The sequence below is a fragment of the Globicephala melas genome, chromosome 12, assembly GCF_963455315.2.
Source record: "Globicephala melas chromosome 12, mGloMel1.2, whole genome shotgun sequence".
NCBI classification, from domain to species: domain Eukaryota; kingdom Metazoa; phylum Chordata; class Mammalia; order Artiodactyla; family Delphinidae; genus Globicephala; species Globicephala melas.
In genome coordinates, this window is record NC_083325.1 from 87675287 (window position 1) to 87794670 (window position 119384).

The following is a 119384-nucleotide window of genomic DNA, read 5'->3' on the forward strand; positions in this document are numbered from 1 at the left end:
CCTTGCTGTGCTCTGATCTGCTGAAAGAATCACACAATGACATCTTGTGTTTAAAAAAAAGGGGGGGGGATGAAAACACGCCCAAAATCAGTGATGCATGAAAAATTCTAAGTTTTCACTGGTCAGATTTTTTTTTAATAAAAATAAAAGGAATCGCATTTAGGTGCTGCAGTTTTCCAGCGAGCTCACCAGCATGTGTGCCCCAGGGAGGTGGGTGTCCCCTGATTCTTCTTCCATTGCAATCTGGAATTTGCCCATTATGCAGAGTTCCAGAAATACATCAGAATATGTCACTCGAGGATTAAGAAAAAAAATTAAGCTCGCCGATTTTCAAATTCTTAAAATTTTGAATATCCTATGTGTATTTTTTCAGGAAAGAATCCAGCTTCATTGGCATGTGACCTTGTTTTCCCACTGAGAAATACGAGATGCAAACTTTATTCAAACTAATGTCTGTTGGTGTCACCAATGAACAATGCCAACAACACACTACACCTAACTTTTTAAAAATTCTCTGGGTAGACCATTCTAAACCTCGAAGTTCACAGTTAAGTCTCGTATTCATTTATAAGCATTTTATTTTAGCATTGTTTTAATTTTTTTAATAGCATTATTTTTTTATTTTAGCATTTAAAGTGCAGAATTTGAGGGACAAACACAACATCCAATGAGTCCATGATGTACAGTTAAAGCTGGGCCTTCCCTGAGTTTTCTTTTCAATTGTTTAGTTGAGTTATAAGCAGCGACATACTAGATACACCTTATAAATAATAAGCAGGGATACTGCTTAAAAGAAATCCATCATCTTGGTGATAGGCAGCATTCTTCCAGCCAAGATGCCATTTCTGGATACAACTTTTGCCCACCTGTTCGAATTGATTGCCACATCACTAATACTTCATGAAATGACAAGGTGCCCCTTTGGACAGCCCCAGAAGGGCTGCAGGAAATGGCCAGGGAGCCAACTAAAGGGAGCTGCCTATTTCAGAATGAGGGAAGATGGGCCACTTCTCACCCTACCCAGACACATCCGAGATCCAGGAAGCAAGCAGAAGCTTGAAGCCAGGGTCACCTACACAACGTCTGTGCTTCAAACTCATGCATTTTCCACAGATAAGAGCCCCAGCATTCACCCACGGTCTCCAGTACTCTTGATCTGCACTGCACACAAAACATGTTTTGTTACCTTCTTTCTAATCCATAGTGGAGTAAACATTTCTCAAATTTTTCTAAATTTTGGTTATTGTCTGTTCCAAATCATTTGTAAGCTTTGATCAGATTATCCAACAAATAGAGCCAAATATACAACTGCAACTATATTTTATAGAATTGCAAGTTTGCAATTTTGGGGGGAAAAGCTTAAAACCAGCAGGGCATTGAAATGTATCCTAAAAAAAAGCAAAGGACGGGACTTCCCTGGCGGTCCAGTGGTTAAGACTCCACACTTCCAATGCAGGGGGCACAGGTTTGATAAGATCCCTGGTCAGGGAACTAAGATCCCACAGGCCATGCCACGCTGCACAGCCAAAAAAAAGAAAAAAAAAAAAACAAGAAAAAGCAAAGGAGGCATTCAACATATTGAATGATGAGAGTTCAAGTGGACGACTTGATTTGGAAATTCTATAATTTTGCCTGGAAGTATCTCAACTGGTAGGAAGTTTATGAAGAACCTATTTTTAATTGGATTAATTTGTATTTTTATCACAATAACATAAAATTAAGAGCCTCTGTGATTTTGCAGCATATAAATTTAACAAAATGTTAAAAGAATCATCAATAGAAACAACCCTTTGCTGAGTTGTTTTGTAAAAATGCTTGTCAACAAAAGACATCCTGAGTGGAAGCAACAGACAATAACTACAAAAATATTTGCCTGAAATATTTACAATTTTAATATTTTTAAAATAGCATTGAGAATTTTCACCTTAGCAAAACTTGCTATGAGATTACCAGGTCCCTCAGCACCTCTAGAGAGAGTATTTTCTGAATTAAAAATATAACAGTATATAGAGAAGATTAAATTGGAGGTGTCAGAAATTTCAAATTTATTAACCACAAAATACTACTTTGAAGAATATTAAAGGAAATTTTATAAGAAATTTACAATAATTACACCATATTAAAAGCAGATATTTTTTGAAAAATTCCAGGGACATGGTATTAAATAAGTATAATTTTAGGAATGCAATTAACACACATGAATATGTACCAATATGGGGATTTATTGAATCAAGGTGTTTAAGAGAATCTCCGTCCAAGTAGTAGCTGAACACTAAACTCAACAAACTCCAAGGTGGGTAAACTCAAAGAGTTATGCACCTAGACACATCATAATTGAACTATCAAAAGCCAAAGGCAAAGAGAGAACCTTAAAAGTGTAAGAAAAAAGCAACTCCTCATGTACAAAGTAAACTGTGCTACCTCAATGGAATCAGAAATCGTTTCTTTTGCCATATTTTTTTCCTGTAAAAGGGAAATATGTTTCCACTGTTCATTTTCCTTCTGGTTTCCACTACTCGGTTCAGAAGGCTCAGTAGACATTCTTTTTTTTTTTTTTTAACATCTTTATTGGAGTATAATTGCTTTACAATGGTGTGTTAGTTTCTGCTTTATAACAAAGTGAATCAGTTATACATACACATATGTTCCCATATCTCTTCCCTCTTGTGTCTCCCTCCCTCCCACGCTCCCATCCCAGCCCTTTAGGTGGTCACAAAGCACCGAGCTGATCTCCCTGTGCTATGCGGCTGCTTCCCACTAGCTATCTATTTTACGTTTGATAGTTTATATATGTCCATGCCACTCTCTCACTTTGTCACAGCTTACCCTTCCCCCTGCCCATATCCTCAAGTCCATTCTCTAGTAGGTCTGTGTCTTTATTCCCGTCTTACCCCTAGGTTCTTCATGACCTTTTTTTTTCCCTTAGATTCCATATATATGTGCTAGCATACGGTATTTGTTTTCCTCTTTCTGACTTACTTCACTCTGTATAAAGGACTCTAGGTCCATGCACCTCACTACAAATAACTCAGTTTCATTTATTTTTATGGCTGAGTAATATTCCGTCGTATATATGTGCCACACCTTCTTTATCCATTCATCCGATGATGGACACTTAGGTTGCTTCCATCTCCTGGCTATTGTAAATAGAGCTGCAATGAACATTTCGGTACATGACTCTTTCTGAATTATGGTTTTCTCAGGGTATTTCTTAAACTCTCCTCTTCTGCTTACTTTCTCACTTTTTCTTGTATACCCCAAGAGGTTCTGACACACTGTCATACAGACCAACCTCTAAAGCATTCTAAGCATAAATATAAGAAGTTGACACTGTCGAACCTGCTGCCAATGATTGTAACTATTTTATCAATATTTATTACAGAAAATATGTTTACATTCTTAACACGAACATGCCCAGTATCTTGGAGATGAAGATATTTAAGTCTCTAATTGTGAAAATTTAACCTTGTTGATAGCACATGATCTTTTTTACCAAAATGCAAAGGTAAACAGCCTACGACTTCTTTAAATATGACCAAAATGCAAACAAAATACATATAACAGCTATATGTGTACTCAGCAAAACAATCCCCAAACTCTGAACAGAGTGATTTGAAAGCATACATTATTTGCTAACATTAAGATCTTTGCTAAAGAAAACTGTTAAATCTTTGCACTTAGCCACGTGGGTATTTTCTCATAAAAATAAGCAAATAGAATTTAAAATCCATTTCCCAGGTGGCCTTGGTATTTTTTTTTCTTTTCGTTTGGATTTAATCATTCATTAGGTAACATATTTTCATACTTTGAACCTCACACACAAGAGGTTCTAGGTACCTCTTTGTGAGAACTTCCAAGTTGCATAAAAATAAAACCATACCTTCCAATACACATTCCAAGAAAAAAAAGTCATTAGGGCAAATGTGCACAGGTTATTCCAAACCCTTCTGGTTTTCTGAACAATCTTTGTGTGACTTAATTATAAAGAACCACATTTCACTCTTTCAAATGTTTACTAAAAAGAAATATCACCAAGAAAAGGAATCAGAACAATATGGAATCCACTGGAAAACCCTCATCTTTAGCTTTTGAGGAGACCCTAGTGCTTGGGACCTCGGCTTCACGCCAGACATGATTTTCTTGCTGTTAAACTGTCCATATGTGAGATGGAAGCACCAGGATGGAAGAAAGATTGACTTCAAGTGGATATAAGGGTGACTTTTTAAAGTTATTGATTTCCACTCCCAGGCCATCTGAAAAACATAAAAAAGCCGGTTGGAGGAAAAACTTCCTAAAAGCTGTGATCTGGCCACATCCTACTCCCAGTTCTCACAAGAGCTGGTATTTCTGTAAAGTCTGGATTCCGGGCGATTTTCTGGGCCACAATCTCTGTCATGTTGAGAGTCCAGGATCTACAGTATTAGATAAAAACTAATCACAACGCTTCCAGGCAGCAGTCTGCTGCCAGGAAGGCACTGATGCAGAAAACAACCTTGAAAATTTATTTTGAAATGATGTTGAAATTAGTTCAGGGTTAGTGATCACCTTATTTCAGTTGATCTGAAGAGGCCCCTTTCTGTCCCACCTGCCCCTTCTCCGCTCCCAACCCCCAGCTCCTGTCGTTAAATGTGCTGAGATGCTTTGGCATTGCTTGAATCTGAATTTTTTTGTTTGACTAATACTGAATTAACCCCTAAGGGAGTGATTCAGTATTACGTACTGATACGTAATCCATCCCCCAGAAACCAGATGACTCTAAAATTAGGCCCCAAATGTGGGTATCATCTAGATGCAATATTTTAAATGAAGCAGTATTTATGTATCCATTAAAATAAAAAGAATCTATCTTACACCAGAATATTACTACGACTTTTAGAGAGTTTAATTTCATTTGTCACACAATAATTCCATACTGAGGCAGGTTAAGTATTTTAGTGGATTTGGAACTAAAAAAGTAAATTTGAAAGGAAGAAAGAAAAGCATGAGTCCAAGTCCTGCCCTGTTATCTATAAGCCGCAGGTCACATGTGCCTTTGGGCCTACTAACTAACCCCTATGGTGACCTCATGGTACAATGTCTGCTGTAAACACCGTGATCTCTGGATTTGCTCCCACCTCCAATATTACACTTCTCATTTTACAGAAGACACCATATCCAGTAAATGCTCAAGACTGTTGGGTCAATAAAGGGTGACATCTGGACTAGACCGGAGGTTCTTACCCAGAATCCATCCTTTTCCCACAATAACACGCATCAGACACTGGAACAGAGGGCTCAGGCAGAAAGAATGAGAAATGCAGTTCTAAATGCCTTTTCACGCACCAAAACACGTTGTAAGAATGGAACCAGATCAAAATTGATGGGTTCTCCCCCAGAAATGTATTAATTAACTGAAAAAAATCTAAAGACAAGATGGAGACGGTTTCCATTGGATTACAGTGTCCTCCGTAAGGGGTAACAAATGCTACGGTCAAGTCTAACAATAAATTAAGAAACCATAAATATGGTGAAATAATAGCGTTCCTTCCTCCTTCCACATATGCCAACACTGTATTACTAATTAGCAGATGGTGAAGAACGGGTATGATTTTAACTAGACCTTGACAATCCTGAAATCTTTGTTGCCATCTTTGTTCTGGCAGTCAAGAAGCTTAACAGTTAACCCTCTAAGAGTCAAATCTGGCAATAATATTAGCAGAAGTTCTGAGTTCTGGGTAGAATAATCTGCTTGTCGTCCCTCATTTAATGGAAAAAAGGCCACCACCAAAATGAAATAACAGTATAGTCAACTTTTTTTTGTGCCTCACGTGTATCCAGCAATAAACATTACCACTTTCAACTATCCCAACAACCTATGAGTTACGCATTATTATTAGCTCCAGTTTATGGATGAGACACAGACCTAGTTCACACACTTGTGTAGTCTGACTTGAAAGTCCATTCTCTTCATCACCAAAAATGCACCATTCCCTGCGGTTCTACTGTCTATTTCTGACACGTATGTGTATGTATATGTATATATAAAGTAGATGTGTTTGTGTGTGGATTTATATATAATATGTATAATAATTATGTCTTAATTCACTTTTAAATAGGAATAATTAGTTACAGATAACTATGTAAATACGTATAATTTTCAGGATGGCTGAGTCACTCTGGAATGCCAGATACGGGTGATGTTCTAAGAAACAGGGAAGATCTGGGTCCCGTGACAATGTCCATGAAATCTCATCAACCACACCCCTCCACTTCCAGCTTTACACTCAGGGAACAGAAGAAGGAATTCCAGGTACATTTAGCCTCAATCATTGTTTTAAAACTTTATGTCTGGCCACCAAAATATGAAATTCATTCATCTTAATATTCTACTAGCATTACCTCTTCAGCATAACGAGAAAAAACGGCTTAATTTCATTTTCATTTGCCTTATGATCCTTTCTAGCTTCAGACTGTTGTTCTTCACAACCATGGCTGATATTGTGTTTTCATGGTACTTGTTGTTCTTTGTGTTCTCCCTGAGTCATCTGTTTTTGAGATGCTTGTCCCCAGGATGGCTGTGCAGGGGGTCCTTGTTTGTCAGGTATCTGTTCTTGGGATGCTTCTCCCAAGGATGGCTGTGCAGGGGGTCCTTGTTTGTCAGGTATCTGTTTTTGAGATGCTTCTCCCAAGGGCGGCTGTGCAGGGGGTCCTTGTTTATCAGGTATCTGTTCTTGGGATGCTTGTCCCAGGGATGGCTGTTCAAATGATTCTTGCTTCTCAGGTATCTGTCCATCAGATGACTGTCCCAAGTATGACCGTTTCAGCAATTCTTGTTTGTCAAGTTTTACTTCCGGTTGTCTTGGTGATGACTCTTCCTGTGATTGCTGTCCCACTGGTGGTTCTCTTTGGTCTTCTATTTTTACTGGGCTGTCCAGTACTACAGGTGTATTTTTTTCCTCTAGAATATCATATGGTTCTTTTTCTTGTTTTCAGAAAACAAAATAAACCAAAATCACCAATAAACATAGTAGCCATCTAAACCAGGTGAAATAAATCATAAAATGATAAGCATGCTACTGTATCATTGATTTCAAAATGACAGTAATAATATTAATAAAATAGCTTTCACATAGGATATTACACTTACGATGTGCTTTTACTTGTCTTATCACTTTTACTCTCATTTAGAAATACAGTCCATTCGTTGTTTACATATTTAAAAACCACTGGAAACTTTTTCTATGAGTCACTGAGGTAGGGAGGGCACTTTTATTAAAATAAGAAAGAATCAGTGCAGGAGAATCCAGAGCCACTGTTTTCCAGCAGAGGCACCAACAAGATGAAGAACAACCCACCAAGTGCAGGAAGATTCATGTACTTATGGACCTTCCACCAGCCAAACCATGTTCGCCAATGCCACCGCGATTCCTACAGAGATAAATGCCATCTGTTGTAGGAAATCAGAGGATACTCCTAAAAACTGAAAACACCGCTGTTTGAAACAACACATGGAAAGACATCCTCAGCTGCAGCTTCACAGAACCTGAGACAAGGTTCTTCCCTTCACTCCAAATCTGCTCTTCCTCTTGTTCTCAGGAGTAACACCAGACCCCAATCCAGAAACCCCAGCTCCAATTTCCTCCTCATCTCTCACGTCCCTTTTGCGGCTAAGTCTGGTCAATTGAGTCTACTTCCAGAAAGCTACTGCCATGGCCCCGATGCCACCATCTAATAGGTGGAATGGCGGGTGCATGTAACGCTCTTACCTCTCCCTTCCCCCTCCCGCTGTCAGAGTGATGATTTTAAAACATAAGTTTGATCACATCATCTCCCTGCTTTAACATTATCTACAGGATAAAGACCAAACCTTTAGAGTGACACACAAGGGCGTGGCAGTGATGACAAGCAGACCAGGACTGTGCCCCCTGCCCTAGTGTCGAGCTGCCAGACAGCTCCCAGCCAACTAGCACCCAGGCAGGGCCAAATGTCTCGCCCGACCACAGGGCTGTGGACGTGAAGTCCTCCTCTGGGCTGAGCTGCTAAGTGTCTGATGGAACCTCCTGTCTCTCCTCTCCTCTGGAAGACGGCAGCATCACAAAGGATCCAGATCCCTGAGTCACTGCTGGGAGGGGAGACACCCAGGACAGCCTCCACCCCGAAGCAGCCTTTGTGTGGTCGAGAAATAAACATTTATTGTGTCGAGTCAATGAGACTTGGGGTGGACACCTTTACGACAACTTGGCCTCACCTCCTGTCACTGATACCGCAGACCTTGGGCGCCAAGCCTCATCTGTGTCTCCATCTTCCCCTCGCACTGTTCCCTGACACTCGTTTTTTGTTCCAGCCTCACCCCCCAACGTGCCATCGCTCTTCCACACATTTGCACATGCAGACCCCTCGCCCCGCATCCCTTCTCAGCACTGCCTCCTTGGCAAGCTCCTCCCGAGTTGTGAAGGCACGAGTCATTTGAGCAACCCTCTCCTTTGTAACACCTTCTATCATCCCCTGCAGCCGCTCTCCTGGCCCCGGACACTCAGCCATTCTCTCTTCGGGACACTTCCAGGGTATCCAATACACACCTCCGTCCGTTTACACACCTGGGTCCCAGCCCCGAGAGAAACAAGCTTCTTGAGAACAGCAAAGCTGAGTCTAACTCCTATGTATTCTCTCCACAATCAAGGCCGAGCTCAGCGTCGGCAGCTCCACACCATTTTGTTTCATTTTTAAAGAACGGTAAAATGACACTTGAGCCCTGGCTCCCCTACCTACTTTCAGAATAATCCTGGACAAATCACCTTCCCTTCCTGGGTTTCAGTTATTTCTTTCTCAAAAAATACGGGTGAAAGTGTGGATCTTCAGAAATGCAGGATTATGGTGGACTGTAAACACTGATGCACAGTTGTCCCTCACTGTCTGCGGGTACCGGTTCCGGGAGCCCCACGGATAGCAAGTGCTTTATATAAAATGACGTAGTGTTTGCATACAGCCTAGGCACATTCTCCTGTAAACGTGAAATCACCTCTAGACTACTTATGATACCTAAGACAATGTAAATGCTACGTGAACAGTTGTAGATACGGTTAGATACTATGTGAATAGTCATCTGCACGTGGCAGATTAAAGTTTTTCTTTTCGGAAATTTCTGGAATGTCTTTTCAAATATTGTTGATCTGCCGTCGGTTGAATCCATCAATACAGAAGGCAAGCTGTGCACGTGGTATGACACTTATTATTATCACAAAAAGTTTCAAGAGCCCAAAAAGGGGATTATAGAAGAAAAACTGAGAACTGTCACAAGGTATTATATGATTATATGAAAATGAAAGGCCGAGATGGTGAGAGGCAAAAGAGGGGTTGAAACTGCCTTTGCAAACCCCCAGGAAGATCTGAAGCTGCTCACGGCTCACGTGCCGGCCTAGCGCCTCCTACAGGCTCCCTCCACACGCAGGCTGACCCTCTGCTTAGTCTGTCTCGCCTACTAGACCTCGAGCTGCTTGAGGGCAGGGGCTGTGCCTTACTCATCTTTGTTTCCCAAGCACCCAGCTCAGCCTGGCACGTGGAAGGTACTCAGAAAATGTCCGATAAATGAAACAAAGGGAATAAATAATAAATGGACCAGCAGTCCCTAGTCCCACACATGAAGCATCGCTAAAGACATACAAAATTAGACTGTGCAAAATTAAAAATGGTATTAAGATATTAAAGTGTGTTTATATGAATAACAGAGCACCCTACTATTTAATATAAAATTGCATTAAACATTAATATAAAATAATATATTGCTGCATTGGTATGTAATAAAGTGTATTTCAAACATCCCTGAGTTCACTTTGCCTTTTAAATGCAACGGCCGATGAGATGTCTCTGGCATTGTATACTTGTTCTGTATTGTTTCCTTTCAGAATTGAACCCATAATCCAATAAGCCCCTAAATATGGCTAAAAATGTGTCACTTCAAGGCACCTAAGAATTACCATATTTGTCTGAAGTCTCCTGTCTGAAACCTGCACCTTCTTACCCCAAGTTCAAGGGTTTTTTTTTTCTCTTCTCCCCTTTTTTCTTACAAAATGTTAATAAAGACAAATGCAGTAAAATCTTAAAATACTTGTATAGTTGAACAATGCAAATTCTGCCTGGACTGAACTGCTAGCTGACGGACAGTGTCACCTGTGCTGAGTAAAAATCTTCCTTTGTCAACCCACCTAAAAACAGTGCCACACAAGAGGGTTTGAAGAGGTCAGGGCACAGTTATGAAAGGTCAAAGCCAGACAGTCCGTGTAGCCATCTGCCCCCAAAATGGAAGTTCCGGTGGTGGCCCAGTGGAGGCGCTGCACACGTTTTCGGGGGTAACTGACAAGGACAGAGTGAGCACAGCAGGCGTGTGCCTGTCTCACACACACCCCATAAACGGTCATGACAATTGCTCTCTTACCAGGAAACGGAACCACTTTCTTATTCTTGCTGAGGTTCTTGAGAGATGCTAACAAAAAAGAAAGAAAAACCCAGATATTAATATTAATACACTGACCAAAGGGTTTACATACCATGAGATTGTGATGTGAGATCTACAGCTAAAAGAATTAGCAGAATGTCAGCACGTTGAGGAGTGCAGACAGCATTTAGGGCCATTTTGGTAAAAGTATGGTCCTGCATTTATTACACAGGAAGTCAGGCCAACATTATGCCAGTTAGTCTCTGAGATTATGGGGCAACAGAATTTTGATCTTCTTGTTTTTCCTCCTCTAAGAAAAAAAAGCATATTTTAGTTAAGCTTTTTTTTAAACTCCTCCCTCATTCAGTTTCCCAGTGCGAAGTCGGGGGAATATTGTGGCATTTCCTTTGCTGCATGACAAGGTTTAATAGGTAACGGGGGCTCTCCAGTTTGACCAGCAAACTGTAAAGTGCAGGTGTTGGGTGAACCCCACCAACAACCAGAAAATGTTGCTCAGTTTCCATGGCAGCTGCTCGTCAAAAACCTCAACACTGAAGAGCAGTGAAAATATAATATTCAGCCTACAATGAAAACTACTAAACCTAGAAATGTGTAATTTACATCAGTACTTGCAAGATACAAGACACTAGTACACACAAGCACAACATAAATAACGCAATAAAACTTCTGCAGATCCACCCATTTCACCTCTTATCTGACAATTCTGCTTTGATTTCAGGTCTTTTAAAGCTTGTGGGAGTCTCTGCCGATTCACCAACATGGCATGAAAATAGCTGTTCTATTGCAGATATATGCTCCTAAGCACATGCGTGTGTCGTTTCCACTGACATAATTAACACAGAAATACTTTTGTTAAAATGCACTTCAGTTAAAACGAACCCAGGAGCCAAATAACTAGACTGAAGCTGTTCTGAAGACCCGTTATGTTGGCAAGTGAGACGAAAAGGACAAGCAAGAGAAGCTGGGGGGCGGGGGGCTGCCAGTCACAGAAGAAGAAACGCGAGAAGCTGTTAGCAGAGTTGATTGGAGAGATTAGACTGCCAGCAGCAGCAGCTGGAGGAACTGAAAGCTGGATCGGAGAAAAAACCAACAAGAACTCACAGTTTCAGGAGAAGACTGGTTTAGATGACAATCGTGGGAGGTCAGAAGCCACCAAGAATCACAACAGCTGGATGACATCAGAAAAACCACTGCCTTTGCCCATTTTGAAGTATAATGTGATTTGAGCATATTGTTGAGTACTGTACTCAATACTTGCTTTGAAACCTCGTCCTCACTGTCACTTATTTTTGTGACTGTCAGAATCTACAGCAGCTGCTAGTTATGAATTAAGATGTCAGGCTCAAATTCGTGAAAACAAATCCAGCGTTTTGGTTTAAGGTGTAATTACTTTGTGAAAGTCAGAAACCCAAAGTTAGATAGCATTTAATTTTTGTATTTGGTAACAATTATGTAGGCATCTGATTTCTCTGTGAGCTAGGCATGTTTTTAGATAAATCAGCAAAGACCAAGTCCTTTCAGGGGATTACATATCAAATCAAAAAGTAGTTTGAATTCACAAAATCTTTGACAGTGGTTTGAAGATCCCAACCGGAGTCCTAGAATCACAGATTAACCTAATGAGTTCTCCTGCAACCAGTGTAGTTTTTTTATTCTTAAAATAATTCTAATTTTCTGTATTCAAATGTGCTGCTCATCATAGAAAATTTGGAAAATAGAGAATAGCACCTCCCCAAATGGAAATAAATTTAAGTCATAGACCCACCACTTGCTGTAAGTTGTAACCTAAATGAAGTCTGGAGTATAAAACCAGCATTTATCTCTGATATTATAGCCTCAAGATAAACTCCTAGATGTAGATTGCTGGTTCGGAGTTATGCGTACTTCAAAGTGCCCTACAGGAGAGGTTACCCAAGTCACACCCGCCTGAGGACACCATCTCCCCAGTAGCCCTCTTGAGCGAAGGCTGCTCACTCACTCTTCATGTGCTTGGAAGTGGGCATTTCCAGGCTTTATCCCTTCCTCAGCCCTAAAACCCCGCAGCCTCTCTACCGCCCACTCCCTGTCCTTGGAGTAGCCACGCCCTCCTCTTCTGGGCCACCCTAGCTCGTGGTTCCCGTGTCTCCCTCTGCCATAACCCCTGTCATCATCCTGGGGGAGCTCAGTGGCCACCTTCCAATCACGGCTTCTCATCCAAGGATACTGCACTCTACCCACTCCCACGATCACACCCTAGACCTTGTCCTTACCAAGAATGCTAACCCCTCTCAGCTTCACCCTCCAGTCCTTACAGCCCTCTCTCTCCCTTTACTGCCCCAACTCCGATTCCTCTACCTGGTCACCACCCGCCCCGCCCCACCTACCCTGCCGCCATCCCTCTGGCCCTCTCCCACCTTGTGCATGCTTCCTTCCTCATCCCACCCAGAGATTACGGTCCATCACCGGACTCATTCCTTTGATTCATGATCACTAACTTCCCAGGATCCCTTAGCTTTACAGCATAACCCTAATATGATCCCTGGGTCCATTCAGTAGCTCACTCTTCCAAGCAGCTGTCTCATGATCTTTCTCTTCAAAACTCCACTCCCTCCCTCTGCATTCACAGCTGATGACCTTGTGTCTATGTGTGAAGACGGAAGCGATCAGACAGACCTCCCACAGGCTCCCGCCCCTGCACTTCTCAAGCCACCAGCATCTGTATCCATACACTCTGTTACTTTGCACATCACTCTGGATAGACTGTCCTATTTCTAAACTGTACACTGATTTCACGTCTCTTACCTACCCAAGCACATCCTCCTGGCAATTATCCCTTCTCTCTCCTGCACCAGCAGTGTGTTCCCCTTTAGATCAGGACAAACGTGCTGGAACACCCACTACCTTTAAAAAAGGGATCCAACCTTGACCACGTGTCCACCTCTACCTACTGCCCCAGTCTGTGCTGCCCTTTCCAGCCTGAACACCCAGCAAGTGTTGCCTGTGCTGGACATCTCCATTTCCACTCCTCCCATTTTTTGGATTAACTCCTATCCGGCTTCGAGGTTATCTTTCTATAGGAATAATCTATTGTTAATGCTGCAAATGACTTCCATGTTATCAAACCCAAGGGTCAGTCGATCAGAAAAATTTAACTTGATTGAGTTCTATTACTGCTCAAATATTACTCCTTGGAAGGCTCGGAGCCATAGTTTTTTAAGCTGAAAGGCCCTTAAGAGGTTGGTCAATAAACTGTATTCCCACTGTGTGCCCTGGAGCCCTCCTCAGAGATGTCTCAGAGACCAGTGGGAGAACGTCAGCAAGAAGCAAAGGGAAGAGGCTGAATTTGTGGATTTCAACCCGCCCACATCCTCTTCCACCAAACAGTTCCTTTTTTCTCTTTCCACCTGGGGAAAAAGAAGTTCTGGTGTTTCTTTTACCTTTTTGTTTTAAAACAATTTTAGATTTACAGGAATGTTGCAAAGATAGTGCAGAGCGTTCCAATACACTGTTCACCCAGATTCCCCTGCTGTGAACATCTTACATAACAATGGTACATTTGTAAAAACTGAAACTAACATTCGGACAATACTATTTAACTGACTTATTTGGATTTCACTAGTTTTTCCACTAATGTCCTTTTTCTGCTCCAGGATCCAATTCAAGATAGCACCTTGCACTTAATTCATATTCTCTCCTAATCTCCTCCAAACTGTGACAGTTTCTCAGTCTTTATTTCTCATGACTTGACACTTCTGAAGAGTGCTGGTTGGGTATTTTGGAGAATGTCCCCCAATTCCGGTGTAGCTGATACTTTCTCATTTTGGACTGGAGTTATGGATTTGGGGGAGTAACACCAGAGCCCTCTCACTGCATCACACCAAGAGGTATATTATATCAACATCACTTTATCACTGGTGATAGGAACCTTGATCACTCGGGTAGGTGGTGCCTGTCAGCTTTCTCTACTATAAAGTTTTCTGATGTCTTCTTTCAAAGACTGAAAACCAATGACCTTGTGCTTACCTTTTATTTTGCACATGAAAAAATAAGATTCAGATAAGGCTTCAAATAAGTCATGTTCACAGTCACACTGTGTATTAATATTAGTGGGACTAGAATCCCAAAAGAAGAAAAATTGTAAAGGAGAGATTGGCTACTGGGTCTTTAAGGTCCTTCCCTAGTCTAAATTTCAATCATGTTGTAAGCTATTTACCCTTCTTTTATTCATATTGATAAAAACATATCAGAGACTCATTTGAAAGAAATGAGAACTCACTATGCTACAGGTACTATTCCTATAAAATTTGCCCAGAAATGCAACAAAAGTATATGGTAAAAGCAGATAAGATGTGTTCTTGGACCATTCAATGTTGGCAGATGTTTCAAGCTGAACACTTGTTTAGCGCAGAGTAACAGTAAAATGCCAACTAGAGGACGAGCCAAAATCAGGTAAGCAGGAATCCCCTGGTGGCACAATGGTTAAAAATCCGCCTGCCAACGCAGGGGATTGGGCTCAAGGCCTGGTCCGGGAAGATCCCACATGCCATGGAGCAACTAAGCCCGTGCGCTACAACTACTGAGCCTGTGCTCTAGAGCCCGTGAGCCACAACTACTGAAGCCCACGTGCCACAACTACTGAAGCCCACGCACCTAGAGCCCGTGCTCCACAACGAAGAGTAGCCCCGGCTCGCCACAACTAGAGAAAGCCTGTGCGTAGCAACAACGACCCAATGCAGCCAAAAATAAATAAATTAAATAAATATTTTTTTTTAAAAATCAGGCGAACAGAAATGGCTGGAAATTAAAGTGGGGCAGTGATGAAGGTGCAGCACACACAGAGAAGGGCCCTCCCCCAGCCAAGATTCCACTACACAACACAGTAAAACAGATGTGGAGGACCTGGGATGTTTCAAAAGAGCGAAGTGGAGAACAAAGAAGTACCTTGCGTTTGTATACAGTTCTAGAGTTTTCAACAGACTTTCAGACTACTTTTCTCATCTAGCATCACAACACGTGCTGTCGAATCTGAAGATGAGAGAAATAACGTTCAGAGAGGTGAAATGACTAGCTTTGGACACCACAGATAACGGGGTGAGGCTGGTACGTGTCCCTAGAGCCCTGGGTCTACTACACTGTCCACGGCACACATGGGTAAGTTAAACTGTTATGGGTGAGTTAAACTAATAGTTAAACTATTAGTTTAACTATTATAAATAGTTAAACTATTAAGGTTCATTTTAATGCTCAGTTCCTCCTTTTTGCTTCTTTTCGATTCTAAAATATTTTTAAAACAATTTTTAAATAATTATATATTAGCATCTTCCCAGCAATTTTAATTTATCCTATGACAGCTTCTCCAGGACCGTTTTGGAGGAGGGCTGTCTACAAACAGGAGAAAGCCCACACGCCCTCTGGCTACCAGGAAGGCAAAGGAAATGACCCCTCTTCATGCACCCTATGAATACAGCACGTCGTCTTCAACCTCTAAAGAGGAAAGCTGCGGTGTAAATCTAACTTGTTTTATAATCACTAAGAAACAATGTTTATAAAACTCAAAAGGTCATTTAATCAGGCTAAGATTGTTTAGCCTAGAAGACTGGAGAGGCGCTTCATATAGATCAAATGCTACACAGGAAATGAGTTAGCTCCACTAGCACAAGAAAGAGAGAGAGGTTTTAGATGATCATAAACGACTTGTGTTTCAGTAGTAAGGAAATAATCCAAGGAAAAAAAAGTACGTGAACACTTTTCTCTAGAATTATTTGGAACTCATTCTGTCTAAAGGCAAAGACTCTGGATTCAAAACTCAAACAACCTCCAGCAAATTAAAGTCAGTCCCACCATCAGCCCGAGTGACCACTGAGCTTTCGTCCCCATGGCTGCTATCCCCAAGGTGGACCTCCCAGACTCTCTGCCCAGCCTCAGCACGGGCGACAGCACAGAGGGATGGGCAGCTCTCCGCTCACACTAATCAGTCCAGAAAAGATAACGGGAAGAGCAGACCCCAAGTGGGTTTCACAGATTCAGCGCGACTCAGAACCTACAGGAGCATCTGACTCCACCACCTCCTCTTATCAATGAGCCTCTGGGCCCTGCACCCGGTCTGGGTTGACGCAGCAGGTCCAGGGCTATTAGTAGCCGTGGGATGCAGGCTCAGTTCTTACTCTGCTTTGTCCCATGTGGCAAACCCAAGCATTATTTTACATCTAAGTCGAGGATCACAGAATATCTCTAAAGGGACTTGCCAAAACACGAGCCTCTCAGATAACAGCACTCATAATTTACACAATCAAAAGAAACACCAACTAGCTAGTGACTGCCTACCGCATACCTGTGAGGGTGCACAGACGCATTCAGACGTGCTGATGGATGTGTGAGCACTCACAGCGCGAGACCAGGGCCCGGACCACCAAGCCAACAGTAACTGTTTGGTTTTCTTTCAGTTTTCCTCATCCTTGGGGGTAACAAGATGCATATTCAGTGGACTAATTTCCTGCATGGCTAACATCCTGACCTACAGAGCAGGGAGGCTCTCACAAGCCTACATGGTGTGACTGTCAGAGCATCTGGATTTAGAACTCAGTTACGGTCTCCCACACCTACTTACTAACAGTCAACTTCCTCAGAGAAAAGGTGGCTTCCATTTACAAGGGAAGCTGAGTCACTGGCTTCATCTCACTGCGGGATGTAAAGAACTGGTAACAACTCCCAAGAGCAGAGGCTTTACCCACTGGCCGCCTGACAGGAAGAGAAGCGAAGGGGGAAAGATTCCCTTGGCGGGGGAGATGGGGAGGGCTGAGGGCCCTGAGACCCAGAGTCACCACTCTGCTCAGGGCCACTCTGGTGAAAACCATACCAACAGCAGGGAGATGAGCAGAAGCCTGGCTCAGGCGAGTCAGTCTCCCGGCTTTACCCAAAGGTTTAAATAAAATGAGAATTAAAAAATAAACCCTCATGATTCATTTTGTTAGAACGAACTGTTATCACGGGTCAAAAGAAGCTGTCAGGGCTTCCCTGGTGGCACAGTGGTTGGGAGTCCGTCTGCTGATGCAGGGGACACAGGTTCGTGCCCCGGTCCGGGAAGATCCCACATGCCGCGGAGCGGCTGGGCCCGTGAGCCATGGCCGCTGAGCCTGCGCGTCCGGAGCCTGTGCTCCGCAACGGGAGAGGCCACAACAGTGAGAGGCCCGCGTACGGCCAAAAAAAAAAAAAAAGAAAGAAAAAGAGGCTGTCAAAACAGACAGCACTCAGGAAACTCACCGCAAAGCCATGATGTGCTTTGAACTAAAAACAGGTTGAGCAGAAAGGCCAGGCCACCACTGGGTCTGTGTTCCCCGCTCTCGAGAGGCTCCTGTCTTGCCTCCTGGACCCAAATCATCACCAGCTGTTAGCAGCTCTTTGAATGACAATAACAGGTCATCAGAGAGCCAAGCTAATTTATGACCATAAAAAAGTGTTAAAAATTCATTTTTAACAATTCCTAAGTTGTCAGATTGACTAAAATCATAGCCAAAAAAAAAAAGAGAGAGAGAGAGAGAGACCTCTAATGAGGTCTTTTAGAATGAGCATCTGGCCTGGTCAAGCTATAGTTCATGGTTCTTGGGCTCACAGCACCCAGGGGAATCAAACGGCCAGGAGACCTACTTGTGTCTACACTGCAAAAAGGGATTTATCAGCCAGGCAGGCTGGGCACTGGGCAGCATCAGGCTGTTCCTGGGATTTTGCCCCTGGAGCTGTGAATGAAAAACGCTCTGAAGCAAAGAAAAGCAGGTGGAAATCACAGTGGAAAAAAAATTGATTTGTTTTTCTGATTCTTTGGTTCCTTCTCTTTGAGTATCCCTCCACTTCCCAATTCCCAAAAACAAACAAAAATAACTGCACTAGAACACCGCCAAAAATTATTCCCAGTGAGGAAAAAAAAAGTATTACGGACTTGAATTAAACTTCAGGGACTTAAAACTGCCTCATTCTCCTAGAAAAATGAAACTTGCAAACTCTCACAAAACATAAGATACCGCAGTGTTTTGGAAACAGTGTTGCTCCTGCTAAGAATTCTGAGATTTTTTAAGCACCTGATCCTGTAGAAGTTGATAGGATGGATGGCTGCTAACAGCCATGAGTACTCAGTAGGGAAGGTAACACGTTTTAAGCAGGTGTGAAATAGGCTCATCCCCTTCCACCAGATAAATGTTTGTGTTGGGCCACAGCTTCCGGCAGCCTCGGATTGGCTGCTTAACTCCAACAGCTCGGGGTAACGTGCTTGAGTGAAACACCGCCCGGAGGCCTTGGAGGCTGTAACTGAACCTCAGAGCTGTCCGGTAGAGCCGAAGGCAGCCTGGCCACTTGGGGAAAAAACCAGAGGGGTCCTGACATCACTCACAGCCCGCTCACCAGGCGCTCAAGCGCCGGCGTTAACTGTCGAACCCGCCGCAAGCCCACGCTTCCAGGGCCACAGCCGAGCTGACCCTGACGCCCAGCGCCAGCACAGTGCCTCGCTGGCAACAGGGGAGAGAGGGAAGAGAGCTGGTTTTGCTTGAGTTTCTGCTGTTTCTTCAGTCACCTCTGCCACCAAGGACAAGACGGGTAATCCTTCTGTTTCCTCCCCTGTGAAATGAGGATTGTCACCTGGCAAGGGTGCTAAAATGAAAATAAAATTCAGAAGGAAATGTCTATGGAGGAACTGTGGAATCCGTGCGTGTTTTTAAATTATTGTTACAGCAGATGGTTCAATATATGTTTTATATACTTAAGGCTCAATAAAAGCCGACAGCACTTAATGGGATTTTTTAAGTACTCAGGACCTTGACTGCAGGGAAGGGCACAGAGAGGCTGAAAGGGAAGGTCGGCTCTGCCCTCGGAGATTGCTCTCTGGGGTGAACTGTCACCTCAAGAGCAAATAACAAAAGGGAAATCAAATACCAAAAAATCAAATAACAAAAAGGAAAAGAGAAGCAGGGGGTTTAGACCACACCCTAAACCGAACAGACACGCATGTCAGACTTATGTGTGACCCCCAGCAGGTTTATTTCTGGTCAGTAGGTGGCGACCTGGGGCTCAAGTGGCTGGGAGCAAACACCACCTTCATGTTTAAATACCTGGGGGTCTACTTTTTAAACCTCTTTTCTTGAAAACAAAAAAATCTCTGATCATCTTACTGGCATTTATAGATGGTGAGTTTTCTCTTAAGTTACCAAGAAGAGTAGAAAATCAAAAGGTACACATTCTCCCGAAATTCAATGGAAATTCTATTTCCCTCACATTCAATGGAAATTGTTGTTGAAAGATTTTGACTGTGGGACACTGACAATTGTAATTCAACTTTAAAATTGAAACCCAAAATGTCATAACGCAGGGTGGGTCCGAGGAAGCCCGTCTTCCTGGATCTTTCCTCCCAAGCCAGAGATGAAAAACAGCATGAAAGGTCGCGTCACACAAAGAACTCTCTACCCTCTTGGAGCCTGAAAGCGACCGACCCTCCCCTGACCCAGCCTCGCTGGTCCCCAGATGCCATCCTTCCCGGCTCCTGGTAGCTCTACTTCCTGGGGTCCAAAAAGATGCCCGTGCTCACCTCTTCCAAAGGAAACTTTAGAGATGTTCTTTCAGATCTCTTTTCCCTTCAAGGCTCCCCTTGGGGTTGGTTTAATCTAATTTTAATCACGTATAAATGCTAACAGAAGTCAGCTATTGAGATGTGATGGGTGATCCCCTGCCCACAGGACTAGGGAGTCGGGGCTCATCTACCTCCGTCCAAGCTACCAGGGACGCCTTCAGCCTCTCCCATGGCCAACACTCCTCCTCTGCTTTCTTCAAGGGGAACAGTCGCAGGTCCTCACACATAGAGCCCACAGAAGAAGAGAGGGGAGACAGCCACACAGTGTTAGATAATCCTTACCACCAGCTAATCTTACGGGACACGACTATCTCACAGGACTGTGATCACCAGACTTCAAAGAACAGAGGGCTGCAGGTGCTTTGGAGGACTAAGCTACGTCCAAAGAGCATACAGGTTATTGACAGAGATCTGAGCCACAGTTCAAGGCCCTGAGATGGAAAGACACACCCTGGAGTGAGTTCTGGCCAACGTCACAAGCTCAGTAATGTAGGAAATCACCCTGTGACCTTGGGAAGGATGCTCACCCTCTCTATGCCTCAGTTTCCTCATCTGTAAAATAGCCAACTTATGTAATAAAAAGACAAATGGTTAACATGTCCATTTTTACAGTTTGCAACGCACTGTGTCATTTAATACTGTAATATATCATTTTCCTAATCCTCATGGGTAATATGCTACACCAAAAAACCCTTTGTAAACCGCTTTTAAAACTACAAATCTAAACAACTGTGATTATAAATAAATAGTTATGGAAAAATTTAGGAAAGGAATTTCTAATTTGGTGGTGGTATTATTATGGGGTTTTATGGGGGGCAGGAAATAAGACCTTTTCTCTATCAAATGTTCTATGCATATTTTAACTGTATTTCAGGAGACAAATTTGACTAGCTGTTTATAATTGATCTTACATGTATCCTCACCCATGGCTGAATTATTACAAAATATATACATTTCTATTTCTTCAGCATCTACATGACACACCTTTTATATTTGTGTTGTGCCTTAAGGGAAACTTTTTCTTAAAAGACATTCGTGAATTGTCTTCCTGAAATAGAAACCATCAGTGTTAGCAGCTGATACTTTTTTCTCTGAATATAAACAAGAGCCCTCAGGACTGGAACACTCAGCTACAACTAGACCCTGAGAACTGATGTTTGCAACAAAGGTTAGCCCACTGGAGATTATAACGCACTCAACAATGATGTGCCAAACCACACAGCCTGTGCTGGAAGGCCACCCACCTCTCCTTGGTCCAGCCAGGGACAGCCTTACTGTGGCCTGGCCTGGGAGTCCAGACCAAGATCAAGAAAGCCCACAGATCACCATGGACCAGATAAGCTCCCCTAGTCAGGCTTCAGGGTCCAGTCCTTCTCTGTTGAACTCTTAACTCAGGGTGGTTCAGTGGCCAAGCTGGAGACCAAGACTTATGGACCCAGTTCACACTGATTCCCAAGGGTCATTCCAAGTTTTCTACCACCATCTTGTCCTCCCAAACATTTCCCATAACAAAAATGACCCAGCTTCACCTTGGAATGTAAAGAGCTACAAAGAGAATCACACCCATCCTAACAACATGAAAAAGCCAGATAATCTAGAAAATTATAACCTTCCTGAACTCATCAGAGAGTTGGGATCATAGGGCAACCAACTAGCCTGGAATCTAAGGGCAGACAGACTCCTCCAAGAAGAGGCAGGGCAGAGCGCTAGCTTCCCTGGGGCAGAGCACGGGAGGAAAAGACCGCCAACCAAAGGTGTAAGAGGATTTCAGCCAAAAGTTTTGGTGAGTGTAGGCGAGTGTGAGAGCATACCACCAAGGCTCCTTAGATAAATGGCTGATTCCATGGCAGAGAAAGTGCACGATGAGCCTGGAGAAACTTGTAGTAATAGAAACAAAGGAAGTTCTTAAAATAACAAAACATTTCAAAGGGACATGCCAAAGGGACACAGGAGCCAAGATGAAAGAACACCAATGACCAAAACAGGAACAACTGCCAACAGACACATGAAAAGATGCTCAACATCACTCATCATCACGGAAATGCAAATCAAAATCACAGTGAGATCTCGCCTCACACCTGTCAGAATGGCCATCATCAAAAAGACAACAAATAACAAGTGTTGGTGAGGATGTGGAGAAAAGGAAGCCCTCGTGCACTGTTGGTGGGAGTGTTAATTGATGCAGTACAGAGGTTTCTCAAAAAACTAAAAACAGAACTACCATATGACCCAGCAATTCCACTCCTGGGTATATATCTGAAAAAAACAAAAACTCTAATTTGAAAAGACACATGCACCCCAATGTTCACAGCAGCATTATTTACAATTGCCAAGGTATGGAAACAACCTAAATGTCCATCAACAGATGAATGGATAAAGAAGATGTACATACATACACACACACACAAACACACACACACACACACACACACACACACACACACACTGGAATACTACTCAGACATAAAAAAGAATGAAATTTTGCCATTTGCAGCAACATGGATGGACTTGGAGGACATTGTGCTAAGTGAAATAATTCAGGCAGAGAAAGACAAATACTGTATGATATCACTTATGTGTGGAATCTAAAAAATACAACAAACTAGTGAATAAAACAAAAAAGAAGCAGACTCACAGATATAGAAAACAAACTAGTGGTTACCAGTGGGAAGAGAGATGGGGGGAGGGGCAATATAGAGGAAGGGGAAAAAATTGGAACAATAAAATAAGTAACATAATATTGGATTATAAACGAGAGTAGAAAATATACACACAGGAGTCCATAATTATGTGAATAAATGGTTGAAGAAATAAATAAATTGGAGATAATAAACAAATATTCCTTACAGGAGAATTCCAAAGAACAGATACATACAGATCAAGATCCCCCCCTACTGGAGACAATGGTTAATTCTCACCCCACCTCCTTTTGGAGGCTTTAGTGACTTGCTTTCTACAAATAGAGTAGGGAAAGGGATAAAGAGAAAGTCTACAATAAAGAATTCTGATAAACAATAAAGTAAACAAGTAATGAAGGTTAATTTCATTAGGGATGTCACATGGATATCCCCTGTGACAAGAAGAGCTCTCCACCCCTGTGGTATTCTTTCCAGAACCCCATAACTCCAGTCTGATCATGAGAAAAACATCACTGGGGGACCTTTATGAGGCCTGATATCAAAACCAAACAAAGACATTATGAGTAAAGAAAACTGCAAATGGTTAAGCCTCTTGAAAACAAACACAAGGTTCCTTCATAAAATATTAACACATTGAATCCAGCTACATGTAAGTAAATGTAATACATGATGAACAAGTGGGGTTTATCCCAGGAAGTCAAATCTAGTTCAACATTTGAAAATCAATCAACTCAACTCCACATCTCAACAGACTAAAAAAGGAAATGAGGGGCTTCCCTGGTGGCACAGTGGTTGAAAGTCCGCCTGCTGATGTAGGGGACATGGGTTCATGCCCCAGTCTGGGAAGATCCCACATGCCACAGAGTGGCTGGGCCCGTAAGACATGGCCACTGAGCCTGCGCGTCCAGAGCCTGTGCTCCGCAACGGGAGAGGCCACAACAGTGAGAGGCCCGCGTGCCACACACAAAAAAAAAGGAAATGACATGTTTGTCTCAACAGATGCAGAAAAACCATTTGACAAAATCCAGCATCCATTCACGGTAAATCTCTCAGCAAATTAGGAATACAAAGTAGTTTTCTCAATCTGATAAATGACCACTATAACAGATATATATAGATATAGATCAATACAAACATATATACAGAAACATTACATATAAATGAACGTAAACATATACATACACATACACACAGCTAACATCACACTTAGTAATAAAAGTCTGAATGTTTTCCCCTTAAGATCAGGAAGAAGTCAGGCAGGTCTGCCTTCTCCGCTCCCATTCAATATCATACTAGAGGCACTAGCCAGTGCAATAAAGTAAGAATGAGAAATAAAGACATATGGTTAGGAAAGGAAGAAATAATATGGTCTTAATTCACAGACAATATGACTGTCTAAGTAGAAAATCCCAAAGAATCTACAAAAAGCTTGAGCTAATGAGTTTACCAAGATCTCAGGATTGAGGTCAAAATATAAAAATCAATTGTTTTTCTATATATTTGTAACAAACAATTGGAAATTAAAATTTAAAATGTCATGTACAATAGCTCCAAAAACAAACACTAATGCATAAATCTAACAAAATATGTGCAAGATCTATATGCTGAATGCTAAAAACCATTGATTAAAAAATCACAGACCGGGCTTCCCTGGTGGCGCAGTGGTTGAGAGTCCACCTGCCAATGCAGGGGACACGGGTTCATGCCCCGGTCCGGGAAGATCCCACATGCCGCAGAGCGGCTGGGCCCGTGAGCCATGGCCGCTGAGCCTGCGTGTCCAGAGCCTGTGCTCTGCAACAGGAGAGGCCACAACAGTGAGAGGCCCACATACCGAAAAAAAAAAAAAAAAATCACAGACCTAGGGCTTCCCTGGTGGCTCAATGGTTGAGAGTCTGCCTGCCCATGCATGGGACACGGGTTTGTGCCCTGGTCGGGGAAGATCCCACATGCCGCGGAGCGGCTGGGCCCGTGAGCCATGGCCGCTGAGCCTGCACGTCCGGAGCCTGTGCTCCGCAACGGGAGATGCCACAACAGTGAGAGGCCCACATAACGCAAAAAATAAATAAATAAATAAAAAATCACAGACCTAAATAAATGAAGAGATAGAGTATGTCCGTGGTATATCAAATTCAATATTGTTAACATGTAGATTCTCCCTGATCTCTCGATCAGTATAATCCCAATCAATCTCACCAGGATTGCTGCAGAAATTGACAAGTTGAGTCTAATGTTTATTTGGAAGGGCAAAAGATCTAGGATAGCTCAAAACAATGTTGAAAACGAAGAATAAAAGTAGAGGTCACACATAATCTGTGTTCAAAGCTCCAGTAATCAAGGACGTTCAATATTGGTGGAAGGAAAGGTACAGAGATCAACAGAAGATCTACTGAGTCCAGAAACAGCCCAACACAAATACGGTCAGTTGGTTATGAAAAATGCGAGAAGAAATGAAATGCAGAAAGGACAGTCTTTTCAACAAATGGTGCAGGAACAGCTAGACATCCACATGCAAAACCAAAAAATGAACCTCACTCCACACACTGAACTACATATAAAAAATCCACTCAAAATGGGTCCTGGACATCAATGGGAACCATAAAACCATCAAGTTTCTAGAATAAAACATAGGGGAAAATCTTTAAAACTTTGAATTAGGCATAGAACTCTTAGCTATGACATGAAAAGCACAATTTAGAAAAGAAAAATCAGTAAATTGGACTTCATCAAAATTAAAACTTCTGCTTTTCAAAATACAATGTTAAGAGAATGAAAAGACGAGCCACGGTAGGAAAAAAAAAATTGCAAAACACATATCTGGTAAATCATTTGTATCTAGAGTACATAAAGAACTCACTCTCAACACTCAATGAAAAAAAAGCAAACAACCCAATAATAAAAATGGAGGCAAAAGATCTGAATAGACATGGCCAGAAGAAGATATGTGGGTGGCAAATAAGCACATGAAAAGATGTTCAACACTGCTAGCCATTAGGGAAATGCAAGATAAAATCACAAATGAAATACAAGTATAAAATGACTAAAATTGTTTTTCTAATTGAAAATACAAACTCCAGGTGAAGCCACAGATCACCTGAAACTCTCATTCACTGCAGGTAGGACTGCAAAATTGTACTGCTGCTTGGGGAAAGTCTGCCAGTTTCTTACACAGTGAAATATGCATTTACCATATTTCCCAACAATCCCACCCCTAGATACTTACCTAATCTGAACATAAATGTTCATAGAAGATTTTTTTCAAAATTGCCAAACACTGGAAACAACCCAAATGCCCTTCAACTGTTAGGTGGATAAACAAACTGCTGGCCGTCCATAAAATGGAAACTACTCAGCAATTAAAAGGGATGACTGGGTGGGACATACAAGGGGGATGAAACCCATACATATCACAGTAAATAAAAGAAGATAGCTTCCAAAGCGTACATACTATACAAGTCCAGTTATGTGACACTCTGGAAAAGGCAACACCTTAGAACAGAAAACAGATCAGTCTCTGCCAGGTCATGGGGGGAGAACGGGGAGGTGGCTGACCTCAGAGGAATGAGGAAGCTCAGAGCCGCTGAGCACCTGGAAATTTACAGGGACGTCGGAAGTGAGAGAGTTGCAGAAGGTCTGAGAGCCAAAGCCTGCCCAGCTCTCTCACTCACCACGAACTGCATATTTGTATATGTTTGCCAAAACTCCTCAAGTTCCAGTGCATGTAAGTTATACCCCAGTAACGCTGTTAAAAACAAATTAGCTTTTGAAGAAAACATCCCAAGACTAGACACTCGGGAGCCAGCCCACTCAACAGTTTCTGGCTTTGGTCAGCCGAGCCTCTGAGAAGCTGCACCGCCAGTTTTCTTTACAGCATGAGAAAGAGAAGACAGCCCCCAAAGTCGCTTCATCTGGGATGTGTAATGCTCCGAGCATCACTCAGCCAGAAAAGAGCTAAAAGCAAAAAAAAAACAAAAACAAAAGAGGTGTCCCAAATCCACGTGGTGACGTTTACACTCTCTGTCGGCAGGAAAGCCTTCAGGGTCTCGCCTGGAGCCCAGGAGCACGGTTCCAGAAAGCGGAGCTCCGGGCTCTCCCTGCCACCGAGCAGAAGCCACGTGTCAGAAAGGTCCGAGGGAAGCTGCTAGGTGCACACGGAGAGCAAAATGAGCAGAGTAAACAGGAGAACTCGAGAAGTGGGCAAGCAGAAGCCACTGTGCAGGGACAGAAGCCTGCGGACTCGGTCATCTCGGAGAACGCCAAGCGGCACAGCACGGAGACTTTCCGTGTGCAAAGTGATGGCCATGCGTCAGGAGACGGGTTTTAAAAGTGAAGAAAGCATGGCTTACCAGGAGAGGCATCACATATATGGAAAATCACTTTTACAAAGCTCATCATTGCTTTAAAATGAGAGGTAAATGGGGTATGGCTGTATTTGCATTTTACCGAACTGTTCTCAAAACTGCTCAGTTTGGCCTGCGGCATCACTGAAAGCGTGTGGTAAGCAATCTATGCATCTTTACCACCATCTCTAAGATTAAACACTAAAAAGCTATTTGCAGAAGCCTCATCACTTCCTTTAAAATGTCATAAAATACTTTCTAAAACATTTCACAGAAGCACTGGGCTGAAAACACAGACATGAGATGACACAGTCTTTCTGTGCCATTTTCCAGGGATCCCTGGCCGCTGAGACAAGGCAGCACTCATGAAGCTCCTCTTTTGACTTTGCTCCCACAACCACTGAAGAAACAGATTCCCCAAAATGCCCACCTCAGGCCCAGGACTAAGAATGGAGATAACAGAGATATTGGGGTTTTCTTCACAACCATTCTTATTAATGCCCTGATACCTCCTCCACCAGGAGGGATTTGACTCATCCCAGCTCATACCCAGAAAAACCTGGGTCAACCCTGCCACAGCACGCAAGTGGCACCTCTCCAGGGCTCACCCTGGATTACTCTGATTCTATTTACGCCGCTCCTGGGCTAACCTGCCCACCCAGAATGCCTTCAGAGAGCAAGCAGGAAGAATAAAAGGTGTATTACTTGTAGTCCGCTCTGTACATGATTTCTTGGGGTTGGAGGTAAGGACAGTTCGCTTAGGTGGAGTTATTTGGGATTTCCTTGATTTTCAGTTATCCACATTGTTGAAAAGGGGAAAAAGTACAGATTAACTCCTAAACATGTTGGTGGGTATATTCATCTCTACTTTAGTTTATATTCCCAACTTTTAAAAAACAATCTAGTCTTGTCAAAATAGACCTAGAAAGGAAATGTCACTGATGATTCAATAGAAGGTAGACTTTTCCTCAACTACATTACAATTCTCTAAGAGACCAGAATGAGGGCAAAAGGGAAAATTCCCACTGAAATAAAACTTTCTTCAGTTAAAAATATATCTGCTCCTACTGAGTCCTTCCTTCATGGATTTATCGTCATCCTTAAAGTAGAGCTTTTAAAAATCGGAAATGAGGGGGAAAAGGAAGGAAATAAAATAAGGGGCAACGCCTGAAGCAAAACAGAAAACAGTTCTCAGTACAGAGAACAGACTTGTGGTTGCCAGGGGTGGAGGGGGCTGGGGAAGGGGTGGAGTCAGAGTTCATGATTAGCAGGTGCAAAAACTATTATATACAGGATGGACAAGCAACAGGGTCCTACTGTAGAGCACAGAGAACTATATTCAATACCCTGAGATAAACTATAATGGAAAAGAATATGAAAAAGAATATATAAAAAGATATAATTGGGCTTCCCTGGTGGCGCAGTGGTTAAGAATCTGCCTGCTAATGCAGGGGACACTGGTTCGAGCCCTGGTCTGGGAAGATTCCACATGCCGCGGAGCAACTAGGCCCATGAGCCACAACTACTGAGCCTGTGCGTCTGGAGCCTGTGCTCCGCAACAGGAGAGGCCACAATAGTGAGAGGCCCGCGCACCGCAATGAAGATGTCTTGCCACGACAAGAGATAGCCCTCGCACAGAAACGAAGACCCAACACAGCAAAAATAAATTAATAAAAAACTCCTGCCCCCAACATCAAAAAACAAAAACAAACAAACAAAAGATATAACTGAATCACTTTGCTGTACATCAGAAATTAACACAGCACTGTAAAGCAACTATACTCCAATTAAATTTTTTTTTTTTTTTGCGGTACGTGGGCCTCTCACTGTTGTGGCCTCTCCCATTGTGGAGCACAGCCTCCAGACACGCAGGCCCAGTGGCCATGGCTCACGGGCCCAGCCGCTCCACGGCATGTGGGATCTTCCCAGACCAGGGCACGAACCCATGTCCCCTGCATCGGCAGGTGGACTCCCAACCACTGCGCCACCAGGGAAGCCCTTCAACAAAATTTTTTAAAAATAAAAATAAAAGCAGAATGACAAAACTTAGTTGTGGGGAAAAGAAAGAAAATAGTCCTTCAATATAGGAAGCACAAAGAAAGAATGGGGGAAATACAGTATAGCTCCTTTTTTAAAATAGAGGAAATTCCAGTTGCAGAGACTGAAAACAAAAGAGATTTTAATCCCTGTTTCATTGTCTGTTTCCTGGACATGTCAAATATTAGCCAATCACCAATTACCTATTTAGCACCTACTGTGTGCCCAGGGCTCTACCGCCACTGCTCCAGGGAAATGTAAGACGTGGCCTTTATACTCAAGGAATTTGTGGTTATCCTGAGGGGCTGATTAATAAACTTCCAATGCACACCAAATGAGACGGCACATAACTACATGTACAACTGGTAATACAGGGCAAGTTTTGCAGGATTTCAGAAATGACCAAAGTTCGGAGTGGACAAGGTTGGTTTCACAGAAGCCATAAGACTTACTGGGAGGGGATGATAAGGTTTTTGAACAGAGCAGTGACACAATTCAAGGGGCATAAACAGAGTCAGAAGAACAGTGTGAGGCTAGGAGTTGACCCACGTCCCCCAGGAGAGAGAGACCGAGCAAGGGGCGTGGAAAGGACTTCCTGAAGGACCCCGCTGGAAACGGGTGTGAAGCAAAGGAAGAGCAAGGGATGAGACTCTGCCTGGGCAACAGGAAGCGCAAAGGTGCCGTGGACAGAGATGAGGATGAACGTAGGGGTTGGGACGGGACTTGCTGGAGAGGAAGCAGCACATCCAGGTGGAAAGGCAGGGGCTCACAAACACCATGAGCCTCTCCCTGCTCCGGAAGATCTGGAAGAACTGAAGCCACCAGAGATCCCATCACAGACAAGGGACTGGAAACAGAGGTGGGACTCAAATGGGAGTCAACACAATGGAAGTGATTTCCAGAGTCATCAAGGTAAACTCCCTACAAAGTGAGGGGCCAGGAGGAGAACCGGGGGGGAGGACAGGTGAAGGCCCTGCCCAAGGGCAGTGCCAGGATGGAGATGTGAGCGAGCTGGTCAGAACCAGGGTCTTCCTGTGGGACAGAGGAGTCTTACGGGTTGACAGGCAGTGTCAAAAAAAAACAAAAACAAAAAAAACAACCTCCCAATGATTTCAAGGATAGAGTAGATGAAGAACTGAGCGGTGAATTTGAGGGTGAGTGGTTATGAGACAGGTAATGCTAGGCTACCAGGGGTCAAGCCACATCTCCAGGGGCTGATGAGACAGTAGAGGGGAGGGGGTGGAATTAGTGCATATTGGTTACTGGTGTGGAAAACCTGATGTGAAAGGCAATGCAGAGATCTTCACGTGCAGCTATTCACAAAGCAAAGGACAGTAAGCATTCTAGGTCAGTAAATGAACGCAGGTGAGGTGACAGGTGGCAGCCACGTGTGCTGGAAGGGCCAGGAACAATGTTCAAAGGTTGTTTCATCCCCAGAAAGACTGAGATTCATGGAACACTGCTTCCCTTGAAAGGACCGACAACAGACAAACTAGTTATTCAGTCATGGGTACCGGGCAGATGCTTTCTTGAACAAAACAAGGATATGACTTCAGTGAAAACAATTCACAGTGTTTCACAGCTTCCCAGTACTGAAAGTATCTTCTAAAGATATTCCTGGAAATACTACTGCAAATGATCTTTTTTTAAATATTATATAATTAACCGTGTCAATGTTTGCATAACTTACTGAACCAATATTTCCCAAATCACCAATGCATCATCTTGCAAAATCATGCATGAATAAAAATCCATTCAAAGTGCAAGATTATTACAATGGATTTTAATGTAACAAAGGATAAACTGTTCACTGATACGGTTTCTGATTCCAAATTGCAGCTAACCCTTAAGAAATCATCCCTTGTCAAAAAGGAACCCTCCTACACTGTTGGTGGGAATGTAAGTTGGTGCAGCCACTATGGAAAACAGTACGGAGGTTCCTCAAAAAAGTAAAAATAGAGTTGCCCTATGATCCAGCAATCCCACTCCTGGGCACATATCCAGACAAAACTCTAATTCAAAAAGATACATGCACCCCTATGTTCATAGCAGCACTATTCACAACAGCCAAGGCTTGGAAACAACCTAAGTGTCCATTGACAGATGAATGGGTAAAGAAGATGTGGTACACATATACAATGGAATACTACTCAGCCATGAAAAAAGAATGAAATAATGCCATTTGCAGCAACATGGATGGACCTAGACATTATCATACTAAGTGAAGTAAGTCAGAAAGAGAAAGACAAATACCATATTATATCACTTATATGTGGAATCTAAAATATGACACACGTGAACTTATCTACAAAACATAAACAGGGTCACCGACACAGAGAACAGACTGGTGGTTGCCGAGGGGGAGGGGGTTGGGGGAGGGATGGAGTGGGAAGTTGGGGTGAGCAGAGGTAAGCTATTATATATGGAATGGATAAACACCAAGGTCCTACTGTAGAGCACAGAGATCTATATTCAGTATCTTATGATAAATCATAATGGAAAAGAACATTTAAAAAAGAATGTATATATATGTATAACTGAATCACTTTGCTGTGCAGCAGAAATTAACACAACACTGTAAATCAACTATGCTTTAATAAAAGAAAAAAAAGAAATCATCCCTTGTCGAGTTTTGGTGGAGTATCAAAGAGTATCCACACTTATCTGAAAAAAGCTCTTAAAACATTCTTCTCTTTTCCAAGTACATATTCTCCACCTACTTCTATCAAAATATCACATAGCAGCAAAGTGATGCAGAAGCAAATGTGAAATCCAGCTGCCTGGATCTGGCAAAATTGATTTATTGTAGCTAGTTTTAAATGAATAAATGAATGGCTTTAAATTTCTCAGCTTTAATACCTAATACAGTAACTACCGATAGATATCACTCACGTAAGCACAAGCTCTTTGCGATCTGCAGTTATACTGAAGTGTATAAAGGAGTTCTGAGAATAAGAAGTTTGAGAACCACACTAAGGTATTTATCAAAATTTGATAGAGTACCATTTAATTCGCCAAGCATATTATAAAAAATAGATGCTTGTGCATTAATTCTAATAGCGGTACCCTGAGTCCATTATCACTTTACACATCAAACCTCCAAGACCTAAACTAAACTCAGTCACAACTTCCAAGCTCACCGTTTGCAAGGAGAATTTCTGAACAAGAATTAGGAAAAAGGAGTCACCAGCTTCACCTATGAAGATAGCTTTTTATTACTTTAATTTTCAATCTGATTTTTTATATTTTAATTGCATATTTTTATATATAGCAAGAAAGAAGAGAAACTTTGCATTAAAAATACAGTCCTAACCCCCTTCCCATTTGCTAGCCTCCCCCTCCCCATGCCTGCAGCCTTTCTGCCAGACTCAGGAGAGCAGCAATTCACGAATCGGGTGATAAGTCTGCATCTTACTGCATCTTTCTGTGTCTGAACTTTGCAGAGTCTTTTGCACCTGAATAGATACTGAATGTGGAGTATACCCTCACCGGAGATTTGGAGTTGGTTTAAAATACTTCTGTTGCGATAGGGAAATTACCAAAGATTACAGTATTGAAAGAAGCAAAGAGATGTTTCCATTTCTTCCTCCGTAGTAGGAAAGGATTGGAGAAGAGTCATTGCTCGGAGTGCTTCTGGCACAGCGTTTGAAGATCCCAGAGACCCAATATATTCCACAGACAGACGGCAGGGTCAGGGAGTCAACGGCTGGTCTAATGCAGGCTTATTTACCAGGTATAGGTGTGTAGACTTTGTGATACATGTTTGGACGGTAGTGACAGAGAATGCTGAATGTCACACAGGCTTCTGACACAGAGGATGGAACTGAAGGATGTTTGGGATCATTTTGCTGCACCCCAAATAAACGCACAGCTTGCTAAGATTCATACACGTTCTGTGCCTACAATATTTACCAATCTGTGAAATGCATTATTGAACGCATTTCAACGCAGCGTGTAAACTGCTTTTCGATATATTACAACTTCAGAAAAGCTTGTCCCTTCCTACTCATTCTATTTACAGCAGAAATGTGAATTTTATTGATAGAACTATTCTTTGCACTGCCATGGATTCCCCCCCTTCAAATATCAACACAGACAAACCCTGAAGATGAATAAATAAGAAACACTCCTTGACTTGAATCACTATCACACGGTCTTGGGGATGGTACCTCCACGCAGTCCCAGCAGCAGACCTCAGCTCTGAGTCCCAAGAACCCTGCTATTTCTTTCTTTTTTTTTTTTTGCGGTACGCGGGCCTCTCACTGCTGTGGCTTCTCCCGTTGCAGAGCACAGGCTCCGGACGCGCAGGCCCAGTGGCCATGGCTCACGGGCCCAGCCGCTCCACAGCACGTGGGATCCTCCCGGACCGGGGCACGAACCCGCGTCCCCTGCATCGGCAGGCGGACTCTCAACCACTGCGCCAGCAGGGAAGCCCAAGGACCCTGCTATTTCTCATTTTAGGTCTCTCTTGGGGAAAAGCTGCCAGGTTCACAGAAGATATGTAGAATCAATAAAAGGGGCCCTGAACAATCTCACTTGTCAGTTCAAAGTGCCCATGGGCCTCGCAGCCCCTTTCCTCTTCACGTATCTGATTTTCTCTCCACTAAACGCCTCATGGGAAAAGATATTTTTTTCCTCCAAAATATGGCTATCAGTTTCGGGTAGCTAAGTAATAAACTCGCCTAAAAGTACCTTTCCAGAATGTGGTGCAGGCAGCCAATGAAGGTTTCTCATTAAGCGTTCCCAGAAATGAAAATTTAAAACGTTACTTTTTGTTTCCAAAAATTATATTTATGGCCCTGACTACATTATATAGACCTAAACCTTAGGTTGTTTGGTACCTTACAAAAACATTGTAGATGGGCCACATAATTCTCATAATTAAAAATAATTCATATGTTTTAAAAGTCATAGACAGCATCTCTACAACACATGTGGAAAACCAAGTGAATACGAATAGAACGCTTTCCTTTTGTTACTGCAATGGTTTGTATATTATGTGGTCCTATTTTAATATAAAACCTCCACCTGAGGCCAACAGAAGTGTGATGAGATGCCCACACACGGAGAACAGAAATGGATGACGGTGCCCCATATTCCAGGGCCAGACTCACAGCTAAAAGGACGACGTGCTGCTCTAAGAAGGATCATTTCTCCTTGCTCTGTGCCCTGTTCCTACTACTTGGGCAGAAGTTCCGTAAAGTTCCTCGCTCCCACCCCGTGAAGGTACCTCTACTGACACTTTTAATTAAGAGTCTGCTCACAGCAAAATCTCAGTGCTGTCCTCATCTGGGTCCTAGCAGATGGCCCAAAGTAAGAGTTTTGTTCTTCTGCTTAAAATCAATTTTCTGTAACACATAATACTGTGGACAAGTGGTGAATGAGAAAAATAAACTAATAAATGGAAGGCCAAACACAGGCTGGTGTGGAGCAGTGAACCTACCTGAGAATCTGGCTTCATTTTCCCTCCTTCCTTTTTACAGTGCCAAGGTCAACAAACAAATTGGGAGCCCATCTGAGAGAGCGAGCCCAGTGACAGCACATCCTACGAGCGCTGCCTTGATTCTGCCCTCTGCCCAGAGGCAGTGGCTCAGAGGGCAGGGGGTCCGCTGGGAGGGTGGCGGGAAGGGAGCCCAGGCCGCTGCTGGCATAGCGTCAGGGAGAACCAGCCCCACGGACGCTGAAAGGGATTCTGAGTCCCCTGGAAAAGGGGCGCTCGGAGGGCCTCGTGAGTCCTTAGCCTATAACCAGGGGCAAAGGCACCGAAGCTTGTGGTGGTGGAAACTGGCCCACACTTGCTAATCTTTTCCCCCAGCTTAACTGAGGTGTGATTGACAAGTAAAACTTGTATATATTTAGTTTGCACAGCATCATGTTTTCTAAGGATGATTTAATGGATGTATGGATTATGAAATGATTCCCCCACTCGAGGTGATGAATACATCCATCACGTCACACCATCACCTTGTTCTGCGTGGGGTGAGAACACCTCAGAGCTACGCTCTCAGCAAATTCCAAGGATACGACACAGATATTAGCTATAATCGCCATGCTGGGCAGCAGGTCCCCAGAGCACGTTCCTCTTATAACTTGCTGGTATTTTTTCACTTGCTACTTCTCTAGGCCAGACTGCAGCCCCTCATCTCCTTCTTCAGGTCCCTAAACGCCGCTTCTAAAATTGGCATGAATTCAACAAAAGTGTTTGGATGGAGCCCACCGTACGAAAAGTTAGATTTGTTTATTCGTGTCTGTTCTATTATCAAACATCAAGTCAATGCCTTCTGTTTTATTAACGAAGAGTGTTAGACAGAATATATACCTACAGTTGTGTTGAAGATAAAGCACCTCTTCTATTCAACAGTGAATGTTTCTCTTTTTGCTTGACTCCAGATGAATCTCCTATGTATAGAGGAATCCAAGCATTATATTTTTCTGAAGCCATGTAATTCTCTAAAAATTTTGTTTCTTAACATTTAATTCACCATATCCCACTTAGCATTACTGATGACTTACACTTGGCTTTTGAAACTCCAGTGCTGCTCAATATTAACCTTGTCTCTTAGGGAAGCAATAAAACACTTAGCTGTAGTGACAAAGTGGTATAAAGATAATAAAAAGAAAAAAATAGTAAAGATACCGGGCAGGCAATGAATTTCAAAAATCAATTAAAGAATCAATGCCGTTTTCATTTTGTCACAAAAATCCTGAGTGAGAGACAACGTGAGATCAAAAACTCCCTGGCTTTATTGGCATTTCTGACAAAGGTAATTAAATGAAATCCCTCTACTGATTGCCTGATAACAGCAAGAGTAAATCGCTGTTTGGGATTTGGTATGCGTTTTATTTCAGCAAGATGCTTAATGGTGTTTTCATCAGTAGCTGCAGGCAATGGAAAATGCCTCATGTCCTGAGCCCAGCATTTGTTAAGTATGTTAACTCACTTAAATATGATTTATGTCATTTGATAGAAACCATTACTTTGATTATTTTTTAAAAGGTTTCACTGTCTTGGGCTTCCCTGGTGGCGCAGTGGTTGAGAGTCCGCCTGCCGATGCAGGGGACACGGGTTCGTGCCCCGGTCCGGGAAGATCCCACATGCCGCGGAGCAGCTGTGCCCGTGATCCATGGCCGCTGAGCCTGCGCGTCCGGAGCCTGTTGCTCCGCAACGGGAGAGGCCACAACAGTGAGAGGCTCGCGTACCCCCCCAAAAACCGCCCCCCCCAAAAAAAAAAAAGGTTTCACTGTCTTATCATTCATTTTACAGCTAGAAACATATCAGCAAGTCACTTTTCTTATCTGATCTTATCTGGGACGAAGTACACCATTTCCTAGCCTAGGCAACCAACTTGAAGCAGAGGTACACACGATAGGAAGAGCTCTTTTTTTTCAAAACCCCTCATCTTATGAGGTTTTGATTTGAAGTTGAGTCATAATGACAAGAAAACCAAAATGCAAAACAGAACATGACTTTTTTATAAGAAAATAAGCACACAGCATTCATCAATGATAGATAACTCCTGTTCTCTATTGCACCAAAATTACCCATTGTCCTATTTTGTTTTCCAATTTTCTTGTTATTATGACTCCACCCAAAGTCATAATGCTTTGAAATTTCCAATTTTTCAACCACATGAAACACTGAAGACTAAAAGCTATGAGGGGACAAGATCTCCTTCTCATGCCAAATTCTAGTCCTAGGAGGCCCAGATTTGTTCAGTTAAGAATTTTTTGAACAATTCCTGCTCTTTGGCAGAGAAGGAGGGGGAGCGTCTGAGCAGAAGACACGCCCCTACAGAAGGCGCTGCCGCCTCATAGGAAAAATACACAGCAGGCATGCAAGAGAGAGTTGTTGAAAAACTTGAAAGCACACACACAATAACTTGGAGGGTAATCAGAAAAAATGACGTGATTAAAATAGTGTGCATGACTGCCAAAAGAAGAGAGCATTAAGAAATGACCAGAAAAGTGGGGCTTCTCTGCTGGTGCAGTGGTTGAGAGCAGTGGTTGAGAGTCCGCCTGCCGATGCAGGGGACACGGGTTCGTGCCCCGGTCCGGGAGGATCCCACATGCCGCAGAGCGGCTGGGCCCATGAGCCATGGCCGCTGAGCCTGCGCGTCCGGAGCCTGTGCTCCGCAACAGGAGAGGCCACAACAGTGAGAGGCCTGCGTACCGCAAAAAGAAATGACCAGAAAGGGTAATTTAAGATTTTCTTGGAAGAGGTGACTCGAGAACTAATTAGAGACACAGCATTAGGAAAAGAGCGGAAGATCGGGCCGGAAGTGAAAACTTAGAAGTCGCGTTTCTTCAGGAGAAGGATGGGGGGCCGGGCCCCACCCCAGCTCAAAGGAAGTGTGGACTCAGGGAGGAAAGCCACCACCAGCATCCTACTTGAGGCTGAGGCTACGTGCTCACTCACAGCAAGGCCAGCCATCATCTGAAGATACCCTGGCCACTTCTTCTCACCTGGGCACTGCTACTTCTGGTTCAACAGCCCAGCACTATTAAAAGGCGTTCTTGGACAAGAAGATTAAACTATGAAGTCCACCGCATGTGCAGAACACAAGCCTTGGCCTTGAAGGATGCCTTACATTAATGCTAGCCTAGGGCAATAACCTACAGACAAAATGACCCTCAGTGCTCCACTGTCAAATCGAACACTGGAGAGCAGATTCTCCATTTATGCTTATGTTCTCAATGTTTCAATTTATAACCATCAAGATTTTAACAGAACAAGTGGCACTCGGTATACATCTTTTTAAGTTTACATATGTCCCAAGGAATAAATTTAAACAGAGGTAAGCTCTATTCATGTGTTGCTGGGTACATTTTCTCTCTTGCTTTTCCAGTGGGCTAAATTATAAATGCTTCAAAGGCAGACACTATCTACTATTTTTCCATCCCATTGACAGCATTTAATACATAATGCTCAACAGGTTTTGAGGTTTGGCCTAATGTTGCCTTCAACATGCATTTGAAGGGACTTCAACTTGATCTAATCATACATAACGTTGTCGTACAACGTACAAAATGCACCTCTACAAGGTGATAGAACATCTGATCAATCAAAGAATATACACGCTAAAAACCTTATCTAAGAAATGTTTTTTCACTGATAGTACACTTATGAATCAAATTATACTTGATTTTTGAAGCCTTTGAAAAAAAATTTCACTATTATCATTTCATCTTCTTACACACTTTGTACCCAGAACCTATCACTATGGCAACCTGTCTGGATGCCCCCTCAGTCAAGAGTGGTCCACATGTTCTGATTACGTCCTACAACGCAGAATAAAATCAAACCACCAACCTGCACACCAGGCTGTCTGAGAGTCCTTTGTTGACGTTGGGTTTCAGTTATTATCAGCCAATGCAGGATAGACACAGAGTAATTCCACAACTAGTTTCATGACTTAAACTTTAGTTTACATTTTTAAATGTATTACTGGCTAAATTATGCCCACTGTTTACAGTTGACGCTTGGACAACTTGTGGGGTAGGGTTGCCAATCCTCCCGATCCGAGGTTCCACATCCATGGACTCAAACAACCACGGTGGGGTTGTGCAGTAGCGTAATATTTACTATTGAAAAAGCTGCACGTAAGTGGACCCGTGCAGTTCAAGGGTCAACTGTACTCTTCTTTTTTTTTTTTTTTTTTTTGCGGTACGCAGGCCTCTCACTGCTGTGGCCTCTCCCATTGCGGACACAGGCTCCGGACACGCAGGCTCAGCGGCCATGGCTCACGGGCCCAGCCGCTCTGCGGCATGTGGGATCTTCCCGGACCGGGGCACGAACCCGTGTCCCCTGCATCGGCAGGCGGACTCTCAACCGCTGCGCCACCAGGGAAGCCCAACTGTACTCTTCTTAAGGCTCTCAATTTTTCACTACAATCACAAAAATCTAACCAATGAGAAATCAAATTCAATATTCCAGTAAAAGAGAAATAAAACTGTCTTTTTTAATGCTGGCATGAGATTAAATGGTCAAAACAGATGACACCCAAGAAGGGAAACTAGTAACGTTGCTCTGAAAGAATTCAATGCAAGCGCCTGATTCATAAGTCGGTTTTTTTGGTGTTTCGTTTTTTTTTTTTTTAATGTGAATGGCAGCTTTGTTCAAAATGTTTAAATATATTTCAAATGAATAAAATCAGCATTCCGAGTGTTAAATGTTAAAAATATCCTCAATATTGATTCATGGTGTTTGTTCAAATAAACTTCTATTATCAGCAAAGTCACGATCCCTTTAATATGCTACATAAAATAATAAAAGGAAAACAGTGTTGAAGAATATACACAAAAGTGAAATCAGATTCTAAACAGGAATTCCATGTTTTTACTTTTTTCTTGTCTGTATTTGCTAATAATTCTACATGAATATGAATTGTTCACAGTTTGATAATGTATTTTTAATGTTAAAACATGAGATATCATAGAAGAAAATTCAACTTAAAAAATACAATTAATGCCAACTATATGTGCCTGATGCCGAGAAAAATGAAAATATAAATTCAAACTCCTGCTTCCCAGGACCTGAAACCTCTGCTAGAAACCATGATGAGACTGGAGAATAACAGTAATAATAGTAGCTATAATTAACTCTCAACGCACTGTATATGTCACTTTACGACTTTATACTGACTTCACAAGTTAGAAATTATCCCAGTTTTCCAAAGGAAGAAACTGAGGCTCAGGGAAGAGAAACTGCATTCACAACACGGTTGACATGTGTCCAAAGTCTACACTCTTCATCCACTGTGTTTGGTAAAACATTCCCATTAAAAGAGCAAGTAACACCTACACCAAACAAATGATAAATTTTCCAGAGAATCACTGGACACTAAAAGCCAAGTGGATGTTACTTAAATTTACAGGGACATCACGGGGAACACACACTATGTTTCCAGCACAGGCTGGTCACTGAGAGTGCCTTCCAAAGGATGGAATGCCAGGTAAAATTGCTTACACTGATTTCAACGAGAGTTAAGAGTGGGAACAACCCAGTGTCTACTTTCCAATTGGAAAACATGTACTTTCATTATTTAGCTTAAATATAAATAATATAAACATCGTTTTAAACATAGATATACTTTTCGAGAACTTTCAAATCCATTGTCTCAACTGATTCTTCCGAGGTAAGTAACCCTGTAAATGTGTAAAATAATTGTTGATTGAATGAATGAGGTGCAGAGGTAAAATTACTTAACAAAGGACACCTGCATATGAATAGAGGCGCTAAAACTGGACTTTGTGCTCTTTTATGTGGCTGCATGCACATCTGCATGTTAGAAATATATTCACAAACAGAACTGTAGCTCACGTGTGTGCTCTCTCCCCAGACACTGTCAGGATTCTCCTACGATTCGTTATTTCTAATAACATAAATAAAAAGCATAGCATCGAGAATATTTTATCCATATTAGCTCTAATCCTGGAGCTAATATGGATAAAATATTGATTTGGTTATAAACTATCGCACAACAAACTTGCAGCAGAGGAAACTGAGGCTCTGAAACATTAAGGGGTTTTCCCAAGGTCACACAGGGTGAGTGACAGATGAGCGTACAGCTCTAGGCCCATCTGACGTCAAATCCCAAGTGGCTTCCATAGGCTGGTTTTGATTAGGTAACCTTCCCAAATATTAGTACTTATGGCCCAAGATTTTTTTGTTTGTTTTGTTTTGTTTTATTTTTATGGGGTGGTGAGGAGTCTAAGTGAAATTAGGAATAAATAAATAAAATCTGATGTACTCAGACAAAAATCACTATGACCACTTAATCATTTAACAAGTAACAGAGAGATCTTGACTCTACCTAGGACACAGCTCCTAGAGCGCAACACCACAGAGCCAGATGCGCCTCCACCGGCCACGGGGGGCCAGCTGCCTGGCCAGAGCCCTGCCTTCCCAGGGGGCCATGAGCCTCGTGGCCACGGGGAGCCTGCCCTCCTCCGGTGCCCTCACCCTGGGGACACGTTCCATCCTGAGCCCCATGGCAGGGAGGGTGTGGGTTCCCTGACTTCCTGGACAGCCCAGGTGAGTGTCTCGGGTGCCTGATGGCAGATGACTTGGGGGGCAGTCACCTGATACAGGACCGTAAAGGAGTCTTCCCTGCCCTGTTTATTATCTGCCCTTACAGTGGATCCATCCACCTGCTTGAAGTGCCTTAGCGTTTCTTTTCCTCTGAGTCCGTTTTCTGCCTCTGGGGAACAGAGCGATGGTGTATGATGGAGATGATGTTCTACTTCCAAAAGCACCTGACAAGGTTTTGGAATCCTCTGATTATCTTATAAGGTCTGTCTTCAGAAGAGGAAACAGAAACCTACAGAATCTGTTGATACCAACCTTCCTTTCATTATCTTCATAAAGCCTTTCATCTTCTTTTTCCTATTATTAAAAAAATATATAGTAATCAACTATCTGCAAGAAGGATATTGTCAAATAAATTCCCAACCTTCCCTATCTCCTCTCACCTTCCTGGTTGGGTCAAGTTCTTTCTTATTGTAAATAGCACTCAGGACTTGGGTCTCAAGCCTTGACCCCCATCCTTGCTGCCGTGTCTGCGGTCTCGTGCCTCCTCTTTCCCTTCCATTTCATCGAGCACTGCCCCTTTCCCCTTCTAAACTCTTTGTTTTCTATGTGCGTCTTGCTCCGTATTTTATACCAAATACAGCGTATTACATCCTCGGTTGCAGCTTGATTTTTTTCAGCTGATATAATATTATGGAGCCCTGACCCTCAGTCCACATGGGTCTACCTTACTGTTTATCCAGCTGCAGTGTTTTCCATTGTGTGCATGGAGCATATATTAATCAACCAACCCCAAAGGGTGAATATCTCATTTGTTTCTAGTTTTTGTTATTTATGAGTACATTTGTGGACTATTCCCAGCCATGGAAATGGTTTAAAAAATATATGCAGATTTACTTTTAATAGAAAGAGCAAAATTCTCTTCCCAAAAGGCTGCATCAATTTACACTTTGGCCCTGTTGAGAAGCATCACTGCCTTCCTGCATCTTCCCAGCGCTGGACATCGTCAATCTAAGTTTTAAAATAAACTCATTGTTTATATTTGCATTTCTTTAATTAGGAATAACATGGATATATTTTCTTACATCTTTTGGAGATTTGTATTCTTCCCTGTGGATTTCCTATTTGTCTCATTTGCCTTTCTTTTATAGGGTTTTATTAATGGCTTAGGGAGCGCTTTATAAATTAAGAAAATTTAATTTGTGTTGCAAATAGTTTCTTCCATACTTTGATTGTCTTTTGACTTTATGGTATTTTCCAAAGAGAGTTTAACTTGCCTGTAGAGAAAGGTCGAGGCTTTGATTACTTCTTAAGACACAGTCTCTGGCGATTCACTGACTGTTCAGCTGCGGTTTTAGTCCTCTCTACCGGGAATCACTTCGCGGTCCTGGCTTTGCCACAAGCCCACCTCTGGGCCAGAGTTCTTCACGCTGCCCCTGAAGCTGCCGCCACAACTACACGATAGTTACCTCCTGTGCTCAAGGTGCTTGATCAGATTCAAGACCACATACTCCTGCGTGCCAGGCGATGTGAAAGGTGCTCAGAAGACAGTAAAATGAACTCTTCCTTCACGAAACTTAATCCATCACAGGAAACAGCACAAAAGGAGGTAGAAAGTGCCGAGATAATCTCCACAGAAGAAAGACTCAAGCACCCAAAATACTAAAGTCAATCTCTCTCCCTCTTCGCTTCGTGAATACATAAAATTACCCACGAAAGTTTTATATGTATAACCTTTTTGAAGGTAGGAAAAGCTAAAAACCGATTCAAATGTTGATAACCCAGATCTCAGAGTCAGATTAAAAGGCTTAGAGTCCCAGAGGCCGGACCACTCCTGCGCAAACCTGCCTGCAGACGGGAATCCCTGCCAGGCTTGGACAGCCCTAAACACATGGGCCGCAGAATCATCTTCACGGCCCTTTGGAAAGGGACTGAATCTTTTCAAAATTTTTACACATTGTTTTACAAACTTAGCAGGCAGCTTTAATTAAAAAGTGCTGCTTGCTCATAAACTGCCTTACAATCAATGGATCTAAACAAATCAGGCACTAAAAGGACTGGAGAAATTGCAGTCTACCTCAATGCAGACAGTTTTCACCCAATTTAATTAAAAATGGGTGTCAGGAACGCAGTTTGAAATAGGTAAAGGGGAAAAGCACACATGTCATCTTTATAAGTTCACATAAAGTTTCAAATTAGTTAATTGATGTCGGTAACATTCCATTTTTTAAGAAGGAAAACATTATTGAAGTGTCAGATATCGGCAGAGTTGTCCTGACTGTGTAATTAACACATTTAAAGCGCTCTGAGAATGAAGGAATGTCACAGCACGGGTCCACTTTGGTGTTTGATATTGATCTCACCCAGTTCTGTGCCCGTGACATACATAATGACCAAATAAATGCACTTGTCTGAAATTCCCTGGGCCGGGGTGAGTGGGATCTGCTCCTAATACCTGCATCTACATGGCGCCTTTGGTCGGAGGTTGTTTGAAATGCATCAATGACAGCAGAGTCAGGTCTGGAGGAGGGGAAGCGGGGAAACAGTGCTTAATGCTCACAGAGGTTCTGTCTGGGAGATGAAAAAGTTTGGCTGTAGATTGTGGTGGTGCTTGTACAACACTGAAAATGTACCTAATGTCCCTGAATGTAATGGCACTACTGAATTTTTTAAAGTACACTTAAAAACAGTCAAAATGGCAAATTTTATGCTGTATAGAGTTTACCATTAAAAAATCCTAACAAAATGAAACAGAAACCCTTGTGACCCAACATCAGAAATAAAATATGTATTTTTAAATAATGTTCATAACAATATGCTGTCTTACAGCTTCGCAAGGTCATTACCATCTTACCCCAGGATCATCTACTTCAGTTTAAGCAACTTAGTCACAGGTACCGTGAAGCAAGTCCACAAAATTTATGAAGCACCTACTGCATATAAGACACTGTCCTAGACACCGTAAGGATGTATATCTGCCCCTTAAGGATTTCACGATCTGTCTGGGAGAGGTGGTCAAGCCAGAAGCCACATACCTGAGAAATCGATATATTCAATGTCAAATAAATATCACAGAATCAATTTTTCAAGTGAACAGACAAATGAAATGCCAAATAAAACCACAGTTCGCTGAGAGACACAGATCACTGTGGCCTATCGGCCAGGCAGTGTTAATTGAGTACTGTTTCTTTTTATTTGTATTACTAGCTACTGCCGTGCTTATACAATGCTTGCTCTCTTTCTGAGCCCATAAAGCATGGGCTAGATTTTAGGGCTGACGACCTTCAACTCCACGGGGTGTTTCACACCAGCCAAGTTTTTGTTCAGCTCCTGCTGAAGCAGAGACGGAGTCCTGTGGACCTGACAGAACTGAAACATCCTGGAGAGTCACACACCATGAACCCAGTCCTGAACATCACAGAGCACCTGTCTCGGGAGGGGCAGACCAGGAAGCATGACGCAGGGGATGTCTCCTCTGAGGAATCAGACACGTGGTTCTCTGGGGAGGAAACACAAACTTTGGAATCGTTCAAAACTGGGTTCAAAGCCAAGCACCCTGCCTCCTAACTGCTCGTGCGGCAGATTCCCTCTCAGATCTCTCCACCTCACTGGTCTTGAGTCTATAAAGCGGGGATTGATACCACCTGGAAGAGTGATGTGTGGGTGAGCTGGGACGTGAGTGACAGGGGCCAGCACGTGCCCAGCCCACAGCAAAGGCTCCGTGAAGATGCGTCTGCTCGATCCAGCCCTTCTGCCTGATGTAAGTCATCCGTGTTTGGGCAAGAGAAGGAGGCCCAGTTGCTCCTTATCACCTTCCTTCCCCAAAACCTTAGGTTCTTAACCCAGATATCTGCAAACGAGGCGCTTGGATTTGCCATTATTCCAATGATACTGCTGACATTTGATTCACGCTAAGAAGTTAAGTCTACTGACTGATGTCAGCTGCTAATGCACAAGATGCTCCCAGAGGCCCGAGGAGCTATATTTACAGAACAAGTCAGCAAAGCATAGATGATGAATGTCCACAGCCAGTGTGCACAGATATCCAAGTGACAGTAAAAACTCAGTGCAGGCAAAAGACACCAGTGCCATATGTCCATTAAAACGCGGCATTCGGCTACTCCATGCCTGAGTCATAACAGCACCCTTTCGTCCACGGCCCCGAAGCAAGCAGGTGACCTTTGGCCCCTGACACCCAGTGCCCCGGGACCACCGCCTTCCCACCCGCAGACACGGTCTTACACTCGTCAGCCGCCGTGAGCATCCTTTTGTCCCTCCACATTTGAAAGGCTTCCCTAACCATCCAGACACAGAGAGTGTACCTCTCCCTGAACACTTCCTCCTGGTCAGAAATATTTAAGACTATAAGGAAGGAAAGAGAATCGTTTGAAAGATTATTTCCTCTAACTGTCTGTTTCAGATCATAAACTCCTTTCATGTTGAAAAACCCGAACAAACTTCCTAAGGACCCAGGTCCTTTCCCACAAACCCCCTTTCCAAGGTGGGCAAGACCCAGGAGCCGACTGGGCTCCCTCTTTTTAAACGCGGAGCCAGGATGCTGCGGGGCACGTCTCAGAGCAGGAGAGGCTCACTTGCAACGCCATCACATCCACAGATTTCTTCATAGTCTGTCATCAGAACAGATTCAATAGCCCAGATTTGTTACATGACCTCCTGCCTGGAGCCAAAAATCTAAAAGCAAGAAACCACCTTGAAAAGAAAATCCAGAGACAGAATTTTAAAAACAAGCTCCCAAAAGTCTGCTTCTTAGCTACATGAATTGTATATTTAAAGTAAATTTTGTCTTGAATGTTTTCACCACACACACACATACACACACACACACACACACACACACACACACGGCTATGTTAATTAGCTTGATTACGGCGCTTATCTCACAATGGATACATATATCAAATTGTGCACCTTAAAAATATACAAGTTTTAGTTGTGAAATATCCCTCGACTAAAGAATTTAAAGTAAATTTTGTTTTCCCAATACACATATTTTACACAGATTAGTCACGTAATCTCATCACGTACCATGGAAAGACATGCTTCCCGCGTTGACGGCACATATAAAGCAACTGGACAAACACAAACCACACAGCGCGTTCTGCGCTAGCTCGTGCTGCCATCTATAGAGCGTGTGCTGCACATGTCCGCAGCCCAGACGTGCCGTCTACACAACACTGACTACCCACAAAACCAATGTCCAAGGTATCCGGGACAACGGAGCCTCCCCATGCCTGCTGCCATGGTTCCCCTGTCCTTCCTTCCTCTCCTTCCTCCCCCTCTAAAAATATATCTTGAAAGATGTTGGAAAAAAGAGCTTTTCAGTCTGTGACTGGAAGTATAGTAAAAGGTGGCAAAGACTAGTGTAGAAGCCATGAAAACTACCATAATTTCTGACACACAAGAGACCTGATGTGAGGTACAGCCTGCAGAAGAGGAACACTCTGGTCCAACCCTGTGCTGATTCGTATCCTGGAATGACTTGTCTCTCTGACCCCTTCTCCATCAAACAAGAGCTCCACCCAACGTGTTAAAAGGATAAAAGGGCGCCTTAGCCTGAAGCCCTCAAGTACAAAATAAAAGTAGAATTCACTCACCTCGTTGCTTTCAAAATTAGGCATGTGATTGTGTGTCTCTTCTTTCACTATCTCGGCTGGTTTCTGGGGAGAAAATGCGCCATGTGTTAGATTTAGTCGCAGTCAACCTGTGTCAAAGTCCTTTAAAGAAGCAAAGAGCGTGTGAAGCCACGTGACTTTCTGACCATTTCTACAGGTAAAGCTGAAAGGTCACCAGTGTTTCCACAGTGGTTACTTCAAGTCCAAGGCTGCGTCTGCTCTGCATTTTTACCTTTGGCTCCTCCAACCAAGGGCCAGCCTGAAACGGAGCGGGACCTATAGTCTTTCCCCATCCGCGTCCTCCAGCTGCCTTGTCTGCAGGAAAACTCTAGCCAAAGAATAACTTTAACCAGAGAAGTGAGAAAATGCAAAGCAAAGGAAAACAAACAGGACAAAATAATAATAGTTCAGTCATTAGCAGAGGCAAGGACCTTTAGTCCCTCCTCAAGGGCTATAGATAATAATCTGAGGCATGTCCTGGGAGCCGTCTTGTAGACACTGAAAACCCCACCAGGTGGGAGAAGTGAACTCCATGATGACCAGACTGTAGCCATGACACAAGCTGCCACAATTCCGAGACTTGGCCTCAAAGAAATGGGAACAAACCGACCTGCAACTGAAGACTAACTGTACTTAAAACAATCAAGATGATGCTGGTCAGAGCACCAATGACCAATTTCAAGACGACCGTCAGAGCCGACTGTGCTGTTCCCGCATGAAGCCCCCTCCCTCCGCCTGTGAAAGCTCTTGCCCCCTGATGATGAGCGGTGCGGGAATCGGCCTTTAGACACGAGCCCAGCCTCCCACCGCCCACCCCCAGTTGCCGGCCTCCAGAATAAAGCAAACTTTCCTTTCCACAAACTTTGCCCTCGAGTACTGGCTTTTGAGCAGCAGACAGCCAGACGCCACTTTTGGTAACGAACCTGTTTAATAAAACTGTTGGAGAAAACTTTGAGACACTATAAATCCCTTTTGTGTAAAACAGAGAGAGTGGTCACTGCAGACACCTGTGTACTTCTCAGCGCACCCCTGGGGACCTGAGCAGCACCCTCTTCCTCTGAGCCCAAGGGGCACCACCACGGCCTCCTGGTCCCGCTGCCCCCGGCCGTGTGCGCACGCCCCCTGTGGATAATCTCCCGGTTGTCATAACTTGCTGGCAAAAGGCAGCAGGCTACCATACTTGGTGTCCTGGAACCTTTCTCCACACCGGGGGAAAATCGTGTGGTCCTGGGGCCAAAATAAAGGTGCCCACGGGGGCTCCTTCAATTATGTGTCTGTGTCAGTGGGAACAGGTGGGCTGGTGAAGGCCCCCTGTTCATCAGTCACCCAGGAGACTCCGAGTCCTGCTGTTTCCTCGACCTCAGAGTCAAAGAAGGCACGTGGCCAAGTCCACGCTGGCTCTTAATGCCTCTGCCTGGAAGTGTCACCCGTCATCGGTGACGGCAGGTCGCGTAGCTACACCTGAGCTAAAGTGGGTGGAGAAGCCAGCTCTTACCGAGTGACCAGAATTGATGTTAGCGACAGGCCCCAAGGACCCGACGGCTCCTGCCAGCTGACCCCTGAACGTGCAGCGCTGAGCTCTGCGCCTGTGTAGACAAGTGCGCTCAATACAGTCGATCCCATTAGCCCAGACCTCAGTCACCCAAACCTTCTGAGAACTCAGACCCTGACTACATGAGCGTTCTCTCTATGGTCTACACAGAGAAGGAGCCGTGATGAAGGAAGCTCGCTGGGGCTGATCAAACTGCACTTCAAGAAGTTCAAAGCACTTTCTTTCACAGAATAATTGATGTGATGCGGATCGCTGACTCGTTCACTGATTCAGCAATAGGTAGTAAAGACTTTTCTCACTATTTGCAAAAGTCTCAGGGAAGGAAACGGTCTCTCTCTCCTTCCTGTGGATGTTCACGCGTCTCCATGTACCGCCCGGAGCCTAAGTAATGTCTTAAGGAAACAAGCCCGAGGCCGAAAGTCAACGTGCCGCGGAAGGCAGTGGAGCCCTGGGAAGACGAGCCCTCAGTGACCCCACAAGCTGCTGGGCTGCAACTCTGGAACCTTTGAACCTTTGCCGGGAGCCTCTAGACCTCTAGTACTTGCGTGGTAAGTGTCTCCTATTGTTTAAGCCACTTCTCCTTAGGTTTTCTGTTCTTTACAGCTAAAGGCATCCTAATAGTGCTAATTACACTTTTTAATTTATTCATTAATGTGGGAACCCCAAGGACAGATATGAGCTTAGTCTGAGCCACTCTGCAGCTGAAAGTAACAAGCTTTAAAGCTGCGTTATGTTTTTTCTAATTAAACAATTCAGAGATTACACAAATTCAGACAGACTTTCTCCTAATTAGTCCACATTATTTTGGTTTTACTGCAGTTAGTGTCTTATTCTTAGCTTATCTCTGGAGTGAAGTGAACTACGGCAAGTGCAGTGGAGGGTGACCACTCTGGTAGCTGCTGGAGAATCTAAGGAAAAGTCCTCTCTCTTCCTGCCAGACTCTCTGGGACTCCCTGAAAATAAGTGAATTTCAGCAGAGGTCAGACCTGGACTCAGTCCACTGTGATTTCAGTCAAGCCTTCTCATGCATCAACTGCAGACCTGGGGTTTATACACCTGCTTATTGCCTGATGCAAAATGATATCGTAGAGCTACTCTGCTGAAATAGAGCTGAGCATGTGCGGAGAGATGCTGAACTATTTCCCCCAAAAAGGAATCAAAGGTCAGGGTCCCGGCTAAACAGAGACTGCAATTCTGGGCATTTTTCTCTTTTTAAAGTACTTATAAAAATAAATATAGGGGGCTTCCCTGGTGGTGCAGTGGTTAAGAATCCACCTGCCAATGCAGGGGACACGGGTTCGAGCCCTGGTCCGGGAAGATCCCACGTGCCGCGGAGCAACTAAGCCCGCGCGCCACAACTACTGAAGCCTGCGCGCCTAGAGCCCGTGCTCCGCAACAAGAGAAGCCACTGCAATGAGAAGCCTGCGCACCGCAACGAAGAGCAGCCCCCGCTCGGCGCAACTAGAGAAAGCCCGCATACAACAATGGAGACCCAACACAGCCAAAAATAAATTAATTAATTAATTTTAAAATATTAAATAAATAAATATAATCTTAAATCTGGCAGAAGATATTACTTTGTGACAAATGTAGTCCTTAAATCAGACAGAACTTCAACATCAATGTCTTAATATCTGGATGTCACTTTTGTGCATATTACAAGTGCTAACAATCATTTCCTTAACATTGAGGTATAATAACTCAGGACTTTAAAATAGAAGCTGGTGTAAGAAGTCAGCACTCTGGGAGAATCGAGACTGATGAAGCAGACAGTTAACTCAATCACCCTTGTCCTCCACTCAAGCTCGGATAAACAAAGCTTGGAGGGGGCGGTGGATGGCAAGGGGATACATTAACCGCTACTAAAGCCAATGAGAAACGAGGCACTGAAAGTAAATCATAATTTCTTAAAAGTGAAAACTCAAAAGGAGACAGTGCAGCATAGAAGAGGAAAAAGGTGACTAACGCCCATGGACCATAGTCCCTGTCACCATGGTTGACCATCAGTAAAACGCTTTCTGATGTCTTGCCACAGCCAGAGTCCCAACCCCTAGCATTCTCTCCCTTTCACTTTCATTATATTTTCCACAGCTTAGCCTTTCGTCCTGTTCAGGAACCACTTGGTTCAGGACAAACAGGGTTCAGTGGCTTGAGCTTCACCATTCATGATACAGGCACTGAAATCACTCCATTAACTCAGAGCACAGCTTCTCTCACCCGGCACCTCGATCTTGATTCTCTCATGAGCCAAAGATGGATGTCAACAGAATTCTACAAGGGTCTCAATGTCAAGTTTGTTCTCCAGAATAAGCTTTTACGACCAGAGGCCCTGGAACGTAAGCACGCACCTTCCAACATACGCAGGAAAATGAGCGGCTCTTTGAAATCAACTGCAAAGGTGTCAGGTGGTGGAAAACCAAGTGGCTGACGTAGGAGGACAGAAAAGGTGACACGTCTGGTTGGAAGCACGTATCGCTCTGTGGGTAAATTAAAGAGAAAACGATCGGGAGGCAGAGCCAGAAGAGTGGGAGCATCTTAGGAATCAGAGCGCAGGTCTAAAGGCAGCATTAACAGCCCTCCTGGACTGTCAGGAAGACCAACACTCTAAACAGCTGATGACTTCTGCTTACCACTGAGCACCCGACACCCCTGCCCCGCGCTCCAACGCAGCTGCCCTGCCCTCTCTGCACAGCTCCAAGGAGTTCCTGACCGACTCAGAAGTCCTGGGGGGAAGCTTCTAGGCACTGGAGTGAAGGAAAGGTTAAGAGGCCACAGTCAGCCTCGCTCACCATCACGAAAAAAGCGGATGTTACACGACAGCACCCGGCAAGAACAAGGGACAGCCCGCCTTCCACACTCACCCGAACCTCAGCTTCAACCTTCACTCAGCAGTGGGAGTGCGGTGTCACAGGCCGATGCTGCTGCAGGACGGTCTGAGTGGCCTCAACCCTGACCTGCGACCCTGTTATTCACAGGCGTCATGAGCTACCAACAGACTGAACAAACCACACCTGCCCCCTTGGACCCGGAGGGGTCCTCATTCTTGAGGCTCCCTTCGTCCATCTCAGTTTGACTCCAAATTCATAAATTGACTAGTTGGGATGTTATATTTTGCAACATTTTATCCTTCCGGCAACACAGAAGTGGAGAAAGCGCAATGCTACAGCCACCAGCCATTCAGGGAATGATGAGACGCCCACAGCTTAAAGCGAGTCACTCAAAAGCATGAGAAAAGCGCTCCAGGTTATGATAAAAGGCACCACCATAATCCAATCGTTTAATATAAAGGCCAACCGTTCTTCATTATGAACCAGGAAGTCCTAAGGGCATGAAAACAAGTACCCTCCCCTCCTTCCACAAGGAGACCAGTGGCTCCAAGAGCTTAGCACCAGAACACAAATGAAGGCCAACGCCTCTCGGGCGGCTCTCCAGGTGCGCAGCCCCTGCCGTGTGGTGTGGACACCGCTTCCCCCCATCAGACTACACACCAGTCTGGGGAAATCCATCTCACTCCACAGCCTCGAACGCAATGGAACTCAAATACGCGAGCAACGGAAATCTACGTTTACTGTTCCCAAACAGTATGGAAACACTCTTTGACACACTAGGACTTTACCTCCATTTAAAACTGTGCCAAACACTCTCAGCGTACAGCCCAGAAAACACACAATAATAGATCAATAACAATAATTCATGATGGACGTGGAAGTGTGGATGATAAATTCGGTATAAAAAAGTAACTGCCTAAAATGTCTTAATATTATTACTATAAAATTCTTAAGTATGCCATAAAAATATTTAAACTGTTAGTTTGGGTTTTAAGAGAAGACCAAATCTTTGGGTCATTTTTTTGTCATGTCGAGGAAAAGAATAATATTACTAGCAATTTAGGGAATACAACAGGACATATGAGAAAAGTGTTCAACATGTCAAGAGGAAGTGGAAGGCTACTGCTACATTAAGACAGAGTTATGACATTTTAAAAATATATCACAGGGAAAAAATTGCAGAAGTTAAAAATAAACGACAAGGTTAAAAGTGATTAGTACTGAAAGCGGAGCAGGAAAGCTCGCTGGTTCCTGTGATTCGGGGCAAGCGCAGGGCTGGGACCCACTTTATTTAAGAGGAACAAAAATGGGACTCAAATGCTAATACTGACCTTATACAGAATATAAATTATTTTCTCAAAAGCCTATACTTGGAAAGGGACCTTTAATGCCTCCAGGTAGATACCAGAGGCAAAGTCATGCATTTCGGCACAGACTCCCCTTTGAGGCCCAGGATTGGGGCCCGGAGGCCCTGGAGACCTGCTGGGTGCACTGGGGGGTGGGGGGGGGCAGAGCCAGCTGGAACCCAGGCCTCCGACTCAGGCCTGGGGCCCTTTGCTTCTGCTCCTGTCCAGGAGGCACCAGGCCTCAAAGTGAGCCCCTCTCCCCATCACCTCTCCCCTCCAGTCGTCCTGTCCCACGCAGGACTCCACCTCTCTCCTCCAAGAGGCCAGGAGGAGGGACACAGAGAGAGAGGGTCCACGGCGCGCCAGGCCCTGGACTGGGCACTAACACTTCACTTGGTGCCCAGGCTGACCTGCACGGTGACATCATCTCCGCCACATGCACAAGGAGACTGAGGCCTGAGGTCGGGAAGCTAGGAAGGGGCAGATGCATGATTCTCGACCACATGGTCTGATTATACCATCATCCCACCCTTCCACCGATGATTCCTAAGAGCCTTCTACGTGCCGGGACCTCTGCTAGGAACAGGGGCTACACAAGTGAGCAGCGCAGACCATGGCCTTCTTGTGGAGCTTACAGCTTAGCGCGGAAAAGGGACAGTAACCAAATTAAGGCTGAAGTGCCGTCACGAACTGTGACGTGTGCTAAGAAGGGTCCTGGTAGCGGAAGAGCCTTGGGGGAAAGATGGGCAGACAAGAAAATGCACGGCATAGGATCTAAAAGATGAGCAGTAGCTAACTGCAGGGGACAAAGAACATTCTAGAGGCCAGGGAGAGCTCTGGGGAGGGGCTGGGGATGAGATGCAGGCTGGGCTGACGGAGCGGCAGTAAGAAGGAGTGGGCACAGTCCTGCGGTGCCCGCCACCCACCTGGCCACAGGCACCTCCACATGCACGTCCGGGGCCCCCGTAACTTCTGGTGCTCCTTGGGTTTCCTTGTTAGGAGTCTGGGCTTCATACACGTCACCATCTGGAGAAAAATAATGCAGGCAGGGTTTTCAAACCGATGTTCGTTATACCTTTTCTGAGCCAAACCAGAGTTACAACTCAGCATCCTCGGAGCTTCCTGTGTCACTGTCAGGCGGCCTGGCCAAGGGACCCCGGGACCCATACATCCCCTCCCCTGCATTTCCCGACCACCCTTGATTTTGCTTCATTCGAGGTGCTGGGTTCAGTGGCCCTCAACACCTGCACTGTCTCCACAAAGGTCCCAGACCCCAGGAGTCACCGTCATCCCTGTGTCCCAACCCCATGGGACTCAGGCCAGGGACAAAATACAGTGAATGTTTGACAAGTGTGCGCTCGGTTCATTCAGTTAGAAATAAACGCAAAGCAACCACGGGACACCAACATCAGATTTTAAGGACACACAGATGCGGTACTTCAAAATATATTCAAGAACCGGGCTTTAACGACACAGGGGTTGGATCTGTACACTGTAAGCCACTCAACGTGGCTGACGGACAAAATCATCTAATTAGCACGACAACTGGATGTATCAATAGCAAATGCTTATAAAATCCCACGGTTCCTGAAAAGTTTATCCTCACCCCGATCAGAAGCAACAGGTGACAGCAGAGGAAAAAGAAGTGGGCTAGCCAGTTCCTTCAACATCCAAAAGGAGACAGATGTGATCACAGCCCATCCCATTCCTCAGTCAAGAGTCCTGGACCTCCCCACCCCTCACAGGGTCCATTCTGGCCCTTCCTGGCCCCGGTTCTGGAAGAACCATCCCCCGAGCCCTGGGCTGGAGGATAAGGGATGGAAGAGGAGAGGAGAGGGCGGGCACCCACTGGGTCCCAGGGGCTCCTCTACCTATGCCTTTGATATTAATACTCATGGCAATCCTCAGACACACCTACGACATCCGTTTTCAGGTAAGGAATGTGCCCAGGTCACAGGCTCACGAGGGCCACAGCTGGAATCTGAGTCCCAGCAGGCCACGCTCTCCCCGGCAGCCCAGGCCACTCCTGGAGGGTATGTTTTCCCAAGAAAGACATTTTACTCGGTGATTAAATTTTCTATTACTGTTAATATCTTACAGAATTTCAGGTAGTATAGTTTCAGTAGGCTCCGTGATGAGCCCCGCGAGGGTGGAGTAGAACAGCGTGGCCTCTGTGCTCACGCATCTGCCTCGCCTGCCAGGACATGAGCTCCGAGGATGAAAGGAACATGCCTGAACACCTGCGTGTCCGGACCAGCGCCTGGTGCACAGCAGGATGACGCATCTGTCATGGGATGGGGAGAGCCAGGAGAGGGGGAGAAGCCAGAGAAAAGCATTAGGGAAACGCCCCACTCCGTAGCCTGAAGCAAACACAGGAAGCTAAGAAACGGGGAGCAAAGAGAAGAAAACCTGAGTCGTTCTGTGTGGTACTGAGAGCCGAGGGAGAAGACAGCTTAAGAGAAATGACTTGCAAACTTGTCAATGCTGCGGAGAAGGCAAGGGAAGCCCTCCTTCCCGCCATCTCCCTCTCTTCTCCACAACCAACCAGGGGACTTAAGTCTTGTAGGTATCCATCACACCTGCAGATGACACAGTCACAGAACGCACCTCCTTCAGAGCCTGGCCCCCAGTCAGAGCTCATAATAGTAGGAACAGTAGCACTAACTGTAGTAGTAACAGTAGTACTGATAATGGTAGTAACAGTAATACTACTGGTAGTAGCAGTAGTAGTAAGAATAGGAGTAGGACTGAAAGGAGTGTATTTTAAATTATTTCGTTTTAAAATCACTTCTGAAGTTCAATCTTTTAAATGTCTCTCATACTCAAAAAGTAAACCCAAACAGTGGGTTCTGATGGTTTTTATGTTCACGTTTCCCTCAAAAGGTTGATATGTTTGTTGGTTGTTTTCAGTGTCGTTGGTCCTTAAAGGACAATATGCCTTCCCAGAGGTCCACAGAGATGACAGAATTACTTTTTTTTTTTTTTTGCGGTACGCAGGGCTCTCACTGCTGTGGCCTCTCCCGTTGCGGAGCACAGGCTCCGGACGCGCAGGCTCAGCAGCCATGGCTCACAGGCCCAGCCGCTCCGCGGCATATGGGATCTTCCCTGACCGGGGCACGAACCCGTGTCCCCTGCATCGGCAGGCGGACTCTCAACCACTGCGCCACCAGGGAAGCCCCCAGAATTACTTTTAAATCCTGCGTTTATCTTGGAGGGCTTCCTAGTAGGAGAATCCCATCGCCCTCAGCCCTGAAATTTTACTTTTCTACTCCCCCTACCATGGCCCTACATGCCGAACAATTTATTAACAAGTCAGACAGTCACGAGTCGGGTTTTTAAATCAGATTGTTACAAGTCATATCTTTGCAGGATGAAATTGGTCTGGAAAAGCAGATTCGTGACCCGGCAGCATTTCGAATTGCCGACAGCGACACAGAACTTCACATTACCTGCCCCGCTGTGGATTAAAGGTTCTGCCTTTGGTTTCTTCTTTCCTTCTTTGGCGTAAAAAATAGAATCCAGTGCTTTGGGTGGAACGCTGTCGTATTTATGAGTTTCTTTCACCTTGGGATCCTCTTAAGGTACAAACAAAGAATAAAGAGCGTGTTGGGACGGAGGCGTACAGTGAGTCTAATCGGTTATTTTGAGAAGGCCCAGGGAAAGCACACGCTCCTCAAGTGAACAGTGGGATGGGACCCAGGTGCCTCCAAGAGGCCCCCCTTCTCGCACCATCTGGACCAGGCTGTCGCCTCCATTTCTCTTCTGTAAAGTGGCAAAAATACTCCCCTCCCTCCTCCCAGGGGGCAGCAGCTCACCAGGAAGGGAAGCTATTCTCTTCCCAAATGAAGGTGGCCGCGTGGTGCCTGAGAAAGGAGGGTCTGCATTAGAAGGGGGACAGGCAGGTCTGCAGAGGTCGCTGGGGCTTTAGAGATACTCCTTACAGCCTAATAAAAATCGCTTCCATAACAACCACCAAACTATCACTGCTGGAACCACAGAGCAGGATGGAGCGTCTCTGATTAAAAAACTGATGCATGGCAGGTGTGTTTGGGTTACACCTGAGGGGAACTTAGATTTCTAAAGAAATCTATAAACTATAATAACAAAGCATAACTAGATCACAGTGTAAGATGAACTAATTCTTAGCACCATCCCAATTCTATTCCAATTCTATCCCAGATATATCCCATCTTTATATACAAGCCATCTTTTTTAGTTCTCCCTTTTTCCATCTTTACTGAAGTATTTGGAAATGAATACAGGCAAAACTATATAAATAGATATTTCTTGTGAGCTCTCTGTGTCACTTAAGAAAATGTCAAACTAAAAACACCTACCTTGTGCCATTTATATATGGCATTATAGTGTATTATGCAAACTACTAGGGGTTTTTTTTCCTTGTGGAAATTAAAGTGTGAAAATAGTCCTTCAACCACATATATAGGAGCCGAGCAAAATCTTTCTACCTATTTTAGGAGGCTTTCCTGCAAGTTGAAATCATGGTCATGAACATAGGAAACAAGATCTTTGCAGGACTGGTTTTAGAAACAGAAGATGATATATGGTGCTCGTGCCTTAGAGGCAGCTGGGGGCTGGGATTCGGGAAACCTACTAGATTCTTCTCGGTGTTACTCACATCTCCTTGTCACAAGCATTTTCCGTATCTTTGGCCTCTAAGATAAAGAGGCCATATATTTATTTTATTATCCCTGAAACAGCACTCAGAGGACAGTGACAAGGAAATATTACCCAGCCTCGTTACGAGGACACAAAAGCAGCGAGGATGCTGTGCAGAGAGCACAGAGCAAACCACACCCATCGCGGTTTGACCACCCCAGGAGCTGTGGAAACAAGAACTCCCAGGGGAGCAGGACGGCAGGTGAAGGCGGGCGTCGCGTCATTAAGCCAGTTTTATTGTTTAAGCTCATACTTTGCCTAACAAGCACATGAAGGGAATGCAAGATTCTAAAACACCTCATTCCTGTGAAATCCAGGGAAATCAGAGTGGCATGGGTTTGGCCTCTTGTCAAGCGTTGGCTCAAACCTCTCCTTCTCGGCGAGAGCCACCCTGACGGCTCCCTCCCTATTTCCCCCCATTTTAAATGTCTCTGAATTAACAAAGAAGGTACCATCCTTCAAGAGTTAGACCTGGCAGGATGCACTAACTCACTGGTTCCCTGGGACACTTTGCAGCAGTTCTCTCTCCCGCCAGTGCTCTGTCCCCCTTTCACAACGGGGCACTTCCCTACCACGGACCTCAGCAATCCATCAGACAAGAGGAATCGTATGCCGACAGGACAACAAAAAAAATATGGAAGCATAAAATACCTTGGACTCCCCTTCTTAAAAAAAAAAAAAGTTCCCTTCCTTACCCTTCTCCATATTTTCCCCAGCACTTAACTCAATCTACAGATAATTTATTTATACGTTCATTGTTCACCTGTCTCCATGAGGCATTAGACTCTCCATGAGGGCAGGGGTTATGTGTGTGTGTCTGCTTTTCTCATCATGGATCCCAGAGCCTGGGACAGTGCCTGGCACACGGTAGGCACTCAGTAAGTACCTGCTGAATGCATAAGTGAACAGGGCTGCTGTGAATCTGATCACGCCCACCTTTCAAACACTTCAGGGAGTGGTCCCAACTTTATGAGGATGTTCCAAAGCCCTTCAAGCTCTAAGCCTACCTGCCTGCATAGCCCACTCCTCACACCCTTTCACCGCAGGCTTTGCACATCCCACGCCTTCCTACAGAGCTCAGCTGCACCTGGAACTCCCCCCACCCCCGCCCTGCCTCCTGACCTAAGACTCATCCTTCAAATCCCCGTCCACGCCTGACCTCCAGGGCCCCCCTGCCGGGTCCCGTAACACCTCCACACGCAGTTCCCGGACCCAGGCCCACCGTCCGCACATTCCTGGCCCTAAAAGAACAGCAGGCTCTCGATATGTACGTGTGTTCAATTAAGTGATCGTAACAGTGGCTCAGTAAATGTCTGCCAATTCAATGCTCTGAGCAGGAAGATGCAGACAGAGCAGGAGAAGAACAGTTGAAAATCTGGCATTCTCCAGACAAGGAAAGGTGAGGGGCTGCTAGGAGTGGCTTCCATTCATGTTTGTATTAAACACGTATCTTCTCTAAACTACTTAGGAGGAAGTTGCGTGAATCACACACATTTACGGCTAAGTCCCTTAGACTGAGTACTGAGGACACATGATCTATTTACACTGTCGGGTGGTTTCCCGACAACAGAGACAGACGCCCCTGCAGAACCACAGGACGGTCACCCCATTCAAGAAGTCGGCCTTGACACAGGCTTTCTAGCTAATCCGCCATCCATACTCTATCTGGTCTCCATGCAACGACATCCTTTGCGGACCTTCCCTCGAGCACAGTCTAGTCCAGGGTCACACACCGTGTCTAGGCGTCGTGTCCCCTTCGTCCCCTTTTACCTGGACCCAGTCCTCAGACTTCCTTCGTCTTACGTGACACTGAATTTTTGAAGAACACAGGCCTGTTTTCTTTTGTTTTATAGGAAGAATCTGAGGTTGGCTTGGTGTTTCTGCATAATTAGGTGAAGGCTACGTGTCCCTGACTGGATCCTACACACTCGTGTCCCATCTCAGGTGTCACAGCCGGATCCCAGGACAACTGTCTGCCTGGTTGGGGACGGGGACCACCAGCCTCTCCTCGTCCGTCCAGCCAAGGCCACCGGCAGGACCAGCAAACTGACAGCTCTGAGCAAACTCCCTGCACTGCCCTTTCATTCCTGCATGAATCTTGACCTGCTCACCTTTGAAACCAGCTGTAAATGTCTCACATTTAAGTAGATGATCTTAATTATTTAAACAGAGCAAACTGTAACATAAGTTGGAAAAAGTATAGAAAGAAAACAAAATATTTACACCAATTCCACTTGAAAACGTGTAAATAAACTCCTGAGAAATACATCAAGACCCTACAAAGTGTAAGACTAGACCCACATACCTCGCAAGTGTGACCACCCACACCTAGCAGAGTGGACGAGACACACAGGACCTGAAGTGTATGCAGGCCCACGCCCAGCGCGTCCCCAGCACAGGTGTGACGGGAACTGGAAAGGGACGTAAGAGCTTGGGTGGAGCTTGGATCCTGGACTTGGCGGTGGGGAAGAAGCAGCCTTGCCCAAAGGCCCGGTGTCTCAGACTTTCTTAGACAATCCCTCCAGCCACCCTGGACCTGGCACACAGTAGGTGCTCAACACTGAGCGCCGTCCCCTCCCTCACTCAGCAGCTCTGCACCTAGCACATCACCCCACCACGCTGTCCCAAGGCGTCTCGATGACGTGGGACTGATAATACTGCCTCTTTGGGGTGGTCATGAGGTCTGCAGAGCTTCACCCCAGTAAAGATTTTAGAACCTGGCGGGGCAGACAGAAGCACTCCATGAAATGCTGGAGGTGAATGTGATGGGTGGGCAGGTCTGCGTCCTGAGAGCCGTGGGGAAATGGTGGTGGACTAGTGGGAGGCAAGGAGGGGGTCTCCAGGGAAGGGGCACAGGTCCGGGAGGGGACGGCATGCACACCTCTTCTGCAGGCCCTCCAGGTCTGTTTCCCTCGGGACGAAGCCCAAACTCCCAGCACTGCACCCAGGCACAGGTGCCCCTACCTGCGGGCCCACACGCCTTGCTATTCCCCGACAGGCCAGCGCTTCCAAATCCTTGTGTTTCTCCAGAACGGCTCCCTCCTCTGGGGTCTGGCAAACTCACCTGCGGATCCTAACTCCAGTGTCATCTTGTCCCTAGAGAGAAACCCAGCCCCACTCCCAGCCCGCTCTGTCCACAGCTCCACGGCCACAGGCCTGCAGTTTCCACTACGTAACTCTCTCTCTGCCCGAAAGCTCCCCAAGGACCGAGGCAGGGCGGCCTGCATCTTCACACGCCCGGCACTTGGCACGTGTGGACACTCTGGTGTCTTTTCATTGTCAGAGCCACACAGATTTACAGCCATTCTTGGAAAACAGCAGATAAGCGGGAATCAGAATCCCCTGCTTCCCAACACGAGGAAATGAGCGTCACGCCTCCGACCCCTCCTCTCCGTCCTCACATCCCAGCCCCGCTGACATCATCGTGGCCTCTAGTTACAAGGCCACAGTACTTCCTTTCAATTTCCTTCATCTTTCTTCCTGTTAAAAGTATTTTTGGAAAATATACCTGAGGCACACTGGGTTTATTTCTCTGTGGTGCTTTAAGAAATATTATTTTTCTCCAGAGCCCCCGTCAATCAATCTAGCTGTTTTAATGTCACTGTAACAGGTCATCTGGCTCCGGCACATGAAAGGCAGCCTCCCAAGGTAACCCGGGATGAATCAGACAGCGTCTAATTGATGACCGTAACAAGGCAGTTCAGAGTCAATCCATCCTCAGGTAGAAAACAACAGGCCTGCTGGCAAAAGGCACTTCCCCGGCTCCCAAGGGAGCGGCCTGGCCCCAAAGTGGGTCAAAGTCTTCCACCAATGAACCAGTCCCTGCTTTGAGAATTATTAACATAGAAGACTTGCTAACACTTAAACCTGACTGTTGCATCTCCAGGCTGCTGGAAGATGATGACAAACACCACCTGACTGCTGTGCGATGTGGTGTGGACTTGACATCACCAGCCTGCAAACGTCAGTTCCAAAGTATTTACACCTCACACTGAACTTCACAGTCTCAACCCGGTTACTAAAGCGTGGGTGTCAGACCCCACACGCCCTCACACTTAGGGTGCCGATGCTTGATCAGTTCATTACTGTCTGCCACCAACACTTGGGCTTTATAGCCAAAGAGAGGTAGGTGATATTAACATTCTGACTGCGGGTATGATATAAAGACAATGCTTAGTAACTACTTACTGACATTTTACAGAGGCTTACACCCTAAAATGTTCATTTTAATATACGAATGCAATTTTAAGCACTTATTAAATTAACCTTAACTTCTCTGGAAGGTAACAGATACCCTCTTCGGAAGGTAACTGCACCATAAATGCAGTTGCTATAAAACTGAATTTGATGTAACAAATAAGAGTAGCTGCATTCAGTTACTTTCATTGGACTCAGAGAGTCATGGCTTCTGTTAATTGGACCATTTAAGGCATTGGCAGCCTCCTAATGACGTGTTTTCCAACATTCAAATACTTGAATCAACCCATAAAGTGAACTGAGCCAATCAAATAAGGCAGACTACATCCCAAACATGGTTCAAGCGTGCTAATCAGTTAAAATGCACCCATATGATTTCTTTGCCATTTTCTTGGAAACGGGCATTTTCATAAGTGTGATTTAAAGTTCTGCTAAATCAAGATTAAATCTTTCATTCTGTGCTCAGTGGAAATCTAGATGTAAGGAGCAAACAGCTTCACTCTTCAATTTTTTTAGAAGTCTGTTAGGGTGTCTATATTAGCTTAAATTAGAAATTCATGCCCACTGAGGCAAGTCTGATGACAGAAATCCTGGTGGGGGGTAAACAGGAAGCAAAAGGGGGGAACCAGGTTTCACTGACAGAGACCCTGAGAGCTTCAGCAGAGGCAGGATTCCAACCAAGGAAGTCAGAGTCCAGAACGCTTACTCTTAAGGCCTGGGCTTTCCCTGGGTGGGAGCCACTGGTTTACTAAGAAAAAAAAAAAATCTGTTATCATAATATGTAGATAAGATTCGCCCACTGGCATCCAGTTTGATCCAGAGAAAGTTCGTCTTTTTACTCTATTAAAGAATCCACAATGATAATCCCACACAAATACAGGAGCAGGTCTGTCCTCTACTACACATTATACGGGATTCTATTTGACATCAACAACACTTTTCTGGGAGTTCGGGGGGTTCTGAGCACAGGCCACCCATTCTCCTTGCTTGGCCCTGCGGTGAACCTTTCTCTGCTCCAAAAAAACAAAAACAAAAACCTTCCTGCATGAACATCATCTCGCACATCTCCCCTTGCCTCTCATTTGGTGAGTGTGCTAAGCTAGCACACACGGACCAACACCTAAACCCTCCTCCACCTTCCCCGGGGGCCCAGGTCTCTGCTGCTGACGCCACAATCCACCAGTGTTGCCCCGGGGAACCCGGAGTCCTCCCTGACTTTTCCACTTTCTCACACTCCACGGCCATCTAGACGCACCCGTGTTCCTTCCCATTGTTTTCCTTCCCATTTCACCGAATCAAGATGCCAAGAATCGTAAGACACGTGGTCATGACCTGTGTCGCTAATAAAGAAATCAACCTGCCCTTTAAACCATGTCATGGTGCTTCCTTATTACCTAGAAGTTCTTTCTTCTATCTATACTTCCTGAAAAAGGCCTTTTGGAACTACTTAGACATAGATATTTATCAATATCACACCTGTGCAAAAAGGAAGGGGAGACAGTTAATAAATAAATGACTTGCATCCTCCCAAGGTTTTACATCTTGAGTCTGGCTCTTCTGAGCCTCAAAGCCACCTGTGCTTTTCCACGGGACAGAAAGAGGGCTCCTCCATTACCCCTGGAATTCTCTTCCGAGCTGCTCTGCACATCTTGAGGCTGGTGCTTTCTTGCCTGGAGCACGGGAGGCAACCCTCTGCACCAATCTCAGCAACAAAACGCAAACAAGCATGGTGGGCTGCCCCTGGCCGCAAAGCCCCTCCCCCGATGCACAGGCAGTGTGAAAAGTGAATACCCGGCCGCACTTCTCCACCGAGGGACAGCCTATTTCTCCACCCCCACTTGGAGGAAAGCAGAGGTGCCGACCACCAGCACCAGCTTCCAGACGTGGTGATATGGCCTTACACAACCCAGCCCAGCGGATCCTCCAGCTAGATGCAGCTGCATAAGTAACCCGGGGAACTGGCCCAAGCCACCCAGCCAACCCACAGAACCCACAGAACCTAGAGAAATAACAAATCATTGTTGTTTTACAGCCCTAGGTTTGAGGATGGCTCTTTTTTTTTTTAATTTTATTTATTTTTGGTTGCGTTGGGTCTTCATTGTTGCACGCAGGCTTTCTCTAGCTGCGGTGATCAGGGGCTTCTCTTGTTGCGGAGCACAGGCTATAGGCACTCAGGCTCAGTAGTTGTGGCACGCGGGCTCAGTATCTGTGGCTCCCAGGCTCTACAGCACAGGCTCAGTAGTTGTGGCACACGGGCTTAGTTGCTCCATGGCACGTGGGATCTTCCCGGACCAGGGCTTGAACCCATGTCCCCTGCATCGGCAGGTGGATTTTTTTTTTTTTTTTTTTTGAGGTACGCGGGCCTCTCACTGTCATGGCCTCTCGTGTTGTGGAGCACAGGCTCCGGACGCGCAGGCTCAGCGGCCATGGCTCACGGGCCCAGCCGCTCCGCAGCACATGGGATCTTCCCGGCCCAGGGCATGAACCCGTGTCCCCTGCATCGGCAGGCGGACTCTCAACCACTGCGCCACCAGGAAAGTCCCCAGGATGGCTCTTTACACAGTAACAGGTTACTGAAGCTGATAGCTCCGCTATGTGTGGGTATCTCCCTTTCCTGGGTCCATAAAAGAATTGGCTGTTCTTCTGCAAAAACATATGGAATTGAAGGAGAATATACCCCACTAATAACAAATAACAGCACATCTTTCTGTTTCTATCTTTATGAATTTCCATACGTATATAATAACTTTCATTTCAATCCTCATCACAGCAAAATCCTTTCGAGGACATTTACACAGCAAGTAAGCTCACCATGTGCAGTGTCAGCCATGCACCTCCTCAACTGGAGAGACAGTAACGTGAGCAGCTGTGGCCAAGTTCACCGTGACAACAGATGAACCTGCAGCACAACAGCCAAGATGCCATCGGCCTAAGATGTGCCCGTACTTCAGAGCCTCAAAGATGGGGAAAATGCCTGTCACAGAATCAGTGACACACAGCAGCTCTTGAACCCAATTGTGCCCCACCTGCCCCTCGCTGGGAGCGTTGCAGTGGCCTCAGGACGGGCCTCTCCTCCGCTATTGCTATTCCGGCTCCGTTTTCAGTCCATACATTTTATTCCATCGCTAGCAGTGAGTCTCAAGTGCATATCTGTTCATTTCACTCCCTTGCTGAGGTCAGGATCCCTACGAATACAAGTGTCTCACCTGCCCTTCCAGCCCTCATGACGGTCCCAGCCTGCCTTCCCAGGCTGTCACCTGCATCCCACTTTCCCATCTCAGGTATTGTGGTTTTCCTGACTCTTCGCACAGTGCTGATGGAGAGATACAGGTGCGCCTGAAAGTTGGGCAGTTTAATAGCAGAGGGATTGCTGCCCTACTGGAATTATGCAAGCAGGAGGGGTTGATGCCGGTGGAATCCAGGATGACATGGGGGCTTGGGCTGAGCCAGGGAACAGATTCCATTTTCCCGGTGAGGACTGTTAGAGTCACTGTATCCTGTTCACTGGCACGTCTGCCTTCGCCACTCGCAGAAACTCACGCTCAGCTCATCTCTGTATCTCCAGCACATGAAGGTTTCCTGGACCACCAGACACATCAACAGATGCCTCCATTCAAGTCTGATAGTCTGCAGGTCAAAAGCTCTGTGTGTATTTGTGTTCAGTTCATAGAAGAGTCAGGACAGAGTCTCTGCTTCATACTGTCAGTACATTTAAGAAAACACTTGCAGATTTAGACCGTGTGATCCTGCAGTCCCACTCCTGGGCATATATCCAGACAAAACTCTAATCCAAAAAGATACATTCAGCACTATTCACAACAGCCAAGACAAGGAAGCAAACTAAGTGTCCATTGATAGACAGGTGAATGGATAGAAGATGTGGTACATATATACAATGGAATACTACTCAGCCATAAAAAGGAATGAAATACTGCCATTTGCAGCAACACGGATGGACCTAGAGATTATCATACTAGGCAAAGTAAGTCAGAAAGAGAAAGACAAGTATCGTATGATATTATTTATATGTTGAATCTAAAAAATGATACAATGTATTTACAAAACAGAAATAGGCCCACAGACACAGAAAACAAACTTATGGTTACCAAAGAGGATAGTGAGTGGGCAGCGGAGATAAATTAGGGGTTTGGGATTAACATATACACACTGCTATATACACGATAGGTACACAACAAGGACCTGGTGTGCAGCACAGGGAATTATACTCAATATCCTGTAATAACCTATAACGGAAAATAATCTGAAAAAGAATATACATGTCCACATATGTGTATAACTGAATCACTTTGCTATATACACGAAAGCAACACAACACTGTAAATCAACTATACTTCAATTTTAACAATGTTTTAAAAAACTACTTATTTTTTAAAAGAAAACTCAGCACTCGATCTTACAGAGAGCTGCTACTCTGCCCACCTAACAGCCTTAGAATGGGAAGATGACCAAGGGTCCACGACAGCCCCTCACGTGCTGCAGGGCAATGTCCCTCTCGAGGGGCAGTCCTGGGTTTCCAGGTTGATTTTTAAATTTCCTCCCCCCACTTTCCAAAAGGATACTGAGGTACTTCATGCAGAAAACAGATGAAAGTCTAGTAAGTTAGACGTGGAAAATTGGGAACAAGTAAATAAAGGAACAAATATATTTGTCGTTATATAGTTGCCGTGACTAATCCTAAAATCCAGGCTTCTGCAGCCAAACAAAGGAGACTGGCCTGTGGAGCAGTTTCCGTTCTCAGCAATGCAGCCCAGTCCTCAAATGGGGCAAGGATTCGTCCAGTGCTCAGTTCTGAGATCCACGAGCCGTACATAAGGGACAACAGACACCGTAAAACCCTTGACAGGTATCTGAACACCAACCTTTGTTAAGTCAATGCCCTCTGTTTTCTTCTAGGGCTTTCCGTTTTCTAGAACAAATGTGCTTGCTGTACCTGCTATATGCTCTTGTCACACTGACTTCATAGGAGAATCTCAGCGATAGATCTAACCTTCCTAAAATAACACATCTTTACACTACAGTTTATGCCATGTTTGTGATCATTCTGTTAAAGGCTCCAAAGTATTAAATATCATCATCAAAACCCATTAATTTTCCAGTGATCCATTTCCAGAAGAGAAAAGGGAATGCAGACAGTATCGGAACAAACACGCTCACATTTTAGACCAATTTTAAACTTATAATGAAAAGAAAATTACATCCCTACCTCTAAGGAGCCAAAGTCAAAACCCCACCACCACGAAATGAGGACAGAACACAAGCAGGTAGCGATAAACCCGCACTACAGGTTCAGCAGACGGATTCAATTACCTGTGTGCTCAGAGGCTTCCAAAACCAGGAAAGTATGGGATTTCAAGCTTGTACTCTTCACGCTAAATAAGTCATCATTCAAAATTCGGTGCCCACACTATACATGAAAACACTGGCGAAGGCAGAAAAGAATAACTCTGCGGGACTAGAACCCTGTGCGTTCATGCAGGCGTTTTCCTAAATAAGTCATCATTCAAACTTCGGTGCCCACGTCATACATGAAAACACTGGAGAGGGCAGAAAAGAATAACTCTGCGGGACTAGAACCCTGTGCGTTCATGCGGGCGTTTTCCCTTCCGGGATTGTCTGCCCCCTTCTCTGAATCACACTTCACGACCTGCACCTTTTTGCTGAGCTCCACGTGTGGATCACTCCCCAGCCTACAAACCATCATCCTATGCACGTGACTCATTCATACACAATTTGTGTCATGACGTAAGTCCACGTGTCTGTCCCCACCAGATGGAGCGCACCCCAAGGGCAGGATCATGTCTATCATTTTTGTGTTCTCAGTGATTCTCATTCATTCATCCAACAAACACTTAACACTAAACGCAATCCTTAGAGAAAATCGAAAATAAATAAAATGATCATTGAGCTCAAGAAGCTACCAAAATAACAACAGAATCAATTCAGGAAAACCTTGACACCAAAAGCCAGACAACAAGAGAAAGAGGTATTCTAAGCCAGTCTCACTTATAAAGAGACGTGCAAAAATCCCTAACAACATTTAGCAAAACTTATTCAGAAAAGTATTTTTTTTAGTAGTGAGGCTTTTTAGGTGCAGGCCGGCTGGGTGAGGATTGTGGCCATGAACTCGGTGTGAAGAGGGTCAGGTCAGCTGTGTTATTCCCTGCAGGGACTCTGAGCTCCTTCAGGGCAAGTGCAGACAGAGCGTGGGGCTGGGCTCCAAGACCAGGCTTTCACCAGGCAAATGCAAGGTGTCCCCTAGGGGTAAGGAAGCCAAAGCTCCTTGCAGGAAGGTGATAAATGGTGGGTAAGAAATCTGGGCTGCAACTGGAGGAAAGCAAACCCAAAGGCTGTTTGCCAGATATTGGAAAATAACAGAGAGTGCCTGGAGAGCCTGGAGGCCGGCGAGTTCTGAAGGACGGGCCTAGAAAGCCGGGAAGGACATGGTACACATTCAACAGCTTTGTTGAATGAACGTTCTCGCAGTAGAGCCGCTAAAGTACTGACTCTATAAGCTGGTCTGGGATGTTTTCATCATGTAAACAGGTGATGAGGGCCCTTCGGAGCCGCCAAGGTCTGGTTTCTACCTGTCTTGCTCGGCCTGCGCTCTGTGCTGCAATGTCAGACTGTGTGTGCAGATGAACACAAGCACACCCCTCTGTACCTTCCTCCAGTTGCCACGTCTGCCTGACATCTCCTCCCGGCTCCTGCCAGGCCTTTTGCTCCTACCACTGCCAGGAGACCTGTGTGTCTTTTCATCCCCACGCTCACTGTGCTGCATCGCTAACACCTGGGTGTGCCTCCCAGCCCTGGAGACTCCGAGCTCCAGGGATACACCTGATGCCTTGCTCGGCCCATTCACAGGAGTCAGCCTGTGCTGAGAAGCTCGTTCTACAATGGCGGGGCCGGCCTGTCGTGTGTCCTTTTTTTTTTTTAATTAATTTTTATTGGAGTATGGTTGCTTTACAATGTTGTGTTAGCCTCCACTGCACAGCAAAATGAGTCAGCCATACAAAAGACACCAGGGTCGACCACGGCTGTCATCGGCCCTTTTTAACAAGGACTCACTTTTTTCTTTCTTCGCGAATACTTCTCAACGTCTGAGTACTTTCTGAAAAACAAAAGAGAGTCAAGTTTGAAATGTGTGAAGCCCAGCCAGAAACATCTGAACAAAAACGTCGACTGCTGCGTCAGCCTCAGGAGGCACCGACCACGAGGAAGGCGCTTTCTGTCCCCAGAGGACACAAGCCCACATCAACAGCGGCTCCCAGGCTCAGGAGAAAGGGCCCCAAGGAAGTCTGTTCACTTTACTTCCCTGAAATCTTTCTTCTTTTTTTTCTTTAGTATTTTAAAACTTTATTTAAATGATGCAGGGAAGGGGCTAAGAGAGGTAGGTGAGACACTGGCCTTGGGTACAAAATTTAAGGGGACACCAAACAAGCCGGTCATCAAGATCAACACGACTTGAACGCAGCCCTTGAAAAATCAAAATGCAAAAAGCAATGCACGATGAACAAAATATAAAAACTTTAAATGAAAGCAGGATGAGTGTTATCGATCTTTCCTTTTGCCTCAGGCTCCAGTGTAGCTGACACGTGCTTTTGCATTATGAAAACATTTCTCACAGATCAAACCTACAATAAGGTTTAAAAAGTGCGTTTCTTAAGAAAAGGAGAGGTAATCCGGTGTGTGTGACTGTGCTGTGCAAATGGCAAAGACTGTGACAATGGGAAGAGGTTCAAGTGTAGGTGCTGGAAGGCAGGTCTGGGGCCAGTAGGTGGTGGGGGGGGAGGTGAAGTGGACCCCAGATGGCCCTTGAACACACCCCCGATGCCTGGGAAGCCATGCTTGTGCCACGAGCGTCTGCCCCTTTGGCCAGACTGGACTGGTCCCCAAGGGCTCCCAACTGGAGCCTCCTGGGTCCTGGTTCTTCCCTGAAACCCTTGAAAATCCAATGGCTCCTCACTTACGGGGGGCGGGAGGCAGGCGGGCGTCTGACCTAAGGCCATGCGTTTACAGGCACCTCTGCCCCAAAGCTTCTATATGATCTTGGGGCGGCGAGGAGGGGAACCCTAACATTTTTAAGTTTTTGACGGTGGATTAATCACGTTTGTGAACACAGTTTCATCACACAGCCCTCACGATGACATGCAGAACAAGCGTTACTGCTCCCCCTGGGCTGGTGAAGAACCCGGGCTCCAAACATGAGGGTTTACTTAATGCCCCACAGCTGATCAGCAGAAGGACTGAGACCAAAATCCGATCCAAAACCCAGTCCATCCTCTTTCTACCCCACCGCAGAGCTCTCGTTCTCCTTCCGTGCCTGACAGCCATGCAGAGCCACGTGCTGTTTCTGATTCTTCACCGACTCCAACCTCTGCCCTGCACGTTTGGAAAGGTCTCCCCAACGTGGGTCTCCAGCAGACCAGCACCTGCTTGGGCTACTTCCCGTGTGGTGACTGGACCTCAGTCTCTTATAGACTCTGCTCACCCCAAGCCCAACCTCTTTGGCGAGGGGGAAAGCTATTTAAGCCACCAGCAGATTCAGGTCAGGGTTCAACACATGAACAGAAGATGGGAAGAAACAAAACACACTGAAAGGCAGAGGAACTCGTGCAGGGAGCAGCAGACACAGAGTAGAGAGAACCGTTCAACTCAGTCCGACAGCCCCACCATATCTCCACCCGCCATGCTGTCAGGACCGTCAGCAACGGACTAAGGTGTCGACAAAGTCAGGAAATATCCACGCTCACCAGGCGCGCGGGCAGGACCCTAACCTAAGCACCTGCCTGCATATCACACTGCTGGGGGGTCACCATCCGTCAACAGGGCGAAGGGAGCCTTAAAGTAGAAAACCTAAGAGCACAGGAGCCAAAACAGGCATAAGGGCCCCCAGACACTGCTCCCCCGGTGGCGTCTCAAGTCTCCCAAACGCACCCAGAGCTCCTGCAGGGCACCTCGGGGTGGGGTGAAGGCCTACCACCTGCGAGGCTGAGGCCACCTGCCTGCCCCACAGCGAGATGAAAACTGACACCTCGTTCTCAGCACAGTGACCATAAGAGCACGACAGAGAAGCCCGACGGGGAGGGCTCCTGCAAGCCCTCAAATAGTCCCGACATTAGTGCGGGTGAAACGCACCCCCGGGGGCTACGCTGCCACGGGGCCGAAATCCCCCAGACTGGCTGTCTCAGCAAGACCTGGAGACGGGGAGCAGTGCTCGGTGCCCGCCTTACAAACCGTACCGAAGGGAGACGCAAGGGGGAAGAGATATGGGAACATATGTATGTGTATAACTGATTCACTTTTTTATAAAGCAGAAACTAACACGCCATTGTAAAGCAATTCTACTCCAATAGAGATGTTAAAAAATAAATACATAAAAATAAATAAATAAAATTCAAAAATTAAAAAAAACAAAACAGAAAACAAAACAAAACAAAAACACCGTACCGACGGTCGTGTGAAGGAACACTCGGGCTCGTGTGTACACGTCCGGAAGATGCCCATTCATTGTAAATAATCTGTGAGTAAAGAAAGAAAAAATGAGCCGGAGACTTAAGAGCCATGACATCAGGCTGGGGGCACCCGGTACGTAATGCGACTGGTATGTGCACCACAGGAGAGCTGATGCGCTGAGAGCAAACGTAACCAAAACGGGCTAACGGAGCCCTGTGGGAGCGGCTCTGCCAGGGTTAGGCTCGCTTTCCATTCTTAGATTTTTTAATTAAAGTGTATCTTTAATTATCTACAAGTATTCAGAGGGCCCTGAGAACATTTAAGCTGTTGGTTGGGATTCAACTAATTTTAACTAATAACAGTTAAAATGAATACAAATTGGCTTATATTGTTATAACAATACTTGGAAAACAACCTGGCATTTATTAGCAAATAATATGCCTTTTTGTAAGCACTAAAAGACTAATATTTGTCTATGTTTTATTCTGCACTCTTTTTTGGCATGTATTAATTCATAATTCATTTATTTAAGAAAATGTTCAATTCATTCAATGCTGAGCATCTGTTAGGCACCATCCAATGAGGTAGGCCTTGTGTAAAACATATGAAATAAGAAAGCCACGCTTTCCCAAAGTCAAGCAGTGTATAAAAGCCTATAGAGGCACGTATGACCAGAGAAGGGCAAAACGTCGGCGTTCTAAGAGGAGAAAGAGTAAAGGCAACTGTAGGCTTCACTAAGGTGAAATGTACAAGGGTAGGTAGGAGTTCCTCACGTGAAGATGGGATGAAGCCTTTGGGGCAGCAGAAGGGGCCTCTGCAAAAAGCCAGAACACAGGGGACTGACTGTCACCGAAGGGTGAAATGCACCCTTGGGTGAAATGGAACTTGAACGTTGAATCCCAGAGCCTGGAATTCTAGGGGGAGGAGCTTATCATCAATTTAGTCGGAGTGAGTGGGGATTTGCATGGAAGTGTGGGGTAAGCACAGTGTTTTAGCAACAGGCGGCTGGCCATCGTGGGTGGGATGTGATGGAGGAAAAGCACCTCACCTGGGGGAGGAGACGCAGAGCTCTCGCAGGGCGTACGACATGTTCACGAATGACAGCAGTGAGCACAGGAAGGGAGAGGAGAGAAGGATGCAGGGCACCTGGAACAGGTGGGACCCACAGGACTCAAACTTCCCTCCCCTGAGCACCCCCCAACCTCAGCGAGCAGGGAACCACCAGATGGCCGGCTCACGCACAGCGCCGGGCCCCCGCCCTGGAGTTTGTGATTCAGTGAGTCTAACATGAGGCCTGAGCATCTGTTTCTAACAAGGGCAGCTCCTGGACCTGCTGCCTCGGGTCACCCTGTAGGACCAAGATGAAGAACTTCCAGACAGGGGGCAACTGTGAGACGCCCCAGGGAGTGGAACACAGGGCTTCCAGGTGAGAAGCAGGGCTTGGAACTTCCTTCCTCTCCTGTTGTCACCTTGGGACAATCGGTGCCCATCCCTGGAGGGCTCACAGCTGGCACGAGTGTCCCCAGGAGCAAGCCAGGGAGCTGCAGACGCCCTCGGCAGTGAGGGGCCCAGGGAGGCGGCAGGACTGACTGGCTGCGGCCGCGAGGACAGCCTCCCCCCAGAGCTCAGGTGCTGGAGGCTGGACCGCAAGGCGCTGGGGATGGGGCCTTCCTTGGGAGACTCCACCAGAAGCAGAAGTGCTGGGACACATGGACCAGGCACTTAACACAAACGTGGAAAACGTTACAAAAGAAATAAGGGAAATATGAAATAAAGAAAGAAGCACAAATTCTTGTTTGGAAGATAAAATAGAGGCACTCTCCCAGGAAGCAGCAGGGAATGATAATAGAACATATAGAAGTTAAGAAATAAAATGAGCAGAAGTACCATCAACCAGACAGTAAGAATCCCCAAAATAAGTTCAATTAGGAGGAGAAAGGAAGAAATACGGGTAGAAATAATGAAGATTCATGTCACAGAATGAAAGAGGGAAGACCTCCAACTGGAAGAGTCCACAGATGGTGAAAAAGCAGACAGAAGAGTTCACCAACACTGCCCAACCTGTGCCCGACAAACGCGGATTGAATCAAGCATTGAGGGTGGAAACGGTCGTATCTCAGAGTCTCAGAACTTGGCAGGGACCACTCACCACCCTTTTCTTCCAGCAGGTAGAGAGCTCTGCCAGGTGCACAGAGCCCAGGGCTGCGGGACGTGGGAAATTCAGCCTCTTTCCTCTTCAGTTCCTCCCCGTGCTAACGACTCTTCTTTCCGGAACCGCGTCTGGCCAGCCTCACGGCCAGGCATCACCCATAACACTGCATTTCCCAACCAGGGCTGGACCAGGGTGAGGCGAGAGAAGCACCCGGGGTGCAGATCTGAGGGGTGCCCGCTTTCAGGGGTGAACCAGCATCTCCTCCCAAGCCCAGCACACCCCGACCTCTACTCGTCTGCCGTCCTCAAGGCGAACCTCTTCTGGGCTATTCCTAGACTGCGCTGCACACCTGGGTGTGCTCCTCTCCTACACACTCTGCCCTCCACTGTGATGCTTTTTGATTCTGCCTTCTCTGCGGGGCCACAAGCTCAACAGGGGCGAGCGGACCAGGCTGGGCCTCCCGCGTACAGCGTGGTGCCCACCGTGCAATCAGCACGCAACACACGTCTGCGAAAAGCACATTTTTCTAACACCGAGATCAGCAATAATCTCTCACACAGAGACCCACACACAATCTTAACGGTTTCTCTGGAATATATATATATATCCCAGAAAGTTCAAAACTATCCAATAAATCAACCAATTTTAATACCACTGAGAACTTGGCTAAGTCTCTAACGGACACAAGAAAAAGGTACAGTAGAAACCTCCACTGAACCATATTAACATTATCTAAGGAATGATAAATACAGATAGATACAAACGACTTCTCAAACGTATGTTGACTATTAGCTGTCGGTTCCGTTCAAAGATAACATGTACGTTGATAATAAAAAAAAACCTGTAATGTGCCTATTACATCATCCTTTCAAGCTTACTATTGAATATTTGTACTTTCTAAGCATTTCCTTTATTTCCAAGCTCTGTACTTTTTCTAAACTCAGACACAGAGAACTAATTTAAGCCCAGGGAAGAAAAGAAAGGAGCGTATTGATCTCGTGTCCTATTTTCCCTCTAGATATGCTACTTCCTTGCTTGCTTCTCCCTCACAAAGATTTTACCTCTTCCTTTCACCACTATGTGATACTTGTGATTTTAGACGTGATACTTACGATTAATCCCACTACTGTTTCTGGCTTCTTCCAAAAATATGCACAAGCCTATCTGCTCCAGACAACTGTCCCTATTTCTTTAAGGATAAAACACGAATACTTATAACTGCATCCTGAAGTCACCTGGGCACTTACAGGACTTTTTATTATGTGAACAGCAGTCTTCCTGGAACATTGGTGTTCACTGTTGTTCACCACCCTCACTAGGCTAGCGAGTATCCCATTGCTCTAAATGTCCCAACAGTTATGTCCTGCTCACTAGTAGACACAACAGTTGTCATTGTTGGTATCACAACTCTTGACTGTCAATAGATCTTCTATGTTTTAATTCACCCCCCGAGAAAGAGTTAATGGACACAAACGTGAAAAGGGACTGAATGTTTTTGCTCTTCCTCTCCAACGCCAGCCACCCGGAACCATAACTGTCCATGAGGATGACGCTTCTAATGGTCCTTCGGCCTTCACTCCACATCACCCGACTTCCCAGCGTTAAAGGTCTGTGTCCTCCTGCGCTTTCCCACCCACTCCCGTGGCGAGACCCGGGCCTTCTCATCACCCCGTGTGTTCCCAAGGCCAGGTCTTCTTCACCTCCCACTACAGCCTGTAGCCTCGCGGCTCTCCACTCCCTCCCTCCCGCCCTCCTCCAACCGCCAGGCCGGGGTCTGAGACCACCGGGCCATCCCTAGAGTCACCTGCACACACCGAACCCCTCCTCTGCTGGTCCTTCCCACCCTCGGCCATGGACGAGTCTGTCTATCTTCCCCTCCCTAGTCCCAGGCTGCCGAGCGTCGGAGGAAACCACAGCCCTGCAGCGTGTCCCACTGCAAATTCGGGGTCCAGGCCAGTGGGGCCCCCAACACTGCTCGGCCAGTGCAGCACACCATCTCCTCCATCCAAGGGTTCCATCCCCCCGTGACGGGCCCCGTCACCACTTGGACACCAGCTCCCCTGCGTGGCTCCCCGAATTCTCCTGCCCAAGAGGCCTCATTACATCACTTGAGCATCTAACTGAATGTTAATCACTGGCCACCCAGCAGGGGCACGGGGGACCCGGGGGATTGGGGCGACCACATCTCAGCCTTGTTAGCTGTATTCACCACGCCGAGGGTGAGGCAGATGCTCGCTAAACTTTTTGGAATGAATGAATGAAACTGTTAAAAATAAGTATGGCCCAAAGACTGCAGAACTATTGTCTGCCTGAAGAATTAAAATCAGAGTTCACGAGAAATCATTTCAGACCTTGCTGGACGGGCAGGAAATTCTCACTGAAAGGCACAGAACGAGTCCCTCCTTCCGGGTCCCCAGAGCTGGGCCAGAGCCTTACTTTCGAACGCCTCCCAGAGGAAAGACCTTCTCTCCGATCATGGCCAGCACGCAGTTTCACTCCGTCAGGCTGAATTTGGGTATAATAATCTTTACAGGTGGAATAAATAATCTTCCATTTGTGAAAACACTGCAGGAACCAGAGGAAAAGCCTCCATTAGGGCCTCACACTTTGGGGGAAAACGCTGGGAATTCACGAAAGATACCCAATTACAGAAGCATGGAAAGCACACGGAGCCCTGAGCAGCCCCTGGTGGCCCACACGCCACCGCATGGAGCACAGTCCCCAAGCCCCATAGTGCTCAGAACCAGGGAGGGGCCAGAAACGCTGGCGACACGGCCTCATGGGATAGAAGACACCCCGATGAACAGGACTAAACTCTACTCTTTAAAAAATAGGCCTCCGTGACAACAGGGAACATGGAAGAAAACTGTGTCCATTTGGAAAACCAACGGGGAAATTTGGCGTTAAAAATGCAGCTGCTGTCCCCTCCGTGGCGCCAAGAGAGTGTCCCGGAGGAAATAACGTGCAATCCTCTGGAAAGATAACAGAAACCACTGGTTTCACTCTCACAGTTTAAGGCAGCTTCCCTGTGGTCCTGGTGGGTTTGTTTTCTTATTTCTATGGGCTGGGGCTGGGAACACGGCTGGGGTCCGCACAAAACCCAGTGCAAAGCTACTAGTTCCCTGGTGTTACAGTCCAAGCCACTTAGCAACAGTTTCAAACTCTTATTAAAATATTGTAAAACGTGAGGCTATTTCTTTAAGTCTAAAAGTTACGGAGAGCATTTAACAATACAGGAGCTCAACTTCACGGGGCTGACTTTCAATCTATTACTTTGTTATTTATGATTCCTGTTGTTGTTTTTCCTTAAATGTAAATAATTTAAAACTGGAGAAATACATCTCTTGTTTCAGAGTAAATATAAATTTTAAGTTAACACGTTTGTGCACAACAAAAAGGATCAGCTAAGGCTCTGTGGAAAGAGGCTTGCCATCACCCCAGAGGCCACCTTTTTCCGTACTTAAAGCCTCTGCCCCAAAACAAACCTCGAAAGGGGCATCCTGTGCAAGTCGTAGCCCATCTGTGACGTTACTGCTACCCTGAAGATTTGCTGCAAGGTTTCCACCCATCCGTGCTCCTAAATGGTGCACGCCAAAAGTCTCTCCAAACACAGACGGCTAATAATACAAGAAATAAATGTTGAGACAAGTCCATGTTGTGTTTTTGTCTACATTTTTAAGATATTTAACACAGATTCTCACGCTGAGTGCAGGGAAATAAGCACGCTGTTATGGACTGAACTGTGTCCCCCACAGGTTCTGGCAGCCCTCGCAGGCTGACACACACACATATACTCTGTTGACGTGGGTAAAAGTGAGCACGATCTTCCTGAAGGGCGACTTGGGGACACAGACATGGAGACGCGTGGGACCAGGAATCACTGACACAGTCTGTCCACTCCCTGAAATCCAGCCCACGGCAATGTGGGCACGTATACGTGAACCTGTAGAAACGTCTCTCGCAGGGTCACAGGCAAACCTCAGAGACATCGCAGGTTTGGCCCCTGACCTCAGCAACAAAGCGAGTCACACGAAGTTTTTGGTTTCTCAGTGCATAGAGAAGTTATGTTTACACTATACTGTAGTCTATAAAAACAATGTACGTACGTTAATTTAGAATACTTTATTGCTAAAAAAAAATGTTTACTATCATCTGACAACAGAGGGTGGCCACAAACCTTCAATTTGTAAAAGAAGAAAAGCATTATCTGCGAAACACAAGAAAGCAGAGCGCGATAAAACAAAGTAGAAAGTTTGCCTGTATTTACAAAAACTAAAATATAAAAACAACCTAAATGTCCAAGTGCAGAGGAACGGTGAAACAAATCATAGCACAGGATACAATAATAACTAATGCAGCCATTTAAAACTGTTTATGCAGAATTTGTATTTAGGGGGAAAATGATCAAATACAATTAATGCTGTAAGAAAACACACCAGCAAGTACAGAGAGAACTAAAAGTAAGTGGCCCTCAAAGTTAACAGGGGCCGTCTCTGAGGAGAAGGATAACGAGCGATTTTGATTTTATTCTTAACACATTTCCAGATGTCCACTTTTTTATACGAAGCATGTAAATACGGAGAAAAGGATTTCTTAAATTGTTAACGATCAAGAAAGAAATGTTAACAATAAAGAAATTAGGAAATTTCAAGTTTAGAGGAAGTGATGGACTTAACACATCCCCAGAAGCTTTCCGATTGAGCTGGAGAATGAACTAGACCCTTCTCGCTCTGCCAGATGTTAGGTCTGTGCCGTTTGAGCATCAGACGGCCCGTCTTCCACCTAACGATCCAGGTAGACGGATGACCAACCCCAAGAAGTACACCCAAAGATTGTTTCCCTAGAAAGTCTGTGACAGAGAGGTAATGGACAGGCACAGCCCCTGGACACACAGTGAAAGCCCATCATTGTTAATTACGTACAGACCGCTTTTGTAATACTAGGCAGCCATTTTTAAAAGCACAACGTATCTATATGTGCTAATAAGAAGCCATATTAAATTCTGTGAAAGAAGAAGGAAGATACACAGCAACGCTTGCAGCATACACACGCCTCTAAATCCTTGAACATGCGAAGCCTGTCTTACAAGGACACTCCAGAAACTTTTAACAGTCGCCTCTGGGGATATAAAGTGGGCAGAAGATTTACTTTTAATGTATACCTTTTAAAACGATATATTTACCATGGGTGTAAGTTACTCTGGCCATAAAAAATAGTTAATTTTTAAAAATTACTTTGAAATAAGAGAGGTTAAAGGCATAAAACAGCTTTGCCAATACACCTCCCGATGTGCTCATTAATTTTTAATAGGTAATATTTTAAATATTTTAAGTGAGACATACTTTAAATTTTTTACATAGGAAATGTTTTGAATTTTTCAAAGTAGGGAACAGCACTTGGATCTAGGAATGGATTTTGCCAGGTGACGCGGTGACGGTGGTGGTAGTGGCAGTGGACACCACTTACCGTAGCACACAGCTTAGTTAATGACAGACCAGGACACAGACCTGAGCCTCCGCCTCCAGGCTGGCGGCTTCTCCTGAACATGGACTCGACCAGCTGAATTCTGAGGACACGCAGACAGTCAGGGGGAATAGCTTCTCTCTCCACCACCCAGCTGCTACAGAACTCACACTCAGCAGCCCCCCACTCCCTCTACCCCAGCTCCCGGCTTACCAGGAAGGGTCAAAACACCTGTCACCTCGAACATCGAAAACTCTGAAAGCCATCGTAACTATTTTCCGTTTGTTTTCAAGTTACAAGGTCTCCAAGCAAACATGATCAGGCCTTCCCTTGGGAGAAAAGGCCTTGCATTTGGACGGGTATTTGGGTCCATCTAGTGGAGTTTTTAGCACACCATATAAAGAATAGAGCACATGCCTTAAGAATAACTGGTTTATAACAGAAAAAAAAAAGTCTGTCAAAATAAGTGAGAACCATGGACACTGTGGGTGAGGCTCCCCCCAAAAATGTATGTCTAGTGATATGTGTCTTTGCCAGAAAGGACCCATAAGCCAATAATGTTCCCTGGGATTTCTATCCATTCTTCAGAAAGAGGTGTCCTTCGTAAAATTTATGAGGTGTCTCTCATCATTTCAGAACAGCTCTCAGACGTACAAAAGGCACAGTGGAGATCTCAGGTGTGTTGAGTGGCTCCCTTGCAGAGGCCTAAGGAAAAGTATTTTAAAGAAACGATGGTTGGGTTCTGGAAGGTAAGTGAAAGGGACAGCTTAGCTAATAAGCAGGTCATGCTTGCTCCATCCTTGGGCTTCCCAGCCGGGGCCTCCACTGTGTCTGGCAGGGGGTTCCCAGCCTCCTGGGCCCCCAGCCCTTTGCTGGTCAGCAGGGGCGTGAAGGATGACTCGTCGGAGTGTGGGCTCTCTGCTACCCAAGGCTGGGACTGGCCTGCTGCTGCCGCCCCTCAGACATAGAGCCAGGACCCTGGAAACTCACTGAAATTCCTTCCGCTGGGAACAGAACCAGGTAAGAGGGAAGGTGCCCCCTGGAACTTCAAGTCAGGGATTTTCATCCCTATAATATCAAAGCGGCAAAATATATGCAGGATTGGGAGGAAATGGCTGCCATGTGGAGAATTCCTGCCCCTTAACGAGCACTGGGTGGGCTTTCCTGGGACTTTGCAGGTGCACGTCACCACCCTGTTTACAAATGAGGAGGCAATTCAGAGAGAGGAAGCGTGTGCAGGTCACAAAGCCGACAGGTGAAAAGCGGGATTTGAACCAACGTTTGACTTGAGTCAAGTGTGTTCTCCTTCTACAGCCCCAAGCATAACGCGGGCCGGCCCACAGGGGGGTCCCGATTAACCGGGACTGAGTCCCCCGGCACCTCTACACCTGCCCCATCAGCCGCTTCCCGAGGCGGCCAGCCCTCAGGCAACCTTGACCAGGGCGCGTTGAGCATCAGACAGCCCGTCTCCCCCGCCAAGGGGCTTTGGTGGGAACGTAACTTCTACATGTCCTTTCACCATCCAGCAGCTGCAAGGGCTAGGTTACCAAAAATAAACAAAAAGCTAAGACTAAGCCCTGCACTTCCAGCCCACGTGAACCGGCAGCCGCGGCAGGGCAACGGCATTGCTTCTCCAAAATCAAGGTTCACGAGAGAAGAACATGCAGCTGAACCATACAGAAGGCTCCGGGGGGGGGGGGCGGGGGGAAGGGTGAGCGTCAGAGAGAGAAGGGAGGGGACGAGCAGAGGCGGGGCGAAGGCGGCGCAACGTCTTTAAGGAGCTCCACCCCCCCCCCGCACCCCACTGTACTCACTTGATTTGTCGGGGTAAACGATGGGATGTTTGCCACCTGGGAGGCACGTCTATGTCACAATGTACCACCGGCTTGATCTGAAAAAAAGAAAAAAGAAGCCTCAGAATTCAGTTCAAGCTAAAAAACGCTTGTTAAATACCAACAGTAGGCACAGCATTCGACCCCAAACCTAAGGTAAAGGTGGGGCAGCCTCGCTAAGAGACCGCAGGGCAGGACCCGGGAGGGGCCCGGGCAGCGCTGGGCTCCGTGCCGGGCGGTGGCCAGGAGTCCAGCCGGGGCGATGCAGGCGGCTGTGCTGAGGGGCCGTGCGGTCCAGGGGGCGGCAAGGTCCCCGCTGAAGGTGCCCAGCAAGGGGCTGTGCGGTTCCCGCTGAGGATGCTCCCACAGCAGCTCACCCCACAGCCTGGTGAGCTCCGCTGGGGCCCTGAGACGGGACAGGGGCTTCTAATTCAGGCCATGGGGTTCAAGCCAGGATGTCCTGGCAGGTGAGAACGCCTTCCCAGCGTGTCCTGACCCTTCTCTTCTCTTTTCTGTGAATCCAACCTGAGGGGCTGAGCCAGCTCTGGGGCCCCATTCAACTTTGGCCTCACGCCCACCGGGGCCCAGACACCCAGGCAGGCAAGAGTCCCCAAGACCTGCCCCCCGCCAGCCCCGGACCCCCTCCTCTCGTCAGAGCTGGCCTGCCTCCTGGCCCCTGGCCCGGAAGGGAGGGCCCCGCGGCAGAGGGTTTCCACCCAGGCCTCCCACCCGCCCGTCTCCCTGCACCTCCCTGACCCGCCAGGCCGCCCGGTCACATACAGACAGGCCAGCCAACCTCTAATGTTGGCGCAGTGCCACTGAATTATCCCAAGTTGAGTAAAAGTCACCTACAGCAGTTCCTTTCCCGAGAATAACACCCAAGCAGCATCCTCGGGGTTCCCCACGGGAGCAGGGGTAAGCTACGCGGCCCACCATCAGCGCAAGCAGACGTGGGCAGCTCACGCTTTCCCAGCGCTGTGTTTTGTTTGTTTGTTTTTTGCGTTACGCGGGCCTCTCACTGTTGTGGCCTCTCCCGTTGCAGAGCACAGGCTCCGGACCCGCAGGCCCAGCGGCCATGGCTCACGGGCCCAGCCGCTCCGCGGCATGTGGGATCCTCCCGGACCGGGGCACGAACCCGTGTCACCCTCATCGGCAGGCGGACTCCCAACCACTGCGCCACCAGGGAAGCCCCCAGCGCTGTGTTTTAAATGAGGAGCTGGGAGCGGTGTTACCTTGTCTTCTGAAGGGGACGACGCGGGTAAGAGGGGAAGACGGAGGTGCTGTGGAGAAGCCTGCCCCGGCATCTCGCTGTAAGCATGGAGCGCCTCAGTCATGGAGGGAGCAGAGCAAATCTGGGGGCAGCCTGGGAGAGGAGAAACCACAGCCTCTGGGATCGGACAGACCAGGGTTCAAACTCCAGCCCAACCCCTTACTACCCGTGTGACTTTGGAGAAGCATTTCACCTTTGAGCTACAATTTATTAATTTGGGAATGGGGATGATATACCTTGCAGGGTTTTTATGAGATAACATTTTATAAAAGGCACAATGCCATACCTATTATCACATACGATAAATACACAGTCTAGTAAATACAAGAGTCTCCCAACACACACAGACACGCAGAATCCGGGCCGGGGGGGAGGGGAGGGAGAGAGAGACCATTTCGGCATCTCAGTTGGATTACAGCCCAAAGACAATTGCTGATTTTACCCACAGCCAACTGCTCGTCCCCAGACGCCCCATCTCAGAACACGGCACTACCCTAGACCCACTTGTTCAACTACCAAGCCTGGGAGACACTGGTGGGTCCTCTCTTCCCTGACACCCACAACTAAGCCATCAGCCCATCTCTCAGTTCTACCTCAAAACTGCACCCTGGGCCACCCTGTTCCTGCCACCCCGCTGGCCAAGCCTCCCCATCCCTCCCCTAACTCATCTCCCCACCCCCATAGCCCTTTCTTCACAGCAAGCGGAGGAGCCTCTGTAAACACAAACCAGGACGCCATCACTGTCTGACTTAAAGCCCCAGTGGTGGAAAGACCCACACTTCCAGTAGGTCCCCACTCCTCAGCTAGCCCACGCGGCCACGTGGCTCGCACCGCTGCCTCTGTGCCCTCGTCCCTCCCACAGCACCTCCCATGCCTGCTTTCTTCCAGCTCTTTAAGCACCGAGCTTGTTCCCACAAGCACAAGACCTGGACCCTGGAATGTTCTCCCAGATCTTTGCACGGTTTGCTCCCTCTTGCATTAAGAAGTCAACGTGGATGCCAGCTCCTCAGAGAGGACTTCCCTGATGATCACGCACCTTGATGTATGTTCACCACAGCACTCGATATTGCCTAATATTTGTGTGTTTCTTTGCTTGCTTATTATTGATTCCTCCTTGTGGAGTGTAAGCCTCCTGAAAGCAGGGACCTTGTTTGTCATGTTCAACAAAGTACTCCCATTGCCTGAACAATGGGCGGCCCATGGTAGGAGTTTGATAAGTATTTCATGAATATGAATGAAGAATGAACAAATGAATGACAAGTGAGAAACAGCTCTGATACTCTGGAAAGAATCCCAGAAAAAGTGAGTCCGCTGAGGATTGTGGCAATGCACACCTACATCCATTGTTACCCTACTGTCATGCTATATATAAAATTATATATACTTGCGTACTAATAGTGACAAAATCAATGCCATGAATATCAACGACGACCGTGAATTTGCAGACCTGGTTTGAAAACAAAACAACAGAAATTATCCTCTGCAAAATTCTATTAAGGCACAGCTACCCTAAGAGGCAGTTTTCTTGACTGCATAAATTTATGGAAACAATGAACTAACTGCTTTCTTACATGTTAATGATTCATTAACCCTGATATCACCTGCCTAATTAAATGACCCCAGCAATTAAATGCATATACGCTTCTGGGCTTTTCCCCCTGCACTCCACATAACAATCTCCGAGGAAGTACCAAGCAAACGTGCTTTGCTGTTACTGTCTGATGGTGATGACAGTTTCAAGACTCGTGTCATTCACCTGCCCTGAGAGGCAGGACGTTAACGGGCTTTAGAGCTCTTTAACAAGGGTCCAGGGTAATTGAACCAAATCTGCCTCAGTGACGGAAGACACTCAAGGCTGCCAAAGGTGTGTTTCCCCCAGTAGCACCAACGGTTCACTGGATGCCTGCTGTGTGTCAGGCACTGCACTCAGACCCTTATAAGCACTCACACCCAATCCTCAAAATCACCAGGCACAATATCCAGGTAACAAAGAATCAGAGACGTTATGTCATCTTCCCAAGAACACACAGCTATCAAGCGTCCTGGCCAGGCTAAGCCATCAAAAAATAGTGTATGATAGTTTTTAGCAAAACGGAGGTTTGAACCTATAGCAGTACACCATCTAGGAGCCTATTCTGAGTCATCCACGATTCCAGGACTGGCTCCGTCACTTTCTCCCTGTGTGACCTTGGTCAAGTTGTCTCGCTTCCCTAAACCTGTTTCTCCGTGCATGCAACGCAGATCCAAGTGGTGTATAGGTAGTAAGTCAGACAGAGAAAGACAAATATTACATGATGTTACTTATATGTGGAATCTCAAAAAGAAATATACAAATGAATCTATACACAGCACAGAAACAGACTCAGGCGTAGAAAACAAACTACGGTTACCAAAGGGGAAAGCAGGGGGAGGATAAATTAGGAGCTTGGGATTAACAGGTACAAACTACCATACGTAGAACAGGTAAGCAACAAGGATTTACCGTATAATACAGGGAACAATATTCAATATCTTGTAATAACTTATAATGGAAAACAATCTGAAGAAAATATGTATAACAATCACTTTTCTGTACACCTGAAACTAACACAATATTGTAAATCAACTATACTTCAGTAAAAAAATACAGATATAACCTAAAATTTGGCTAAAGGGAAAAGGTAAAAAAAAACAAACAAAAAAGTAGTGCCTATGCTATAGGTTTGCTCGCGATATGAGTAACTCAAAGTGAGAGAACTCGCTCTCCAGTGCTCAGCAAGGTGCCTGCAGTGAGTTAAGAGCTCAGCTGACAGCAGTGGTCGTTATTCGTGCCATTGCTCCTTCTGCCCCGTCATCCTTCTCCGACAGCCCTCCGTGAACATCCTCACGGCCTTTTCCACACGAAACATCAAATAAAAAAGGCCCATAGCTGATTTATGTGCCCCGTGTAGAATGGATGTCAGCTCCCCGCTGACGATGGATTTATAGGTTGGAACTGATGCTCTGAATGACTCCAAATTTGCTGACCCCCCAGAGGAACCATCCCACAGCAACAGACAGCCACGCGACTTATGGAGCCTACTGGCCATCCCAGGAAGTCCGTACTCGGAAGCAGGGTCACAAATAAAACCAACCCAAGGAGAGGAGAGTACCTGCCCCAAATTCTGCCCGGCTACAGACTCCCGGAAGGCGCTCGGTCATCGTTCCATTCATTTATTTAAGCCCTGTTTGTGGAGGACACCCCTCCATGGGAGGAACTGTGCTAAGTGTTAGAGACGCAAAGGTGAGCGAGACCGTCATCACACCTGGCCTCGGAGGGCTGCGAGGCATGGAGACACAGACCACTGGACAAGCGATCCGTAAACAAGGAGACAAGCACGTGCAGCTCTGTGATGAGGGCTCTCTGGTGGCCAGCACGGGGCGCACTCCATCCTCACAGCGACACAAAGCAGGCTTCCTGGTGGAAGCGGCCTCTAGGTTGAGACCTGATTTATAAGCAGGAGTCGGTCCGTTGAGAATGGGAAGAAATGCTAAATGAGGCAGGAGAAACAGCATACACAAAATCCTGTTAGAGGACTTTGGATACATCCTCGTGGATACAAGGTCTTTGGGAAATGGAAAAGTCTAGACTAGACACTGGACACAGAGGGAGGAGTGGTGAGAGGCGGGGCTGAAGAAGAAAGCCAGGGCCAGATCAAGGAGGGCCTTCACATCCGCGGTTAGCGGTGTAGACTCCATCCCCTTGGAGAAAAGAGGCAGGCCTTGAAGTGTTTGAACCAGGGAACTGGTGAGATCCAACTGGAAAGGGATGGGCTGGATATGCAGGAAGTCCAGATGGAAGGCACACGACTCTTTCTAGGAGCAGCTCTGGGTGTCCTCAGCAAGAATGGGGGCCCATAACTGAATGGGCTTGAGAGAAGGCACAGGAGGGACAGGGCGGGAGCGGGGCTGGGAGAAGTAAAAGCTAAGACGATTATCTAGGTTTCTGGTTTTAGGAGTTGAGTATACAGCTCCATTCTCTGAAAAAAGGAACACAAAATAACAACTGGGTTTGCGGGGAGAGGCCAGTGAGTTCAAACGTGGACATACTGAATCTGAGGTATCCTTGGGACATCCAAGTGACAGTGCCCTGTAGACAGAGACGTGGATCCTGCGCTAGAGAGAGGCCTGGGTGCCCTGGGCGCAGGGATGATGGTGGAGGATGAGGCAGGTACACTGCCCGAATGAGAAGAGGGAAGGAACCGGGGTAACACCTGGAGGGAAGTGGGGACTCCAAGGACAGACAATGACACTAACACCGCAAGAAAAATTTAGGAGAAACAACCGGAGGGAATAAGAAGAGGGCAGAGTTTCAGATGACAAGGAGAGAAATCACTCCAAGAATGAGAAAAAGGACCAGTTCCCACCCCCCAGCACAGCTGTAAACAAAAAGGCCCAAATGTCCGTCAGATGTGGAATAGATAAATAAAACGTGGTCTATTCATACAATGGAATACTCTTCAGCCATAGGAAGGAATGAAAAATCAATACACACTACAACACAGATAAACCGTAAAAACATGCTAAGTCTAAGAAGTCACTATATTGTATGATTCTATTTGTATGAAATGTCCAGAACAGGCAGGTCCAGAGGCAGCTCTTATTACTCTTATTGTCTTTTCTCATCCACTTAAGATCGTTCTGAGCAATTCTCCCTATTCTCTCCCCATTATCAGCTTACCCACAAAAGATCCTGAATAGCCAAAGCTATCTTTAACACAAAGAACAAAGATGGAGGCGTTTATCATCTATAAATATAATCTGTCAACATATTTTTATATAATCAAAATAGTATGGTGTTGGCATAAAAACAAACCAATAGACCAGTGGGACAGAATAGAAAGCCCAGAAATAAACCCGTGTGTATACAGTCAATTAATATTCCACAAAGGATCCAAGAATATACAATGAGGAGAGAACAGTCTCTTCAATAAACGATGCTGGAAAAACTGGACAGCCACATGCAAAAGAAAGAAACTGGACCCCTGTCTTACACTAAACACAAAAATCAACTCAAAATGGATTAAAGACTTGCACATAAGACCTGAAACCATAAAACTCCTAGAAAATAGAGGGAGTAAGTCAGCTTCTTGACATTGATCTTTGCAACAATTTTTTGGATTTGACACCAAAAGCAGATGTAACAAAAGCAAAAATAAGCAAGTGGGACCACATCAAACTTAATACATGAAAAGCTTCCACCCAGCCAAGGAAACCAGCAACAAAATGAAAAGGCAAAACCTGCTGAAAGAAAGTACTTGCAAACCTTGTATCTGATAAGGGGTCAATATCCGAAATATACAAGGAATTCATACAACTCAATGGCAAAAAACAAAAACAACCTCGTTTAAAAACGGGCAAAGGACCTGAATAGACATTTGTCCAAAGAAGACATACAACTTGCCAAAAGGTACAAGAAAAGGTGCTCAACATCACTCGTCATCAGGGAAACGCCAATCAAAACCACTGTGAGACATCACCTCACACTTGTCAGAATGGCTATCACCAAAAAGACAACAAATAACGAGTGCTGGTGAGGGTGTGGAGAAAAGGGAGCCCTCCTGCGCTGCTGGTGGGAATGTAGACTGGTGCAGCCACTGTGGAGAACAGTATGGCGACTCCTCAAAAACTTAAAACTGGAACTACCATATGACCCAGCATTCCCACTTATGGGTATATACCAGAAGGAAATGAAAACGTTTTCTTGAAGAGATGTACGTACTCCAGTTAGTATTCACTGATGCATTATTCACAATGGTTAAGGTGTGGAAACAACCTAAGTGTCTACCAATGGATGGATGGATAAAGAAAATATGTTATATCCATACAGCGGAATATTATTCAGCCATAGAAAAGAAGAAAAGTCTGCCATTTGCAATACACGGGTCAAACTGGAGGACATTATACTAAGTAAAATAAACCAAAGAAAGACAAATACTGCACGGTGTCACTTATATGTGGAATCTGGGGGGCAGGTGGCAGAAAGTGGAAACAGAATAGAAAAATGACTGCCAGGGCTGGGGGTGGGGGAAATAGGAAGAGATTGGTACAAAGGTACCAACTTTCAGTTACAAGATGAATAAGGTCTGAGGATCGAATGGATAACATGGTGACTGTAATTGATAACATCACATTGCATAATTGAAATTTGCTAAGAGAGTAGAACTTAAGTGTTCTCACAAAAGACAGGAAAAGAGAGAGAGATAAATATGTGAGGTGATGTGTCAATTAACTTGATGGGTGGAGGGAATCCTTTCACAATGTATACGTACATCAAATCATCACACTGTGCACTTTAAATATCTTACACTTTTGTCAATTACACCTCAATAAAGCTAAAAAATATGGTATATGTCACTTAATAGAATACTCTGAATCCACTACAAATTATTATAGGAACATATTTGTTGACACATTAAGATTTCATGATGCATTGTTAAGTAAAAGGGGATTTGTAAAAAATAATACATAGATATGCTCTCATTTGTGCTTAAATTAATACATTTGTAAAGTAAGAAGTATATACATGTGACCATTGAACAACACAGGTCTGAACTGCATGGGTCATTTATATACAAATTTTTTAATAAATATATTGGAGAATTTTTTGGACATTTGTGACATTTTCAAAAAGCTCATAAACTTCATAGCCTAGAAATATCAAAACAATAAAAAGGTATGTCACAAATGCATAAAATATATGTAGGTACTAGTCTATCCTTATATAGGCACAAGGTGTGTGGTATTTAATATAAAATTAATAATGTGTTAGCTTTCTTTCTGTTTTTATTGATACAACTTTGCTTTCAAAAAGTTACATTACCGTACATAGGCCTTTCTCTCTCATAATTGGAGAAATTGCACATCAGCCTATCATCACAGGGAAGTGGGTTTTTTAGTGCAACAATATTTCCAATACTGTATTATGAATATGACTAATGTGTGCCATAAAATTTTTATATCAATTTATTCATTGGTGTATAAGCCAGGCTACCATAAAGCAATCGTATTGCTGCTTCTTCATTATCAATGCACGAATCGTTACACATGTAAATAAATATGAATTTCCTTCTCATGTTATCTTTTCATTTTGACGGCTGGTGTTAGTAACATGTATAACACCTACGGTGTTTTGCATCATATAATATTGACTGTACTGACAGACGATTCATGCAAACAGGTGACAAAAGCATACAGTATCAATAAATACAGCACAGTACTCTAAATGTATTTTCTCTTCCTTATGATTTTCTTAACAGCATTTCCTTTTCTCTGTCTTACTTTACTGCAAGAATACAGTGTGTAATACAAGTAACACACAAAGTATGTTATCAACTGTTTCTGTTATCTGTAAGGCTTCCAGTCAACAGGAGGCTACTAGCAGTTGAGTTTTAAAAGAGTGAAAAGTTATACATGGATTTTCAACTGTGCAGGGGGTCAGTGCTCCTAACCTCTGCATTGTTCAAGGGTCAACTGTATATATACGCATATATGTCCACATAGGTTAGAAGCATCTAGAAAAACATGGTGGCTAATTTCTGGCTGATAGGATTATGTGTGTGTTTCCTTTTAAATTACATATATTTTCTCATTTCTCTACAACGAGCATGAATTATATAGTAGTTTTTTTAACAGAAACAGAAGCTTCCAAAAATGTGTTCAGGACCGTTCAAAAGGAGAGCCAATGTCAAGGCCACTGAGAGAATACGATGCACTTGGGTCTCGGCTCAGTCAGCGCAAAGTACCTCAGCCAACTCTTGAGTCAAAACACAGTTAAGTTTCATTCCCCTTGCTTTTCAGTCAGATAGGGAATCACATAAAACACGTTACAGACATTTATATTAAAAGTTAATTTTAAAATTCTTTTTTGTTAGAATCATCAGTAACCGCCGTTATTCGAAAATTCACCTCAGGGACTCACTCCCTTCTCTTCCATGACAACTTGAGATAACTAAGGTCTAAATTAGTGGTTTAACTGTTTTACCATTAGTACGCTATTTACCAGGATGAATGCACTGGAAGGACAGAATCAGAAAACCATCCTCGTGGGCAAAAAAGAATATTGCATTGGGGCTCATTTGTTCTTAGAACTGTAAGAAAAGGACAGGGGAAGTCTTCTAAATTCTGCCTAAATTTATACAATTTGACATTACACACCCAAACTCTAAGGTGCAGCAACAGAACTCCTTGAATTAAACTGAGACCAAGGACATTTTTCTCATTAAGTCAACGAGACACAGTCATGGAAACTCAAAATCCCAAGAGCACTGTTTTCGAGTCTGATTCTCCCTTTGCTCCTCCGTTTAATGACACGTAATTCCAAATTCATTATATTGAAGCATTTTATAAGTCATTTCTATGGTTATATGAAGTATATTATTATGGTATTCTAATTAATTTTAAGTAAATTTCTTTACTGAATCAAGGTCTCTTGAGAAGTGTCTTCAATTTTCCCACTAATATATTTTGACCAAAACGGGAATTCTGTGAAAGAATACTCTACAAAAAGCTAGGTACTTCTACTCTGTGTCGCTATCACAAAACAAGGCGGAATAACTTAGTAAAACACTTAAACATTGAATATTTGAACTTGGCCAAAGCTTACAGTATAGTATATTTAGTGTTTCTAAGGGTTTGCACTGGTATTCAAATCGGTAGCATTCATGGATCTCAAATTCTGATAGGGTGAGCTACCCAGACTTAAAGGCATTATGAGTATTAATTTCAACTATTTACTGAGCTCTTGCAATATGCCCAGCACCATCTCATTTAATCCCAGCAACATTCTGAGAGGTATTATTTCAGATCAATACCTATAGATCTAATCATAGTATGACAAGTCATGAATCATTCAACCATTCCTCCACTGATGGACATTCACGTGTTTCCCAGGTTTTTGTAATTACTAAAAAAAAGAACATGCTGCTATAAACATCCTTAAGGCCCAGTGTGTGAACTGAACCAGCCGGCTGGAGCAGATGCAGCAGGGGCTGCCCGTGGCCGCAACACCCCACAAGGCCTGGGGAGATTTTAGTCCTTGCAAAGCTGTTCTCCACTGTCCTAGAATGAGGTGGCGCTGCGGAGGGCCAGGTCCTCCTTCTGCAGCGCATCCTACAGGGCATCGGTTCCCACAGCCCTCTGCACAGATCCTGGAGAACCAGTGCCCCGTGGCGCTGACCCTCTGCTTCCGGTCCCCCAGCAGAGCCTGCACTGCGCCGACGCAGCGTAGCACCATCCGGTCTGTCCCACCCCAGTGCACAAAGTGCGGCTCTTTCTGTAAGGTGAGCGCTCATGTATCCACCAGAAATAATTCACGGAATTTAATTCTGTGAACGAAACAGAAGAAACCCATTTAATATGCACAGGTTGTACAGTGCAGTAATGAGGCTTTCCGCAAGGAAGGGGGTGGGGGGACCCCGGATTCATCTCTAGTTTCACACCAAGTTCTGTTACTAACTGGTTGCCTAACTCTGTACACGTCACTTAACCTGTCTTGAACTCTTGATTCATCTTTTAAGTGGCAGATATTAAGACCTCCTCCCCCGGACTTCCCTGAGGGTGCAGTGGTTAAGAATCCACCTGCCAATGCAGGGGACACGGGTTCAAGCCCTGGTCCGGGAAGATCCCACATGCCGCGGAGCAGCTAAGCCCGTGAGCCACAACTACTGAGATCGCACTCTAGAGCCCATGAGCCACAACTACTGAGCCCGTGAACCACAACTACTGAAGCCTGCGCACCTAGAGCCCGTGCTCCGCAACAAGAGAAGCCACCGCAATGAGAAGCCCGCGCACCGCAACGAAGAGTAGCCCCCGCTCGCCACAACTAGAGAAAAGCCCACGCGCAGCAACGAAGACCCAATGCAGCCAAAAATAAATAAATAAATACATTTATTTAAAAAAAGACAAGTCTTTTAGCTCATTAAGTATTATATTATCTCCCGAATCATGGGTACGTCCCCACAAACCACAAAGCAGCTAAAATGTGGTTTAGTAAGTGGTAGTGAGTAGTGAGAGGTGACAAAGAGAGTTTAAGTTAGTAGTTACGTGAGCAGTATGGAGGACAAAAGAGAGGTACCCACTAAGTGACTGAGGAACTTCAGCCCCGTGACTGGCAACTCTACATCCTCATATGGGACAGCAGGACACAGATGTAAACTGCCGGCTGCTCTCATGGGCTCCTCACGGGACCAGCAGAGGTCTTGGCTACATCACAGATGAATGTCCACGAAGATACTACATAGCAAGCAGCAATAATAACAAGCCACTTTTAGGGAGTCCCTTCTGCCACCAAAGAAGAGGGGGCCGGGGTGGTGACCGTCAAGCACCTCGCAGGCCTCCACACCGTGCAGTACCCCACGGCACCCGCGGGCAGTGATGGCATTCCCAGGCACCGCTGGAAGCAATACATGTTCTGAGAAACTTTCTGGAAGTGAATATTAAAGAGGTAAAAATTGTGCGTGTAACTCCTCTTCTCTATAAACAATCATGATGGCTCGATCAGGGTCCATCCCAATGCCTAGTTACAATAATGAGAAAGAAGAAGGATGTAAGGTCTGTTGACAGGGAATGGGTTAAATAATTATGCTAGAGTCACGTGATGGAACATTTTGCAGCCACTAAAAATCATGTGGCAGAAGATCCTTTACTATGTTAAACTGTCATGATACATAGTTAATAAAAAGCAGAAAAGAAAATACTATGTAAATCACTTTGCTGTATACCTGAAACTCACAACATTGTTAAGCAGCTGCGCTCCAATATAAAATAAAAAGTTTAAAAAAAAGAAAAAGAAAATAGTACGTATTGATGGATTCCATTTCTGTAAATATATACATATCAATGCATGCATTGTATATATGTGTGTATCTGTGAAGATGATAGATAGATAGATAGACAGATATTTGCGACTTGTGCAGAGAAAACAACTGGAAATGGACATGACAAAAGGCAGAGTGCGCTGATCTTTGGGAGGTAGGATTGTAAGTGATCTTCACTTTCCTCACTGAGCTTTTCTGCACAGCATTTTTGACATTTTTCTCAGCAAGAACGACTGTACAATCAGATTTTTTTTAATGAAAAGAGTGTAAATTTCAAAAGAACAATTACAAAACTCTTTGGGCAACTACAGTCTCATTAGTATGAGTGCACGGCAATCTAGTACCGGCCCTGGGAGGCTGAGGCTCCTGTGGGCATTTCAATGCTGGTACCCTCGTAACCTCTCCCATCACCGCATCCTCAACTAGAAAACAGGGAGTTTTGATAAGATAATCTAGAAGTTCCCTTCCTGTCCTAAAATGCTAAATGTTACCTTATAATCATGTCTAATGTTTTTAAATCATTGACATGTACAAAGGATAAACAGACTCAAACTTGAACAGAGTCTCTCGAGGGGTACGCTTCAGAATTGTTGTTCAATCCCACTCCCGCCCCACCAGGACAGGGGGATGCAGGGACTTAGATGTTAAGGATAATCATATACCATTTCCTCTCTATTTATTAAGGTAGTAGCCCTGAAATTCAACGACTGCCAGAATTGCTTTCTTGTTGGAAACTCGCCCTCCTGCCCCTGGCAAGTTACAGTCTAAGGTGGGTAGGTAATAAATTTGATTTGGTTCATCACACAGCCTTAACGTGCAGAGGCAAGGAAGCAGCTAAATGCTTCTGCAGGCTGGTGCCTGTGGGCGATGCAAGAGCTGCTAGACTGCCCTTTACTGGAGCACCGGGGAGTCCAAGGACACAAAGAGGCCCTGCTTCTTTAAGACATGGGGGACGAGAACCGACACTTACCTAGTGCTGGTACGTTATGTCTAGTTTATCATGTAATCCTCACAACCATCCTCTAAGACACATTCTCATCTCCTTTCCATAGAGGAGAGAACTTAATAGCAAAACTACCACTTAGAGACGTAGATACCCTAAAAACAGCTCACCTTCGAAGCACTCCACAAAAAGTCCATTTACAAAATAAAAAAGTAGAACTCATCTTGCATTCTAAATACCATCATCAGGCTATCTCGCTCAAACCTGATTTTTGTCGCTTATTTAAAAGGTGGCTCTCTTTTAACTTACATAGGAAATTTGGGTTGTTTTGTTGTTGTTGTTGTTGTTTTGCTAAGACTCAAGTGATGTGAACAGAGTGATGGAAGGTTCCATCTTGTAGTCTTTCAAATGTCTATCAAGGACAAAAATGTTGAGAACACAGAGCAAATCTTTAAATTTAACATTATAATTAGCTTCAACATCGTGTAACTTAAAATAACTTTTCCTGTCACCTGTCTTTCCAAATCCCCAAAACAAAAGAGGAGGAAAAAGTCTTAATAAATGCTAGCACTCTGCACCTCAAAGATGAATCTCTCCCTAACCGTGGTCTTCAAACGTTCTTACCGACTTCCATCATCTTAGTGACTTAAGTGCTCTGACAAACAGAACGAGTTTGCACGGCCACTTCTGGCTTCAAGAGCAGCACGCCTTTACAGGCATTCCCTACCAAATGCTGCTTTCATCAAACTTCAGTTATTCAATATTGACATTTTAATTTTTACCAAATCATCCAATATATCCCACCTTTAGTAGTTAGTAGTGAACACTTACTTCCTTCATCTTTCTCATCCTTGCAGGTCTGCTGGGAACTACATTAAAATAACTGCAAAAGAAAGAAAAACCTAACTAGAAGGTAAATATTTAGATAGAAAATTTGAGCCTCTTTAGAGATGACTCCACTCCACAGCAACTTAAAACTAAAACCTAGAGCACCATAAATGCTCACATCAATATACAATAGCAATGTCATCGCAGGAAAATGTTCATACTGGCTACCGTGGGCATCACCCAGGAAAACTGTCCTTCAGTGGCATTGCTTTTCCTCATACAACACTATTAATCAAAGAGGAACCTTGGAGACCAATCGAAGAGAACTTTACTGGATCACTAACGGCTCCAGGGCCCACCACTGGCCAAAGGCGGAGCAGAGTCCCAGACACCTCGCCCAGCTCCCTCTCACCTGCGCTGTCCCTTCCTGCCTCACAGAATGCCATCACTGTGCCCATTCTGCCAACACTGAATGCTGGGAAAGAGCCACTGGAATAAATGTGTATGAGCCCCGCCAGCAGAACTCGTGACCCCTGGGGACTTCTGGAGAGCCTTCCATGTGCCTCAGAAACAGAACAGATATTTCTAATGATAATAAATAGTATGCTAAGATTTATATGTGTTAGGGTTTCTTCCTGATTTAAAACAATTTTTTCATGTATTTGAGATTGTTCTTGACAATGGTTTTAGCAACAGTCAGAGAAGGATTGACTAAGAGTCGGTAGATGAAAGGAAAAAGACATTTTTAAGTACTTAATATACAGTCAAGAGTCACAAGCTCAGATGCCTACAGAGGCTGGGCAAGTAAATGATGATGCTCGCAAAGGGTGGTATTAGGGAATGGTGGGGACTGTGGCTAGTGGGAGTGCTCATAATTGCAGAGCACTGTTTTCCTGTGGAAATGCAGGCTACTAAAAACTAAGTCCTTGGGACTTCCCTGGTGGTCCAGTGGTAAAGAATCTGCCTTCCAATGCAGGGCACGTAGGTTCGATCCCTGGTCAGGGAACTAAGATCCTACATGCTGCGGGACAACTAAGCCCTCGCACCACAACTACTGAGCTCGCACACCACAATGGAAGATCCCGCATGCTGCAGCTAAGACCTGACACAGCCAAAAAATAATAATAATAAATAAATAAATAAAACTAAGTCCTTTTAAACAATAAAAATCCTCTATTTTTCATTATTTTTTTTAAACTACACTGGTTTTGTTTTGTTTTGTTTAATTTATTTATTTTTGGCTGCATTGGATCTCTGTTGCTAAGCACAGGCTTTCTTTAGTTGCTGCGAGTGGGGCCTACTCTTTGTTGTAGTGGGCAGGCTTCTCATCGCGGTGGCTTCTCTCGTTGCAGAGCATGGGCTCTAGGCGCACGGGCTTCAGAAGTTGTGGTGCACGGGCTTAGTTGCTCCGCAGCATGTGGGATCTTCCCAGACCAGGGATCGAACCCGTGTGCCCTGCATTGGCAGGCAGATTCTTAACCACTGTGCAACCAGGGAAGTCCCAAAAATCCTCTATTTTTTTTAAATGGAAACCAAAATTTCATATTACATGAACACCCCCATTATAAAATGTGGCAGCCAATTCAAACCTTCGAAAACTACGTGAACCAAAGCGCCTGCAAATCTCCAAATCACCCCCTCGGCTTACAGCTCCCCTCCACCCCCCTGTGCTCATCTTCAAATGGGTATTTTAGTCTTAAGCTCCCGAATTCCATATTTGATGACGCACATTAATCCCCCAAATGAGACAACTTACTCTCATTAAATGGAAACGAAAGGCATAAATAAATACAGACATTAAGGCATAAAAAGATCACAAAAAACCCACAAAATGTTATTTGCTGTTTCAATGTTGCCTTCCAAAAAATACAGAAATAGAATGGAAAGAGGGAACGAGTAATTCCTCAGAGAGCCAGTGGCCCCAAGTCTTTAAGCCGGGTGTCTGCAGGAGGTTCCTGGCTGCACCTGGGTCTCCCTGGGGGTGTGGGGGGCAGGAACTGGAAGCAGAGACTAGATGTTAATGTGCAATGTTCCTCCTGCTGCTTCCCAAGATTAAAGGAAAGGAAGAAGCCAACCACCAGATCAAGGCAGGCATTTCAAAGCACTGTGCTCATTTCACTCTGACAACACCCTATTGGAGCAGATACTAACCAGGCCCTGGTTTATTGATGAGGAAGCTGAGTCTCAGCGAGGTGATTTGATTTGCTAAGTGCTACCCAGATGGGAAAAGCCAGGATTCTGTTCACCCCAGGTCTTCTGGCTCTGAGACCACATTCCTCTTCCTCGGGCGTGGCTGTCTGTCCACACACTTTGCCCCTTTCCCGGTTACACACTAGTCCTCGGGTACAAGTGGGTGGTAAGGAGAGTCAAAGTACAGGTTGGGGTGTCAAGGAGCTGCCATAGTTTGATTTAAATAGCATTTTCACTTTGAATCTCAACAGCAAACTCCTAAGGTAAATAGGAAAAATTCCTACTATAATTCAAATTCCTTGGGGTCTCTCGAAACACACACACACACACACACATACACACAATATATACAAATACACATGCATACACACGCATGCACACATACATACACACACACATACATACAAACACACATACACACACACACACACACACACACACACACACACAATGCCCTGATATAAATTTTGTGGTGAATATGACTTTCTCTACAAAAGAAATCATTAATTCCAGGCTTTACGGGACACATTTTTAAAGTGATTATTAGCCTATAATATTTTGTTTTATAGAGAAAAAATGATGTTTCTCTTCTCAAATTAATTTATTCCAGAAAATGTAGGAAATGTTTAAATGATGATTAGATTGGGGAAGATGTTATGGTGTTTGTCTTCTCAATGTACCATTTTACAACCATGAGAAACCCTCCAGGACGGTTAATATATCATCAGGTTGCACTTCAAAGTTCATCTGCTGGTGGCACAATTAGAAGATTATTTGCTGGTGAAAATTAGTTTTAACCGTTCAATGGCTCAACATACATTCCAACAAGTGCTAGCTCACTGATACCAGTATAAATCAAGCCAAAATTAAAATCAGAGCTTTATTCATCAACGTCTGGGTTCCGATTTCATACTTCATTGATCTAAAAGGTAGTGGAGAAAACGAAATCCAAATGCCTCTCCACGTTGAACTCCATAAGCAAATCTCTCCCATCCGTTTGATAGCAATGAGGGTACATGGAAAATGCAAAATAACAGAGGGTCTCGACCACGTGGGAATCCCACCTCCCCTCCTGCTCAGTGAACTGGATCACATTCCTCTCCCTACAGAAAATAATAATCAACATTAAGAAATCTGGGAAGAGAAACACCTCAAAGTCTTTCTCAGTATCTCTGCCACATGTCCAAAACTTTTTAAATAAACACTGAAAATCTCCCTACCAAATTAGAAGTCTCACAGGATCTATTAGAAAGTGCCTCAACCCACAGAAAGAGGAAAGAATTTCCTGATCTTGGTTCAGGCCTGACAGTCGGTGCTTCACAAGCTTCCTTCCTCACCTGCTCGCAGACATCACACATGTCAATTTTACGAGGAAACGTTTTGGGGGTAAAATTAAACTTTTCATCACACTTAAGTTGAAAAGAATTTTAAAGTCAATTTCTGTTGAAACCTTTTGTGGTCATAAAACAACAGTGAAGACCGGATTCTGGTAGGAAATCGGAATCCAGCATACGCAATGTCTGAGTCTATTCAGGCTGCCCTAACAAAAGTACCACAGACTGGGGTAGGGGGAGCTTAAACAGCACACATTCGTTTCTCACGGTTCTGGAGGCTGGAAGTCTGAGATCAAGGCACTGATATAGTCAGTGTCTGCTGAGGACCCCCTTCCTGGTTCATAGACAGTATGTTCTCGCTGTGTCCTCACCTGGAGGAAGGGGTAAGCCCATGTGCCACAGCCACTGAGCCTGCGCTCTAGAGCCCATAAGCCACAACGACTGAGCCCACACACCACAACTACTGAGGCTGCACTCTAGAGCCCACGAGCCACAACTACTGAGCCCAGTGCCACAACTACTGAGCCTGCGCTCTAGAGCCCATGCTCCGCAACAAGAAAAGCCACCGAAACGAGAAGCCTGTGAGCCACACCTACTGAGCCTGTAAGCCACACCTACTGAGCCCGGCACCACAACTACTGAAGCCCATGTGCCTAGAGCCCGTGCTCCGCAACAAGACAAATCCCTGCAATGAGAAGCCCGCGCACTACAACAAAGAGTAGCCCCCGCTCGCCACAACTAGAGAGAGCCCACACGCAGCAACGAAGACCCAACGCAGCCAAAAATAAATTTTAAATTAATTTTTTTTAAAAAAAAGAAATTTTTTATGAACCTGGATTCTTGCAACTTTCCATACTTAGAAAAGCACTAAAATCATTAACTGAGATATCTGTTCCTCGCTACTAGCAGCAACCTTCTCCTGTGACGGGTGCCTGAGTGCACATACTCCTTCACCAAAATCACGGGAACACTGTCTTCTCCCACCCTCTCCAGAGCAGTTCCCTGGGGCTGTCTGAGAGGCTGTCTCCCAGCGACAGTCCTCAGTGCGACACTGAATAAACTTAACTCACAGCTCTTACACTGTGCATTTTTTTCAAGTCGACACCACCACATGAGGGATTCAGTTTCAACATACGAATTTCAGGGGGACACAGTCACTGTGTAGCATGCAGCAACTAACCCTGAAAACATAATAACAAAATCAAACATCCACAAAGGACTACATTCTTGTCAGTGAATTCTCATACATACCAGGATTAGCACAGTAATAAATGTAAATCTAAAATGTTACGGCATTAATCCAAACTCTCTACCTCTTAGCAACTGTGATGTCTGTGACTTATGATTTTTCTTCAAAAACAATAAGATGTCAAGTTTGCATCCTTGCAGATGCCATTAAGAATCTGAATCACAAGCCAGCTAACTCACAAAATGACACTATCTGGGTGGTCCAAAAAAACTCAAGCTACTGATTTAATTTGGAGTATCTTGAGAGGAATCATTCCTGGCATTTGGGAGAAGAAAACAGAAATCCTCTCTGGAGAATCTCACCTTTATCTCAGCCCTTAAAGAATTTCCTCAAAAAAAAAAAAAAAAAACCCATAGAAAGGGAGTCATTTGCAGTCAAAAAAATAAGTAAACTAACAAGGACAGAAAGGATCATGAGAGAAAACCAGGTGAAATAAGAGAAAACAGAGATGAGTTTCAAATACTGGGATTACAGGCACAGACCACAGAAAGACAATATTTCAACGGAAGACAAGCTTGAAAATACATGCAATACAGAGACTCGAGAGAATAACATGGAGGATTTGAAAAGAGCCAGATAGAATGTGTGGAAATGAAAAACTGAATGATTTAAATTTAAAATTCAATAAATTGGTGTGAAGCCTAGTATACACTGCAGAAAAAAATTAATCAAATCTAAAGTACCCAGATTATAGCACAAAGATAAAGGGGAGAGAGAGAGAGAGATGGGAAAAAGAGGGGGACTCTTGGAGGTTAGAGCTAATGAAATATGCTAACCCACATCAACCCAGACACAGAAAGCAAAGAGAGAGAACATAAGACAGAGGCATCACCTGAAGAGACAATGGCTGAGTCACCACACCAAAGACTCAAGATAATTCAATAAATCTGCACTGAGACGTATCGTCTAAAGCACAGCACCCAGAATCAAACAGCACACATTTTAAGAAGCTAAAAGAGATAAAACATTACTTTCAGAGAAGTGAACGATGATAGCTGATATCTCATCAGCAACCACCAAGTTAGAAGACAGTGAAAAATACCCCTCATGGTCTAAAGGACACTGCCATCCACAGAGTCATAACAAAAACATACGTGAAGGAAAAGGGCAAGAGACCTCTGCTCTGGGAACCATGGACGAAGTAACCCCAGTCAACCTTTCCACTAAAACACAAAACCGGACACACTGAAAAACATGTCTTTGAAACATAAGACACCTATCAAGATGGTGAGGAATTCCCACACTCCAGGAAAGAAAGGCAGTCCGAAGCCATGAGGCCGACATCTGGGGCCACTTTGGTCCAGGGAACAGAGAGCTGAGAGGGTGAACCATGGTTCCGACAGCCTTTGTGGCCACAGGAAAAGCACTGGTTCAGGACCCACCAACGGGGGCCCTTGTGAACCACCCTCCTAGTGAACTGGGACCTCACTGGCCGCACCTGAGGCGTGAGCAGCATCCTGGCTTCCAGACACCTGGTCAGTCCGAACCATCCCACACGCCGAAGCTGTATCAGGTGATCGTGAACTGGGCGCTGAAGCTGTATCAGGTGATCGTGAACTGGGATGAACAGGCAGCTGGCCAAGCAAAGCTGCCACTTTGGCAAAAGCTAATATCACCTCAGGCCTCAAATGATTTCCACAAATAAGTTTTTTGTTTTTAACTTTTTTTGGGGGGGTGGGGGGGTACGCGGGCCTCTCACTGTTGCGGCCTCTCCCGTTGCAGAGCACAGGCTCCGGACGCGCAGGCTCAGCAGCCATGGCTCACGGGCCCAGCCGCTCCGCGGCATGTGGGATCTTCCCGGACCGGGGCACGAACCCGCGTCCCCTGCATCGGCAGGCGGACTCTCAACCACTGTGCCACCCGGGAGGCCCTGCAAATAAGTTTTAAGAGTAAAAATGTCCAGCACACAGAGGTAACTAAGCAGAGGAGAAGCGAAGACAGCGCAACAGAGAACCAGCTGTAACAACAGACACTGTGGCTTCAGCCTGGATCACTCATGCTAGGGAGAGCCAGCTGCTAGATCTCCCATGCACAGGCTCACGGCAGGAATGAAGCTTCCTGCCATGGCCACGTGAGTGAGCCTGCAAGCACCTACCCGGGTCAGGCCTTCAGATATGACTGCAGCCAGCATCTTGACTGCAAACTCACAAGAGTCTCTGAGCCAGAACCGCTCTGGACTTCCTGGTCACAGGAACTATGAGATAATAAATGCTCTTTTACGCCAATAAGCTTGCACTGATAGGATATGCACCAACTGATAACTCACATGCTCTCCCAGAGAAAGTCTTACCCATGTGTGCACCAGGAGACAGGTAAAAGGATGTTTACAGCAACGTTGCTTACTTTAGCATAAAATTTAAAGTGACCCAAATTATCCATCAACTGATTGGATAAATAAACTGGTATATCAGTCAATGAAATAATACATAACAGTAAAAAAGAATGACTACAGCTACATGCTTTTAACACGGATGAGTCTCCAAAGCATATTATTGTGTGAAAAAGCAAGTAACAAAATATATGCAATATAATTGCATTTACATAAAGTACATAAAACATTGAAAAAAATCTACCCTTCAGGGATAGATTAATATGAAAAGATGATTATTCCAAAAGCCAAAGTAGTGGTTACCTGTGGGCAAAGGATGGGAGTGGAGGTAGGAGGTTTTTAAAACGCTGGTAATGCTCTTTTGCGTAATCTGGGCTGTAGTTTACACAGAGGCTGGCTTTATTACTATTCTTTAAACTGTACATAAAACTGTATACACTCTTCCGTATATACGATACATCTCACAATGAAAGAAACAAGAGTTAACAACAATGTAAGGAACGGTCATAACATCTTTAGGGGCAGACACAAGAAATGAGTGAGGCCAAGGCAGCCCAGGAATGCACAGAGGATTAAGAAACAAAACAATGTTCTCCCTTCCATTTGGCAAAGGAAGCCTTTTCTGAGGTCCTTCACCTAGACAGAATTAACCCTGTGCTTCTGTCCTAGCCGTTACCACTGTCTCTTTTGTGGTGACTTCTGTTTGTCTCTTATCTTCCCAAAACATACACTGTAAGGCCCTCTGCAGCAGCCCCGAGGCTGCCCTACAGGGAGACGTGCACAATAGCTTTTGTTAAGGACCTGCAAGACACCTTTGGTTTGCAATGACATTTGTATAATGACAGTTACCAAGAAAGCTTAGAGAAGTTACAAGGATTATAAGTGCACAAAAGACTGAGGTACTCTTGGGAAGAAAAGTAAGAGCGTGTACTATAACCCCATTTGCAGTAAGATCTCAAAGAGAATGCAATACCAGTCCCAGGCTAAACAAAAAAGAATTAAATCGACGCTTTGAGTGGGTACCCACAAGTACAACGGACAGCCTGAATGTGGCCAGTCTCCATTATGGCTTTCTGAGTGGCCCTGACGTTGATACACAGGCCTGTTCCACCAGGACAGCCGCCATCTGTCCGCGGCTGCTGTCTTGATGGCAGCAGACGCTGGGGCGGGTGTCCTTGCTCCCAGGCCAGCATTCAGAGGCTGTACTGTAGGCCGGCATTGCGTCAGGTGCCAGGATTTCAGAAATCACGGGTGCCTGTCCTCTGTAGGGTCTTAACCAGCAGGATAGAGAGCAGCGAGCTGGGCCGACAGCACAGCTCGGTAAGTGCTCTCAGGGAAGGAGGCGTGCCCAGGTCCCGGGGACACCAGCCTGGACAAGCTGTAACCCAGCTCGGCGTTCTGCCTGCCAGCGTGCTCCCTCCGGTGGCCACTCCCTTTCTTCCTGCAGACCTTCGCGAAGAGGTCACCTTTTCAAAGAGGCGACCCTGGGCACCCTATTTTCACTGCCACACCCGCCGCCCCCTCTCCCCACCCTCTTTCTAATTCTCTCCAATACTGATGGGTCGGGAGATAGTAGCTGGTCTGCCCTCCCCACAGGGCGAGCAGGGGCGATTTCCGGGGGCATGCAGGGTGCACTGCGGCCCGAGAAGGCCTCGCAGACAAAGTCCATACAGGACGGCGGCGCTGGGCGGGGGCAGAAGTGGGACGCGTTCCCCAGCCTCGCGAGGACAGGACGGGCCACCAGACCTGAGCAGACCCGGGTCGTGTTCCCTGGCACCGCGGGGACAGGACGGGCCACCAGGCCGCGGCAGACCCGGGTCGCGGTCCCCGGCCCCGCGGGGACAGGACGGGCCACCAGGCCGCGGCAGGCCCGGGTCGCGGTCCCCGGCCCCGCGGGGACAGGACGGGCCGCCAGGCCGCGGCAGACCCGGGTCGCGGTTCCCAGCCCCGCGGGGACAGGACGGGCCACCAGGCCGCGGCAGACCCGGTCGCGGTCCACAGCCCCGCGGGGACAGGACGGGCCGCCAGGCCGCGGCAGACCCGGTCGCGGTCCACAGCCCCGCGGGGCGAGGCGATGGAGCCGGGGGGCGGGCGCAGAGGCCGGGGGGCGCGGCGGCACTTACTCCAGCTTCCTGAAGCGCTCGCGCCCGGCCGCCACGTACTTGCCGCCGGCCTGCAGCGCGTCCAGCTCGCTCACCGGGCGCCCGCGCGTCGGCGTGAAGAGGCGCCGCGCACCGCAGGGCACCGCCACCTGCTCCGTCAGCTGCTCCAGCAGCGCCTCGAAGGTGGCCACGGGGCGCCGCGACAGCGCGAACTTGCGGCCCACGTAGAACCGGTCCCCGTTGCGGTACACCACGATGGTTCTGGCGGGCGCGGGGTCCACCAGCACGTGCGGCGCGCGCGAGCTCACGGCCCGCACCGCCCATTCGCTCCGCCGCCGGACAGCCGGGCTGCCTGGGCCACGGCCGCCACCGCCCGCGGTGACGCCACCGGCGATTGCGACCGCAGCGCGCTGCCGCCCGGGAGAGGACACGTGAGGGGGAAGCAGAGCCGGGGCGGGTGACGGGGCATCAGAGTCCGGACAGGTGAGGACGGCAGAGCTGGAGAAAGGGACAGGGCGCGGCTCCCCCGAAGGCGGCGGGAGGGCAGGGGGCGAGGCACTGGGCACCCACCGCGACCCCTCCCACTACTCCTCCGCCCTCCGACGCGCAAGACGTGGGGAGATGGCGGGTAGCAGCACCGTCTTGACAATTAAAACTGCGTCAGGGAGGAATTGTCAGGAACCGTGCAGAGCGTGGGAGAAACTGGAATACGAGGCGCAGCTGTCACGTGGTATCGCAAAGGTGCAGCGTTCGGGACGCACCTTCATTTGGGGGAAGAACAAGTCAAGGGCCTGTATGTCCTTGGGAGAGTCGTGCCCTATTCTTTTCTTTTGGCTGCATTGGGCCTTCGTTGCTGCGTGCCGTCGTGTCATTGTGGTGGCTTCTCTCGTTGCGGAGCATGGGCTCTAAGCGTGTGGGCTCAGTGGTTGTGGCTCGTGGGCTCTAGAGCGCAGGCTCGGTAGCTGTGGTGCACGGGCTTAGTTACTGCACAGCATGTGGGATCTTCCCAGATCAGGGATCGAACCCTTGTCCCCCGCACTGGCAGGCAGATTCTTAACCACTGCGCCACCAGGGAAGCCCTTGCTTGCTTTTTGTATGGCGCGTAGTAGGTGCTTGCATTGTTTTGTTGTTGTTGAACTAATAACTCCAGGAAGGCCAAAAAGCAATTGGGAAATTCACCACAGATAAATGTTTGGTGTCAGAAATCAGCATTGCTACATCCTACACCGACTCACACGAGAGCCTCACATTTTTATTTTTACAACACATTGCTTTGCAATGCAATTGAGAATACTAAAGCTAATATTCTCAAAATCAAATAGCTGCTGAGAACCACAGCAGCCTGAGATTAGGTCTGCAGAGCAGAAAATAGCTACGAAGATCCATTCACATTATCTGATTCTAATAAAATGAATGCTTTTTATTTGTTTGATTATTTCCTAGAAGGTGGAAGCCAAGCTTTTTTATACAGAAGCTCAAAATCATTCATCAGAGTATTCTGCTGAAGCCAGCCCTATATATCTGTACATGAACGATTTGGTGAAATTGAGTGATCTGAAAAACTTTCAGTGGAACCGTGGGAGCCTTGATATTTACAGTAAATGAAACCAGACTGTGTTGGCGTAAAACCCAGGAAAATACACTAGCAGGACTAATTCACAACACTCTTCTGGTTCATTGAACATTACGATCTGCTTTAATGGTGTAGAATGTTAATGTCTGTTAACATAAAGCTGGTTTTACATTTTAAAAAAATGAGGTTCTTCTTTACAGAATTAATATCCAGCCTCCCTTTTATCAAAAGTGTCCTGGAATATTAGATATGCCTCTTGGTACCTTTGAGGGAGACTCAATAAAGCCACTCCATGCCCACCCCAGGTGTCCCACTGGGTTCTCCTACTGCTTCCGCTCCCTTTTAAACTTGGATCCGGGTGGAATCCTCATGGAGCAGTTAAAGGTGAAGCGGGGGAGGTGGGGAGGAGAACTCCGCATACAGACATGCCCACCCCTCACCTTCTATCCGTGGAGGCTGCCAGTCAAGAACGAGACTTAACGTGTGCAGGAAACTCCAAGGACCAACACCACAAAGCAGGGCTCCCACCAATACCTTTTCAGACGCTCCCTCAACGCCTAAGCTCTGTACACACTGAGTTGAACATAGGAAGTTGCTATTTCAGTTATCAAAAGTTGCCAAATAGAAATTTCTCAGGGCTCTACTAAGTGCTTTTGCTGTGACACTTATCACTATTTTTGCAGGATTTTTCTTGTGCATCTCCCACCTGGGTGGCTCACTTTGTAAGGGCGAGGACCCTGTCGGTTCAGTCTTAACAACAAATGGCTACTGAGCATCTACTCTGTCCCCCCAGCCTGTGCTAGGAAGTGGACGTGAGCAAAGGACAGCCCAGACACATGACCCCTGTCTTCAGGAAGCTTGTGTTCTGTTGCCTCAGCCCTACTCATCATCTGGGAAGTGATTATACGGCCGACGCTTAGCCCCTAGCTCAACACAGCGATACCATAAGTGTTTGTTGAATTAGCGAACATGAAAAGTCCTAAACCTCTCCTGTTGGCTTTGCTCTTTGAGTTGCTTCCATTGATTTTAGAACAGATGGTTTCCATGAGCAATCAATATCACTAAACGTGTTCAAGGCTCTACATGTTGGTGTCTTACTTTAAAGCATGATAACCAGAAACGTGTTGCATCTAAAGTGAGGGTCAAGAGATCCACTTCTAGCATGATGGCACATGGACCTCTGCTGACCCATTCCCCAGGGAAGTTTGTGAAAATTAGGAAAAAAGCAACCACTTAGGGCTTCCCTGGTGGCGCAGTGGTTGAGAGTCCGCCTGCCGATGCAGGGGACACGGGTTCGTGCCCTGGTCTGGGAGGATCCCACATGCCGCGGAGCGGCTGGGCCCGTGAGCCACGGCCGCTGAGCCTGCGCGTCCGGAGCCTGTGCTCCGCAACGGGAGAGGCCACAACAGTGAGAGGCCCGCGTACCACAAAACAAAAAAAAAAGAAAAAAAAACTCTGACCTCAAAAACTATCACTTCAAAGAAACCCAAATTTAATTGGATTGGTATGTGGAGCAATTTATGCCCAGGGCGTTGTTGAAAAAATAGAGCAATTGGACGGCAATTAGTGGAGCTAACTGTGCATGTGGTTAAGGAAAGAGATAGTCAAAGAGAGCTCTACCCAAGCTGTCCTCTCAGGGCCACTGTGGGCATCCCCAGGGTTGTGCCCCCCAAGGGGCAGCACCAGAAGCTCACACTGTGAGGGTGAAATTGACTTCACTGAAGTAACACGGCCAGCAGCTAAACATGGAAAAGCAAAGAGCACCTGTAAAGGTGATTATATAATTATTATGAGACAGTATAAATACACAGCTCCTGTCCCTTCTTCTGTTAAGTGATTTAAAAAACAATAGTATAAAATAATATGTATATACTGTATGTTGGGCTTTTGATAAATAAAAATGTGATCTATGTGTAATATATTTACCAGTAGCTGCACAAAGGAGGTTGTTGGGAGCACAGCTGTATTGGGCTAAAGAAAATGACTACATATGGTAACTTAAATCCACAGGAACAAGTGAAGACAACCAGAAATGATAAATAGGAAGGTGAATATAAAAAACCTTAAGTAAATGTAAATAAACTTGCTGTCCTTTCTTCTCTCAGCTTCTTCAGAAGACATAAAATTATGTAAATAATTGTAACAGTGTATTGTTGGATTTGTAACATTTATAGGTGTGCTTTGTAAAACAACAATGCCACCAAGGGGGGAATGGAAATAGAGCTATATAAGAGTAACATTTCTGAAAGAAAGTAAAAATAAAATAGTGGGAAAAATTACTAAATAAATTAAAATGCTGTTTATAAAATTTCAGTTAAATCAAAAGAGTGGTAAAGGAGGAAAAGAGGAATAAAATAAGACATGAGACACAGAAAGCAAAATGTTAAATGGTAGCTGTAACTCCAACTATATAATAACAAACAATAACAAAATATGTATTAAACAATCAAAAGGCAAAAATAGTCCCACTGCATGGAAAAACAAAACTTAACTATATACTGCCTACAGGAGACACACTATATAATCAAAGATACAAATATACTGAAAGTAACAGGATGGAAAAATTAGATCATGCAAACAGCAACCACAAACAAACTGGAGTGGTTTTACTGATAACAGACATAATAGACTTTGAAACAACAACAACAAAAAATGTTACTAGAAATAAAGAGGAACATTTTATAATGGTAAAAGGGTCAATCCTTCAGGAAACTATAATGATTATAAACATATATGCACCTAATAACATATATCCAAATCATAAAGGAAACAAACTGACAGAAATGAAAGGAGAAATAGACAACTCAACAATAATAGTTGGAGACTTCAGTACTCCACTTTCAATAACGGATAGAAAAACTGGAAAAAAGATCAACAAGGAAACAGAACCACACTATAAACCAACTATACCTAATTGACTTATAAAACGCTTCACCCAACAACAGCATAATACACATTCTTCTCAAGTACACATGGAACATCCTCCAAAATAGGCCCTATATGTGGTTATAAACAAATGGGTTGAAATAATACAAAGTGTGTTCTCCAATCACAATGAAATGAAAGTAGAAATCAGTGAGAATGAAATTTGGAAAACTCACAAATATGTGAAAAGTAAACAACACTCTCTAAACCACTGGGTCAAAGAAGAAATCAAAAAGTAAAATAGAAAATACTTTTAGATGAATGAAAATGAAGATACAACATGCCAGAACTTATGGTGTCCAATAAGCAGTGATTGAAGGGAAATTTGCAGCTATAAACACCCATATTAAAAAATTAGAACCTTCACCTTGGGACACTGGGAAAAAAGCAAACTAAACCTAGAGCAAGCGGAAGGAAGGAAATAATAAAGATTAGAGTAGAAATTAATGAAATAGAGAGTATCAATGAAACTGAAATCCAGTTCTTTGAAAACATTAACAAACGTTTAGGTAGATTGACTAAGAAAAAAGAGAGAAAAGACTCAAATTATTAAAATCAGAAATGTAAGAGAGGACATTACTACTGACCTACAGAAGTAAGAAGAATTATAAAAGAGGAATTATATACCAATAAATCAGATAACTTAGATGAAATGCACAAATTCTCACAAGACACAAACTACCGAAAATGACTCAAGAACAGACAATCTGAATAGACCAATGTCAAGTAAATAGACTGAATTAGTAAACAAAAAATATATATCAATTCTTCACAAAATCTTCCCAAAATATAAAACAGGAGGGAACACTTCCCAACTCATTTCATGAGGCCAGTATTACCCTGATACTGAAACCAGACAAAGATATCACAAGAAAAGAAAACTACAGGCAAATGGCTCTTATGAACAGGGACATGGAAATCCTCAACAAAACACTAGCAAACCAAATCCAGCAACACATTACAAAAAAGTAGACACCATGACCAAGTGGGATTTACCGCAGGAACGCAAGTTTAACATCTGAAGATCAATTATGTAATACACTGTACTAACAGAACAAAAGACATTTTATTAAGCCATATGATAATCTCATAGACAAAGAAAAAGTACTTAACAAAATCCAACACCCTTTCATGATAAACACACTCAACAAAGAAGGAGTAGAAGGGAACTTTCATAATCTAATAAAGGGCATCTGTGAAACCCACAGCTAACAACATATCTAATTGTGAAGGACTGAATGATTTCCCTCCAAGACCAGGAAAAAGGCAAGGATTCTGCTCTTGCCACTTCTTTTCAACTTTGCACCGGAGATTTTAAGAAACAGAGAGAGAGAGGAGGGGGAAGAAAGGAAGGAAGGAAAGAAGGAAGGAAGCTGGCATTCATATTGGAAAGGGAGAAGTAAAACGATCTCTATTAACAGATCATGTGATCTTGTCTGTAGAAATCCTAAGGATTCCACTAAAAATCCATTAGTACTAATAAACAAGTTCAGCAGAGTCATAGGACACAAGATTAATATTCAAAAATCAATTGTATTTCTATACACTTATGATGAGCAATCCAAAAATGAAATTAAGAAAACAATTCCATTTACAATAGTATTCAGAAAGAATAAAAGATGTAGGAGTTAATTTAACAAAGAAGTGCAAAATGTATACTTTGAAAACTACAGAATGTTGTTGAAAGTAATTAAGGAAATGTAAACAAATGGGAAAACATCGCACGTTCGTGGATTGGAAGAGTTCGTTTTGTTTTTTTTTTGCGGTACGCGGGCCTTTCACTGTTGTGGCCTCTCCCACTGCGGAGCACAGGCTCCGGATGCGCAGGCTCAGCGGCCATGGCTCACGGGCCCAGCCGCTCCGCGGCATGTGGGATTTTCCCGGACCGGGGAACGAACCCGTGTCCCCTGCATCGGCAGGCGGACTCTCAACCACTGCGCCACCAGGGAAGCCCAAGAGTTAGTATTTTTAAGCTGGCAATACTCCCCAAATTGATCTACAGATCCAATGCAAAAATCTCTATGAGAATCCCAACTGACTTCTTTGGAAATTCACAAGCTGATTCTGAAATACAGAATTGCGTATGGAATTGTACGTGATTCCAAATAACCAAAACAATCTTCCAAAAGAACAAATTTGGAAGACGAACTTTCTGATTTCCAAACATACTACAAAGCAACATTAGTCGAAACAGTGTGGGACTGGCATAAACACATAATATTGAGAGACCAGAAATAAACCCATGTATGTATGGGTCAACTAATTTTTCACAAGTGTGCCCAAATCATTCAACTGGGAAAGAAGAGTCTTTTCCAAAAAAAATGGTTCTTGGACAACTGATATCCACATGCAAAAGAATGAAGTTGAAACCTTACCTTACACCATATACAAGAATTAATGCAAAATTGATCAAAAACCTAAATCTAAGAGTTAAAATGATAAATCTCTTAGAAAAAAATCTAGGGGTAATTCTTCATGACCTCGGATTTGACAATGATTTTCTAAGTATGACTCCAAAAGCATGAGCAACAGAAACACATAGTGGAACTTCATCAAAATTGAGGACTGCTGTGCTTCAAGAGACAGTGAAACTGTCTGTGCTTTCTAGAGAAAGTGAAAAGACACCCACAGAAAGGGAAAAAGTACCTGCAAGTATATATCTGATAAAGGGTTTGTACCTAGAATATATGAAAAACTCTTCAACTCAGTAATAAAAGACTACTAATAAAATAATAACATTGGATTTTTACCCAGTTTAAGAATGGGCAAAAGATCTGAAGAAGCGTTTTTCCAAAGAAATATGCAAATGGCCAGGTAAGCAACTGAAAAGATGTTCATCATAATTAGTCATGAGGGAAATACAAATCCAAACCACAGTGAGGGGCTTCCCTGGTGGCGCAGTGGTTGAGAGTCTGCCTGCCGATGCAGGGGACACGGGTTCGTGCCCCGGTCCGGGAAGGTCCCACATGCCGTGGAGCGGCTGAGCCTGTGAGCCATGGCCGCTGAGCCTGCGCGTCCGGAGCCTGTGCTCCACGACGGGAGAGGCCGCAACAATGAGAGGCCCGCGTACCTCAAAAAAAAAAAAAAAAAACAAAACAAAAACACAGTGAGATACCACTTCACATCCTCTAGGATGGCTGTAATCAAAAATTCAGAAAATGACAAGTGTTGGGAGGATGTGGGGACGTTGGAACCCTCACACGATGCTAGTGGGAATGTAAAGTGGTGCGGCCATTTTGGAAAACAGTCGGATAATTCCTCAAACAATTAAAAACATAGAGTTATTATATGATCCAGCAATTCCAACCCTAGGTGTATACCCAAATGCAAACCATATGTCCACACAAAAACTTGTACAGGAATGTTACCAGCATTATTCATAAGTATTCAACAGGTGGAAACAACCCAAATGTCTATCAGCTGATGAATGAATGAGCACTCTATCCATACAACGGAACATTATTCGGCCACGAAAAGGAATAAAGTACTGACACATGCTACAACATGGATGAGCCTGGGAAACATTATGCGAAGTAAAAGAAGACAGTCACAAAAGACCATGTATATGAAACGTCCAGAGCAGTCAAATGTATCGAGACAGAAAGTTGCTTAGTGGCTGCTTAGGGCTGGGGGAGAGGAAGGTTGATAGCCGAGAGTATCAGATTTGTTTCTGAGGTGATAAAAACTGTTCCAAAGTGCACTGCAGTGGTGGTTGCACATATATATCATTTACATAGACTTTAAATCGTACACTTAAATGGGTGAATCGCATGTTATGTGAATTACAATAAAGCTGATGGTTGTTTGTACATAGCACTTCAACTAATGGACCTGTGAAACAGACATTGTTAGGAGATATCTAGCCCAACACAACTTAGTTCCATCACATCCTAGTTTAATTGATAGTTTTTCCTAACTCCCTATGGATGGGGACGCTAAGACAAGAATTTCCTAGCGCACTAAAAGGGCAAATTATAACCCTGAAATGCTAGAGCAAGAAGGAAAGGGTGACTTCATTTTGTATTTTTAAAACCTGCCAACATTAACTAAAGAAGCCACAGCGCTGGAGAGGGGTCCACATCATATTTACCAGGGAAAGGTTGAGTCGTATGTGACCTCACCTCTGCCGCGAGTTGACAGGAAACAACTGTAGCTGGAAGCAGGATTTTCCGGTTTAAGCTCTGTCATGGGAACCAAACAATTCCAGTCATTGGACTTCAGCTAGCAGTAAATATAAAAATGTTAGTGATGGCTCTAGGCAACAATAAATTCTCTCATTCTAATGCCCGTATGGGGCTTACAGGGCAGGACATTTTGTAATAAAAATTAATGATGGATGCCTAATGGAACACTTTAATAAAAATACTGATAAGGATCAAGTGTCAGTTTTAATAAACAGAATAAAGGCCTGCTTTTTTTTTTCACCCTGGTCAAAATAGCCACTGGGTGGTGGTGAAAGGGGATGGACAGGGAGGTCTGGGAAAGAGCCTCCAAAGGCCTTCACCTTGAGGGCTCACAGAAAGGAGCAGCCGGAATGTGCTGTGAATGTTCACATAAAACCCGGGCTCTTCCCGTGGACCATGGCTTAAATGGGTCAGCCTGAACCTCTCAACAGTTTCCCTAGATCAGTGCTCCTCAACTGGAAGGGCCCATTTGTTGTTACCATTATGTATTTCTGTATTTACCTCATCGGGCATCATTTTGCAGCGGGGTCCCTGTGAGCAGACCGCCCTGTGGGAAGCAGAGCCCTAGACCTCACATAGGCCGTGGTACAGGGGTTGCACAAACCTCTCCAGATACATCTTCAGGGTCACACAGGGCAAGTACACATGCACGAGCTGTGCCAGGTTGAGTGCATGGCCGGGCGAGGAGGGCTGCTCCCTTGCTGTCGTAACAGCCCGTGACAAGACCCCGTTCCTTGGGGAGACATACCTTAGCAATGGCTTCAGACTCCTCAGGGCTGGCTGTGGCTCATGTCCTGACTTCTCGTTGTGGGATTTCTGGTTGTTTATCTGAAGTTAGAGTGACCGTTAGGGTTACGGTTTGTGTTCAAAATCAGAGGATATATATACCCTCTTAGCGGATTGTGTGGTCATTTTCATTTTGCCAAATAACACTAGAGACATTGTTTCTTAAGTCAATGTATCAGATGATCAAAGTAACAGACACACATGTTAAAGTTCCTCAGTATTTAAATTACCGATGGTAACTTCAAAAAGAGGTGCAGAACATATGGTGGTACGTCTGTTCATTAAATAATAAATATCGTTTCCAAGTTCAAACTTCAACAAATTTATCACATGAGTAGAGTTTTCAGAAAGCTTGATTAGTAAAGTTTTGGAATATTGTAAGTCAATTCCAGAGACACTACTTCCCCCAAAGGCATCCTTAGAATTGATACATGGGCGATTCAGAAATAGAAGCACTCGTGGACAGTTGAAGGGCTTGCTGAAGGCATCTTAGTCATTGTCTGCTAGTCGTTCCTGCTTGTAAAGGAGCATCCCTCCTATCATCATGTGACTTTTCGGGTTCCCCAGCTGTATTCCAGGAGGTGAGCCCATTCATGTCCAAGGAGCCTCATACAGTGCTGTGCACAGAGTGCTTCCAAAATACGTTTGCTAACTGACATGATTTCTCTTTCCCAAGTACATGTATAGACATGCACTTAATGGTACATGTTGCCAAAAAATTAACTCTGGGACCAACCTTGGAGGATGCCAATTAAAGAGCCTTATGAGTCACATGGCCCATTATTCCAGGGTGTGGAAAGGAACCCTTTCTGGAAAGCCCACGGCTGCCGTGTCATTACGCAGACCAGGGCAGCCAAAAGGGGGCAGGTACACTGGTCCCACAGGTGGCTCAGACCTGGCTTCACATCGTCCAGGTGGTCCGGGCAGCCCACTCCTGCCACCTGCCCCAGCACCTGCTCACCAAAGCTCACAGTGACGTGCAGGGGCACCGTGGGGTGGGGAGGGGTGGCTTGCAGAGCGTGGGAATAATGAAATCTAAATCAGGTTGAAGAACACTGTTAAGCTAAAAATCAAAACTCACAGAGCACGTGAGTGGGAATCTCACTGTAAAGCTCCCGTGGCAACAAAGGGGCCTCTAGACAAGTTGCTGAGCCTGTCTGAGTGGGAAGTGTGCGGTCGGGGGCAGATGGGCCTCACCACCCCACAGTGCTCCTTCCCGGGGTAGGGCCACTGGTTCCCGAGGCACCTTCTTCACAGTTTGCCACTTGAATCGACGCTCGAGGAGCATAATCTCCTCATGTGAAGTGAGAGGTGTCCACATAGAAGCCCCGGATGACCCCTGTACTCCCAGCTGGACGATACACCAGTCGTGACCTGGAGACAACAGCAACACCCGCCTCAGACTGAATTCGGCAGACGAAGCACATGAGTGAACAAAACGACAATGAAAATAAAACACCAGAAACGCACTCCTCCCATCACAGAAAAACGTGTGTGGGTTCCTTCTTGACCGTGACTTCAAGATCTCTCCTGACGTGGCCGTACATGACCGCCGTTCCCGCGTGAGTCCTCAACTCCGATCAGACCAGAACGTGAACAGGCCTTGGATTCTGAGAGCAATTCTGATTCCAAACTCATCATTTCCTGAGTTGTGTGTGTCTTTGGCAAATTGACCTCTCTGAGTCTCAGGTCTTCAACTGTGAATCAAGGATGAGATTGGCTTCCAAAAGGTTCAGCTGTGGGAATTCCCGGGCGGTCCAGTGGTTAAGACTCCGCGCTTTCACTGCTGAGGGCCCGGGTGCGGTCCCTGTTCCGGGAACTAATATCCCACAAGCTGCATGGCCAAAACAAACTAACAAAAAGTTTAGCTGTGACTCTGGCGTAGGGAACACGCAGCCCAGCTCGCCGGCGCTCGGTATCGAGCTGGGTCTCCTAGAAACATCGTGCTCTTTGCCATCTCAAGCTTCAGGGGTTTCCTACAGCCCCAGCCAGGCGCCTTCCTTGGCATCAGCTAAGTCTAAGAACTCTTGATCAGTGTGTCGCTGTGTTGTTCTTGGTTTCTGGCCGTCAGATACAGACCCACCTTAAAACGTCCAGACGTATTAGAACCTCATAAGGTCTGGAGGACCACAGAAATACAGAAAATTAGAAATATCCGATATCTGTGTAATGCTTGAGATGATAGCGAAAAGAACCCCATTAGCCCAATGCTGGATTGATTTCCTCTTACAGGCATTTCTTTCACTGTATTTTGATTGATGAGCAGCGATGAGCGACAGTAGCATCTTCGGGTTACATAAAAGACAGGATGGATCTTGGCTCAGTTCCCAGTTTATGTCACCAGTGATGTGACCTGGGCTAAGTGAATGAGGCTGTTTCCATGGCAATCAGGTGGGACAAGAACACCTGCTTCAGAGAGGGATTCTGAAGCCGAATGCAGCGCATGTACCAAATGATGTTTGCGCAGCTCGGATCCTTCATCACAGCCCTCATCATCCTTTCCTTTTCCTAACGAAGCGTTTACACCCTCCTATTTGCACAGATGACCAGGGCGCGCACGACCTCTCCTGAATTCTTAGAGCCTGATGGTCAGAAGGGACATCAGAGGCGACAGAGCATTCCAAGGGCCCCAGGTTGAAATCGACCCCAAACGTACACTGCTTTCCAACAGCCCCTGGTTTTAAACCTCGCAAGCGTGAATGAACAGTCATCATCGTCTTACCTGGGATCCTTTTCCCTCTGGTCTGCCACCCAGACATCCACTTCCTAAACTCCGTGTGCTCGTGGAAAGCAAAGACGTGTGACAGAGGATCGCTAACCTCCATGCGAGAGCCCAGGCTAAAGGGACAGATGGGCAGTGCAGACAGGGGCTCTAGGCGAGACCTTAGCAGGCACAGTGGTGTCTGCCCCACCTTCACGCCCAGGGAACCTGCTCCAAATCACGGGGTGCCTCCTTATCTCTGTATTGCCTTCAGAGAAAGAAGTCCTACTTCTCTGTGGGCCTTTATTCACAGAATTAGCCACTGACAGCAAAAGGTAAGACCACATAGGATTCATTCCACGAGCCCCGTCACTGGTGCCACTCGCGACTGCAACCTAGGTGCCTCCCAAAAGGCTGTCGAGCAAAGCGAGAAAGGGCAGTCGGATTCCCAAAGCAACCCCGAAAAGACCACGTAACCAGGAATTCAGCCGACGTCAGAGGAAAAGTAGGCTCGATGCTGGGGTCCCCCTGAGCACCCAGCGCCCTGCGCTCTGAGCTGCTCCGTGGCCACGTGTGAAAGCGAACACTCTGACATCACGGAAGCCGGCGGCGGGCCCGGGGGAGGCTCAGCTCGGCCCCTTGTGGAGCCTTAGACAAACGGCTGCGTCCCACCGCTTAACTGGAGGACAGCAATGGTGAGGTGAGCACATCCCCCGAAGACTGTTTCCAAGTTGAAGTAACACTTGTGAAGCCCCTTGCACATATTGTGTGTTTAAAAGTACATAATATATTAGAAGAATGTGCCAGTCTTATCACAGTGTTAAGGGAAGGAGCCAATCGGCATTGAATTGGTGGTGAAAGGGACTTTAGCTTTACCTGTAATATCCTTTTTCTTTTCAAATAAGAGAATGTGTGTGTGTGTGTATATATATATATATACACATACATACACATCTTAAGTGGTCTGTAAGTGTGAACATATGTAAGTGTGTATATATAGAGAGAATATATATATATATATATATACACACTAGAGTGGAGTGTAGGAAATAAGGCCCATTCTCTCTCTCGCCAACTTCCCCAAGCCCGGCTCCCCACAGACACCCCGCCTTACGGTTGGCATGAACCCTTTCCAGCATGTCTCCTGCACACATGGCCTGCCTGGACCTCTGTCCCAGCGTGTGGGCAGCCTGCTCAGGTTCTGATGGCCACATCATTCCATATCTGAAAGACCCCAGGGTTCTTTAACTAGCTCCCCACTAGGGGACATTGAGGTTGGCTTTTTCCCCTTCAAGCAACACTGGAATGAATATTTTCTACATATCTTTGTGTACTTGTGCAAATAAGGTAAGTCTGTGGAATAGCAAAGTCAAGGTGTGGATGCATTTCAATTTTTTCAAAGATAGACGTATGGTAAATCATAAGAGCTCTGACAATGACGGCTGTGTGACCTAGAGCAAGCTAATCAACATCTCTGTTCCTCATTTTACGATCATTTTCTCCGACAGGTAAGTTAGCATATGCAAGGTGTCCTCAGAGGGTCAGACTTCAGCGTGCTCTGGACCTGGCCGGGTCCTGCCCAGAAGGAGCAGCTGTGCCACCAGAGTGGCCAGATGGCCAGAAATCACATCACCAGGCCAGAGTCCACACCCCACCCGACGGCAGTCACACCCGCTGCCGGGCCTCTGCGTCCATCATCCCTCGCGAGAGAACTCTCGCTGCTCTCACTGGTGGGACAGGGTGGCAGTTTTCCAGCAGAGTTTCGGTTCTTCCCCATATTTATCAGTATTTTCTCTTTTTAATAAACATGTCCTACATTTTTATAATTAGGCAGGTAAAACATTTTCAAAATAATTCAAGATCTGCCCCACTTTTCTTCCCATCACAGATTATGAACACCACGTGGGGCAGAGAGAAATACAGGAGGATCTCAGTGATTTCCCCCGTAGAGCAAAGTGGTCCCAAATTCCTGTGTCAGGTCCCCGTCTGTCTCTGCCATGTCTTAGCATGAGTGGAGGCTGATTTCTACACTTTTCTGCTGTTCTAATATGCTAATTCACTGATTGGCGTCATGTGACTCCCAGCCCAAGTACACGGGGAGATTTTAATTAGCAGGGCTTCGTGGATTACCCCACCCCAGCACTTGGCAGAGGCCAATTTACAGTACCTTTATAAGGTTTTCTGCAGGAGCGAAAAAGTCATCTGTTGCAAATAAAATGTAACCAAAGAAAGAAAGAAGTAAGGATAAAATAACCATAAATTACAAACCATTTTATTTCATTCCCTAGTGAAACATTAGGAGCTGCAGTAAAAAGGAAACGTGAAACTGCCTGGGGGGAGACAGACAATGTGCAGTTAAGTCACAATGTGCTTTTCACGTTTCGATTCATTGCCTGCTTCCCCCTTAATCTTTCCTTCCCACGCTTCTTTCTTAATCCCCTTTACCATCTGGATGCAAAAGTGCTAACTTCTTACACTTGGAAAGAAAAGAAACCAACTTATTTTCCAGAACAAAGGACATTGGGCTTTGTGAATCTTTCACAGAGCAAGGGCAAAAAATTTAAAAAGGGGGGGGGCACAAGGTCACCCCTGTGTCTCAGCCAGCTCATCAGAGGATGTCCTGCAGGTAGTCTGGCCTGGTGATTTGTTAACCAAAGCAGAACTTCTTTTTTCTTCTGGCCACGCTGCTAGGCTAGCAGGATCTTAGTTCCCGGACCAGGAATTGAACCCAGGCCATGGCAGTGAAAGCACCAAGTCCTAAACACTGGGCCGCCAGGAAACTCCCAAAGCAGACCATTTCTGAGAGTAAGGTGTAAAGTGGCTGCTGGCCACCCTACTGAACCTGGGGCCCAGGGACACCTGTGGTCTGGAAAGGATGCAGTGTCCTGGCCTCCGACGCCAGCCAGAACCCAAAAGGCAGGGGAGGACCTGGCTGTTCTGGAGCTGCCAGCGGTTTGGGTGACCTAGCTTGTGGGGCTGTTGCTATGTGCGACCTGCATCAATGAAAAAAATGCTGCTGCCGTATCAGTAAACAAAGGATGTTGGGCCATCGAGCCATCACATTGCAGCCGCCCAGATGGTGAGCCCCGAGGGAGCTCAGGATGGAAACAGGATGCCCGCCACCAAGCCCTCAGCCCCTGCAGCCACCCCCTGAAGACAGGGGGCCCCCTGCGGGGACTCAGGATGAAAAAGCACAGGATCCTGGCCCCAGGTAGCTGAGGTGCGGATCAAAGGAACGATTCCGGTGAGCGCAGACTCTTGCCTCTTCCCATGCATAGAAAAGGGCTGAATTCATTAACCTGAGATGTCTGGTTTTCTTTAATGAACAGTCATCTTTGATGTTGCGACTGCCTGGTCTCTGTGGCAAAAACCCCTGTAGATCCTGGTTCCTCCCCGACCTCTGCACAGCGGTCCCTCAGCGCTACTGACAGGCTGCGTCCTGGGCTTACGTCCTCGGTTTTGTCCGCCAAATAAAACATAACTCTCAAATTTGAGGTTGTGCAGGGGTTGTTTTGGTTGACACCTGCCCCTGAGAATGTAGCAGAGCGAGCGAAGCACAGGGAGCTGACCTGGGAGTCCCTCCCCTGCCCCAGGGCCTAAACCCTGGGACACAGGGGCCCTCACCTACCCTCCAGGGTCCTGCCCCTCAGGCCCCCCGTCAACTCCCTTTGCTGCATCCTCTGTCTGGCCAGCTCCCTCCCCTCCTGAGGAGTCCTTTGAGCATCACTTACCTACGTGGTCCTCCGTGCTTCCCCACCCCACGCCGCGCCCTGGCCTGCCTTGTTGCCAGCGCTGGTCTAGACGTCTCCGGGCAGAGTGTAGGCTCTGGAGGGCAGGCCTGGGTCTTTCCCTCTGTGCCTTACCTGGCGCCTCGCACACCACGTTAAGCTCTCCACGTGATTCTCCTACTAAAGTCTGA

The 119384-nt window shown here is 45.5% G+C and overlaps 1 protein-coding gene across 1 annotated transcript; it reads right to left on the reverse strand.

Annotated features, from left to right (window-relative positions):
• Nucleotides 1-2703: 2703 nt before the first annotated feature.
• DCDC2C (doublecortin domain containing 2C) lies at nucleotides 2704-114311 on the reverse strand. The gene is given in 16 exon segments (XM_060309242.1): nucleotides 2704-4253; nucleotides 10412-10459; nucleotides 46678-46740; nucleotides 52446-52566; nucleotides 53348-53447; nucleotides 55871-55996; nucleotides 68378-68424; nucleotides 70114-70169; nucleotides 70768-70834; nucleotides 75358-75486; nucleotides 80199-80275; nucleotides 94096-94147; nucleotides 103318-103794; nucleotides 112727-112806; nucleotides 113604-113717; nucleotides 114300-114311. Coding segments are annotated over 16 exon segments (1794 nt in total). The 3' UTR covers nucleotides 2704-4028.
• Nucleotides 114312-119384: the final 5073 nt, after the last annotated feature.